The 121,896-nt window shown below is 49.1% G+C and overlaps 2 protein-coding genes across 5 annotated transcripts; one reads left to right on the plus strand and one right to left on the minus strand.

The window, feature by feature from the left end:
• Window positions 1–7,346: 7,346 nt before the first annotated feature.
• LOC306841709 (uncharacterized protein) lies at window positions 7,347–9,008 on the minus strand. 4 transcript variants are annotated; one of them, XM_079371664.1, is made up of 5 exons: window positions 8,787–9,008; window positions 8,589–8,646; window positions 8,335–8,397; window positions 8,115–8,169; window positions 7,347–8,019 (listed from the first exon to the last, which is right to left on the minus strand). In XM_079371664.1, exons 1-5 carry the CDS (start codon window positions 8,959–8,961, stop codon window positions 7,927–7,929), a joined length of 444 nt encoding a protein of 147 aa, XP_079227790.1. In that variant the 5' UTR covers window positions 8,962–9,008; the 3' UTR covers window positions 7,347–7,926. The 4 variants fall into 4 exon arrangements, 1 of the variants encoding a protein (XP_079227790.1); XR_013781567.1 differs by lacking the exon at window positions 8,787–9,008 and having other exon boundaries at window positions 8,115–8,171; window positions 8,335–8,391; window positions 8,589–8,778; XR_013781568.1 differs by lacking the exon at window positions 8,787–9,008 and having other exon boundaries at window positions 8,115–8,171; window positions 8,589–8,772.
• Window positions 9,009–24,472: 15,464 nt separating this feature from the next.
• On the plus strand, window positions 24,473–109,197 carry LOC306841661 (uncharacterized protein; the record flags this gene model as incomplete). The annotated part of the gene is made up of 4 exons (XM_079371608.1): window positions 24,473–24,515; window positions 70,197–70,862; window positions 99,706–99,785; window positions 109,189–109,197. The coding sequence occupies 4 exons, from the start codon at window positions 24,473–24,475 to the stop codon at window positions 109,195–109,197; spliced, it is 798 nt and encodes a 265-aa protein (XP_079227734.1).
• Window positions 109,198–121,896: the final 12,699 nt, after the last annotated feature.

Here is a 121,896-nt window from a genome sequence, read left to right on the forward strand (position 1 = left end):
ACACAAAAGGGAAGAGCTATAGAGACCACATAAACATCGTTGAACTATGTCAATTTGAAGCTTGTCAATTTGAAAACCAAGTTTTTTTAGTACAACACTCACCCTAACTTTCTCTGCAGCTGCTACAGCCATTTTTCTACCCAACTTCTTAGATTGCAAAAATCCATTGTAATACGCCAGTTAGAATAAATGTCAGAAGACTCCCTTTCTATGTACAGTATCCATCGTTTTGAGCCTCTCATTTTTCCTGCTTTATTTTGATAGAGTTATAAATGTTTACCATCATTATCAGTAAAATAATTTCAAGAGAGCTTTGTCTTTACAGCCTTTTACAGAATAACAAGCACACATTTCATACTCTTACACTCTCATTTGTAAATTTGGTTAAATAGTGTAATTTTGGTTATTTGCAAATTTTGTTATAGTGTTTGTATATTTGTACATTATCTTTGATACTTTGACATGGCATATGTTCCACTGGATTGCTCGAACAATATTTTGTTGTACTTGTACAATGAAAATGAAGATATCTTATTTAAAATATTGGAGCCCTTGTGCTAAACATAAACTGTAAGGTCTACAAATATCTACTCTCACTGACATTTTTAGAATTCCCTCAGGCTTCTTATAAATGACTGTATTAGTCAACCTTTTTCCTTAAAGTACAATTCAATGTATGACTCTGTGCTATATAGCTGTTTTTGTTAGTGTGCCAGAATATGCAGCCCTGTAACATATACATTCAGTCTAGTTTTATCACCACTTCCCTACAAAGATGTCACATTTCAGAAATGTTCAAGAAGCACCACGTAATGAGCTTATATTCCTTTACAGTATGTGAATCCCTCAATATATAAAGGCTGACACATACACTTGACTTGTCCAAACATTTTTAATAATTATATAAGACATCATCCAGCTCTGACACAAAGTAAGGATTATTATTCCCCCTTCCTGTTGCAGTAAGAACTCAATTCTTTCACATACGGATCACTAGCTGGGAGGGGTTTGGGCAGACATTTTTATAGTTTAAAATAGGAACCTTTTTATCTTCCCTCGTTACAACTTCAGACAGGCTCCACACTAACAAGGAATTAATGAAAATATGGTTTGATTATGTGGCCATCACATGGGCCCCTGACTACTTATTTAGTAATTGATATGATAATATGCTAACTGCACAGGTTTAACCTGTAATTATATTTACTCTTAGTCACATAGGGGCTGCTAAATCTTGTTTGGGGGATTACTGTATACAGAGGGGAGGGGGGGACAGCGGGTGTGTATTGTAACTAATGTCTTGTGTCCTGCCTGTCTGTATACTGCTACTGGATGCCTAGAATTTCCCTCGGGATCAATGAAGTATCTATCTATCTATCTATCTATCTATCTAAAATATTTAATATACTTACTACATTTACAGACGGTTCTTTTTCAGTGGCTATGCAGCAGCAAATGCAGTGAAATCTCAGTTCAAATATATTTTAATATGGTGTCTGATGCCTTTGATCTCATGTTATTAGTTTTAACAAAAGCACCTTGTAGTCAGTTTGTCACACCTATATTTTTTTGTGAGTAAAACCGGTTTGCTCAGATAGCGAGCTGCATTATTTACTTCAGTTACAAGATTGAGCTTATCCAACACCAACAAAGAGTCTGAAAGATGTGGGAGGTAAGGCCAAGAGTTATTTATGACCCTGCAGAAACCACCATCTCTCTCAGTTTTAAAACGTATACATTTCACCCCAACTTGGTATACGAGACACTACCATCTCCAAAGAAAAAACATGGTGTCATTCACACTCTGTAAGCAAGGTGCAGTTTAATTAGGTCCTAATGAAATTTTACGATGTGCTGAAATCCGTCATCCCTGCAAAGCGACTGTAAAAGTGTTGATCATAAAAATAAAAAGATATATTAATTCAAGTACCTCTTATAGACCAACAGCAAAGGACTGAAATCCCATTTATCATCAATACTTTACTCTGTTTGGTGGGGATTGTTTCTGCTGTAGATTTTCGATGATGAAATCATGAAAACAGGCCGTGTATTACCTTAGAATTTATTTTTTGCCTTCCAAAACACGGCAACAAAACACGTCGCTGACACAGTTTTCTCCTGTGTTATTTGGTAAAGCCTACAAATTGTTTTCGATGAGGGTATACTTCTAAAATAAGATGACCAGATTTTTTGATGTACATTAAATTAATGCCTTGAATACCATACATTACAAAAAATTTTCTCAACCTCACTATTTTCTACACATTACCCTGTAAGTAGAATTTGAAGGTGATTTCTAAGATGATTGGGAGCAGACAGTAAGTCTACCAAACAATCCAGATATGAGGGGAGACGCTCTGCGATGATGGCTGGCCTAATCACAGCTCAACCCTATTAGCCCTGATTGTCATCAGGAGCAGAAAATAAGCAAAATAATGTCTTAGAACATCTAAAGACATACAGAAATTCCATCACAATTGTAAAATGACCTTAATAATAGTGACTCCAAATATAATACCATTCTAAGCCAATCCAGCAGAATATGCAGCTCTATAACATATGCATTTAGTCTAGTTTTATCACCACTTTGCTAGCGATAACCCATTCAAAAGAATTCCATTTGAATGTGTTTGTCTAAACTTGCTGTCATACTGGTGGAACTTCTTTCAACATTCATATTGGAATGCACCAGCAGCTTGTGTCACAGGACAAAAGGAGGAAGGATGCCACAAAACTCTGTGAAGACAATAACAGATTAACAGATGAAATTCTGTATTTAGGGATTTGGTTTTGTTCACCACAAAGTTGTCACAACATTTCAGAAATATTCATTTAGTAACCACCATGTAATGAGCTTTTATTCTTTTACAGTATGTGAATCCCTGAATATATGAAGGCTGACACATATGCTTGACTTGTCCAAACATTTTTAATAATTATGTAAAACATCCAGCACCATGACTTGTCCAAACATTAATAATTATGTACCATCATATAAGGGGGAAAGGCGATGACAATTCTAAGGGCCCACAGCCCACTAGGGCCCACACACATCCCCCAGTAGCCTGTATGAATAAATGAATCTGAACGAAAACAAAGCCAGTCAATATTTTAATTTGAATAATTTCAATAACTCTATTGGTACTTTCTTAAAATGGTTCGGTCCACACCACGGTTTGCTCTTCCTCATGGGAATAAAGTGCACATGAGCAAACTCCAGCAGGGAGTGAGCCAGGGAGATCAAATGATGGCCCCCAAAAAACAAAAATCTGGACACAAGAAAATAATTGAAAAGGAGTCCAGGAGTAGGAGCAGCAGAGCAGGGGCCCAGGACATTAACCATTTTTTCTCTACAAATGGTGACAGTGAAACTGCTGAAATAATTAGCCAACTTGTTCATTTATTTATTGTCTGTAACCTCTGACGGGCGCAGGCTGGAGCCTCCGTTAGCCGTTTCATCGGGCTAAACTCTGGACAGTTCATACCAGTTCATTAAAAGTCGCCAGTTCATTATAGAGCAACGATTCCTAGTGAAGTTAGATCACTGAACATTACTACAGCAGACAGTGTGTATCACACGTCAGACAGTGCTCCACAGCATGCAGCCACTCAGAGGCTGCATTTAATCGTATTGTGACGCATTCAAGTTCTATTCAGTAATTATGAGCATCAGGCGAAGGTCAATGGCGTTATCATGATGTGCTCAAATGTGGTCCTGTAAAAATGTGTTATTGGTGGGACGTTTGAATAGCCTCAATACAAAAAAGTTAAATGTTCAAAGATTTGTTGTTGTTCGTGATATCAACTTCCTTTCAACTTCTTTTTAGCATCTTTTTTGTATAACCCACTCAATAGAACTCTTTCTTAATTTGTTTTTCATAACCTATTGTTATAGTTACAAACTTTGAATTTGATATGGTCCCTCTCCCTAAAAGCCTGCATTTAACTATGTAGCGTTACTCTCCAAAAGATGTAAGGTCAAAAGACAAAGCTCAAATTCATCAGTTATTATTAAAGGAACATAATTATTCTTCCAACAAGTAAGTAAACTTGCCCTTTGATTTTAAGTTACATTAAAGGCTCTTATTAAAAATGTTTTATAATGCGAGAAGTATGTGAGAGTTAAATCAACAAAAAAGGGAGGTAGTGTGTGTGTGTATATACATATATATATATGGTTTCCTCATGCCTCAAGTTTCCTTAAGTGTTTTAATCCTTTAATCAATTTAGTCATTAGCAAGATCAACAATCTACAAAAAGTATTGCATTAACTGTTTGAGTTCAAACCACATTTCTAAAATCTAAAGAAAAAAAGTTTATTTTTTATCATGGTAAGTACATTGCATAATTTTTGAAAAAGCTTAACAAAAGGCAATTCTATGAAGGTATGTAGACAGGCTTTATTTAATCCTGAAAGTTCATCATTGTTTGTACTGTGTCTTTTGTCTTTTTAGACTGAGAAGGAGAAAAGATGGTTATTGGAAAGATAACATCATTCATTATGATTCAAACAGGTAAGCTGAGTGTATCTAAATGCACTACAAGCATAGTAACTTGATTCAAAATAAGTGTAAAAATTTGCATTAATTTATCATTGAAGGATTGAAAAAATGGTGAGTTGTTGCAAATTGAAATTCATTAGAATTGCTTCAAAGTGTTGTGTTCTTGTTCAAACTATGAAGCAATTCCTTTTGTCATTGTTAATTCTCAAAATCTAATATTTACAAAAATGTAGGAATCAAAATAAAGGGTAGGAAGTCGCCTCAGCATTAAGATTGTGCCAAATGTAAGTGAAAAGTAGTCGGGGTCTAATGATATGAAGTCTGAAATTAAAATTCCAAAACAGGATGTCATTCCCCATGCTTTCTGTCCTGATTTTCGAATTCATGTAATGACTATGAACATTATGGTATGGAACCACAAACATAAAGAGTAAAGAAATTATTTGTGTTTAAAACACAAACAAAATATGTTTATATATACTTGTCAATGTAACTCCAATAACTAAATATCTCCAGCATCAACAGCTAATTCAACAACCACCGCAGCTGCAACGACATCTGCTTCGAGAACAACAACAGCTGCCCCTACAACAGCTACAGATGCTCCAACAACAACTGCTGTAGTTTTGACGACAACCCGAGTTGCTCCAAAAACCACAGCTCCTTCAACAACCACTGCAGCTCCAACAACCACAGCGGCTCCAACAACAATCACTGCTACAAGTACTACACAAACAACTACTGCTCCAACAATAATCAAAGCATCTCAAACTAAATCCACAGTTGCATCAACAACAACCCCTGTAGCTCAAACAACCACAAACGCTGCTTCAACAACCATAACAAGTGCTCTAACAACCACTGGAGCTCTCATTAAAACTGCAGCAGCTCGAACAACAACAGCTGCTCCAACAACCACAGCTTCTCCAACTAAAACCACAGATGCACCAGCAACAACCACAGAAGCTCCCACAACCAACAAAAGTTATCCAACAGCAACAGCTGCATCTTCAAATGCATCAACTGCTGCTCCAACAAAAGCTGCTTCAACAACAACCACTGCAGCACAAGCATCGACAGCTGCTCCAACAACAACAACTGTAGCTCCAACAACCACCACATCTACAACAATTAAAATCAGCTCCAACAACCCAAAAAGCTGCTCCAACAACAACCACTGCAGAACAAATATCAACAGTTGTTCCAACAACCACCACAGCAGGTCAAACAGTAACCACTGTAGCTCCAACAACCACAGCTTCTCTAACTTAAACGGCAGATGCACAAACGACAACCAAAGCACCTCGAACAAGCACAACAGTGGGTCGATCAACCACAGCTGCTCCAACAACCAAGGCCAGATCAACAAAAACAACAGCAGCTCCAACAACCACAGCTTCTTTAACTACAATGCCAGAAACAACATTCACAATAGCTTCAAAAAGTTAGATAGATACTTTATTGATCCCGAGGGAAATTCAAGGCAACCAGTAGCAGTATACAGACATATACAAAAAACGATTTTATTCAAATGTGATAGGGCGGGCGTGGGGATTTTGGATTTTCAGTAAAAAAAAATAAACTACTGACAACGCCACCTGGGGACTTGCACCCCAGGAAATACACAAATATTGCCACCAAAACAGGAATTAAAGACACGTAAGTTCGAAAAACTTAAGAGGCAGAGTCGTTTTACCAAAATATAAAAAAGGTATTTATTATACTAAATCAAAAGAAAACAAAATGCAATGTAGGTTGAACCGAAGCTGTAGGGAGGGAAAACTAAACACCAGGACCAAATACTAATAGGTGAATTAAAATTATTGTTTATTTTAATACAAACTCAACAATAGTCAAAATCAAATTTACGAGATGTATCAAAACACTAATAAAAGAAAAGGAATAAACCAAAACTGAGCTTAAGCAACTTAGTTAAGAGGCAGAATACGCTGAGGAAGGTGCGGGGGTGCGACCACATACTCATCGTTGTGCAGCACAGCAAACCTCACAACAAACCAAAACGTCAGTGCCTTCTATTAGTGACCCAGTGCTCTTAGCTCTAATGCAAAGTGGAGAAACCTCACCCTGGGTGACTAGCCTCTACACATAGTAACTCAGTGGCTGAAAGAAAAACACAACAAATTAAACCAAAAAGAGTAGAACAAAAACAACTTGAGTATGTGGCAAAACTAAAGCAAACTAAGAAAAAAAATGAGGCAAAATTAGGCAAAGCAGGGGCCAAACAACAGCAGTTAAAGCAACTAAAAAAAAAAAAGAACAAGAAGCCATTAATAATAACACCAGTAAAGTGTGAATTAAAACCAAGCCACCCTACTCACCAGGAACCCTTCCAAACAAATGCCAGGCCATCTCAGGCACCCAGGTGCATTAAATATGCTGGCCAGGCTTGATTATTGAGCAAAGGGGGGAGGGGGACGGGTGAGAGGCTGCGTTCCAGAGCGGCATGTTTAGACTCTACCACAAAAGCTTCATTCAATCTTTTTTTATCAGCACTTGAATATCGGCCATTTTCACAAAAAAACAACATTCCGGACAAAAAGCTGAGAAAACAGCACTTTTGTAAAACACACTTATTTTCAAGAAAAAAATGTGATTTGGAGTTTACATTTGGATTCTTTTTACTTTCATTTGACAACTACAGTTATATTTTAACATAAATAACTAAAATGACTAAAATAACTAAAAATGATTACATAAAATTATACATTTTCTTTGAATAGTGTAGCACTACAACATTTACAAACTATATTATACATTTTTCTTCTCTTATACACTCAGAAATGCTTTTTTTTTTTACATATTTTTTTTAAATATTGGTTATTTTCAATAATAAAACATTTGTTGAACAAAAACCTGATCAAGAAGAGAGACAATTGTGTCTCCCAGGGAAGTGCCTTCTCCACAATAGGGTTTCATGTTGTAACAGTACCCTGTGTCACAATCGCAAAGGATGTAGGATTTGAACCCATATTTGACAAGTTTTTGGGGATTGTATACCCTGAACGTTAGCCGTCCACGCCACAGAAGCATAACCTCATCAATGCAAATGTTGGTGTTAGGTTGATACATTTCACTGAATTTAGATACAAGGTAATATAAGACGAGGCGGACTTTGTACAACTTGTCAGTGCTATTTGCTGGCCTTGATTCATAATCATTGGAGTGTAGAAGTCTCCTATGATTTCAAACCGGTTGCCGGACATGACCTTGTTGAAGTAGGGGGTGGCCAAAATGTCATCTGTAGACCAGTACATTTCAAGATCAGGCTTACGAATGATATGATCAAGACCAGCAGCATCATCATTTAGAGGTCCAGGATTCTCAGTGAAAGGAAAGTCTTTTGGCTGCCAGTTCATTTCTTTCCACATCAGATTACCTGGACCAGGACCTGCACCTGGCTGGTTTACAGGGCCTCTTGCTTGGTCACCAGGTACTTGACCTCCACCATGCCCATGAGATCCACAGGTCCGACCTCTGCCTCTTTGCTGTGTTCGACCTGTAAATAACTAGAATGACAATTTTTTTATTCAACAGTGTGATGTGCACAAAGAGAGGAACGTTATTTTTCGGCCTCTTCATATCATATCTTACCTCTTTCACCTTGGGTAATTCTGTATAAAGGACACCTGGGCCTTGAATCCCTGGACTCTGTGTGTAAAATGTCATACAAATATTCATTTGGTAAATAGTTTGTGTACAAAATGAAAGATACATTTATTTTGCATCTCCTCTCAAAAATTCACGTAATAATCATACAATCTTAGTAACAGGTTATCAAACTAAAAAAATACACCATGTTATCATAACTCACCTCTTGCACCTCCGGTGGGTCTGTAAGAAGGAGACCTGGATCTTGGAGACCTGGACTCTGTGTCTGGAAAATTACAGTAAAATGTCATACAACCATTCATTTGGTAAATAGTTTGTGTACAAAATGAAAGATAAATGATTTCTTTTTTATCTTCTCTCACAAATTAGCAGATGCTCTTGTCGTTTAGTATCTAGTAATCATACAATCCAAGTAACATATTATCAAACTAAATAAAACATGTTATCATAACTCACCTCTTGCACCTACGTGTATGTCTGGACCTTGGAGACCTGGATCTTGGAGACCTGGACTCTGTGTCTGGAATTTTACAATAAAAAGTCCTTCAAAAATTCGTTTGGTACATAGTTTATGTATAAAACTGAGGGATCTCATGAATTAGCAGATGCGTATGCTAGCACGGTAAATAAAAAAATAACGTGATCATATCTTACCTCTTATACGTCGGGAAGGTCTGAATGTAGGTCCTGAATTCCTCATTTCGCTGTCGCCGCTGCTGTCTTCATCCAGATCAGTTTCACGGACGTCAAAAAATGAATTATCAGAGTCTGTATCTATAATTAACTCTAAAGCTTCAGCAGTCGAATATCTCCTTGCTGGCGCCGGCATGTTTGTACTGTTCAAGAGCTTTTATCTCACATCTATACGGTTTACTTTTTGACACAAAAAATCACATATAGACTGATCGAACTCCACCCGCTGGAAAATAAGGGTGAATAAGACGTTTTTTTTCCCCTCTACTTCTCCGCGGGTGGTCTTGTTTGTTGGTTTATGGCCTCCCAGTCCTGTAACTTTTTCACAACATCCGTCAGAGCGCCCCCTATTGTATTTCACTGAAAACACCAATTGACGGAAAATCTCATCAATGGCGGGGAATGAGTTAAGTGCTGCAGTGAACGTGAAGGTGTACCTAATTGTTACCAGCACCCTCATGACATCTCGTCAGTTCCTTGGCACCGGAAGGTCAAGGATGGCCTCCACTTTGGCACGGCGAGGCATTACCTTCCCTTGACCTTCCTGATGCCCAAGATAGGTGACTTGTCCTTTCGCAAACTCACATTTTGGTAAATTCGCAACAAGACCTGCTTTTTGCTACCTTTCTAAGAGCTGCCGCAGATGTACAAAGTGCTCTTCCCATGAGCTGTACACATCGACATCATCAATATATGTAACCAGTGAGCTCAACCTAGTGATGGCATTCATCAAATATACAATTTGGTGTCACAAAGTCTGAAATCTCCTTAGCCGTAGGAGTCAGAAGCACCTGCTACTTTTCAGCAGATTTAATTTAGAAACAACCTCTGCACTTCCGATCCAGTCTTCAAGTCTTGGCATTGGGAAGGCGTCAGTCTTAGTCTAGTTCACCTTCCTGTAGTCAATGCAAGGTCTTGAGGTATTATCAGATTTTAGGACAAGTACCACTGGAGAACTCCACTCACTCTGCCCATACTCTATTACCTCAATAGCCAACATATAAGACAACTCTTCTTTCAAACACTCCAATTTAGATGTTGCCAACTGGTACGGATGTTGTTTGATTGGAGCCGCACTGCCCACATCATGCACTGCTAGAGACATGCATCCTGGGACATCCTGGAAAAGGAAACTCAGAATTACTTACACGGCACCCAACAGTTTCCACTTGCTCACTGACATCATCAGCAACCTGCACCATAACTTCACAGGCCACAATAGGATCATGCAAATGACCCAGATACCGCTTTAACAGGCTTATATGGCACAATTGTGTCTTTCTCTCGCCTTCAGGGGAACTGATTACATAGTTTTTGTCTCCTATCTTCTTCATGGCAGAATACGGACCACAAAATGACGCACTTAGACCAGATGCACGCTGTGGCACCAACTCAAGAACTTGGTCCTGAAGGATAAAAGTTGCTATTTAACACTTTTCCTATGTTGTTAATAGAAATCTGACTCCTCTAAATAATTACCTCAAATCTCTGCGCATTCTTTTGATGGGATGAGAGGAATGACTGGAGGCGTCTCTTTCAGGTTAACAGAGTTTATTAACCCGATGAATCAAGAATAGAAGTTACAGAGTCTCTGAGTTCAACACTACGTGTCCCTGACAACAGACAGATACCTGGTCAGTTCGCGAAGTCTGAGCCACGACTATCTTTCCCTGAACCCTTTTATACATAAGACAGAGAATATCTAACCAAATTATGCATTCAAGAATGTGCGGTTTCCATCCTCCGATTGGGGCAACTTCCAAATTATGCGTCTACGGATGAGTGGTTCCCCTTTTCTCATTGGTGCATCATACTCCCGAATCCTTTCACCATCTGTAGGGGAAGACACATCCTACCTGGCCTGTTTCTTATCACAAGCAGACATCTAGTCTAGTAACCAATTCTTTTTAAGCAACAAACCATTTAAGTGATTAACTATCAAGGCCCACTGAACCTATATAAAGTGGGTGAGTGATTAACTGTTCAGGGCCATAAACTAAACCTATTTGAATTGGTGAGTGATTCAGTTTAAAGGGCCACATCAAACACATGTTGGAATATGCACTCACTTCTGCAAGCCCTCTTCACAGAAACACCTTACTGAAATGTATGACAATTTTATTAACACACACAAACCTGGAATAAAACATGATAAAATAACTGGTATAATATAAATGTAAGTGAACATCATTCAAACTGTAAATATCAAACCTTTCCTTTGGACCGGGTGATGAAACTTTATTGCAGTAAACACATTGATTATAAGCAGAAAAAGGCCTAATATTCTATCAGTCCCCAATGGTAAAATGCCGGTCAACAGCCTTCCGATCAAACTGACCCTTCACACGCATCTGATGTTAATTCTCCCTGGCAACCTGACAGGCTGACCACAACCGATCTTTAAATTTGGATAAATACTGCAGCATGGTGGTAGCAGGTTTAGGTTGAAGCAACTGTTCCTTGAACAGCTTCAGAGGACCTCTAACCTCATGGCCGACACCAGCTCAAATGGCAAAAGCCCAATGGACCCATAGAATCTCTCATTGCAAAAAGCAAAAATGGAAGGAAAACATCACAATCCCCAGGAAATTTAATGCTAAAGGTTTTCAACATTGTTTTACGGGTCTGATGAGCCCATCCAAGAGCTCCTTGGGATTGTGAGTAGTCTGCTGAGAAAACAACTTGCAAAAATACCAAGTTTACCCATCCTGAAAAAAATCCAGACACAAAATTTGTTACTTGATCATGCTGCACCTGCTTTGGCAAACCAAACCGGGAAAAGAAACCTAGAAGGACCCTTATAATGGTTCTATAACACTCTTTTTTGACGCTCACATTCCCTGGCTTTCTCGTCAGGGTTACCATCTCTTTACCAATATATTCTGCATGAGTTCTGGCTTCCTGGCATCCTCAGGAGCATCCAACTCCAAATATTCCATCAGTTTCCATAGTTTAGTTCTAGTTTAGCCAGCCATGTACAGTATGTGTCACATCAGTTTTAAATAACTCCTCTAGTTAAAACTCTGCCATGCTTCACTTTGACCACAAAACAATACAAACAAAGTAAAGGCAAATAGGAGAATGTAGTCTACAAATCACACCAAAATGCAGTCTAATTGACCGGCACAAAATACATGCATCCAAACTTGAATACACCTTCAAGCTACTTAGAAGCCCATACAATGCCCAATACTAAGCTATAACAAGTTGGACACTGGCAAGCAAGTCGATAACAGTACTATGCACCATGGTCAAAACACACCACAGAGGAACACGGCACTAGTGCCAAAATAGCTGGTTCTCTAAAAAGAGCCGAAATTCCCATCACTACCGGCTACGCTTCGTATCCCAGATGAGGCCCCCAATTGTCCTAGGGGTGCATTTGGATTGTCCCTTGTAGGATTATCTACTTTCACTATCCACTTTTCCTTAACCCAGTGAAAACGTCACAGGGTGAAGGAAACATGTCAGGAGAATTTATAAAGGACTTAGGAAAAGGCGCATTTCCACTCCCGGACGTAATAATAATGTGATGGCGGCGAAGATCAGTTGTGCTGAAACTACAATTTTCAGATAATGGACTACAAAAAGCTAAAAATCTTTCCCCTGTGCCTTCTTACTGGTGAAATAATCCTAATAACCACGAGGTGTGAATGAAAATATGAGGTAAGCTATATAAGATAGCAGGATACTTCACTTTGATGGTTTTACAACATCAGCATCATGTTCATAGTTCACCTCTGGGTTTAAGATTGATCATAGCTGTTTAAGGCAAATTACTACAATGTTAACTTCCATGATCTGTGTCCCTTTTCCGAGAAATTCAACAAATATCTTTGCGGTTTGAATCAGTTCAGAGTTCAGACTGATCACAAACCACTAGTACCGCTTGTCAACAACAGAAGTCTGGATGTCCCCTTGAGATGTAAGCACTTACTGATGAGACCTTTGAGGTACAAACCAGAATAGCAGAATATGTGCCAGGGAAAGCCCTTGTAGTTGCTGACGTCCTGTCTCGTAGCCCACAAACACACACAAAAGAAAAGACTGACACTCAGGATGGTATGGCGTGCTACGTAGCCACAGTGATGCAGGGCATCCCGGCATCTCCAACCAGAATGGAGAGCATCAGAACGGCAACAACAGCCGATATGCAGCTACAGGCCGTTATTAAACTTATGAGGTCAGCATGGCCAGAATACATTGGTAATGTTCCAATCTTTGCCAGAGACTTTGTGAAATTGAAAAATGAACAGAAGCTGATGGCTTGGTCACAAAAGGAAACAGGATTGTTATTCCAAATCCATTAAGAGCAGACATTTTGCAGAAAATACATGATGGGCATAAGGGGCTCACAAAGTGCACAGAAAGGGCCAAAACATCGGTTTGGTGGCCAGGGCTTTCTCTAGGACAAAAAAAGATTGTAGAGTCATGCAGGACCTGTCAGGAGCAGAAATGGGATCAGCAGAAGGAAGTACTCATCTCCACACTCCTACATGATCGTCGATGGCAACAAATCGCTTTTGACCTCTGTGAACACAACAAGCATGATTATCTTGTGATATCCGATTACTATTCACAGTACCTAGAAGTCCTACACCTCTCGTCAACAACCAGCGCTCAGGTCATTCAGAGAGTGACAATGGACCTTAATTCTCCAGTGCTGAATTCCAGGAGTTGGCGTGAGAGCTAGACTTCAGACACGTTACGTCTAGTCCTCACCATCTTCAAGGAAACGGTCATACAGAACGAGCAGTGTCGACCGCAAAAAGAATTCTCCGGCAGGAAGATCCACTGATAGCCCTCATGTGCTATTGTTTGACTCCCTGTACTACCACTGGAGTTAGCCAAGCATAACTGCTGATGGGGAGGAAGATACGAACAACTCTCCTGATAGAATATTAGGCCTTTTTCTGCTTATAATCAAAGTGTTTTAATCTAATTGTTTGAGATTTTAGTTCAAAGGTTAAAGGTATTCTGTGAAGAGGGCTTGCAGAAGTGAGTGGACATTCCAACATGTGTTTGATGTGGCCCTTTAAACTGAATCACTCACCACCAAATCAAACATAGGTTTAGTTTAAGGCCCTGAACAGTTAATCACTCATCCACATTGATAGGTTCAGTGGGCCTTGATAGATAATCACTCAAATGGTTTGTTGCTTAAAAGGAAATGATGACTAGACTAGATGTCTTCCTGTGATAACAGGCCAGGTAGGATGTGTCTTCCCCTACAGAAGGTGAATGATGCACCAATGAGAGAAGTAGAACCAAACATCAGGAGGCGCATAATCTGGAAAGCTGTCTGTCTGTTGTCAGGGACACGTAGTGTTGAACCCAGAGACTCTGTAACTTTTATTCTTGATTCATCAGGTTAATAAACTCTGTTAACCTGAAAGAGACGTCTTCAGTCATTCCTCTCATCCCATCAAAAGAATGCGCAGAAAGATTTGAGGTAATTATTTAGAGGAGTCAGATTTCTATTAACAACATTTAGGAAAAGGATCAAATACCAACTTTTATCCTTCACTCCCTACGCTAGAGAAAAATCTGAGGCCTAAATGGCCCAACAGGAAGACTGTCAAGCAAAATGATGCAAATGAGAAGACTAAACAAGCCTTCTATTACAACCGCCGTCATGGTGCCAGACGTCTTCCTGCTCTATGGCTGGGAGACAATGGCTCAATCTCATGTCCCTTATTTGCACCGAGTGTCCTCCGAGTTGTCTCCTCCACTTGCGTCTTAGTCCCGCCCACCAGAGATGCACGGAGGAAACGAAGCCGAGGAGAGAGGACCGAGGAAATCAGCTTTAAGACACATGAGACGTCGTTTCCTCGACAGCGTCACATGATGCGACATCAGCTGATCACGTTCAGCTGTCAATCAGCCGATCAGCTGTTTATGTCCACACAAACACACACTGTATTATTTCTCATCAAACACACACTGTATTATTTCTAATCAAACACACACAGTTACAGTGTTTAGTGTCTTTACCAGATAAAACACCTGAAGAACAACCTGCAGTCTACTCATTACCAAAAGCACAGTTTCTACTGAAGATTTCATTTTGAATTGTCTATAATTATTGATTATTATTAAACAGTTTTGACTTAACCTAGCCTGTATCTCTGTATTTTATAAACAGATATTTATATGTCAGGATACTGAAAATGATTGATTAGAATCTAAATGATGAAACGTTCAGAAGATAAATAAGTGAGAATATAAAACGGACTCCTCTTCGTCAGACTCTTTTTCATCCCAGCTCATCACAGACCGACTCTTTACAAACTCACTGATGTTCATCATCTGTTTAAATGTCCGACGCTCTGTTTAGCGTCTTTTTAATGTCCATCTTTTCTCCGGTATTAAACTCTGCTCATGTTGAGAAGTTTCACTGAAGTCTGATCCTGTGCAGCGTCCAATCAGTGAGTGATATACGAGAAGGGGGCGTGTCTGTCAGTGAAAAGACTTCTGTGAAGTCAGCTCTCGTGTCTCCTCGGTCATCGCTCCTCGGATCAGCCTACTCTCTCCTTGATCCTCTCTCCTCCGTTCGCTATTAGAGCTTTGGGACGATCCTCAACATGGCGGCTTTGGAACTACTTCCGGTTCGGCCGAGGACCAAGGAGACTGCAAATAAGACACTTGGGATGCACCCAATGTCTCTGTCAAGCTTGATCACGAAAAGGCTTGGAGGACGCCAGCAGTCGTCTCGAAAGAATATGTTACTCCAAGGTCTTACATCATCAACACACAGGGAGGAACAGTGTTGCGGAAGAACAGACTTCACCTCCGGGCAGAACCAACTTCTGAAAAGACTACCCCACCTGCGCACACCAATGAGAGTGGTGGGATGATTTCTCAACCATTTGCCCAAATCCAAGTGAAGTGACAACCACAAACACCAGGACATGTTTTGACCAGGTCTGGCCGTGTCAGTAAGCCAGCTACTAGATTGGATTTATAGAGGAAAGTAAAGGAAAGTTTCTGGGTGTTTCATGTTGGACATTGGTGTGACATACAGAAAAACACATTTGGCCTTTTGGGGGGAAAGAAAGAAAAGATGTGTTATATAGTTATATAGCTTCTGAAATGTTGATAAGAGGATTTGCTTCCTGAGTTATTTTTGGTTAAAAAAAAAAAAAAAGTAGAAAGAAAGTCTTTGGGTTATTTGTAGGTTACCTGTGTTTACAGGAGATTTAAATTTAATATAGTACATAGCTCACCTTCACTTTGAAAAGAAGAGCAAATTAAAACCGGAAGCGGTGATGAATGGCCTGAAGCACCCCGTGCATGTAGGGGTGTGTTGAGACCGCAAGAGTCCATCTGCGACACATGGCCAAGCGGCAGGCCTTACATTTTATTTATGTAAAATTCAAAATTTGAAGGAGATGTTCAACTTGTCCGTTACCTCGCTGGAGGGAGATAATGTTAAGCGTCCACAGTAAAGACTGGATGAGAAATAATATACTTGTCCTCAATCATTCTACAGGTATAAACCTTCAAGAAGCTGTTTGACGCTACTATGTTTCACTTGACATTCGCAGATATGTACCAAACACTGTTACTATGTGGAGCTACATTAGCCAGAAAGCTTATTGACTGTGAATTAAGCAAACACTGTAACACACTTCTTTGTAAACAGATATCATAGACTAAGACTTTAAGGCCAATTAAGCATTGGTGTTTCATCATTATTTGTATAAAACAATCCTGATTGCTTTAAAAAAAGGATTTCAGATCTTACTTCATGTTCTACTTAATGAGAATCTACAAATGTTTTTATGTCTACAGTACAATTAGATGCTTAAAATGGCCAAAAGCTAAATGTGGGACCAGCAAAATACAAATTAAGGAAAGTAGGCCAGTTTTACTCCGGTTTGCCTAAATTGTAACTCAATTATGTTGCACGTAAAATGGCGATCTACTGCTCTTTTTAGCATTTTGTTTTGTATAACCTTTCAAAAGAACGCTTTCTTAATTTGTTTTTCATAACTTTCTGTCATACCGGTGGAACTTCTTTCTACATTCACATAAGTGGAATGCACTGGCACCTTGTGTCACAGGACAAAAGAAGGGAGTGTTAAACAATACTGTGCCTAGATAATGACAGACTGACAGATGAAATTTTGTATAAAGTCACTTACCTTTGATCACGGCACCTTGTGTCACAACATTTCAGAAATATTCAGTACGTAGGAAACACGTAGTCATTTTCTGGTATATAAAGCCCTTAAAACATGATTGCTGGTTAAAGGTTAAAAACCGCAGCCGTGCACTGGATTTTAACACATGAACCCACACCCATTTCCCCTTTTAGGAAAATTATGTGTGTTACAGCACAGACAAAAAATAAATAACACATTTCAAAACTTTTTTTTCCCCATAGCACCCTCTTTTGTCAACGATCTGATAAGTTAGACATTTGTCACATTGGGCATTTAATGTGATTTTTTTTCTTCAATTGAAAATGAATGAGATTAAAACTTTTGATGCTCAGTAACAAACATTTGCATGTATTTGCATTCAAACAGAAACAATACCTTTCCAAAAGATTAAACAACAATTTTGGTCTTCTCAAACCACTTTTTAGTTCATTAGAGAGCAACTAAAAATAAACAACGATGAACAGCTTTTTGGCAGATTAATTTAGGCCAAATGGTATGTCTTGACATAGTTTAGCTCCTCTGTGAAGCAAAGATGCATGTCACCTTTCGCACAGAGAGTGGGGGTTGCATTGACTTTGCAGAGTTTGCAACAACCTCTTTTTTCACATTTCGCAGGCCAGTGTGGTCAGTGCGAACCTCATCTGGAACACCAATATGGGCTCTCTTAGGCCCCGTTTACACGGAGACGCTGTGACAGTAAAACGAAACAGTTGAGTATCGGATTGGCCTTTCGTTCACACTGCGTCGGTGTTTCACGGGGGTGAAAACGCAAGCTTTTGAATTCGACCTCCAGGGTGTAACGAAACTGATACGGGGGGCGTATCGCAGCCATGTGAACGAAACGGAGCGGACTCTCTGGCTGCGATGACCTCACCACACCTGCCCCCATACATTTGGACATGCGCAGTAGTCGAGAACAAACAAACATCAATGGCGGCGGATTCGCTTGTGCTATGTGCTTCAGCAGCTATTCGCGTTGTATAAACAGAACCTTGATATGATACATTGTGTATGTCGCCGCCCAAAGAGCATCGAACACTTGCGGCAAATAGTTCAACCTTTACCCAAGCACAGGGCGACCATACGCAGCATTTAGGTAAGACTTGGGAGAACTAGCTGCTAAAGAGGATGTTGTGGAGGAAGTGGTTGTACTGGTGAGTGTCGCGTGTCACTTTGTAAAGTTCCACTGCCCACTACTGGCCGGGCGTGAGAACGACATCGTTTTCACTCAGGCAAGACCTGCCGTGTAGACGGTCTGTACTTCGAATCCGGAGTGGAGTCGTTTCGATGCGTTTCTGTCATAGCGTATCCGTGTAAACGGGGCCTTAGTGGTGGTGGAGATGGGCTGTCAAATGCTGGGCACCCCCTCTAAATGCAAGAGAATCAGGCTTGTGGCAACCTCTGCTTGGAAGCTCCTTTGTTTCAGTGGCTTTCTGACACTGAGTAGTTTGCAGTCACGGCGGTAAAGCAACCATGCCTTGACCAGGCCTACCATAATGGTTTGCCAGAACAGGTAGAGGTACCACTTCCATGATCTCATGTTGTATTTGCTTGTTGCAACGCATGCATCAAGGCTCTTTCACAATGTGTGGCCTGCTGACCTCCACATATGCTTTGTCTAATTTGCTCCAGCAGCGAGCTTTGTCTTGAGGGTCAGTGGCACAGTACGATGAGATCAATAAAACAGATTTGTTATTATACCACTTAACAATGGCCACCTTTTCCCCCTTCTCCACCTTGGCATAAATGGATCCTCATCCTCTGCCTCTCAAGATCTTCATCTGAGCTATCTGCACATCCCTCAAAATCGCTGTTATCTCCCGTGATGATATTCAGAGCATCCTGAAGACTGTACTGCTGCTTCTATTTATTCATACTATAAACAAATTATAATGAAATTGGATTATATAGGAAAAAAAATATCTTACTTGTTAGTGTGACTAATCAATTGTCTCTTTCAATGCCAACTTAAATTTAAGTAAATGACATACAACTTTTTCATAAAGTTTCAATTTATTAATTATTTTAATGAATTTCACAAGAGCTTGTTCATATGTGTTAGAATATTCTTTGACTTCAACTTTAGAGACTATATTGATTAAACATTATCTAATGGGCTCAAGTTATTGAACAATTTTCTACAATTTTCTTTGATTGTGACAAATATGTCACATGGGATTTTCCATGATTTTTTTAGTATTTGTCACAGCGATCTTCTCTCTTCTTGTTTTACATCAAGTTATCAAAATGTTTTATTAAAACAGTTCTAATGTATGAAATAACAAAAAAGCATCATTTTTTGGATTGAAATATACCTGAAACAGACAAATCAAGCTTTCCAAAATCAGCTGGATTTGCCTCATGGGCTAACCTTCACAGCCATATTGGAAGTGAGGTCAATGCTACACCAATGATGGAACAGTCACATAACTGCACCAGCAAGTTAAGTTGACGTCACTTCGAGACTTTGAGTAAAAATGAATATTTAAAGACCTGCCCACTAGGTTTGAAGGGGTGGAGACACCTGTGTCACAGTGGGTCCTTATGGGTTAAAGAGAAAGGTTTTTATTTCTCAGTTAAGAAAGTATCTAAATCAAATACAGAGACGGATTAAAGAACTTTTCATAAGTATTAGTATTTGAGGTAAGTACATTTTTAATATGTTCACTTTTTTTTACATTTTAACACAATTATTGCTTAAAAATTTTAAAAACGTTTGTTTTTGCTTACAATAAAACGCAAATGCAACAGTGACTACTTGACAATTTGAGAAATATGAAAAACTTCACCTTCACTCCTTGTTGCTACAAGTACTCTGTCTGTCCACATACAGATTGTTAGCCTAACCCTAACCCTAGGGGGAATAATTCTTTTACAGAAAATAAGAGCCCCATTCTCTTCCTGTGTCACAACTTAGCAGGCTCCAAACAGACTTTGTGAATTTCTTTTAACGTGTGTATTAATGTTTATCCTACCTTTTATTTAGGAACTGCTTGTTAAGATAAAAAAAAAAACATGAAAGAGAGATTAGGAGATGCCGAGGACTTGAATGAAAAACAGTTTTTTTGAGAATTAAATGTTGGGGAAAATGCTTACATCATGAACTCTTACAAGCAAACTTGAATTTGTGTTCCAATGGCTAAACTGAACTAGAATTAGGATATGTGAGGGAAAATATGCTTTGGCCATAAATACATAATGGCCCATCTCCACAAAAGCCTGGATTTTAAAATGGAGTGTTACTCTCCTAAAGTTGTCAGGACTGAAAGAACTGATTAATTTTACCAGAGTTTGAAGTCTGTAGGAAAGGAAAAGAGAACAAAGTTATAATTAATAACATGTTATCTTAAGACACTATAAGAGCAGGTTAAATACTGAACTATTTGTTGATCTGGGCAGTAAATTACTGACAAGCAAATATCATAACCAATTTTTTTTAGGGTCCAAACCTCTATTTACTTGTTTTTCAAAGGAATTGGACTTGTACATCAGAACTTTTCAATCTCAAACTTTAAGTAGACATTAAAGCATGAATATTTGTCTTAATCAACATAAATAACCACAAATTCATACATTTGTATATTTATCAATTCATAGCAAATATTATCTAAAGACACTTTACAAGAAGGGCAGCTCTTGACCAAAGTGGGGACCATGAGACGCCTCCAAAAAAAACCCAGAAATTAAATCAGTCAAAATTGCAGATTTTACCCACTACTGTAAACAGATTTAAAGCGCTTCAATTTCAAATAAAACCATTTAATTCAGTGAAATTGAAAATTAATTTAATGTGTCAAAATACTTCAAATTTAAGTTTGCACATGACATCAACATTGTGGGTGTCTGCTGCTATTTTCACATTAAGATGAACACATCTGAGTGTCTATTTATTATGTGTATCACACAGTCTTTAAATTGAGATTCTGCTTTGATCCTTTCTTACAATAAATTACTATATGAAGTAATTGTTAAGTATTAAGGAGCTTTTATTCTTTTGTGTTGTTCTTTTGTATTACCAGAGTTCGGATAGGTCTATTAATGCAAGGGTGTAGCTTTGTGTTACATGATATGCCTCAACAACATTCAGGGACTGGGGGTCCCAAGTCTCTGCATGGTACTCTTATTTTGCGGGTCACAAACAGAAAGGGTTGGGCACTCCTGGTCTAGTCAATATACTTCATAACATTTACAAAGACCCAAAATTAATCCATTGTGAGCACAGTATTTGGCAACACATATCGAAATAGCAGTACTATAGAAAAACTTGGTGGTTTCTCACAGGGCAAAAACCACGAACAGAAGCTGACTCATGTTGAACTGCTGCTACTGAGTTGGGTTCGATTTGGAGACAGAGAGGGAGACAAAATGAGACAATCTAACAGACAAAAACAAGACTAACAAATTAAACAGCTTTATTAAATACGGTAAAAATCCAATTTTTGGTCTCACATTTGAGAGTGTGTCCTGACGTATGTTTGTCTTTGATAGGGTAGGGATGGATTGACAGATAGACGTTTTATTCAACTTTTTCTTTTACATATCTAACTGTATTTCTTATTACTTTTTACAAATAAAGTGAAACAAAAAAAAAACCTCTATTATACGTTTCCTGAAAATATAAGTTTAAATGAAATTATAAAATAAGTATTCACGATGGATTCACCAGCAGCGACGAATTAACATCATACACACATTATCATAATATAGATGGACATCAGAGCAGCAAAGAGTTTATTTTTTGTTGTAGCCTAAAGTTATTTTTTACTTTTTTTCAAAAACATCAAAAGTAGAAAAACAGTGAGAAATTATGTTTTTGCAACAGTCACAGTGGGCCTAAACATAAAACACTTCATAAAAAAACACCTCAACTGAAGGAAGACAGAAGAATCAGCTTATATCTGATCCTCAATACACGTGAAGTTGCTAAAGTCTGTATGATGATATTTAAATGTCGATCTTATTTGGAGCAGTTTTTGCACAAGTACTTGCAAGGCTGTTTCTTCCGTGCAATAAGCGATACATGTGATCTGAAAGTTGGCATCGGTGCAGACTTGCAGGTGGAGGATTTTATAACCCACTACCCACTCTGCGTGGACACACAAACGGAGGGGTAATGGGTAGGGAGAGGTTGTAGTGCTGGTTTGAAAAAGAACCGAAGACTCTAACCTTACTTGGTAACTTGTGAGCCTAAAATGTTTACTAGTGAACGAGTAATAGCCACAAGATTTTTTTTGTGGGACAAGTTAAATACAAATTTCGGAAAGTGAACCAATTTCATCTGGTTTGCCTAAATTATAATATAGTGTTGTCGGCCAACGCAACATATCACAAATTTGATGAACCATGGTCAGCCAATACGATAGAACTTGATAACATTTACTGTTTTTTTTAGCATGTTGTTTGTATAACCCATTCAAAAGAATTCTAAATATGTTTTTCATAACTTTCTGTCATACCGGTGGGACTTCTTTCTACATTTACATAAGTGGAATGCACCGGCACCTTGTGTCACAGGACAAAAGAAGGGAGTGTACCACAATACTGTGCCAAGATAATGACAGACTGACAGGTGAAATTTTGCATAAAGTCATTTGCCTTTGTTCACTGCACCTTGTGTCACAACATTTCAGAAATATTCAGTACATAGGAGACACGTTGTCATCGATTATTCCTTTTTGACATATAAAGCCCTTAAAACATGATTGCTGTTAAAAGGTTAAAAAAAAAATGTAGCCTGAACTGGATTATAAAGAAAAAAGGTTTTCATTTATCAGTTCAGAAAGTATCTAAATCAGATACAGAGATGGAATAAAGAACTATTCATAATAAGTATTAGTGTTTGAGGGAAGTACATTTTTAATACTTTAACGTTTTTTTTTTGTACATTTTAATGCAATTTTTGCTTAAAAAAATGAAAATCTCAAAAGGGATTATATGTTTTTCTTTCAAATAAAACATGAATACAACAGTGAGTACTTGACAATTTGAGGAATATAAAAAAAACTTCACCTACACTCCTTGTTGCTACAAGGAATCTGTCTGTCTACATACAGATTGTTCGCTGGGAGTCTAGGGGTATCACTTTTTACAGAAAATAAGAGCCCAATTCTCTTCCTGTGTCACAATTTAGCAGACTCCAAACAGACAAACTTAAGATTCAGATTCCCTCATTTTATATTTCTTTTCAAATAGTGTGTATTTATGTAAAATGCATATTACCTTTACAGTGAGTTAAACTGAAAATACAAACAAACTTGAAACACAGATTAAGAAAAAGGTGGAGAAGTTGAAGAAACATGTTTTTTTTTCCTATGAAATAAATATTGTACATAGGTTTTAATTCTTACAACCTCTTTAGCATGTATTTTGTCCCCATAGCTTAAATATATTGAAATTAGGATATGTCAGGGAAAACATCCTTTTGGCCAAAACTAATAATAAGCCCTCTCCCTAAAAGCCTGGTTTTAAAAATGTTATGTTACTTTTCTAAGGTTTTAAGGACAGTGGTCAAAAGACAAAGGACTATTTTACAAGCTCTTTCAGGGTTGAAAGTCTGTGGTTTAGGAAAAGAATAATGACAAAGTAATCATAACTTACACTGTGATTTTAAAATAAATTAAACCATTCTATTGTAAATGTTTTTATACATTGTAAGATGAATGTAACCGTTTAATAAACAACAAGCAAAGGGATAAATATAAAGTTTCCTCATGTCTAAGTGTTTTGATCCTTAAATCAATAGTAATTAAAAGACAAATAAGACTAAGGCATTATGTTAACTAAATGTTTGATTTTAAACATGTTCCAAAAACATTCAGACCAAAAAACTTAATTTAATTAATATTTTATCATGGTTAGTATATTGTATTACGTATCTATAAGGGGTTTAACTAAATGTCCCTTTCGCTGAATCTATTAAACAGTCTGGATGATTGAAGACGGCATAACCCATTGGGGATCTGACATACACACTTAATGTAGGTTATAACACAGACAAGTGTAATGATCTCTGTGCATCCGTTAAATACCGTTCACAGCATGCATCATAAATTCCTTTCAGTTTTAGATTCCTCTATACATGGTGTGGAGAATCATATTACCTTTACTCTAAGAATGTCAAGCACCTATTTAGAACAATCTCTTATTACACTGCTGATCGAGTCAATTGTGCTTCAGAGACAATACATATGATATGTTTCATCAAGTATGTTCATAGCTACTCAAAGTAGATTGTAGTCTGCTGACATCAAGATCATTTCTCGTGTACCCAAACTGAACGAATACAGAAAAATTCGTAGGATCAGTATCTAAGATTACTTTGTAATGAATTGGATTCTGATTTATATTCCATGAAAAACAGAAACATCAAAAGCAATGATTCTACTGATGGATATCACATGTAAATTTTTTAAGTAGCTTTTGATTACATTTCTAGTTTGTTTGCAATGTTTAAATTTGATAGATTCAGAGGACGAGAAGATGGCTGTTGAGAAGATCACATCATTTATTCTGATTCTAACAGGTAAGCAGAGTGTGATTTACGACCTGCAGAGTGAATGAGATGAGAAAACAAATGCAAGAGCAAAAAAATAAGACCCATCATGTGGAAGAAACAGATTATTACAATATTGCTTTAAAAAATATGAGGAAAGAAAATATCATCAATAGACCAAAAAATCAAAAATAATATGAAAATAAGAAAACAAACTAGAAATTGTGTTTTTTAAAAAAAGTATTATTTTTTCAATATCAATAGCTCTATTAATATCACAAGCCACAACGGCTGGTCCGACAACAACCACAGTGGCACCAACAACAACCGGAGCTCTAACAACCACCACAGCAGCTCCAAAAACAACAAAAGCTGCACCAACGACAACAACAGCAGTTCCAACAACAACCACTGCAACTCCAACAACCACCACAACAGCTCCAAAAACAACCACTGCTGCTCCTACAACAACAGCAGTTCCAACAACAACCACTGCTGCTCCTACAACCACCACAGAGGCTCCTACAACCAACACAGCAGCTCCAACAACAACCACTGCTGCTCCTACAACAACAACAACAGTAGCTCCAACAACAACCACTGGGGCTCCTACAACGACCAGAGCAGCTCCAACAACAACCACTGCTACTCCAACAACAACAACTGCTGCTCCAACAACCACCACAGCTGCTCCTACAACAACAACAACAGTAGCCCAAACAACAACCACCACAGTAGCTCCAACAACCACCACAGCAGCTCCAACAACAACAACTCTCTCTCCACCAACCACCACAGCAGCTCCAACAACAACCACTGCTACTCCAACAACCACCACAGCTGCACCAACAACAACCACAGCAGCTCCAACAACCCCCACACCAGCTCCAACAACCACAACAGCTGCACCAACAACAACAACAGCAGCAAGTCCAACAACAACCACAGCAGCTCCAACAACCCCCACACCAGCTCCAACAACCACAACAGCTGCACCAACAACAACCACCACAACAGCTCCAACAACAACCACTGCTTCTCCAACAATAACCACAGCTGCACCAACAACAACAACAGCAGCTCCAACAACAACCACTGCTGCTCCAACATCCACCACAACAGCTCCAACAACAACCACTGCTGCTCTTACAACAACAACAGTAGGTCCAACAACAACCACTGCTGCTCCTACAACCACCACAGCAGCTCCAACCACCACCACAGCAGCTCCAACAACAACAACTGTCTCTCCAACAACCACCACAACAGCTCCAACAACAACCACTGCTGCTCTTACAACAACAACAGTAGGTCCAACAACAACCACTGCTGCTCCAACAACCACCACAGCAGCTCCAACAACAACCACTACTGCTCCAACAACCACAACAGCTGCACCAACAACAACAACAGCAGCTCCAACAACAACCACTGCTGCTCCAACAACCACCACAACAGCTCCAACAACAATCACTGCTGATCCGACAACTACAACAGTAGCTCCAACAACCACCACTGCTGCTCCTACAACCACCACAGCAGCTCCAACAACCACCACAGCAGCTCCAACAACAACCACTGTTGCTCCAACAACCACCACAGCAGCTCCAACAACTACAACAGCTGCACCAACAACAACCACAACAGCTGCACCAACAACAACAACAGCAGCTCCAACAACAACCACTGCTGCTCCAAAAACCAGCACAGCAACTCCAACAACAACCACTGCTGCTCCAACAACCACCACAGCAGCTCCAACAATAACAACTGTCTCTCCAACAACCACCACAAGAGCTCCAACACCAACCACTGCTGCTCTTACAACAACAACAGTAGGTCCAACAACAACCACTGCTGCTCCTACAACCACCACAGCAGCTCCAACAACCACCACAGCTGCACCAACAACAGCAGCTCCAACATCAACCACTGCTGCTCCAACAACAACCACTGCTTCTCCTACAACTACACCAGTAGCTCCAACAACAACCACTGCTGCTCCTACAACCACCACAACAGCTCCAACAACAACCACTGCTGCTCTTACAACAACAACAGTAGCTCCAACAACAACCACTGCTGCTCCAACAACAACTACTGCAGCTCCAACAACCACAACAGCTGCACCAACAATAACAACAGCAGCTCCAACAACAACCACTGCTGCTCCAACAACCACCACAGCAGCTCCAACAACAACCACTGCTACTCCCACAACCACAACAGCTGCACCAACAACAACGACAGCAGCTCCAACAACAACCACTGCTGCTCCTACAACCACCACAGCAGCTCCAACAACCAGCACAGCAGCTAGAACAACAACCACTGCTGCTCCAACAACCACCACATCAGCTCCAACAACAACAAGTGTCTCTCCAACAACCACCACAACAGCTCCAACAACAACCACTGCTGCTCTTACAACAACCAGAGTAGCTCCAACAACAACCACTGCTGCTCCAACAACCACCACAGCAGCTCCAACAACAACTACTGCTACTCCCACAACCACAACAGCTGCACCAACAACAACGACAGCAGCTCCAACAACAACCACTGCAGCTCCAACAACCACCACAGCAGCTCCAACAACCACCACTGCTGCTCCAACAACCACCACTGCTACTCCAACAACAACCACTGCTGCTCCAACAACCACCACAGCAGCTCCAACAACAACCACTGCTACTCCAACAACAACCACAACAACAGTAGCTCCATCAACAACCACTGGGGCTCCTACAACTACCACAGGAGCTCCAACAACCACCACCGTAGCTCCAACAACCACAACAGCTGAGCCAACAACAACAGCAGCTCCAACAACAACCACTGCTGCTCCTACAACCACAACAGCTGCACCAACAACAACGACAGCAGCTCCAACAACAACCACTGCTGCTCCTACAACCACCACAGCAGCTCCAACAACCACCAAAGCAGCTCCAACAACCAAAACAGCTGCACCAACAACCACTGCTGCTCCAACAACCACCACAGCAGCTCCAACAACCACAACAGCTGCACCAACAACAACAACAGCAGCTCCAACAACAACAACAGCAGCTCCAACAACAACAACAGCAGCTCCAACAACAACCACTGCTGCGCCAACAACCAGCACAGCAGCTCCAACAACCACCACAGCAGCTCCAACAACCACAACAGCTGCACCAACAACAGCAGCTCCAACAACAACAACAGCAGCTCCAACAACCACTGCTGCTCCAACAACCACCACAGCAGCTCCAACAACAACCACTGCTGCTCCTACAACCACAACAGCTGCACCAACAACAACGACAGCAGCTCCAACAACAACCACTGCTGCTCCTACAACCACCACAGCAGCTCCAACAACCACCACAGCAGCTCCAACAACCACCACAGCAGCTCCAACAACCACAACAGCTGCACCAACAACAACAACAGCAGCTCCAACAACAACAACAACAGCAGCAGCTCCAACAACCACAACAGCAGCTCCAACAACAACCACTGCTGCTCCTACAACCACCACAGCAGCTCCAACAACAAAAACTGCTGGTCCTACAACCACCACAGCAGCTCCAACAACCACCACAGCAGCTTCAACAACCACAACAGCAGCTCCAACAACCACCACAGCAGCTCCAACAACCACCACAGCAGCTTCAACAACCACAACAGCTGCACAAACAACAGCAGCTCCAACAACAACCACTGCTGCCCCAACAACCACCACAGCAGCTCCAACAACAACCACTGCTGCTCCTACAACTACACCAGTAGCTCCAACAACCACCACAGCAGCTCCAACAACCACCACAGCAGCTCCAACAACCACCACAGCAGCTCCAACAACCACCACAGCAGCTCCAACAACCACCACAGCAGCTCCAACAACAACCACTGCTGCTCCAACAACCACCACAGCAGCTCCAACAACCACAACAGCTGCACCAACAACAACAACAGCAGCTCCAACAACAACAGCAGCTCCAACAACAACAACAGCAGCTCCAACAACAACCACTGCTGCGCCAACAACCAGCACAGCAGCTCCAACAACAACCACTGCTGCTCCAACAACCACCACAGCAGCTCCAACAACAACCACTGCTACTCCAACAACCACAACAGCTGCACCAACAACAACGACAGCAGCTCCAACAACAACCACTGCTGCTCCTACAACCACCACTGCAGCTCCAACAACAACCACTGCTGCTCCTACAACCACCACAGCAGCTCCAACAACCACCACAGAAGCTCCAACAACCACCACAGCAGCTCCAACAACCACAACAGCTGCACCAACAACAGCAGCTCCAACAACAACCACTGCTGCCCCAACAACCACCACAGCAGCTCCAACAACAACCACTGCTGCTCCTACAACTACACCAGTAGCTCCAACAACCACCACAGCAGCTCCAAGAACCACCACAGCAGCTCCAACAACCACCACAGCAGCTCCAACAACCACCACAGCAGCTCCAACAACCACAACAGCTGCACCAACAACAGCAGCTCCAACAACAACCACTGCTGCTCCAACAACCACCACAGCAGCTCCAACAACCACAACAGCTGCACCAACAACAACAACAGCAGCTCCAAAAACAACAGCAGCTCCAACAACAACAACAGCAGCTCCAACAACAACCACTGCTGCGCCAACAACCAGCACAGCAGCTCCAACAACAACCACTGCTGCTCCAACAACCACCACAGCAGCTCCAACAACAACCACTGCTACTCCAACAACCACAACAGCTGCACCAACAACAACGACAGCAGCTCCAACAACAACCACTGCTGCTCCTACAACCACCACAGCAGCTCCAACAACAACCACTGCTGCTCCAACAACCACCACAGCAGCTCCAACAACAACCACTGCTGCTCCTACAACTACACCAGTAGCTCCAACAACCACCACAGCAGCTCCAACAACAACCACTGCTACTCCAACAACCAAAACAGCTGCACCAACAACCACTGCTGCTCCAACAATCACCACAGCAGCTCCAACAACCACAACAGCTGCACCAACAACAACAACAGCAGCTCCAACAACAACAACAGCAGCTCCAACAACAACCACTGCTGCGCCAACAACCAGCACAGGAGCTCCTACAACCACCACAGCAGCTCCAACAACCACAACAGCTGCACCAACAACAGCAGCTCCAACAACAACAACAGCAGCTCCAACAACAACCACTGCTGCTCCATCAACCACCACAGCAGCTCCAACAACAACCACTGCTGCTCCTACAACCACAACAGCTGCACCAACAACAACGACAGCAGCTCCAACAACAACCACTGCTGCTCCTACAACCACCACAGCAGCTCCAACAACAACCACTGCTGCGCCAACAACCAGCACAGCAGCTCCAACAACAACCACTGCTGCTCCAACAACCACCACAGCAGCTCCAACAACAACAACAACTGTTTCTCCAACAACCACCACAACAGCTCCAACAACAACCACTGCTGCTCCAACAACCACCACAGAAGCTCCAACAACAACCACTGTTACTCCAACAACCACAACAGCTGCACCAACAACAACGACAGCAGCTCCAACAAAAACCACTGCTGCTCCTACAACCACCACAGCAGCTCCAACAACAACCACTGCTGCTCCTACAACCACCACAGCAGCTCCAACAACCACCACAGCAGCTCCAACAACCACAACAGCTGCACCAACAACAACCACTGCTGCCCCAACAACCACCACAGCAGCTCCAACAACAACCACTGCTGCTCCAACAACTACACCAATAGCTCCAACAACCACCACAGCAGCTCCAACAACCACCACAGCAGCTCCAACAACCACCACAGCAGCTCCAACAACCACAACAGCTGCACCAACAACAGCAGCTCCAACAACAACCACTGCTGCTCCAACAACCACCACAGCAGCTCCAACAACCACAACAGCTGCACCAACAACAACAACAGCAGCTCCAACAACAACAACAGCAGCTCCAACGATAACAACAGCAGCTCCAACAACAACAACAGCAGCTCCAACAACAACCACTGCTGCGCCAACAACCAGCACAGCAGCTCCAACAACAACCACTGCTGCTCCAACAACCACCACAGCAGCTCCAACAACCACCACTGCTACTCCAACAACCACAACAGCTGCACCAACAACAACGACAGCAGCTCCAACAACAACGACAGCAGCTCCAACAACAACCACTGCTGCTCCTACAACCACCACAGCAGCTCCAACAACAACCACTGCTGCTCCTACAACCACCACAGCAGCTCCAACAACCACCACAGGAGCTCCAACAACCACCACAGCAGCTCCAACAACCACAACAGCTGCACCAACAACAGCAGCTCCAACAACAACCACTGCTGCTCCAACAACAACCACTGCTTCTCCTACAACTACACCAGTAGCTCCAACAACCACCACAGCAGCTCCAACAACAACCACTGCTACTCCAACAACCACAACAGCTGCACCAACAACAACCACTGCTGCTCCGACAACCACCACAACAGCTCCAACAACAATCACTGCTGCTCCAACAACTACAACAGTAGCTCCAACAACCACCACTGCTGCTCCTACAACCACAACAGCTGCACCAACAACAACAACAGCAGCAGCTCCAACAACAACCACTGCTGCTCCATCAACCAGCACAGCAGCTCCAACAACAACCACTGCTACTCCAACAACCACAACTGCGGCACCAACAACCACAACAGCTGCACCAACAACAACAACAGCAGCTCCAACATCAACCACTGCTGCTCCAACAACCACCACAGCAGCTCCAACAACCACCACTGCTGCTCCAACAACAACCACTGCTACTCCAACCACAACCACTGCTGCTCCAACAACCACCACAGCAGCTCCAACAACCACCACAGCAGCTCCAACAACCACCACAGCAGCTCCAACAACCACCACAGCAACTCCAACAACCACAACAGCTGCACCAACAACAACAGCAGCTCCAACAACAACCACTGCTGCTCCAACAACCACCACAGCAGCTCCAACAACAACCACTGCTACTCCAACAACCACAACAGCTGCACCAAAAACCACGACAGCAGCTCCAACAACAACCACTGCTGCTCCAACAACCACCACAGCAGCTCCAACAACCACAACAGCTGCACCAACAACAGCAGCTCCAACAACAACCACTGCTGCTCCAACAACCACCAGAGCAGCTCCAACAACAACCACTGCTGCTCCTACAACTACACCAGTAGCTCCAACAACCACCACTGCTGCTCCTAAAACTACAACAGTAGCTCCAACAACCACCACAGCAGCTCCAACAACCACAACAGCTGCACCAACAACAGCAGCTCCAACAACAACCACTGCTGCTCCAACAACCACCACAGCAGCTCCAACAACAACCACTGCTGCTCCTACAACTACAACAGTAGCTCCAACAACCACCACTGCTGCTCCTACAACCACCACAGCAGCTGCACCAACAACAACAACTGTCTCTCCAACAACCACCACAACAGCTCAAACAACAACCACTGCTGTTCTTGCAACAACAACAGTTGCTCCAACAACAACCACCTCTGCTCCAACAACCACCACAGCAGCTCCAACAGCAACCACTGCTACTCCAACAACCACAACAGCTGCACCAACAACAACAACAGCAGCTCCAACAACAACCACTGCTGCTCTAACAACCACCACAGCAGCTCCAACAACAACCACTGTTGCTCCAACAACCACCACAGCAGCTCCAACAACCACAACAGCTGCACCAACAACAACCACAGCAGCTCCTACAACTACACCAGTAGCTCCAACAACAACCACAACAGCTGCACCAACAACAACAACAGCAGCTCCAACAACAACCACTGCTGCTCCAACAACCAGCACAGCAGCTCCAACAACAACAACTGTCTCTCCAACATCCACCACAACAGCTCCAACAACAACCACTGCTGCTCTTACAACAACAACAGTAGGTCCAACAACAACCACTGCTGCTCCAACAACCACCACAGCAGCTCCAACAACAACCACTACTACTCCAACAACCACAACAGCTGCACCAACAACAACAACAGCAGCTCCAACAACAACCACTGCTGCTCCAACAACCACCACAACAGCTCCAACAACAATCACTGCTGATCCGACAACTACAACAGTAGCTCCAACAACCACCACTGCTGCTCCAACAACAACTACTGCAGCTCCAACAACCACAACAGCTGCACCAACAATAACAACAGCAGCTCCAACAACAACCACTGCTGCTCCAACAACCACCACAGCAGCTCCAACAACAACCACTGCTACTCCCACAACCACAACAGCTGCACCAACAACAACGACAGCAGCTCCAACAACAACCACTGCTGCTCCTACAACCACCACAGCAGCTCCAACAACAACAACTGCTGCTCCTACAACCACCACAGCAGCTCCAACAACCACCACAGCAGCTCCAACAACCAGCACAGCAGCTAGAACAACAACCACTGCTGCTCCAACAACCACCACATCAGCTCCAACAACAACAAGTGTCTCTCCAACAACCACCACAACAGCTCCAACAACAACCACTGCTGCTCTTACAACAACCAGAGTAGCTCCAACAACAACCACTGCTGCTCCAACAACCACCACAGCAGCTCCAACAACAACTACTGCTACTCCCACAACCACAACAGCTGCACCAACAACAACGACAGCAGCTCCAACAACAACCACTGCAGCTCCAACAACCACCACAGCAGCTCAAACAACCACAACTGCTGCTCCAACAACCACCACTGCTACTCCAACAACAACCACTGCTGCTCCAACAACCACCACAGCAGCTCCAACAACAACCACTGCTACTCCAACAACAACCACAACAACAGTAGCTCCATCAACAACCACTGGGGCTCCTACAACTACCACAGGAGCTCCAACAACCACCACCGTAGCTCCAACAACCACAACAGCTGAGCCAACAACAACAGCAGCTCCAACAACAACCACTGCTGCTCCTACAACCACAACAGCTGCACCAACAACAACGACAGCAGCTCCAACAACAACCACTGCTGCTCCTACAACCACCACAGCAGCTCCAACAACCACCACAGCAGCTCCAACAACCACCAAAGCAGCTCCAACAACCAAAACAGCTGCACCAACAACCACTGCTGCTCCAACAACCACCACAGCAGCTCCAACAACCACAACAGCTGCACCAACAACAACAACAGCAGCTCCAACAACAACAACAGCAGCTCCAACAACAACAACAGCAGCTCCAACAACAACCACTGCTGCGCCAACAACCAGCACAGCGGCTCCAACAACCACCACAGCAGCTCCAACAACCACAACAGCTGCACCAACAACAGCAGCTCCAACAACAACAACAGCAGCTCCAACAACAACCACTGCTGCTCCAACAACCACCACAGCAGCTCCAACAACAACCACTGCTGCTCCTACAACCACAACAGCTGCACCAACAACAACGACAGCAGCTCCAACAACAACCACTGCTGCTCCTACAACCACCACAGCAGCTCCAACAACCACCACAGCAGCTCCAACAACCACCACAGCAGCTCCAACAACCACAACAGCTGCACCAACAACAACAACAGCAGCTCCAACAACAACAACAACAGCAGCAGCTCCAACAACCACAACAGCAGCTCCAACAACAACCACTGCTGCTCCTACAACCACCACAGCAGCTCCAACAACAAAAACTGCTGCTCCTACAACCACCACAGCAGCTCCAACAACCACCACAGCAGCTTCAACAACCACAACAGCTGCACCAACAACAGCAGCTCCAACAACAACCACTGCTGCCCCAACAACCACCACAGCAGCTCCAACAACAACCACTGCTGCTCCTACAACTACACCAGTAGCTCCAACAACCACCACAGCAGCTCCAACAACCACCACAGCAGCTCCAACAACCACCACAGCAGCTCCAACAACCACCACAGCAGCTCCAACAACCACAACAGCTGCACCAACAACAGCAGCTCCAACAACAACCACTGCTGCTCCAACAACCACCACAGCAGCTCCAACAACCACAACAGCTGCACCAACAACAACAACAGCAGCTCCAACAACAACAGCAGCTCCAACAACAACCACTGCTGCGCCAACAACCAGCACAGCAGCTCCAACAACAACCACTGCTGCTCCAACAACCACCACAGCAGCTCCAACAACAACCACTGCTACTCCAACAACCACAACAGCTGCACCAACAACAACGACAGCAGCTCCAACAACAACCACTGCTGCTCCTACAACCACCACTGCAGCTCCAACAATAACCACTGCTGCTCCTACAACCACCACAGCAGCTCCAACAACCACCACAGAAGCTCCAACAACCACCACAGCAGCTCCAACAACCACAACAGCTGCAACAACAACAGCAGCTCCAACAACAACCACTGCTGCCCCAACAACCACCACAGCAGCTCCAACAACAACCACTGCTGCTCCTACAACTACACCAGTAGCTCCAACAACCACCACAGCAGCTCCAACAACCACCACAGCAGCTCCAACAACCACCACAGCAGCTCCAACAACCACCACAGCAGCTCCAACAACCACAACAGCTGCACCAACAACAGCAGCTCCAACAACAACCACTGCTGCTCCAACAACCACCACAGCAGCTCCAACAACCACAACAGCTGCACCAACAACAACAACAGCAGCTCCAACAACAACAGCAGCTCCAACAACAACAACAGCAGCTCCAACAACAACCACTGCTGCGCCAACAACCAGCACAGCAGCTCCAACAACAACCACTGCTGCTCCAACAACCACCACAGCAGCTCCAACAACAACCACTGCTACTCCAACAACCACAACAGCTGCACCAACAACAACGACAGCAGCTCCAACAACAACCACTGCTGCTCCTACAACCACCACAGCAGCTCCAACAACAACCACTGCTGCTCCTACAACCACCACAGCAGCTCCAACAACCACCACAGAAGCTCCAACAACCACCACAGCAGCTCCAACAACCACAACAGCTGCACCAACAACAGCAGCTCCAACAACAACCACTGCTGCTCCAACAACCACCACAGCAGCTCCAACAACAACCACTGCTGCTCCTACAACTACACCAGTAGCTCCAACAACCACCACAGCAGCTCCAACAACAACCACTGCAGCTCCAACAACCACCACAGCAGCTCCAACAACCACCACTGCTGCTCCAACAACCACCACTGCTACTCCAACAACAACCACTGCTGCTCCAACAACCACCACAGCAGCTCCAACAACAACCACTGCTACTCCAACAACAACCACAACAACAGTAGCTCCATCAACAACCACTGGGGCTCCTACAACTACCACAGGAGCTCCAACAACCACCACCGTAGCTCCAACAACCACAACAGCTGAGCCAACAACAACAGCAGCTCCAACAACAACCACTGCTGCTCCTACAACCACAACAGCTGCACCAACAACAACGACAGCAGCTCCAACAACAACCACTGCTGCTCCTACAACCACCACAGCAGCTCCAACAACCACCACAGCAGCTCCAACAACCACCAAAGCAGCTCCAACAACCAAAACAGCTGCACCAACAACCACTGCTGCTCCAACAACCACCACAGCAGCTCCAACAACCACAACAGCTGCACCAACAACAACAACAGCAGCTCCAACAACAACAACAGCAGCTCCAACAACAACAACAGCAGCTCCAACAACAACCACTGCTGCGCCAACAACCAGCACAGCAGCTCCAACAACCACCACAGCAGCTCCAACAACCACAACAGCTGCACCAACAACAGCAGCTCCAACAACAACAACAGCAGCTCCAACAACAACCACTGCTGCTCCAACAACCACCACAGCAGCTCCAACAACAACCACTGCTGCTCCTACAACCACAACAGCTGCACCAACAACAACGACAGCAGCTCCAACAACAACCACTGCTGCTCCTACAACCACCACAGCAGCTCCAACAACCACCACAGCAGCTCCAACAACCACCACAGCAGCTCCAACAACCACAACAGCTGCACCAACAACAACAACAGCAGCTCCAACAACAACAACAACAGCAGCAGCTCCAACAACCACAACAGCAGCTCCAACAACAACCACTGCTGCTCCTACAACCACCACAGCAGCTCCAACAACAAAAACTGCTGCTCCTACAACCACCACAGCAGCTCCAACAACCACCACAGCAGCTTCAACAACCACAACAGCTGCACCAACAACAGCAGCTCCAACAACAACCACTGCTGCCCCAACAACCACCACAGCAGCTCCAACAACAACCACTGCTGCTCCTACAACTACACCAGTAGCTCCAACAACCACCACAGCAGCTCCAACAACCACCACAGCAGCTCCAACAACCACCACAGCAGCTCCAACAACCACCACAGCAGCTCCAACAACCACAACAGCTGCACCAACAACAGCAGCTCCAACAACAACCACTGCTGCTCCAACAACCACCACAGCAGCTCCAACAACCACAACAGCTGCACCAACAACAACAACAGCAGCTCCAACAACAACAGCAGCTCCAACAACAACAACAGCAGCTCCAACAACAACCACTGCTGCGCCAACAACCAGCACAGCAGCTCCAACAACAACCACTGCTGCTCCAACAACCACCACAGCAGCTCCAACAACAACCACTGCTACTCCAACAACCACAACAGCTGCACCAACAACAACGACAGCAGCTCCAACAACAACCACTGCTGCTCCCACAACCACCACAGCAGCTCCAACAACAACCACTGCTGCTCCTACAACCACCACAGCAGCTCCAACAACCACCACAGAAGCTCCAACAACCACCACAGCAGCTCCAACAACCACCACAGAAGCTCCAACAACCACCACAGCAGCTCCAACAACAACCACTGCTGCTCCAACAACCACCACAGCAGCTCCAACAACAACCACTGCTGCTCCTACAACTACACCAGTAGCTCCAACAACCACCACAGCAGCTCCAACAACAACCACTGCAGCTCCAACAACCACCACAGCAGCTCCAACAACCACCCCTGCTGCTCCAACAACCACCACTGCTACTCCAACAACAACCACTGCTGCTCCAACAACCACCACAGCAGCTCCAACAACAACCACTGCTACTCCAACAACAACCACAACAACAGTAGCTCCATCAACAACCACTGGGGCTCCTACAACTACCACAGGAGCTCCAACAACCACCACCGTAGCTCCAACAACCACAACAGCTGAGCCAACAACAACAGCAGCTCCAACAACAACCACTGCTGCTCCTACAACCACAACAGCTGCACCAACAACAACGACAGCAGCTCCAACAACAACCACTGCTGCTCCTACAACCACCACAGCAGCTCCAACAACCACCACAGCAGCTCCAACAACCACCAAAGCAGCTCCAACAACCAAAACAGCTGCACCAACAACCACTGCTGCTCCAACAACCACCACAGCAGCTCCAACAACCACAACAGCTGCACCAACAACAACAACAGCAGCTCCAACAACAACAACAGCAGCTCCAACAACAACAACAGCAGCTCCAACAACAACCACTGCTGCGCCAACAACCAGCACAGCAGCTCCAACAACCACCACAGCAGCTCCAACAACCACAACAGCTGCACCAACAACAGCAGCTCCAACAACAACAACAGCAGCTCCAACAACAACCACTGCTGCTCCAACAACCACCACAGCAGCTCCAACAACAACCACTGCTGCTCCTACAACCACAACAGCTGCACCAACAACAACGACAGCAGCTCCAACAACAACCACTGCTGCTCCTACAACCACAACAGCTGCACCAACAACCACCACAGCAGCTCCAACAACCACCACAGCAGCTCCAACAACCACCACAGCAGCTCCAACAACCACAACAGCTGCACCAACAACAACAACAGCAGCTCCAACAACAACAACAACAGCAGCAGCTCGAACAACCACAACAGCAGCTCCAACAACAACCACTGCTGCTCCTACAACCACCACAGCAGCTCCAACAACAAAAACTGCTGCTCCTACAACCACCACAGCAGCTCCAACATCCACCACAGCAGCTTCAACAACCACAACAGCTGCACCAACAACAGCAGCTCCAACAACAACCACTGCTGCCCCAACAACCACCACAGCAGCTCCAACAACAACCACTGCTGCTCCTACAACTACACCAGTAGCTCCAACAACCACCACAGCAGCTCCAACAACCACCACAGCAGCTCCAACAACCACCACAGCAGCTCCAACAACCACCACAGCAGCTCCAACAACCACAACAGCTGCACCAACAACAGCAGCTCCAACAACAACCACTGCTGCTCCAACAACCACCACAGCAGCTCCAACAACCACAACAGCTGCACCAACAACAACAACAGCAGCTCCAACAACAACAGCAGCTCCAACAACAACAACAGCAGCTCCAACAACAACCACTGCTGCGCCAACAACCAGCACAGCAGCTCCAACAACAACCACTGCTGCTCCAACAACCACCACAGCAGCTCCAACAACAACCACTGCTACTCCAACAACCACAACAGCTGCACCAACAACAACGACAGCAGCTCCAACAACAACCACTGCTGCTCCTACAACCACCACTGCAGCTCCAAAAACAACCACTGCTGCTCCTACAACCACCACAGCAGCTCCAACAACCACCACAGAAGCTCCAACAACCACCACAGCAGCTCCAACAACCACCACAGCAGCTCCAACAACCACCACAGCAGCTCCAACAACCACAACAGCTGCACCAACAACAGCAGCTCCAACAACAACCACTGCTGCTCCAACAACCACCACAGAAGCTCCAACAACCACAACAGCTGCACCAACAACAACAACAGCAGCTCCAACAACAACAGCAGCTCCAACAACAACAACAGCAGCTCCAACAACAACCACTGCTGCGCCAACAACCAGCACAGCAGCTCCAACAACAACCACTGCTGCTCCAACAACCACCACAGCAGCTCCAACAACAACCACTGCTACTCCAACAACCACAACAGCTGCACCAACAACAACGACAGCAGCTCCAACAACAACCACTGCTGCTCCTACAACCACCACAGCAGCTCCAACAACAACCACTGCTGCTCCTACAACCACCACAGCAGCTCCAACAACCACCACAGAAGCTCCAACAACCACCACAGCAGCTCCAACAACCACAACAGCTGCACCAACAACAGCAGCTCCAACAACAACCACTGCTGCTCCTACAACTACACCAGTAGCTCCAACAACCACCACAGCAGCTCCAACAACAACCACTGCAGCTCCAACAACCACCACAGCAGCTCCAACATCCACCACTGCTGCTCCAACAACCACCACTGCTACTCCAACAACAACCACTGCTGCTCCAACAACCACCACAGCAGCTCCAACAACAACCACTGCTACTCCAACAACAACCACAACAACAGTAGCTCCATCAACAACCACTGGGGCTCCTACAACTACCACAGGAGCTCCAACAACCACCACCGTAGCTCCAACAACCACAACAGCTGAGCCAACAACAACAGCAGCTCCAACAACAACCACTGCTGCTCCTACAACCACAACAGCTGCACCAACAACAACGACAGCAGCTCCAACAACAACCACTGCTGCTCCTACAACCACCACAGCAGCTCCAACAACCACCACAGCAGCTCCAACAACCACCAAAGCAGCTCCAACAACCAAAACAGCTGCACCAACAACCACTGCTGCTCCAACAACCACCACAGCAGCTCCAACAACCACAACAGCTGCACCAACAACAACAACAGCAGCTCCAACAACAACAACAGCAGCTCCAACAACAACAACAGCAGCTCCAACAACAACCACTGCTGCGCCAACAACCAGCACAGCAGCTCCAACAACCACCACAGCAGCTCCAACAACCACAACAGCTGCACCAACAACAGCAGCTCCAACAACAACAACAGCAGCTCCAACAACAACCACTGCTGCTCCAACAACCACCACAGCAGCTCCAACAACAACCACTGCTGCTCCTACAACCACAACAGCTGCACCAACAACAACGACAGCAGCTCCAACAACAACCACTGCTGCTCCTACAACCACCACAGCAGCTCCAACAACCACCACAGCAGCTCCAACAACCACCACAGCAGCTCCAACAACCACAACAGCTGCACCAACAACAACAACAGCAGCTCCAACAACAACAACAACAGCAGCAGCTCCAACAACCACAACAGCAGCTCCAACAACAACCACTGCTGCTCCTACAACCACCACAGCAGCTCCAACAACAACCACTGCTGCTCCTACAACTACACCAGTAGCTCCAACAACCACCACAGCAGCTCCAACAACCACCACAGCAGCTCCAACAACCACCACAGCAGCTCCAACAACCACCACAGCAGCTCCAACAACCACAACAGCTGCACCAACAACAGCAGCTCCAACAACAACCACTGCTGCTCCAACAACCACCACAGCAGCTCCAACAACCACAACAGCTGCACCAACAACAACAACAGCAGCTCCAACAACAACAGCAGCTCCAACAACAACAACAGCAGCTCCAACAACAACCACTGCTGCGCCAACAACCAGCACAGCAGCTCCAACAACAACCACTGCTGCTCCAACAACCACCACAGCAGCTCCAACAACAACCACTGCTACTCCAACAACCACAACAGCTGCACCAACAACAACGACAGCAGCTCCAACAACAACCACTGCTGCTCCTACAACCACCACAGCAGCTCCAACAACAACCACTGCTGCTCCTACAACCACCACAGCAGCTCCAACAACCACCACAGAAGCTCCAACAACCACCACAGCAGCTCCAACAACCACAACAGCTGCACCAACAACAGCAGCTCCAACAACAACCACTGCTGCTCCAACAACCACCACAGCAGCTCCAACAACAACCACTGCTGCTCCTACAACTACACCAGTAGCTCCAACAACCACCACAGCAGCTCCAACAACAACCACTGCAGCTCCAACAACCACCACAGCAGCTCCAACAACCACCACTGCTGCTCCAACAACCACCACTGCTACTCCAACAACAACCACTGCTGCTCCAACAACCACCACAGCAGCTCCAACAACAACCACTGCTACTCCAACAACAACCACAACAACAGTAGCTCCATCAACAACCACTGGGGCTCCTACAACTACCACAGGAGCTCCAACAACCACCACCGTAGCTCCAACAACCACAACAGCTGAGCCAACAACAACAGCAGCTCCAACAACAACCACTGCTGCTCCTACAACCACAACAGCTGCACCAACAACAACGACAGCAGCTCCAACAACAACCACTGCTGCTCCTACAACCACCACAGCAGCTCCAACAACCACCACAGCAGCTCCAACAACCACCAAAGCAGCTCCAACAACCAAAACAGCTGCACCAACAACCACTGCTGCTCCAACAACCACCACAGCATCTCCAACAACCACAACAGCTGCACCAACAACAACAACAGCAGCTCCAACAACAACAACAGCAGCTCCAACAACAACAACAGCAGCTCCAACAACAACCACTCCTGCTCCTACAACCACCACAGCAGCTCCAACAACAACCACTGCTGCTCCTACAACCACCACAGCAGCTCCAACAACCACCACAGAAGCTCCAACAACCACCACAGCAGCTCCAACAACCACAACAGCTGCACCAACAACAGCAGCTCCAACAACAACCACTGCTGCTCCAACAACCACCACAGCAGCTCCAACAACAACCACTGCTGCTCCTACAACTACACCAGTAGCTCCAACAACCACCACAGCAGCTCCAACAACAACCACTGCAGCTCCAACAACCACCACAGCAGCTCCAACAACCACCACTGCTGCTCCAACAACCACCACTGCTACTCCAACAACAACCACTGCTGCTCCAACAACCACCACAGCAGCTCCAACAACAACCACTGCTACTCCAACAACAACCACAACAACAGTAGCTCCATCAACAACCACTGGGGCTCCTACAACTACCACAGGAGCTCCAACAACCACCACCGTAGCTCCAACAACCACAACAGCTGAGCCAACAACAACAGCAGCTCCAACAACAACCACTGCTGCTCCTACAACCACAACAGCTGCACCAACAACAACGACAGCAGCTCCAACAACAACCACTGCTACTCCTACAACCACCACAGCAGCTCCAACAACCACCACAGCAGCTCCAACAACCACCAAAGCAGCTCCAACAACCAAAACAGCTGCACCAACAACCACTGCTGCTCCAACAACCACCACAGCAGCTCCAACAACCACAACAGCTGCACCAACAACAACAACAGCAGCTCCAACAACAACAACAGCAGCTCCAACAACAACAACAGCAGCTCCAACAACAACCACTGCTGCGCCAACAACCAGCACAGCAGCTCCAACAACCACCACAGCAGCTCCAACAACCACAACAGCTGCACCAACAACAGCAGCTCCAACAACAACAACAGCAGCTCCAACAACAACCACTGCTGCTCCAACAACCACCACAGCAGCTCCAACAACAACCACTGCTGCTCCTACAACCACAACAGCTGCACCAACAACAACGACAGCAGCTCCAACAACAACCACTGCTGCTCCTACAACCACCACAGCAGCTCCAACAACCACCACAGCAGCTCCAACAACCACCACAGCAGCTCCAACAACCACAACAGCTGCACCAACAACAACAACAGCAGCTCCAACAACAACAACAACAGCAGCAGCTCCAACAACCACAACAGCAGCTCCAACAACAACCACTGCTGCTCCTACAACCACCACAGCAGCTCCAACAACAAAAACTGCTGCTCCTACAACCACCACAGCAGCTCCAACAACCACCACAGCAGCTTCAACAACCACAACAGCTGCACCAACAACAGCAGCTCCAACAACAACCACTGCTGCCCCAACAACCACCACAGCAGCTCCAACAACAACCACTGCTGCTCCTACAACTACACCAGTAGCTCCAACAACCACCACAGCAGCTCCAACAACCACCACAGCAGCTCCAACAACCACCACAGCAGCTCCAACAACCACCACAGCAGCTCCAACAACCACAACAGCTGCACCAACAACAGCAGCTCCAACAACAACCACTGCTGCTCCAACAACCACCACAGCAGCTCCAACAACCACAACAGCTGCACCAACAACAACAACAGCAGCTCCAACAACAACAGCAGCTCCAACAACAACAACAGCAGCTCCAACAACAACCACTGCTGCGCCAACAACCAGCACAGCAGCTCCAACAACAACCACTGCTGCTCCAACAACCACCACAGCAGCTCCAACAACAACCACTGCTACTCCAACAACCACAACAGCTGCACCAACAACAACGACAGCAGCTCCAACAACAACCACTGCTGCTCCTACAACCACCACAGCAGCTCCAACAACAACCACTGCTGCTCCTACAACCACCACAGCAGCTCCAACAACCACCACAGCAGCTCCAACAACCACAACAGCTGCACCAACAACAGCAGCTCCAACAACAACCACTGCTGCTCCAACAACCACCACAGCAGCTCCAACAACAACCACTGCTGCTCCTACAACTACACCAGTAGCTCCAACAACCACCACAGCAGCTCCAACAACAACCACTGCAGCTCCAACAACCACCACAGCAGCTCCAACAACCACCACTGCTGCTCCAACAACCACCACTGCTACTCCAACAACAACCACTGCTGCTCCAACAACCACCACAGCAGCTCCAACAACAACCACTGCTACTCCAACAACAACCACAACAACAGTAGCTCCATCAACAACCACTGGGGCTCCTACAACTACCACAGGAGCTCCAACAACCACCACCGTAGCTCCAACAACCACAACAGCTGAGCCAACAACAACAGCAGCTCCAACAACAACCACTGCTGCTCCTACAACCACAACAGCTGCACCAACAACAACGACAGCAGCTCCAACAACAACCACTGCTGCTCCTACAACCACCACAGCAGCTCCAACAACCACCACAGCAGCTCCAACAACCACCAAAGCAGCTCCAACAACCAAAACAGCTGCACCAACAACCACTGCTGCTCCAACAACCACCACAGCAGCTCCAACAACCACAACAGCTGCACCAACAACAACAACAGCAGCTCCAACAACAACAACAGCAGCTCCAACAACAACAACAGCAGCTCCAACAACAACCACTGCTGCGCCAACAACCAGCACAGCAGCTCCAACAACCACCACAGCAGCTCCAACAACCACAACAGCTGCACCAACAACAGCAGCTCCAACAACAACAACAGCAGCTCCAACATCAACCACTGCTGCTCCAACAACCACCACAGCAGCTCCAACAACAACCACTGCTGCTCCTACAACCACAACAGCTGCACCAACAACAACGACAGCAGCTCCAACAACAACCACTGCTGCTCCTACAACCACCACAGCAGCTCCAACAACCACCACAGCAGCTCCAACAACCACCAAAGCAGCTCCAACAACCAAAACAGCTGCACCAACAACCAAAACAGCTGCACCAACAACCACTGCTGCTCCAACAACCACCACAGCAGCTCCAACAACCACAACAGCTGCACCAACAACAACAACAGCAGCTCCAACAACAACAACAGCAGCTCCAACAACAACCACTGCTGCGCCAACAACCACCACAGCAGCTCCAACAACCACAACAGCTGCACCAACAACAGCAGCTCCAACAACAACAAGAGCAGCTCCAACAACAACCACTGCTGCTCCAACAACCACCACAGCAGCTCCAACAACAAAAACAACTGTTTCTCCAACAACCACCACAACAGCTCCAACAACAACCACTGCTGCTCCAACAACAACAACAGCAGCTCCAACAACAACAACAGCAGCTCCAACAACAACCACTGCTGCGCCAACAACCACCACAGCAGCTCCAACAACCACAACAGCTGCACCAACAACAGCAGCTCCAACAACCACCACAGCAGCTCCAACAACCACCACAGCAGCTCCAACAACCACAACAGCTGCACCAACAACAGCAGCTCCAACAACAACCACTGCTGCTCCAACAACCACCACAGCAGCTCCAACAACCACCACAGCAGCTCCATCAACCACCTCAGCAGCTCCAACAACCACAACAGCTGCACCAACAACAGCAGCTCCAACAACAACCACTGCTGCACCAACAACAACAACAGCAGCTCCAACAACAACAACAGCAGCTCCAACAACAACAACAGCAGCTCCAACAACAGCCACTGCTGCGCCAACAACCAGCACAGCAGCTCCAACAACAACCACTGCTGCTCCAACAACCACCACAGCAGCTCCAACACCAACAACAACCACTGCTGCTCTTACAACAACAACAACCACTGCTACTCCAACAACCACCACAGCAGCTCCAACAACAACCACTGCTGCTCCCACAACCACAACAGCTGCACCAACAACAACGACAGCAGCTCCAACAACAACCACTGCTGCTCCTACAACCACCACAGCAGCTCCAACAACCACCAAAGCAGCTCCAACAACCAAAACAGCTGCACCAACAACCAAAACAGCTGCACCAACAACCACTGCTGCTCCAACAACCACCACAGCAGCTCCAACAACCACAACAGCTGCACCAACAACAACAACAGCAGCTCCAACAACAACAACAGCAGCTCCAACAACAACCACTGCTGCGCCAACAACCACCACAGCAGCTCCAACAACCACAACAGCTGCACCAACAACAGCAGCTCCAACAACAACAACAGCAGCTCCAACAACAACCACTGCTGCTCCAACAACCACCACAGCAGCTCCAACAACAAAAACAACTGTTTCTCCAACAACCACCACAACAGCTCCAACAACAACCACTGCTGCTCCAACAACCACCACAGCAGCTCCAACAACAACCACTGCTACTCCAACAACCACAACAGCTGCACCAACAACAACGACAGCAGCTCCAACAACAACCACTGCTGCTCCAACAACCACCACAGCAGTTCCAACAACAACCACTGCTGCTCCTACAACCACCACAGCAGCTCCAACAACCACCACAGCACCTCCAACAACCACAACAGCTGCACCAACAACAGCAGCTCCAACAACAACCACTGCTGCTCCTACAACTACACCAGTAGCTCCAACAACCACCACAGCAGCTCCAACAACCACCACAGCAGCTCCAACAACCACCACAGCAGCTCCAACAACCACAACAGCTGCACCAACAACAGCAGCTCCAACAACAACCACTGCTGCGCCAACAACCAGCACAGCAGCTCCAACAACAACCACTGCTGCTCCAACAACCACCACAGCAGCTCCAACAACAACCACTGCTACTCCAACAACCACAACAGCTGCACCAGCAACAACGACAGCAGCTCCAACAACAACCACTGCTGCTCCTACAACCACCACAGCAGCTCCAACAACAACCACTGCTGCTCCTACAACCACCACAGCAGCTCCAACAACCACCACAGAAGCTCCAAGAACCACCACAGCAGCTCCAACAACCACAACAGCTGCACCAACAACAGCAGCTCCAACAACAACCACTGCTGCTCCAAAAACCACCACAGCAGCTCCAACAACAACCACTGCTGCTCCTACAACTACACCAGTAGCTCCAACAACCACCACAGCAGCTCCAACAACAACCACTGCTACTCCAACAACCACAACAGCTGTACCAACAACAACAACAACCACTGCTGCTCCGACAACCACCACAACAGCTCCAACAACAATCACTGCTGCTCCAACAACTACAACAGTAGCTCCAACAACCACCACTGCTGGTCCTACAACCACCACAGCAGCTCCAACAACAACCACAGCAGCTCCAACAACCACAACAGCAGCCCCAACAACCACAACAGCAGCTCCAACAACCACAACAGCAGCTCCAACAACAACCACTGCTGCTCCAACAACAACCACTGCTAATCCAACAACAACCACTGCTGCTCCAACAACCACCACAGCAGCTCCAACAACAACCACTGCTGCTCCTACAACCACCACAGCAGCTCCAACAACCACCACAGCAGCTCCAACAACCACAACAGCTGCACCAACAACAGCAGCTCCAACAACAACCACTGCTGCCCCAACAACCACCACAGCAGCTCCAACAACAACCACCACAGCAGCTCCAACAACCAAAACAGCTGCACCAACAACAGCAGCTCCAACAACAACCACTGCTGCTCCTACAACTACACCAGTAGCTCCAACATCCACCACAGCAGCTCCAACAACCACCACAGCAGCTCCAACAACCACCACAGCAGCTCCAACAACCACAACAGCTGCACCAACAACAGCAGCTCCAACAACAACCACTGCTGCACCAACAACAACAACAGCAGCTCCAACAACAACAACGGCAGCTCCAACAACAACAACAGCAGCTCCAACAACAACCACTGCTGCGGCTACAACCAGCACAGCAGCTCCAACAACAACCACTGCTGCTCCAACAACCACCACAGCAGCTCCAACAACAACAACAACCACTGCTGCTCTTACAACAACAACAACCACTGCTACTCCAACAACCACCCCAGCAGCTCCAACAACAACCACTGCTGCTCCAACTACCACAACAGCTGCACGAACAACAAGAACGACAGCTGCTCCAATAACAACCACTGCTGCTCCAACAACCACCACAGCAGCTCCAACAACAACCACTGCTGCTCCTACAACTACAACAACAGCTCCAACAACCACCACTGCTGCTCCAACAACCACGACAGCAGCTCCAACAACCACCACTGCTGCTCCAACAACAACCACTGCTACTCCAACAACAACAACTGCTGCTCCAACAACCACCACAGCAGCTCCAACAACAACCACTGCTACTCCAACAACAACCACAACAACAGTAGCTCCAACAACAACAACAACTGTTTCTCCAACAACCACCACCGTAGCTCCAACAACCACAACAGCAGCTCCAACAACAACAACAGCAGCTCCAACAACAACCACTGCTGCTCCAACAACCACCACAGCAGCTCCAACAACAACCACTGCTGCTCCTACAACCACAACAGCTGCACCAAAAACAACAACAGCAGCTCCAACAAAAACCACTGCTGCTCCAACAACCACCACAGCAGCTCCAACAACAACCACTGCTGCTCCTAAAACCACCACAGCAGCTCCAACAACCACCACAGCAGCTCCAACAACAACCACTGCTGCTCCAACAACCACCACAGCAGTTCCAACAACAACCACTGCTGCTCCTACAACCACCACAGCAGCTCCAACAACCACCACAGCACCTCCAACAACCACAACAGCTGCACCAACAACAGCAGCTCCAACAACAACCACTGCTGCTCCTACAACTACACCGGTAGCTCCAACAACCACCCCAGCAGCTCCAACAACCACCACAGCAGCTCCAACAACCACCACAGCAGCTCCAACAACCACAACAGCTGCACCACCAACAGCAGCTCCAACAACAACCACTGCTGCTCCAACAACCACCACAGCAGCTCCAACAACCACAACAGCTGCACCAACAACAACAACAGCAGCTCCAACAACAACAACAGCAGCAGCTCCAACAACAGCAGCTCCAACAACAACAACAGCAGCTCCAACAACAACCACTGCTGCGCCAACAACCAGCACAGCAGCTCCAACAACAACCACTGCTGCTCCAACAACCACCACAGCAGCTCCAACAACAACCACTGCTACTCCAACAACCACAACAGCTGCACCAACAACAACGACAGCAGCTCCAACAACAACCACTGCAGCTCCAACAACCACCACAGCAGCTCCAACAACCACAACAGCTGCACCAACAACAGCAGCTCCAACAACAACCACTGCTGCTCCAACAACCACCACAGCAGCTCCAACAACCACAACAGCTGCACCAACAACAACAACAGCAGCTCCAACAACAACAACAGCAGCAGCTCCAACAACAGCAGCTCCAACAACAACAACAGCAGCTCCAACAACAACCACTGCTGCGCCAACAACCAGCACAGCAGCTCCAACAACAACCACTGCTGCTCCAACAACCACCACAGCAGCTCCAACAACAACCACTGCTACTCCAACAACCACAACAGCTGCACCAACAACAACGATAGCAGCTCCAACAACAACCACTGCTGCTCCTACAACCACCACAGCAGCTCCAACAACAACCACTGCTGCTCCTACAACCACCACAGCAGCTCCAACAACCACCACAGAAGCTCCAAGAACCACCACAGCAGCTCCAACAACCACAACAGCTGCACCAACAACAGCAGCTCCAACAACAACCACTGCTGCTCCAACAACCACCACAGCAGCTCCAACAACAACCACTGCTGCTCCTACAACTACACCAGTAGCTCCAACAACCACCACAGCAGCTCCAACAACAACCACTGCTACTCCAACAACCACAACAGCTGTACCAACAACAACAACAACCACTGCTGCTCCGACAACCACCACAACAGCTCCAACAACAATCACTGCTGCTCCAACAACTACAACAGTAGCTCCAACAACCACCACTGCTGCTCCTACAACCACCACAGCAGCTCCAACAACAACCACAGCAGCTCCAACAACCACAACAGCAGCTCCAACAACCACAACAGCAGCTCCAACAACCACCACAGCAGCTCCAACAACCACCACAGCAGCTCCAACAACCACAACAGCTGCACCAACAACAGCAGCTCCAACAACAACCACTGCTGCCCCAACAACCACCACAGCAGCTCCAACAACAACCACCACAGCAGCTCCAACAACCACAACAGCTGCACCAACAACAGCAGCTCCAACAACAACCACTGCTGCTCCTACAACTACACCAGTAGCTCCAACAACCACCACAGCAGCTCCAACAACCACCACAGCAGCTCCAACAACCACCACAGCAGCTCCAACAACCACAACAGCTGCACCAACAACAGCAGCTCCAACAACAACCACTGCTGCACCAACAACAACAACAGCAGCTCCAACAACAACAACGGCAGCTCCAACAACAACAACAGCAGCTCCAACAACAACCACTGCTGCGGCTACAACCAGCACAGCAGCTCCAACAACAACCACTGCTGCTCCAACAACCACCACAGCAGCTCCAACAACAACAGCAACCACTGCTGCTCTTACAACAACAACAACCACTGCTACTCCAACAACCACCCCAGCAGCTCCAACAACAACCACTGCTGCTCCAACTACCACAACAGCTGCACGAACAACAAGAACGACAGCTGCTCCAACAACAACCACTGCTGCTCCAACAACCACCACAGCAGCTCCAACAACAACCACTGCTGCTCCTACAACTACAACAACAGCTCCAACAACCACCACTGCTGCTCCAACAACCACGACAGCAGCTCAAACAACCACCACTGCTGCTCCAACAACAACCACTGCTACTCCAACAACAACAACTGCTGCTCCAACAACCACCACAGCAGCTCCAACAACAACCACTGCTACTCCAACAACAACCACAACAACAGTAGCTCCAACGACAACCACTGGGGCTCCTACAACTACCACAGGAGCTCCAACAACCACCACCGTAGCTCCAACAACCACAACAGCTGAGCCAACAACAACAACAGCAGCTCCAACAACAACCACTGCTGCTCCAACAACCACCACAGCAGCTCCAACAACAACCACTGCTGCACCAACAACAACAACAGCAGCTCCAACAACAACAACAGCAGCTCCAACAACAACAACAGCAGCTCCAACAACAACCACTGCTGCGCCAACAACCAGCACAGCAGCTCCAACAACAACCAGTGCTGCTCCAACTACCACCACAGCAGCTCCAACAACAACAACAACTGTTTCTCCAACAACCACCACCGTAGCTCCAACAACCACAACAGCTGAGCCAACAACAACAACAGCAGCTCCAACAACAACCACTGCTGCTCCAACAACCACCACAGCAGCTCCAACAACAACCACTGCTGCTCCTACAACCACAACAGCTGCACCAACAACAACGACAGCAGCTCCAACAACAACCACTGCTGCTCCAACAACCACCACAGCAGCTCCAACAACAACCACTGCTACTCCAACAACCACAACAGCTGCACCAACAACAACGATAGCAGCTCCAACAACAACCACTGCTGCTCCTACAACCACCACAGCAGCTCCAACAACAACCACTGCTGCTCCTACAACCACCACAGCAGCTCCAACAACCACCACAGAAGCTCCAAGAACCACCACAGCAGCTCCAACAACCACAACAGCTGCACCAACAACAGCAGCTCCAACAACAACCACTGCTGCTCCAACAACCACCACAGCAGCTCCAACAACAACCACTGCTGCTCCTACAACTACACCAGTAGCTCCAACAACCACCACAGCAGCTCCAACAACAACCACTGCTACTCCAACAACCACAACAGCTGTACCAACAACAACAACAACCACTGCTGCTCCGACAACCACCACAACAGCTCCAACAACAATCACTGCTGCTCCAACAACTACAACAGTAGCTCCAACAACCACCACTGCTGCTCCTACAACCACCACAGCAGCTCCAACAACAACCACAGCAGCTCCAACAACCACAACAGCAGCTCCAACAACCACAACAGCAGCTCCAACAACCACCACAGCAGCTCCAACAACAACCACTGCTGCTCCTACAACCACCACAGCAGCTCCAACAACCACCACAGCAGCTCCAACAACCACAACAGCTGCACCAACAACAGCAGCTCCAACAACAACCACTGCTGCCCCAACAACCACCACAGCAGCTCCAACAACAACCACCACAGCAGCTCCAACAACCACAACAGCTGCACCAACAACAGCAGCTCCAACAACAACCACTGCTGCTCCTACAACTACACCAGTAGCTCCAACAACCACCACAGCAGCTCCAACAACCACCACAGCAGCTCCAACAACCACCACAGCAGCTCCAACAACCACAACAGCTGCACCAACAACAGCAGCTCCAACAACAACCACTGCTGCACCAACAACAACAACAGCAGCTCCAACAACAACAACGGCAGCTCCAACAACAACAACAGCAGCTCCAACAACAACCACTGCTGCGGCTACAACCAGCACAGCAGCTCCAACAACAACCACTGCTGCTCCAACAACCACCACAGCAGCTCCAACAACAACAGCAACCACTGCTGCTCTTACAACAACAACAACCACTGCTACTCCAACAACCACCCCAGCAGCTCCAACAACAACCACTGCTGCTCCAACTACCACAACAGCTGCACGAACAACAAGAACGACAGCTGCTCCAACAACAACCACTGCTGCTCCAACAACCACCACAGCAGCTCCAACAACAACCACTGCTGCTCCTACAACTACAACAACAGCTCCAACAACCACCACTGCTGCTCCAACAACCACGACAGCAGCTCAAACAACCACCACTGCTGCTCCAACAACAACCACTGCTACTCCAACAACAACAACTGCTGCTCCAACAACCACCACAGCAGCTCCAACAACAACCACTGCTACTCCAACAACAACCACAACAACAGTAGCTCCAACGACAACCACTGGGGCTCCTACAACTACCACAGGAGCTCCAACAACCACCACCGTAGCTCCAACAACCACAACAGCTGAGCCAACAACAACAACAGCAGCTCCAACAACAACCACTGCTGCTCCAACAACCACCACAGCAGCTCCAACAACAACCACTGCTGCACCAACAACAACAACAGCAGCTCCAACAACAACAACAGCAGCTCCAACAACAACAACAGCAGCTCCAACAACAACCACTGCTGCGCCAACAACCAGCACAGCAGCTCCAACAACAACCAGTGCTGCTCCAACTACCACCACAGCAGCTCCAACAACAACAACAACTGTTTCTCCAACAACCACCACCGTAGCTCCAACAACCACAACAGCTGAGCCAACAACAACAACAGCAGCTCCAACAACAACCACTGCTGCTCCAACAACCACCACAGCAGCTCCAACAACAACCACTGCTGCTCCTACAACCACAACAGCTGCACCAACAACAACGACAGCAGCTCCAACAACAACCACTGCTGCTCCAACAACCACCACAGCAGCTCCAACAACAACCACTGCTGCTCCAACAACCACCACAGCAGCTCCAACAACAACAGCAACCACTGCTGCTCTTACAACAACAACAACCACTGCTACTCCAACAACCACCCCAGCAGCTCCAACAACAACCACTGCTGCTCCAACTACCACAACAGCTGCACGAACAACAAGAACGACAGCTGCTCCAACAACAACCACTGCTGCTCCAACAACCACCACAGCAGCTCCAACAACAACCACTGCTGCTCCTACAACTACAACAACAGCTCCAACAACCACCACTGCTGCTCCAACAACCACGACAGCAGCTCAAACAACCACCACTGCTGCTCCAACAACAACCACTGCTACTCCAACAACAACAACTGCTGCTCCAACAACCACCACAGCAGCTCCAACAACAACCACTGCTACTCCAACAACAACCACAACAACAGTAGCTCCAACGACAACCACTGGGGCTCCTACAACTACCACAGGAGCTCCAACAACCACCACCGTAGCTCCAACAACCACAACAGCTGAGCCAACAACAACAACAGCAGCTCCAACAACAACCACTGCTGCTCCAACAACCACCACAGCAGCTCCAACAACAACCACTGCTGCACCAACAACAACAACAGCAGCTCCAACAACAACAACAGCAGCTCCAACAACAACAACAGCAGCTCCAACAACAACCACTGCTGCGCCAACAACCAGCACAGCAGCTCCAACAACAACCAGTGCTGCTCCAACTACCACCACAGCAGCTCCAACAACAACAACAACTGTTTCTCCAACAACCACCACCGTAGCTCCAACAACCACAACAGCTGAGCCAACAACAACAACAGCAGCTCCAACAACAACCACTGCTGCTCCAACAACCACCACAGCAGCTCCAACAACAACCACTGCTGCTCCTACAACCACAACAGCTGCACCAACAACAACGACAGCAGCTCCAACAACAACCACTGCTGCTCCAACAACCACCACAGCAGCTCTAACAACAACAACTGCTGCTCCAACAACCACCACAGCAGCTCCAACAACAACCACTGCTACTCCAACAACAACCACAACAACAGTAGCTCCAACGACAACCACTGGGGCTCCTACAACTACCACAGGAGCTCCAACAACCACCACCGTAGCTCCAACAACCACCACAGCAGCTCCAACAACAACCACTGCTGCACCAACAACAACAACAGCAGCTCCAACAACAACAACAGCAGCTCCAACAACAACAACAGCAGCTCCAACAACAACCACTGCTGCGCCAACAACCAGCACAGCAGCTCCAACAACAACCAGTGCTGCTCCAACAACCACCACAGCAGCTCCAACAACAACAACAACTGTTTCTCCAACAACCACCACCGTAGCTCCAACAACCACAACAGCTGAGCCAACAACAACAACAGCAGCTCCAACAACAACCACTGCTGCTCCAACAACCACCACAGCAGCTCCAACAACAACCACTGCTGCTCCTACAACCACAACAGATGCACCAACAACAACGACAGCAGCTCCAACAACAACCACTGCTGCTCCAACAACCACCACAGCAGCTCCAACAACAACCACTGCTGCTCCTACAACCACCACAGCAGCTCCAACAACCACCACAGCAGCTCCAACAACCACCACAGCAGTTCCAACAACCACCACAGCAGTTCCAACAACAACCACTGCTGCTCCTACAACCACCACAGCAGCTCCAACAACCACCACAGCACCTCCAACAACCACAACAGCAGCTCCAACAACAACCACTGCTGCGGCTACAACCAGCACAGCAGCTCCAACAACAACCACTGCTGCTCCAACAACCACCACAGCAGCTCCAACAACAACAACAACCACTGCTGCTCTTACAACAACAACAACCACTGCTACTCCAACAACCACCCCAGCAGCTCCAACAACAACCACTGCTGCTCCAACTACCACCACAGCAGCTCCAACAACAACCACTGCTGCTCCTACAACTACAACAACAGCTCCAACAACCACCACTGCTGCTCCAACAACCACGACAGCAGCTCCAACAACCACCACAGCAGCTCCAACAACAACCACTGCTACTCCAACAACAACCACAACAACAGTAGCTCCAACGACAACCACTGGGGCTCCTACAACTACCACAGGAGCTCCAACAACCACCACCGTAGCTCCAACAACCACAACAGCTGAGCCAACAACAACAACAGCAGCTCCAACAACAACCACTGCTGCTCCAACAACCACCACAGCAGCTCCAACAACAACCACTGCTGCACCAACAACAACAACAGCAGCTCCAACAACAACAACAGCAGCTCCAACAACAACAACAGCAGCTCCAACAACAACCACTGCTGCGCCAACAACCAGCACAGCAGCTCCAACAACAACCAGTGCTGCTCCAACAACCACCACAGCAGCTCTAACAACAACAACAACTGTTTCTCCAACAACCACCACCGTAGCTCCAACAACCACAACAGCTGAGCCAACAACAACAACAGCAGCTCCAACAACAACCACTGCTGCTCCAACAACCACCACAGCAGCTCCAACAACAACCACTGCTGCTCCTACAACCACAACAGCTGCACCAACAACAACGACAGCAGCTCCAACAACAACCACTGCTGCTCCTACAACCACCACAGCAGCTCCAACAACAACCACCACAGCAGCTCCAACAACCACAACAGCTGCACCAACAACAGCAGCTCCAACAACAACCACTGCTGCTCCTACAACTACACCAGTAGCTCCAACAACCACCACAGCAGCTCCAACAACCACCACAGCAGCTCCAACAACCACAACAGCTACACCAACAACAGCAGCTCGAACAACAACCACTGCTGCACCAACAACAACAACAGCAGCTCCAACAACAACAACGGCAGCTCCAACAACAACAACAGCAGCTCCAACAACAACCGCTGCTGCGGCTACAACCAGCACAGCAGCTCCAACAACAACCACTGCTGCTCCAACAACCACCACAGCAGCTCCAACAACAACAACAACCACCGCTGCTCTTACAACAACAACAACCACTGCTACTCCAACAACCACCCCAGCAGCTCCAACAACAACCACTGCTGCTCCAACTACCACAACAGCTGCACGAACAACAAGAACGACAGCTGCTCCAACAACAACCACTGCTGCTCCAACAACCACCACAGCAGCTCCAACAACAACCACTGCTGCTCCTACAACTACAACAACAGCTCCAACAACCACCACTGCTGCTCCAACAACCACGACAGCAGCTCCAACAACCACCACTGCTGCTCCAACAACAACCACTGCTACTCCAACAACAACAACTGCTGCTCCAACAACCACCACAGCAGCTCCAACAACAACCACTGCTACTCCAACAACAACCACAACAACAGTAGCTCCAACAACAACCACTGGGGCTCCTACAACTACCACAGGAGCTCCAACAACCACCACCGTAGCTCCAACAACCACAACAGCTGAGCCAACAACAACAACAGCAGCTCCAACAACAACCACTGCTGCTCCAACAACCACCACAGCAGCTCCAACAACAACCACTGCTGCACCAACAACAACAACAGCAGCTCCAACAACAACAACAGCAGCTCCAACAACAACAATAGCAGCTCCAACAACAACCACTGCTGCGCCAACAACCAGCACAGCAGCTCCAACAACAACCAGTGCTGCTACAACAACCACCACAGCAGCTCCAACAACAACCACTGCTGCTCCTACAACCACAACAGCTGCACCAACAACAACGACAGCAGCTCCAACAACAACCACTGCTGCTCCTACAACCACCACAGCAGCTCCAACAACCACCACAGCAGCTCCAACAACCACCACAGCAGCTCCAACAACCACCACAGCAGCTCCAACAACCACAACAGCTGCACCAACAACAACAACAGCAGCTCCAACAACAACAACAGCAGCTCCAACAACAACAACAGCAGCTCCAACAACAACCACTGCTGCGCCAACAACCAGCACAGCAGCTCCAACATCCACCACTGCTGCTCCAACAACCACCACAGCAGCTCCAACAACAAGAACAACAACTGTTTCTCCAACAACCACCACAACAGCTCCAACAACAACCACTGCTGCTCCAACAACCACCACAGCAGCTCCAACAACAACCACTGCTACTCCAACAACCACAACAGCTGCACCAATAACAACGACAGCAGCTCCAACAACAACCACTGCTGCTCCTACAACCACCACAGCAGCTCCAACAACAACAACTGCTGCTCCTACAACCACCACAGCAGCTCCAACAACCACCACAGCAGCTCGAACAACCACAACAGCTGCACCAACAACAGCAGCTCCAACAACAACCACTGCTGCCCCAACAACCACCACAGCAGCTCCCACAACAACCACTGCTGCTCCTACAACTACACCAGTAGCTCCAACAACCACCACAGCAGCTCCAACAACCACCACAGCAGCTCCAACAACCACCACAGCAGCTCCAACAACCACCACAGCAGCTCCAACAACCACAACAGCTGCACCAACAACAGCAGCTCCAACAACAACAGCTGCTCCAACAACCACCACAGCATCTCCAACAACCATAACAGCTGCACCAACAACAACAACAGCAGCTCCAACAACAACAACAGCAGCTCCAACAACAACAACAGCAGCTCCAACAACAACCACTGCTTCGCCAACAACCAGCACAGCAGCTCCAACAACAACCACTGCTGCTCCAACAACCACCACAGCAGCTCCAACAACAACCACTGCTACTCCAACAACCACAACAGCTGCACCAACAACAACGACAGCAGCTCCAACAACAACCACTGCTGCTCCTACAACCACCACAGCAGCTCCAACAACAACCACTGCTGCTCCTACAACCACCACAGCAGCTCCAACAACCACCACAGAAGCTCCAACAACAACCACTGCTACTCCAACAACCACAACAGCTGCACCAACAACAACAGCTGCACCAACAACAACAACAACCACTGCTGCTCCGACAACCACCACAACAGCTCCAACAACAATAACTGCTGCTCCAACAACTACAACAGTAGCTCCAACCACCACCACTGCAGCTCCCACAACAACCACAGCAGCTCCAACAACCACAACAGCAGCTCCAACAACCACAACAGCAGCTCCAACAACCACAACAGCTGCACCAACAACAACAACAGCAGCTCCAACAACAACCACTGCTGCTCCATCAACCAGCACAGCAGCTCCAACAACAACCACTGCTACTCCAACAACCACAACTGCGGCACCAACAACCACAACAGCTGCACCAACAACAACGACAGCAGCTCCAACATCAACCACTGCTGCTCCAACAACCACCACAGCAGCTCCAACAACCACCACTGCTGCTCCAACAACAACCACTGCTACTCCAACAACAACCACTGCTGCTCCAACAACCACCACAGCAGCTCCAACAACAACCACTGCTACTCCAACAACAACCACAACAACAGTAGCTCCAACAACAACCACTGGGGCTCCTACAACTACCACAGGAGCTCCAACAACCACCACCGTAGCTCCAACAACCACAACAGCTCAGCCAACAACAACAACAGCAGCTCCAACAACAACCACTGCTGCTCCAACAACCACCACAGCAGCTCCAACAACAACCACTGCTGCTCCTACAACCACAACAGCTGCACCAACAACAATGACAGCAGCTCCAACAACAACCACTGCTGCTCCTACAACCACCACAGCAGCTCCAACAACCACCACAGCAGCTCCAACAACCACCACAGCAGCTCCAACAACCACAACAGCTGCACCAACAACAACAACAGCAGCTCCAACAACAACAACAGCAGCTCCAACAACAACAACAGCAGCTCCAACAACAACCACTGCTGCTCTAACAACCACCACAGCAGCTCCAACAACAACAACAACTGTTTCTCCAACAACCACCACAACAGCTCCAACAACAACCACTGCTGCTCCAACAACCACCACAGCAGCTCCAACAACAACCACTGCTACTCCAACAACCACAACAGCTGCACCAACAACAACGACAGCAGCTCCAACAACAACCACTGCTGCTCCTACAACCACCACAGCAGCTCCAACAACCACCACAGCACCTAAAACAACCACAACAGCTGCACCAACGACAGCAGCTCCAACAACAACCACTGCTGCTCCTACAACCACCACAGCAGCTCCAACAACAACAACTGCTGCTCCTACAACCACCACAGCAGCTCCAACAACCACCACAGCAGCTCGAACAACCACAACAGCTGCACCAACAACAGCAGCTCCAACAACAACCACTGCTGCCCCAACAACCACCACAGCAGCTCCCACAACAACCACTGCTGCTCCTACAACTACACCAGTAGCTCCAACAACCACCACAGCAGCTCCAACAACCACCACAGCAGCTCCAACAACCACCACAGCAGCTCCAACAACCACCACAGCAGCTCCAACAACCACAACAGCTGCACTAACAACAGCAGCTCCAACAACAACAGCTGCTCCAACAACCACCACAGCATCTCCAACAACCATAACAGCTGCACCAACAACAACAACAGCAGCTCCAACAACAACAACAGCAGCTCCAACAACAACAACAGCAGCTCCAACAACAACCACTGCTTCGCCAACAACCAGCACAGCAGCTCCAACAACAACCACTGCTGCTCCAACAACCACCACAGCAGCTCCAACAACAACCACTGCTACTCCAACAACCACAACAGCTGCACCAACAACAACGACAGCAGCTCCAACAACAACCACTGCTGCTCCTACAACCACCACAGCAGCTCCAACAACAACCACTGCTGCTCCTACAACCACCACAGCAGCTCCAACAACCACCACAGAAGCTCCAACAACAACCACTGCTACTCCAACAACCACAACAGCTGCACCAACAACAACAGCTGCACCAACAACAACAACAACCACTGCTGCTCCGACAACCACCACAACAGCTCCAACAACAATAACTGCTGCTCCAACAACTACAACAGTAGCTCCAACCACCACCACTGCAGCTCCAACAACAACCACAGCAGCTCCAACAACCACAACAGCAGCTCCAACAACCACAACAGCAGCTCCAACAACCACAACAGCAGCTCCAACAACCACAACAGCTGCACCAACAACAACAACAGCAGCTCCAACAACAACCACTGCTGCTCCATCAACCAGCACAGCAGCTCCAACAACAACCACTGCTACTCCAACAACCACAACTGCGGCACCAACAACCACAACAGCTGCACCAACAACAACGACAGCAGCTCCAACATCAACCACTGCTGCTCCAACAACCACCACAGCAGCTCCAACAACCACCACTGCTGCTCCAACAACAACCACTGCTACTCCAACAACAACCACTGCTGCTCCAACAACCACCACAGCAGCTCCAACAACAACCACTGCTACTCCAACAACAACCACAACAACAGTAGCTCCAACAACAACCACTGGGGCTCCTACAACTACCACAGGAGCTCCAACAACCACCACCGTAGCTCCAACAACCACAACAGCTCAGCCAACAACAACAACAACAGCAGCTCCAACAACAACCACTGCTGCTCCAACAACCACCACAGCAGCTCCAACAACAACCACTGCTGCTCCTACAACCACAACAGCTGCACCAACAACAATGACAGCAGCTCCAACAACAACCACTGCTGCTCCTACAACCACCACAGCAGCTCCAACAACCACCACAGCAGCTCCAACAACCACCACAGCAGCTCCAACAACCACAACAGCTGCACCAACAACAACAACAGCAGCTCCAACAACAACAACAGCAGCTCCAACAACAACAACAGCAGCTCCAACAACAACCACTGCTGCTCTAACAACCACCACAGCAGCTCCAACAACAACAACAACTGTTTCTCCAACAACCACCACAACAGCTCCAACAACAACCACTGCTGCTCCAACAACCACCACAGCAGCTCCAACAACAACCACTGCTACTCCAACAACCACAACAGCTGCACCAACAACAACGACAGCAGCTCCAACAACAACCACTGCTGCTCCTACAACCACCACAGCAGCTCCAACAACCACCACAGCACCTAAAACAACCACAACAGCTGCACCAACAACAGCAGCTCCAACAACAACCACTGCTGCTCCTACAACCACAACAGCTGCACCAACAACCACAACAGCTGCACTAACAACAACAACAGCAGCTCCAACAACAACAACAGCAGCTCCAACAACAACAACAGCAGCTCCAACAACAACCACTGCTGCTCTAACAATCACCACAACAGCTCCAACAACAACCACTGCTGCTCCAACAACCACCACAGCAGCTCCAACAACAACCACTGCTACTCCAACAACCACAACAGCACCTAAAACAACCACAACAGCTGCACCAACAACAACAACAACTGTTTCTCCAACAACCACCACAACAGCTCCAACAACAACCACTGCTGCTCCAACAACCACCACAGCAGCTCCAACAACAACCACTGCTGCTCCTACAACCACCACAGCAGCTCCAACAACCACCACAGCACCTAAAACAACCACAACAGCTGCACCAACAACAGCAGCTCCAACAACAACCACTGCTGCCCCAACAACCACCACAGCAGCTCCAACAACAACCACTGCTGCTCCTACAACTACACCAGTAGCTCCAACAACCACCACAGCAGCTCCAACAACCACCACAGCAGCTCCAACAACCACCACAGCAGCTCCAACAACCACAACAGCTGCACCAACAACAGCAGCTCCAACAACAACCACTGCTGCTCCTACAACCACCACAGCAGCTCCAACAACCACCACAGCAGCTCCAACAACCACAACAGCTGCACCAACAACAGCAGCTCCAACAACAACCACTGCTGCCCCAACAACCACCACAGCAGCTCCAACAACAACCACCACAGCAGCTCCAACAACCACAACAGCTGCACCAACAACAGCAGCTCCAACAACAACCACTGCTGCTCCTACAACTAAACCAGTAGCTCCAACAACCACCACAGCAGCTCCAACAACCACCACAGCAGCTCCAACAACCACCACAGCAGCTCCAACAACCACAACAGCTGCACCAACAACAGCAGCTCCAACAACAACCACTGTTGCACCAACAACAACAACAGCAGCTCCAACAACAACAACGGCAGCTCCAACAACAACAACAGCAGCTCCAACAACAACCGCTGCTGCGGCTACAACCAGCACAGCAGCTCCAACAACAACCACTGCTGCTCCAACAACCACCACAGCAGCTCCAACAACAACAACAACCACCGCTGCTCTTACAACAAAAACAACCACTGCTACTCCAACAACCACCCCAGCAGCTCCAACAACAACCACTGCTGCTCCAACTACCACAACAGCTGCACGAACAACAAGAACGACAGCTGCTCCAACAACAACCACTGCTGCTCCAACAACCAACACAGCAGCTCCAACAACAACCACTGCTGCTCCTACAACTACAACAACAGCTCCAACAACCACCACTGCTGCTCCAACAACCACGACAGCAGCTCCAACAACCACCACTGCTGCTCCAACAACAACCACTGCTACTCCAACAACAACAACTGCTGCTCCAACAACCACCACAGCAGCTCCAACAACAACCACTGCTACTCCAACAACAACCACAACAACAGTAGCTCCAACAACAACCACTGGGGCTCCTACAACTACCACAGGAGCTCCAACAACCACCACCGTAGCTCCAACAACCACAACAGCTGAGCCAACAACAACAACAGCAGCTCCAACAACAACCACTGCTACTCCAACAACCACAACAGCTGCACCAATAACAACCACTGCTGCTCCTACAACCACCACAGCAGCTCCAACAACCACCACAGCAGCTCGAACAACCACAACAGCTGCACCAACAACAGCAGCTCCAACAACAACCACTGCTGCCCCAACAACCACCACAGCAGCTCCCACAACAACCACTGCTGCTCCTACAACTACACCAGTAGCTCCAACAACCACCACAGCAGCTCCAACAACCACCACAGCAGCTCCAACAACCACCACAGCAGCTCCAACAACCACAACAGCTGCACCAACAACAGCAGCTCCAACAACAACAGCTGCTCCAACAACCACCACAGCATCTCCAACAACAATAACAGCTGCACCAACAACAACAACAGCAGCTCCAACAACAACAATAGCAGCTCCAACAACAACAACAGCAGCTCCAACAACAACCACTGCTGCGCCAACAACCAGCACAGCAGCTCCAACAACAACCACTGCTGCTCCAACAACCACCACAGCAGCTCCAACAACAACCACTGCTACTCCAACAACCACAACAGCTGCACCAACAACAACGACAGCAGCTCCAACAACAACCACTGCTGCTCCTACAACCACCACAGCAGCTCCAACAACAACCACTGCTGCTCCTACAACCACCACAGCAGCTCCAACAACCACCACAGAAGCTCCAACAACAACCACTGCTACTCCAACAACCACAACAGCTGCACCAACAACAACAGCTGCACCAACAACAACAACAACCACTGCTGCTCCGACAACCACCACAACAGCTCCAACAACAATCACTGCTGCTCCAACAACTACAACAGTAGCTCCAACCACCACCACTGCAGCTCCAACAACAACCACAGCAGCTCCAACAACCACAACAGCAGCTCCAACAACCACAACAGCAGCTCCAACAACCACAACAGCTGCACCAACAACAACAACAGCAGCTCCAACAACAACCACTGCTGCTCCATCAACCAGCACAGCAGCTCCAACAACAACCACTGCTACTCCAACAACCACAACTGCGGCCCCAACAACCACAACAGCTGCACCAACAACAACGACAGCAGCTCCAACATCAACCACTGCTGCTCCAACAACCACCACAGCAGCTCCAACTACCACCACTGCTGCTCCAACAACAACCACTGCTACTCCAACAACAACCACTGCTGCTCCAACAACCACCACAGCAGCTCCAACAACAACCACTGCTACTCCAACAACAACCACAACAACAGTAGCTCCAACAACAACCACTGGGGCTCCTACAACTACCACAGGAGCTCCAACAACCACCACCGTAGCTCCAACAACCACAACAGCTGAGCCAACAACAACAACAGCAGCTCCAACAACAACCACTGCTGCTCCAACAACCACCACAGCAGCTCCAACAACAACCACTGCTGCTCCTACAACCACAACAGCTGCACCAACAACAATGACAGCAGCTCCAACAACAACCACTGCTGCTCCTACAACCACCACAGCAGCTCCAACAACCACCACAGCAGCTCCAACAACCACCACAGCAGCTCCAACAACCACAACAGCTGCACCAACAACAACAACAGCAGCTCCAACAACAACAACAGCAGCTCCAACAACAACAACAGCAGCTCCAACAACAACCACTGCTGCTCTAACAACCACCACAGCAGCTCCAACAACAACAACAACTGTTTCTCCAACAACCACCACAACAGCTCCAACAACAACCACTGCTGCTCCAACAACCACCACAGCAGCTCCAACAACAACCACTGCTACTCCAACAACCACAACAGCTGCACCAACAACAACGACAGCAGCTCCAACAACAACCACTGCTGCTCCTACAACCACCACAGCAGCTCCAACAACCACCACAGCACCTAAAACAACCACAACAGCTGCACCAACAACAGCAGTTCCAACAACAACCACTGCTGCTCCTACAACCACAACAGCTGCACCAACAACCACAACAGCTGCACTAACAACAACAACAGCAGCTCCAACAACAACAACAGCAGCTCCAACAACAACAACAGCAGCTCCAACAACAACCACTGCTGCGCCAACAACCAGCACAGCAGCTCCAACAACAACCACTGCTGCTCTAACAATCACCACAACAGCTCCAACAACAACCACTGCTGCTCCAACAACCACCACAGCAGCTCCAACAACAACCACTGCTACTCCAACAACCACAACAGCACCTAAAACAACCACAACAGCTTCACCAACAACAACAACAACTGTTTCTCCAACAACCACCACAACAGCTCCAACAACAACCACTGCTGCTCCAACAACCACCACAGCAGCTCCAACAACAACCACTGCTGCTCCTACAACCACCACAGCAGCTCCAACAACCACCACAGCACCTAAAACAACCACAACAGCTGCACCAACAACAGCAGCTCCAACAACAACCACTGCTGCTCCTACAACCACCACAGCAGCTCCAACAACCACCACAGCACCTAAAACAACCACAACAGCTGCACCAACAACAGCAGCTCCAACAACAACCACTGCTGCCCCAACAACCACCACAGCAGCTCCAACAACAACCACTGCTGCTCCTACAACTACACCAGTAGCTCCAACAACCACCACAGCAGCTCCAACAACCACCACAGCAGCTCCAACAACCACAACAGCTGCACCAACAACAGCAGCTCCAACAACAACCACTGCTGCTCCAACAACCACCACAGCAGCTCCAACAACCATAACAGCTGCACCAACAACAACAACAGCAGCTCCAACAACAACAACAGCAGCTCCAACAACAACAACAGCAGCTCCAACAACAACCACTGCTGCGCCAACAACCAGCACAGCAGCTCCAACAACAACCACTGCTACTCCAACAACCACAACAGCTGCACCAACAACAACGACAGCAGCTCCAACAACAACCACTGCTGCTCCTACAACCACCACAGCAGCTCCAACAACAACCACTGCTGCTCCTACAACCACCACAGCAGCTCCAACAACCACCACAGAAGCTCCAACAACCACCAAAGCAGCTCCAACAACCACAACAGCTGCACCAACAACAGCAGCTCCAACAACAACCACTGCTGCTCCAACAACCACCACAGCAGCTCCAACAACAACCACTGCTGCTCCTACAACTACACCAGTAGCTCCAACAACCACCACAGCAGCTCCAACAACAACCACTGCTACTCCAACAACCACAACAGCTGCACCAACAACAACAGCTGCACCAACAACAACAACAACCACTGCTGCTCCGACAACCACCACAACAGCTCCAACAACAATCACTGTTGCTCCAACAACTACAACAGTAGCTCCAACCACCACCACTAGTGCTCCTACAACCACCACACCGGCTCCAACAACAACCACAGCAGCTCCAACAACCACAACAGCAGCTCCAACAACCACAACAGCAGCTCCAACAACCACAACAGCAGCTCCAACAACCACAACAGCTGCACCAACAACAACAACAGCAGCTCCAACAACAACCACTGCTGCTCCATCAACCAGCACAGCAGCTCCAACAACAACCACTGCTACTCCAACAACCACAACTGCGGCACCAACAACCACAACAGCTGCACCAACAACAACGACAGCAGCTCCAACATCAACCACTGCTGCTCCAACAACCACCACAGCAGCTCCAACAACCACCACTGCTGCTCCAACAACAACCACTGCTACTCCAACAACAACCACTGCTGCTCCAACAACCACCACAGCAGCTCCAACAACAACCACTGCTACTCCAACAACAACCACAACAACAGTAGCTCCAACAACAACCACTGGGGCTCCTACAACTACCACAGGAGCTCCAACAACCACCACCGTAGCTCCAACAACAACAACAGCTGAGCCAACAACAACAACAGCAGCTCCAACAACAACCACTGCTGCTCCAACAACCACCACAGCAGCTCCAACAACAACCACTGCTGCTCCTACAACCACAACAGCTGCACCAACAACAACGACAGCAGCTCCAACAACAACCACTGCTGCTCCTACAACCACTACAGCAGCTCCAACAACCACCACAGCAGCTCCAACAACCACCACAGCAGCTCCAACAACCACAACAGCTGCACCAACAACAACAGCAGCTCCAACAACAACAACAGCAGCTCCAACAACAACAACAGCTCCAACAACAACCACTGCTGCGCCAACAACCAGCACAGCAGCTCCAACAACAACCACTGCTGCTCTAACAACCACCACAGCAGCTCCAACAACAACAACAACTGTTTCTCCAACAACCACCACAACAGCTCCAACAACAACAACTGCTGCTCCAACAACCACCACAGCAGCTCCAACAACAACCACTGCTACTCCAACAACCACAACAGCTGCACCAACAACAACGACAGCAGCTCCAACAACAACCACTGCTGCTCCTACAACCACCACAACAGCTCCAACAACCACAACAGCACCTAAAACAACCACAACAGCTGCACCAACAACAACAACAACTGTTTCTCCAACAACCACCACAACAGCTCCAACAACAACCACTGCTGCTCCAACAACCACCACAGCAGCTCCAACAACAACCACTGCTGCTCCTACAACCACCACAGCAGCTCCAACAACCACCACTGCACCTAAAACAACCACAACAGCTGCACCAACAACAGCAGCTCCAACAACAACCACTGCTGCCCCAACAACCACCACAGCAGCTCCAACAACAACCACTGCTGCTCCTACAACTACACCAGTAGCTCCAACAACCACCACAGCAGCTCCAACAACCACCACAGCAGCTCCAACAACCACCACAGCAGCTCCAACAACCACAACAGCTGCACCAACAACAGCAGCTCCAACAACAACCACTGCTGCACCAACAACAACAACAGCAGCTCCTACAACAACAACGGCAGCTCCAACAACAACAACAGCAGCTCCAACAACAACAACAGCAGCTCCAACAACAACCGCTGCTGCGGCTACAACCAGCACAGCAGCTCCAACAACAACCACTGCTGCTCCAACAACCACCACAGCAGCTCCAACAACAACAACAACCACCGCTGCTCTTACAACAAAAACAACCACTGCTACTCCAACAACCACCCCAGCAGCTCCAACAACAACCACTGCTGCTCCAACTACCACAACAGCTGCACGAACAACAAGAACGACAGCTGCTCCAACAACAACCACTGCTGCTCCAACAACCAACACAGCAGCTCCAACAACAACCACTGCTGCTCCTACAACTACAACAACAGCTCCAACAACCACCACTGCTGCTCCAACAACCACGACAGCAGCTCCAACAACCACCACTGCTGCTCCAACAACAACCACTGCTACTCCAACAACAACAACTGCTGCTCCAACAACCACCACAGCAGCTCCAACAACAACCACTGCTACTCCAACAACAACCACAACAACAGTAGCTCCAACAACAACCACTGGGGCTCCTACAACTACCACAGGAGCTCCAACAACCACCACCGTAGCTCCAACAACCACAACAGCTGAGCCAACAACAACAACAGCAGCTCCAACAACAACCACTGCTACTCCAACAACCACAACAGCTGCACCAATAACAACCACTGCTGCTCCTACAACCACCACAGCAGCTCCAACAACCACCACAGCAGCTCGAACAACCACAACAGCTGCACCAACAACAGCAGCTCCAACAACAACCACTGCTGCCCCAACAACCACCACAGCAGCTCCCACAACAACCACTGCTGCTCCTACAACTACACCAGTAGCTCCAACAACCACCACAGCAGCTCCAACAACCACCACAGCAGCTCCAACAACCACCACAGCAGCTCCAACAACCACAACAGCTGCACCAACAACAGCAGCTCCAACAACAACAGCTGCTCCAACAACCACCACAGCATCTCCAACAACAATAACAGCTGCACCAACAACAACAACAGCAGCTCCAACAACAACAATAGCAGCTCCAACAACAACAACAGCAGCTCCAACAACAACCACTGCTGCGCCAACAACCAGCACAGCAGCTCCAACAACAACCACTGCTGCTCCAACAACCACCACAGCAGCTCCAACAACAACCACTGCTACTCCAACAACCACAACAGCTGCACCAACAACAACGACAGCAGCTCCAACAACAACCACTGCTGCTCCTACAACCACCACAGCAGCTCCAACAACAACCACTGCTGCTCCTACAACCACCACAGCAGCTCCAACAACCACCACAGAAGCTCCAACAACAACCACTGCTACTCCAACAACCACAACAGCTGCACCAACAACAACAGCTGCACCAACAACAACAACAACCACTGCTGCTCCGACAACCACCACAACAGCTCCAACAACAATCACTGCTGCTCCAACAACTACAACAGTAGCTCCAACCACCACCACTGCAGCTCCAACAACAACCACAGCAGCTCCAACAACCACAACAGCAGCTCCAACAACCACAACAGCAGCTCCAACAACCACAACAGCTGCACCAACAACAACAACAGCAGCTCCAACAACAACCACTGCTGCTCCATCAACCAGCACAGCAGCTCCAACAACAACCACTGCTACTCCAACAACCACAACTGCGGCCCCAACAACCACAACAGCTGCACCAACAACAACGACAGCAGCTCCAACATCAACCACTGCTGCTCCAACAACCACCACAGCAGCTCCAACTACCACCACTGCTGCTCCAACAACAACCACTGCTACTCCAACAACAACCACTGCTGCTCCAACAACCACCACAGCAGCTCCAACAACAACCACTGCTACTCCAACAACAACCACAACAACAGTAGCTCCAACAACAACCACTGGGGCTCCTACAACTACCACAGGAGCTCCAACAACCACCACCGTAGCTCCAACAACCACAACAGCTGAGCCAACAACAACAACAGCAGCTCCAACAACAACCACTGCTGCTCCAACAACCACCACAGCAGCTCCAACAACAACCACTGCTGCTCCTACAACCACAACAGCTGCACCAACAACAATGACAGCAGCTCCAACAACAACCACTGCTGCTCCTACAACCACCACAGCAGCTCCAACAACCACCACAGCAGCTCCAACAACCACCACAGCAGCTCCAACAACCACAACAGCTGCACCAACAACAACAACAGCAGCTCCAACAACAACAACAGCAGCTCCAACAACAACAACAGCAGCTCCAACAACAACCACTGCTGCTCTAACAACCACCACAGCAGCTCCAACAACAACAACAACTGTTTCTCCAACAACCACCACAACAGCTCCAACAACAACCACTGCTGCTCCAACAACCACCACAGCAGCTCCAACAACAACCACTGCTACTCCAACAACCACAACAGCTGCACCAACAACAACGACAGCAGCTCCAACAACAACCACTGCTGCTCCTACAACCACCACAGCAGCTCCAACAACCACCACAGCACCTAAAACAACCACAACAGCTGCACCAACAACAGCAGTTCCAACAACAACCACTGCTGCTCCTACAACCACAACAGCTGCACCAACAACCACAACAGCTGCACTAACAACAACAACAGCAGCTCCAACAACAACAACAGCAGCTCCAACAACAACAACAGCAGCTCCAACAACAACCACTGCTGCGCCAACAACCAGCACAGCAGCTCCAACAACAACCACTGCTGCTCTAACAATCACCACAACAGCTCCAACAACAACCACTGCTGCTCCAACAACCACCACAGCAGCTCCAACAACAACCACTGCTACTCCAACAACCACAACAGCACCTAAAACAACCACAACAGCTTCACCAACAACAACAACAACTGTTTCTCCAACAACCACCACAACAGCTCCAACAACAACCACTGCTGCTCCAACAACCACCACAGCAGCTCCAACAACAACCACTGCTGCTCCTACAACCACCACAGCAGCTCCAACAACCACCACAGCACCTAAAACAACCACAACAGCTGCACCAACAACAGCAGCTCCAACAACAACCACTGCTGCTCCTACAACCACCACAGCAGCTCCAACAACCACCACAGCACCTAAAACAACCACAACAGCTGCACCAACAACAGCAGCTCCAACAACAACCACTGCTGCCCCAACAACCACCACAGCAGCTCCAACAACAACCACTGCTGCTCCTACAACTACACCAGTAGCTCCAACAACCACCACAGCAGCTCCAACAACCACCACAGCAGCTCCAACAACCACAACAGCTGCACCAACAACAGCAGCTCCAACAACAACCACTGCTGCTCCAACAACCACCACAGCAGCTCCAACAACCATAACAGCTGCACCAACAACAACAACAGCAGCTCCAACAACAACAACAGCAGCTCCAACAACAACAACAGCAGCTCCAACAACAACCACTGCTGCGCCAACAACCAGCACAGCAGCTCCAACAACAACCACTGCTACTCCAACAACCACAACAGCTGCACCAACAACAACGACAGCAGCTCCAACAACAACCACTGCTGCTCCTACAACCACCACAGCAGCTCCAACAACAACCACTGCTGCTCCTACAACCACCACAGCAGCTCCAACAACCACCACAGAAGCTCCAACAACCACCAAAGCAGCTCCAACAACCACAACAGCTGCACCAACAACAGCAGCTCCAACAACAACCACTGCTGCTCCAACAACCACCACAGCAGCTCCAACAACAACCACTGCTGCTCCTACAACTACACCAGTAGCTCCAACAACCACCACAGCAGCTCCAACAACAACCACTGCTACTCCAACAACCACAACAGCTGCACCAACAACAACAGCTGCACCAACAACAACAACAACCACTGCTGCTCCGACAACCACCACAACAGCTCCAACAACAATCACTGTTGCTCCAACAACTACAACAGTAGCTCCAACCACCACCACTAGTGCTCCTACAACCACCACACCGGCTCCAACAACAACCACAGCAGCTCCAACAACCACAACAGCAGCTCCAACAACCACAACAGCAGCTCCAACAACCACAACAGCAGCTCCAACAACCACAACAGCTGCACCAACAACAACAACAGCAGCTCCAACAACAACCACTGCTGCTCCATCAACCAGCACAGCAGCTCCAACAACAACCACTGCTACTCCAACAACCACAACTGCGGCACCAACAACCACAACAGCTGCACCAACAACAACGACAGCAGCTCCAACATCAACCACTGCTGCTCCAACAACCACCACAGCAGCTCCAACAACCACCACTGCTGCTCCAACAACAACCACTGCTACTCCAACAACAACCACTGCTGCTCCAACAACCACCACAGCAGCTCCAACAACAACCACTGCTACTCCAACAACAACCACAACAACAGTAGCTCCAACAACAACCACTGGGGCTCCTACAACTACCACAGGAGCTCCAACAACCACCACCGTAGCTCCAACAACAACAACAGCTGAGCCAACAACAACAACAGCAGCTCCAACAACAACCACTGCTGCTCCAACAACCACCACAGCAGCTCCAACAACAACCACTGCTGCTCCTACAACCACAACAGCTGCACCAACAACAACGACAGCAGCTCCAACAACAACCACTGCTGCTCCTACAACCACTACAGCAGCTCCAACAACCACCACAGCAGCTCCAACAACCACCACAGCAGCTCCAACAACCACAACAGCTGCACCAACAACAACAGCAGCTCCAACAACAACAACAGCAGCTCCAACAACAACAACAGCTCCAACAACAACCACTGCTGCGCCAACAACCAGCACAGCAGCTCCAACAACAACCACTGCTGCTCTAACAACCACCACAGCAGCTCCAACAACAACAACAACTGTTTCTCCAACAACCACCACAACAGCTCCAACAACAACAACTGCTGCTCCAACAACCACCACAGCAGCTCCAACAACAACCACTGCTACTCCAACAACCACAACAGCTGCACCAACAACAACGACAGCAGCTCCAACAACAACCACTGCTGCTCCTACAACCACCACAACAGCTCCAACAACCACAACAGCACCTAAAACAACCACAACAGCTGCACCAACAACAACAACAACTGTTTCTCCAACAACCACCACAACAGCTCCAACAACAACCACTGCTGCTCCAACAACCACCACAGCAGCTCCAACAACAACCACTGCTGCTCCTACAACCACCACAGCAGCTCCAACAACCACCACTGCACCTAAAACAACCACAACAGCTGCACCAACAACAGCAGCTCCAACAACAACCACTGCTGCCCCAACAACCACCACAGCAGCTCCAACAACAACCACTGCTGCTCCTACAACTACACCAGTAGCTCCAACAACCACCACAGCAGCTCCAACAACCACCACAGCAGCTCCAACAACCACCACAGCAGCTCCAACAACCACAACAGCTGCACCAACAACAGCAGCTCCAACAACAACCACTGCTGCACCAACAACAACAACAGCAGCTCCTACAACAACAACGGCAGCTCCAACAACAACAACAGCAGCTCCAACAACAACAACAGCAGCTCCAACAACAACCGCTGCTGCGGCTACAACCAGCACAGCAGCTCCAACAACAACCACTGCTGCTCCAACAACCACCACAGCAGCTCCAACAACAACAACAACCACCGCTGCTCTTACAACAAGAACAACCACTGCTACTCCAACAACCACCCCAGCAGCTCCAACAACAACCACTGCTGCTCCAACTACCACAACAGCTGCACGAACAACAAGAACGACAGCTGCTCCAACAACAACCACTGCTGCTCCAACAACCACCACAGCAGCTCCAACAACAACCACTGCTGCTCCTACAACTACAACAACAGCTCCAACAACCACCACTGCTGCTCCAACAACCACGACAGCAGCTCCAACAACCACCACTGCTGCTCCAACAACAACCACTGCTACTCCAACAACAACAACTGCTGCTCCAACAACCACCACAGCAGCTCCAACAACAACCACTGCTACTCCAACAACAACCACAACAACAGTAGCTCCAACAACAACCACTGGGGCTCCTACAACTACCACAGGAGCTCCAACAACCACCACCGTAGCTCCAACAACCACAACAGCTGAGCCAACAACAACAACAGCAGCTCCAACAACAACCACTGCTGCTCCAACAACCACCACAGCAGCTCCAACAACAACCACTGCTGCACCAACAACAACAACAGCAGCTCCAACAACAACAACAGCAGCTCCAACAACAACAATAGCAGCTCCAACAACAACCACTGCTGCGCCAACAACCAGCACAGCAGCTCCAACAACAACCAGTGCTGCTACAACAACCACCACAGCAGCTCCAACAACAACCACTGCTGGTCCTACAACCACAACAGCTGCACCAACAACAACGACAGCAGCTCCAACAACAACCACTGCTGCTCCTACAACCACCACAGCAGCTCCAACAACCACCACAGCAGCTCCAACAACCACCACAGCAGCTCCAACAACCACCACAGCAGCTCCAACAACCACAACAGCTGCACCAACAACAACAACAGCAGCTCCAACAACAACAACAGCAGCTCCAACAACAACAACAGCAGCTCCAACAACAACCACTGCTGCGCCAACAACCAGCACAACAGCTCCAACAACAACCACTGCTGCTCCAACAACCACCACAGCAGCTCCAACAACAACCACTGCTACTCCAACAACCACAACAGCTGCACCAATAACAACGACAGCAGCTCCAACAACAACCACTGCTGCTCCTACAACCACCACAGCAGCTCCAACAACAACCACTGCTGCTCCTACAACTACCACAGGAGCTCCAACAACCACCACCGTAGCTCCAACAACAACAACAGCTGAGCCAACAACAACAACAGCAGCTCCAACAACAACCACTGCTGCTCCAACAACCACCACAGCAGCTCCAACAACAACCACTGCTGCTCCTACAACCACAACAGCTGCACCAACAACAACGACAGCAGCTCCAACAACAACCACTGCTGCTCCTACAACCACTACAGCAGCTCCAACAACCACCACAGCAGCTCCAACAACCACCACAGCAGCTCCAACAACCACAACAGCTGCACCAACAACAACAGCAGCTCCAACAACAACAACAGCAGCTCCAACAACAACAACAGCTCCAACAACAACCACTGCTGCGCCAACAACCAGCACAGCAGCTCCAACAACAACCACTGCTGCTCTAACAACCACCACAGCAGCTCCAACAACAACAACAACTGTTTCTCCAACAACCACCACAACAGCTCCAACAACAACAACTGCTGCTCCAACAACCACCACAGCAGCTCCAACAACAACCACTGCTACTCCAACAACCACAACAGCTGCACCAACAACAACGACAGCAGCTCCAACAACAACCACTGCTGCTCCTACAACCACCACAACAGCTCCAACAACCACAACAGCACCTAAAACAACCACAACAGCTGCACCAACAACAACAACAACTGTTTCTCCAACAACCACCACAACAGCTCCAACAACAACCACTGCTGCTCCAACAACCACCACAGCAGCTCCAACAACAACCACTGCTGCTCCTACAACCACCACAGCAGCTCCAACAACCACCACTGCACCTAAAACAACCACAACAGCTGCACCAACAACAGCAGCTCCAACAACAACCACTGCTGCCCCAACAACCACCACAGCAGCTCCAACAACAACCACTGCTGCTCCTACAACTACACCAGTAGCTCCAACAACCACCACAGCAGCTCCAACAACCACCACAGCAGCTCCAACAACCACCACAGCAGCTCCAACAACCACAACAGCTGCACCAACAACAGCAGCTCCAACAACAACCACTGCTGCACCAACAACAACAACAGCAGCTCCTACAACAACAACGGCAGCTCCAACAACAACAACAGCAGCTCCAACAACAACAACAGCAGCTCCAACAACAACCGCTGCTGCGGCTACAACCAGCACAGCAGCTCCAACAACAACCACTGCTGCTCCAACAACCACCACAGCAGCTCCAACAACAACAACAACCACCGCTGCTCTTACAACAAGAACAACCACTGCTACTCCAACAACCACCCCAGCAGCTCCAACAACAACCACTGCTGCTCCAACTACCACAACAGCTGCACGAACAACAAGAACGACAGCTGCTCCAACAACAACCACTGCTGCTCCAACAACCACCACAGCAGCTCCAACAACAACCACTGCTGCTCCTACAACTACAACAACAGCTCCAACAACCACCACTGCTGCTCCAACAACCACGACAGCAGCTCCAACAACCACCACTGCTGCTCCAACAACAACCACTGCTACTCCAACAACAACAACTGCTGCTCCAACAACCACCACAGCAGCTCCAACAACAACCACTGCTACTCCAACAACAACCACAACAACAGTAGCTCCAACAACAACCACTGGGGCTCCTACAACTACCACAGGAGCTCCAACAACCACCACCGTAGCTCCAACAACCACAACAGCTGAGCCAACAACAACAACAGCAGCTCCAACAACAACCACTGCTGCTCCAACAACCACCACAGCAGCTCCAACAACAACCACTGCTGCACCAACAACAACAACAGCAGCTCCAACAACAACAACAGCAGCTCCAACAACAACAATAGCAGCTCCAACAACAACCACTGCTGCGCCAACAACCAGCACAGCAGCTCCAACAACAACCAGTGCTGCTACAACAACCACCACAGCAGCTCCAACAACAACCACTGCTGGTCCTACAACCACAACAGCTGCACCAACAACAACGACAGCAGCTCCAACAACAACCACTGCTGCTCCTACAACCACCACAGCAGCTCCAACAACCACCACAGCAGCTCCAACAACCACCACAGCAGCTCCAACAACCACCACAGCAGCTCCAACAACCACAACAGCTGCACCAACAACAACAACAGCAGCTCCAACAACAACAACAGCAGCTCCAACAACAACAACAGCAGCTCCAACAACAACCACTGCTGCGCCAACAACCAGCACAACAGCTCCAACAACAACCACTGCTGCTCCAACAACCACCACAGCAGCTCCAACAACAACCACTGCTACTCCAACAACCACAACAGCTGCACCAATAACAACGACAGCAGCTCCAACAACAACCACTGCTGCTCCTACAACCACCACAGCAGCTCCAACAACAACCACTGCTGCTCCTACAACCACCACAGCAGCTCCAACAACCACCACAGCAGCTCGAACAACCACAACAGCTGCACCAACAACAGCAGCTCCAACAACAACCACTGCTGCCCCAACAACCACCACAGCAGCTCCCACAACAACCACTGCTGCTCCTACAACTACACCAGTAGCTCCAACAACCACCACAGTAGCTCCAACAACCACCACAGCAGCTCCAACAACCACCACAGCAGCTCCAACAACCACCAGAGCAGCTCCAACAACCACAACAGCTGCACCAACAACAGCAGCTCCAACAACAACAGCTGCTCCAACAACCACCACAGCATCTCCAACAACCATAACAGCTGCACCAACAACAACAACAGCAGCTCCAACAACAACAACAGCAGCTCCAACAACAACAACAGCAGCTCCAACAACAACCACTGCTGCGCCAACAACCAGCACAGCAGCTCCAACAACAACCACTGCTGCTCCAACAACCACCACAACAGCTCCAACAACAACCACTGCTACTCCAACAACCACAACAGCACCTAAAACAACCACAACAGCTGCACCAACAACAACAACAACTGTTTCTCCAACAACCACCACAACAGCTCCAACAACAACCACTGCTGCTCCAACAACCACCACAGCAGCTCCAACAACATCCACTGCTGCTCCTACAACCACCACAGCAGCTCCAACAACCACCACAGCACCTAAAACAACCACAACAGCTGCACCAACAACAGCAGCTCCAACAACAACCACTGCTGCCCCAACAACCACCACAGCAGCTCCAACAACAACCACTGCTGCTCCTACAACTACACCAGTAGCTCCAACAACCACCACAGCAGCTCCAACAACCACCACAGCAGCTCCAACAACCACAACAGCTGCACCAACAACAGCAGCTCCAACAACAACCACTGCTGCTCCAACAACCACCACAGCAGCTCCAACAACCATAACAGCTGCACCAACAACAACAACAGCAGCTCCAACAACAACAACAGCAGCTCCAACAACAACAACAGCAGCTCCAACAACAACCACTGCTGCTCCATCAACCAGCACAGCAGCTCCAACAACAACCACTGCTACTCCAACAACCACAACTGCGGCACCAACAACCACAACAGCTGCACCAACAACAACGACAGCAGCTCCAACATCAACCACTGCTGCTCCAACAACCACCACAGCAGCTCCAACAACCACCACTGCTGCTCCAACAACAACCACTGCTACTCCAACAACAACCACTGCTGCTCCAACAACCACCACAGCAGCTCCAACAACAACCACTGCTACTCCAACAACAACCACAACAACAGTAGCTCCAACAACAACCACTGGGGCTCCTACAACTACCACAGGAGCTCCAACAACCACCACCGTAGCTCCAACAACAACAACAGCTGAGCCAACAACAACAACAGCAGCTCCAACAACAACCACTGCTGCTCCAACAACCACCACAGCAGCTCCAACAACAACCACTGCTGCTCCTACAACCACAACAGCTGCACCAACAACAACGACAGCAGCTCCAACAACAACCACTGCTGCTCCTACAACCACTACAGCAGCTCCAACAACCACCACAGCAGCTCCAACAACCACCACAGCAGCTCCAACAACCACAACAGCTGCACCAACAACAACAGCAGCTCCAACAACAACAACAGCAGCTCCAACAACAACAACAGCAGCTCCAACAACAACCACTGCTGCGCCAACAACCAGCACAGCAGCTCCAACAACAACCACTGCTGCTCTAACAACCACCACAGCAGCTCCAACAACAACAACAACTGTTTCTCCAACAACCACCACAACAGCTCCAACAACAACCACTGCTGCTCCAACAACCACCACAGCAGCTCCAACAACAACCACTGCTACTCCAACAACCACAACAGCTGCACCAACAACAACGACAGCAGCTCCAACAACAACCACTGCTGCTCCTACAACCACCACAACAGCTCCAACAACCACCACAGCACCTCCAACAACCACAACAGCTGCACCAACAACAGCAGCTCCAACAACAACCACTGCTGCCCCAACAACCTCCACAGCAGCTCCAACAACAACCACTGCTGCTCCTACAACTACACCAGTAGCTCCAACAACCACCTCAGCAGCTCCAACAACCACCACAGCAGCTCCAACAACCACCACAGCAGCTCCAACAACCACAACAGCTGCACCAACAACAGCAGCTCCAACAACAACCACTGCTGCGCCAACAACCAGCACAGCAGCTCCAACAACAACCACTGCTGCTCCAACAACCACCACAGCAGCTCCAACAACAACAACAACCACTGCTGCTCTTACAACAACAACAACCACTGCTACTCCAACAACCACCAAAGCAGCTCCAACAACAACCACTGCTGCTCCTACAACCACCACAGCAGCTCCAACAACCACCACAGCAGCTCCAACAACCACCAAAGCAGCTCCAACAACCAAAACAGCTGCACCAACAACCACTGCTGCTCCAACAACCACAACAGCAGCTCCAACAACCACAACAGCTGCACCAACAACAACAACAGCAGCTCCAACAACAACAACAACAGCAGCTCCAACAACAACAACAGCAGCTCCAACAACAACCACTGCTGCGCCAACAACCAGCACAGCAGCTCCAACAACCACCACAGCAGCTCCAACAACAACCACTGCTACTCCAACAACCACAACAGCTGCACCAACAACAACAGCTGCACCAACAACAACAACAACCAATGCTGCTCCGACAACCACCACAACAGCTCCAACAACAATCACTGCTGCTCCAACAACTACAACAGTAGCTCCAACCACCACCACTAGTGCTCCTACAACCACCACAGCAGCTCCAACAACAACCACAGCAGCTCCAACAACCACAACAGCAGCTCCAACAACCACAACAGCAGCTCCAACAACAACCACTGCTGCTCCATCAACCAGCACAGCAGCTCCAACAACAACCACTGCTACTCCAACAACCACAACTGCGGCACCAACAACCACAACAGCTGCACCAACAACCACAACAGCAGCTCCAACAACCACAACAGCTGCACCAACAACAACAACAGCAGCTCCAACAACAACCACTGCTGCTCCATCAACCAGCACAGCAGCTCCAACAACAACCACTGCTACTCCAACAACCACAACTGCGGCACCAACAACCACAACAGCTGCACCAACAACAACGACAGCAGCTCCAACAACAACCACTGCTGCTCCTACAACCACTACAGCAGCTCCAACAACCACCACAGCAGCTCCAACAACCACCACAGCAGCTCCAACAACCACAACAGCTGCACCAACAACAACAGCAGCTCCAACAACAACAACAGCAGCTCCAACAACAACAACAGTAGCTCCAACAACAACCACTGCTGCTCCAACAACCACCACAGCAGCTCCAACAACCACCACTGCTTCTCCAACAACAACCACTGCTACTCCAACAACAACCACTGCTGCTCCAACAACCACCACAGCAGCTCCAACAACAACCACTGCTACTCCAACAACAACCACAACAACAGTAGCTCCAACAAAAACCACTGGGGCTCCTACAACTACCACAGGAGCTCCAACAACCACCACCGTAGCTCCAACAACCACAACAGCTGAGCCAACAACAACAACAGCATCTCCAACAACAACCACTGCTGCTCCAACAACCACCACAGCAGCTCCAACAACAACCACTGCTGCTCCTACAACCACAACAGCTGCACCAACAACAACGACAGCAGCTCCAACAACAACCACTGCTGCGCCAACAACCAGCACAGCAGCTCCAACAACAACCACTGCTGCTCTAACAACCACCACAGCAGCTCCAACAACAACAACAACTTTTTCTCCAACAACCACCACAACAGCTCCAACAACAACCACTGCTGCTCCAACAACCACCACAGCAGCTCCAACAACAACCACTGCTACTCCAACAACCACAACAGCTGCACCAACAACAACGACAGCAGCTCCAACAACAACCACTGCTGCTCCTACAACCACCACAGCAGCTCCAACAACCACCACAGCACCTCCAACAACCACAACAGCTGCACCAACAACAGCAGCTCCAACAACAACCACTGCTGCCCCAACAACCACCACAGCAGCTCCAACAACAACCACTGCTGCTCCTACAACTACACCAGTAGCTCCAACAACCACCTCAGCAGCTCCAACAACCACCACAGCAGCTCCAACAACCACCACAGCAGCTCCAACAACCACAACAGCTGCACCAACAACAGCAGCTCCAACAACAACCACTGCTGCGCCAACAACCAGCACAGCAGCTCCAACAACAATCACTGCTGCTCCAACAACTACAACAGTAGCTCCAACCACCACCATTAGTGCTCCTACAACCACCACAGCAGCTCCAACAACAACCACAGCAGCTCCAACAACCACAACAGCAGCTCCAACAACCACAACAGCAGCTCCAACAACCACAACAGCTGCACCAACAACAACAACAGCAGCTCCAACAACAACCACTGCTGCTCCATCAACCAGCACAGCAGCTCCAACAACAACCACTGCTACTCCAACAACCACAACTGCGGCACCAACAACCACAACAGCTGCACCAACAACAACGACAGCAGCTCCAACATCAACCACTGCTGCTCCAACAACCACCACAGCAGCTCCAACAACCACCACTGCTGCTCCAACAACAACCACTGCTACTCCAACAACAACCACTGCTGCTCCAACAACCACCACAGCAGCTCCAACAACAACCACTGCTACTCCAACAACAACCACAACAACAGTAGCTCCAACAACAACCACTGGGGCTCCTACAACTACCACAGGAGCTCCAACAACCACCACCGTAGCTCCAACAACCACAACAGCTGAGCCAACAACAACAACAGCAGCTCCAACAACAACCACTGCTACTCCAACAACAACCACAACAACAGTAGCTCCAACAACAACCACTGGGGCTCCTACAACTACCACAGGAGCTCCAACAACCACCACCGTAGCTCCAACAACCACAACAGCTGAGCCAACAACAACAACAGCAGCTCCAACAACAACCACTGCTGCTCCAACAACCACCACAGCAGCTCCAACAACAACCACTGCTGCTCCTACAACCACAACAGCTGCACCAACAACAACGACAGCAGCTCCAACAACAACCACTGCTGCTCCTACAACCACTACAGCAGCTCCAACAACCACCACAGCAGCTCCAACAACCACCACAGCAGCTCCAACAACCACAACAGCTGCACCAACAACAACAGCAGCTCCAACAACAACAACAGCAGCTCCAACAACAACAACAGTAGCTCCAACAACAACCACTGCTGCGCCAACAACCAGCACAGCAGCTCCAACAACAACCACTGCTGCTCTAACAACCAGCACAGCAGCTCCAACAACAACAACAACTTTTTCTCCAACAACCACCACAACAGCTCCAACAACAACCACTGCTGCTCCAACAACCACCACAGCAGCTCCAACAACAACCACTGCTACTCCAACAACCACAACAGCTGCAACAACAACAACGACAGCAGCTCCAACAACAACCACTGCTGCTCCTACAACCACCACAGCAGCTCCAACAACCACCACAGCACCTCCAACAACCACAACAGCTGCACCAACAACAGCAGCTCCAACAACAACCACTGCTGCCCCAACAACCACCACAGCAGCTCCAACAACAACCACTGCTGCTCCTACAACTACACCAGTAGCTCCAACAACCACCTCAGCAGCTCCAACAACCACCACAGCAGCTCCAACAACCACCACAGCAGCTCCAACAACCACAACAGCTGCACCAACAACAGCAGCTCCAACAACAACCACTGCTGCGCCAACAACCAGCACAGCAGCTCCAACAACCACCACAGCAGCTCCAACAACAACAACAACCACTGCTGCTCTTACAACAACAACAACCACTGCTACTCCAATAACCACCACAGCAGCTCCAACAACAACCACTGCTGCTCCGACAACCACCACAGCAGCTCCAACAACCACCACAGCAGCTCCAACAACCACCAAAGCAGCTCCAACAACCAAAACAGCTGCACCAACAACCACTGCTGCTCCAACAACCACCACAGCAGCTCCAACAACCACAACAGCTGCACCAACAACAACAACAGCAGCTCCAACAACAACAACAACAGCAGCTCCAACAACAACAACAGCAGCTCCAACAACAACCACTGCTGCGCCAACAACCAGCACAGCAGCTCCAACAACCACCACAGCAGCTCCAACAACCACAACAGCTGCACCAACAACAGCAGCTCCAACAACAACAACAGCAGCTCCAACAACAACCACTGCTGCTCCAACAACCACCACAGCAGCTCCAACAACAACCACTGCTGCTCCTACAACCACAACAGCTGCACCAACAACAACGACAGCAGCTCCGACAACAACCACTGCTGCTCCTACAACCACCACAGCAGCTCCAACAACCACCACAGCAGCTCCAACAACCACCACAGCAGCTCCAACAACCACCACAGCAGCTCCAACAACCACAACAGCTGCACCAACAACAGCAGCTCCAACAACAACAACAGCAGCTCCAACAACAACCACTGCTGCGCCAACAACCAGCACAGCAACAACAACCACTGCTGCTCCAACAACCACCACAGCAGCTCCAACAACAACAACAACTGTTTCTCCAACAACCACCACAACAGCTCCAACAACAACCACTGCTGCTCCAACAACCACCACAGCAGCTCCAACAACAACCACTGCTACTCCAACAACCACAACAGCTGCACCAAAAACAACGAGAGCAGCTCCAACAACAACCACTGCTGCTCCAACAACCACCACAGCAGCTCCAACAACAACCACTGCTGCTCCTACAACCACCACAGCAGCTCCAACAACCACCACAGCACCTCCAACAACCACAACAGCTGCACCAACAACAGCAGCTCCAACAACAACCACAGCTTCTCCTACAACTACACCAGTAGCTCCAACAACCACCACAGCAGCTCCAACAACCACCACAGCAGCTCCAACAACCACCACAGCAGCTCCAACAACCACAACAGCTGCACCAACAACAGCAGCTCCAACAACAACCACTGCTGCTCCAACAACCACCACAGCAGCTCCAACAACCACAACAGCTGCACCAACAACAACAACAGCAGCTCCAACAACAACAACAGCAGCAGCTCCAACAACAGCAGCTCCAACAACAACAACAGCAGCTCCAACAACAACCACTGCTGCGCCAACAACCAGCACAGCAGCTCCAACAACAACCACTGCTGCTCCAACAACCACCACAGCAGCTCCAACAACAACCACTGCTACTCCAACAACCACAACAGCTGCACCAACAACAACGACAGCAGCTCCAACAACAACCACTGCTGCTCCTACAACCACCACAGCAGCTCCGACAACAACCACTGCTGCTCCTACAACCACCACAGCAGCTCCAACAACCACCACAGAAGCTCCAAGAACCACCACAGCAGCTCCAACAACCACAACAGCTGCACCAACAACAGCAGCTCCAACAACAACCACTGCTGCTCCAACAACCACCACAGCAGCTCCAACAACAACCACTGCTGCTCCTACAACTACACCAGTAGCTCCAACAACCACCACAGCAGCTCCAACAACCACAACAGCAGCTCCAACAACCACAACAGCAGCTCCAACAACCACAACAGCTGTACCAACAACAACAACAACCACTGATGCTCCGACAACCACCACAACAGCTCCAACAACAATCACTGCTGCTCCAACAACTACAACAGTAGCTCCAACAACCACCACTGCTGCTCCTACAACCACCACAGCAGCTCCAACAACAACCACAGCAGCTCCAACAACCACAACAGCAGCTCCAACAACCACAACAGCAGCTCCAACAACCACAACAGCAGCTCCAACAACCACAACAGCTGCACCAACAACAACAACAGCAGCTCCAACAACAACCACTGCTGCTCCAACAACAACCACTGCTACTCCAACAACAACCACTGCTGCTCCAACAACCACCACAGCAGCTCCAACAACAACCACTGCTGCTCCTACAACCACCACAGCAGCTCCAACAATCACCACAGCAGCTCCAACAACCACAACAGCTGAACCAACAACAGCAGCTCCAACAACAACCACTGCTGCCCCAACAACCACCACAGCAGCTCCAACAACAACCACTGCTGCTCCTACAACTACACCAGTAGCTCCAACAACCACCACAGCAGCTCCAACAACCACCACAGCAGCTCCAACAACAACCACTGCTGCTCCAACAACCACCACAGCAGCTCCAACAACAACCACTGCTACTCCAACAACCACAACAGCTGCACCAACAACAACGACAGCAGCTCCAACAACAACCACTGCTGCTCCTACAACAACCACAGCAGCTCCAACAACCACCACAGCACCTCCAACAACCACAACAGCTGCACCAACAACAGCAGCTCCAACAACAACCACTGCTGCCCCAACAACCACCACAGCAGCTCCAACAACAACCACTGCTGCTCCTACAACTACACCAGTAAATCCAACAACCACCACAGCAGCTCCAACAACCACCACAGCAGCTCCAACAACCACAACAGCTGCACCAACAACAGCAGCTCCAACAACAACCACTGCTGCGCCAACAACCAGCACAGCATCTCCAACAACAACCACTGCTGCTCCAACAACCACCACAGCAGCTCCAACAACAACAACAACCACTGCTGCTCTTACAACAACATCAACCACTGCTACTCCAACAACCACCACAGCAGCTCCAACAACAACCACTGCTGCTCCTACAACCACAACAGCTGCACCAACAACAACGACAGCAGCTCCAACAACAACCACTGCTGCTCCTACAACCACCACAGCAGCTCCAACAACCACCACAGCAGCTCCAACAACAACCACTGCTACTCCAACAACCACAACAGCTGCACCAACAACAACGACAGCAGCTCCAACAACAACCACTGCTGCTCCAACAACCACCACAGCAGCTCCAACAACAACCACTGCTGCTCCTACAACCACCACAGCAGCTCCAACAACCACCACAGCACCTCCAACAACCACAACAGCTGCACCAACAACAGCAGCTCCAACAACAACCACTGCTGCTCCAACAACCACCACAGCAGCTCCAACAACCACAACAGCTGCACCAACAACAACAACAGCAGCTTCAACAACAACAACAGCAGCTCCAACAACAACCACTGCTGCGCCAACAACCAGCACAGCAGCTCCAACAACAACCACTGCTGCTCCAACAACCACCACAGCAGCTCCAACAACAAACACTGCTACTCCAAAAACCACAACAGCTGCACCAACAACAACGACAGCAGCTCCAACAACAACCACTGCTGCTCCTACAACCACCACAGCAGCTCCAACAACAACCACTGCTACTCCAACAACCACCCCAGCAGCTCCAACAACAACCACTGCTGCTCCAACTACCACAACAGCTGCACGAACAACAAGAACGACAGCTGCTCCAACAACAACCACTACTGCTCCAACAACCACCACAGCAGCTCCAACAACCACCACAGCAGCTCCAACAACCTCCACAGCAGCTCCAACAACCACCACAGCAGCTCCAACAACCACCACAGCAGCTCCAACAACCACAACAGCTGCACCAACAACAGCAGCTCCAACAACCACCACTGCTGCTCCAACAACCACGACAGCAGCTCCAACAACCACCACTGCTGCTCCAACAACAACCACTGCTACTCCAACAACAACCACTGCTGTTCCAACAACCACCACAGCAGCTCCAACAACAACCACTGCTACTCCAACAACAACCACAACAACAGTCGCTCCAACAACAACCACTGGGGCTCCTACAACTACCACAGGAGCTCCAACAACCACCACCGTAGCTGCAACAACCACAACAGCTGAGCCAAAAACAACAACAGCAGCTCCAACAACAACCACTGCTGCTCCAACAACCACGACAGCAGCTCCAACAACAACCACTGCTGCTCCTACAACCACAACATCTGCACCAACAACAACGACAGCAGCTCCAACAACAACCACTGCTGCTCCTACAACCACCACAGCAGCTCCAACAACAACCACTGCTGCTCCAACAACCACCACAGCAGCTCCAACAACAACCACTGCTACTCCAACAACCACAACAGCTGCACCAATAACAACGACAGCAGCTCCAACAACAACCACTGCTGCTCCTACAACCACCACAGCAGCTCCAACAACAACCACTGCTGCTCCTACAACCACCACAGCAGCTCCAACAACAACCACAACAGCTGCACCATCAACAGCAGCTCCAACAACAACCACTGCTGCCCCAACAACCACCACAGCAGCTCCAACAACAACCACTGCTGCTCCTACAACTACACCAGTAGCTCCAACAACCACCACAGCAGCTCCAACAACCACCACAGCAGCTCCAACAACCACCACAGCAGCTCCAACAACCACCACAGCAGCTCCAACAACCACCACAGCAGCTGCAACAACCACAACAGCTGCACCAACAACAGCAGCTCCAACAACAACCACTGCTGCTCCAACAACCACCACAGCAGCTCCAACAACAACCACTGCTGCTCCTACAACTACACCAGTAGCTCCAACAACCACCACAGCAGCTCCAACAACAACCACTGCTACTCCAACAACCACAACAGCTGCACCAACAACAACAGCTGCACCAACAACAACAACAACCACTGCTGCTCCGACAACCACCACAACAGCTCCAACAACAATCACTGCTGCTCCAACAACTACAACAGTAGCTCCAACCACCACCACTGCTGCTCCTACAACCACCACAGCAGCTCCAACAACAACCACAGCAGCTCCAACAACCACAACAGCAGCTCCAACAACCACAACAGCAGCTCCAACAACCACAACAGCTGCACCAACAACAACAACAGCAGCTCCAACAACAACCACTGCTGCTCCATCAACCAGCACAGCAGCTCCAACAACAACCACTGCTACTCCAACAACCACAACTGCGGCACCAACAACCACAACAGCTGCACCAACAACAACGACAGCAGCACCAACAACAACGACAGCAGCTCCAACATCAACCACTGCTGCTCCAACAACCACCACAGCAGCTCCAACAACCCCCACTGCTGCTCGAACAACAACCACTGCTACACCAACAACAGCAGCTCCAACAACAACCACTGCTGCCCCATCAACCACCACAGCAGCTCCAACAACAACCACTGCTGCTCCTACAACTACACCAGTAGCTCCAACAACCACCACAGCAGCTCCAACAACCACCACAGCAGCTCCAACAACCACCACAGCAGCTCCAACAACCACCAAAGCAGCTCCAACAACCACAACAGCTGCACCAACAACAGCAGCTCCAACAACCACCACTGCTGCTCCAACAACCACCACAGCAGCTCCAACAACCACAACAGCTGCACCAACAACAACAACAGCAGCTCCAACAACAACCATTGCTGCGCCAACAACCAGCACAGCAGCTCCAACAACAACCACTTTTGCTCCAACAACCACAACAGCTGCACCAACAACAGAAGCTCCAACAACAACCACTGCTGCTCCAACAACCACCACAGCAGCTCCAACAACAACAGCAGCTCCAACAACAACAACAGCAGCTCCAACAACAACCATTGCTGCGCCAACAACCAGCACAGCAGCTCCAACAACAACCACTGCTGCTGCCACAACCACCACAGCAGCTCCAACAATCACCACAGCAGCTCCAACAACCACCACAGCAGCTCCAACAACCACCACAGCAGCTACAACAACCACAACAGCTGCACCAACAACAACAACAGCAGCTCCAACAACAACAACAGCAGCTCCAACAACAACAACAGCAGCTCCAACAACAACAACAGCAGCTCCAACAACAACCACTGCTGCGCCAACAACCAGCACAGCAGCTCCAACAACAACCACTGCTGCTGCCACAACCACCACAGCAGCTCCAACAACAACAACAACTGTTTCTCCAACAACCACCACAACAGCTCCAACAACAACCACTGCTGCTCCAACAACCACCACAGCAGCTCCAACAACAACCACTGCTGCTCCTACAACCACCACAGCAGCTCCAACAACCACAACAGCTGCACCAACAACAGCAGCTCCAACAACAACCACTGCTGCCCCACCAACCACCACAGCAGCTCCAACAACAACCACTGCTGCGCCAACAACAAGCACAGCAGCTCCAACAACAACCACTGCTGCTCCAACAACCACCACAGCAGCTCCAACAACAACAAGAACTGTTTCTCCAACAACCACCACTGCTGCTCCAACAACCACCACAGAAGCTCCAACAACAACCACTGCTGCTCCTACAACCACCACAGCAGCTCCAACAACCACCACAGGAGCTCCAACAACCACAACAGCTGCACCAACAACAGCAGCTCCAACAACAACCACTGCTGCTCCTACAACCACCACAGCAGCTCCAACAACAACCACTGCTGCTCCTACAACCACCACAGCAGCTCCAACAACCACCGCAGCAGCTCCAACAACCACCACAGCAGCTCCAACAACCACAACAGCTGCACCAACAACAGCAGCTCCAACAACAACCACTGCTGCTCCAACAACCACCACAGCAGCTCAAACAACAACCACTGCTGCTCCTACAACTACACCAGTAGCACCAACAACCACCACAGCAGCTCCAACAACAACCACTGCTACTCCAACAACCACAACAGCTGCACCAACAACAACCACTGCTGCTCCGACAACCACCACAACAGCTCCAACAACAATCACTGCTGCTCCGACAACTACAACAGTAGCTCCAACAACCATCACTGCTGCTCCTACAACCACCACAGCAGCTCCAACAACCACCACAGCAGCTCCAACAACCACAACAGCAGCTCCAACAACCACAATAGCTGCACCAACAACAACAACAGCAGCTCCAACAACAACCACTGCTGCTCCATCAACCAGCACAGCACCTCCAACAACAACCACTGCTACTCCAACAACCACAACTGCGGCACCAACAACAGTAGCTCCAACAACAACCACAGTAGCTCCAACAACAACCACTGCTGCTCCAACAACCACCAGTGCTACTCCAACAACAACCACTGCTGCTCCAACAACCACCACAGCAGCTCCAACAACAACCACTGCTACTCCAACAACCACAACAGCTGCACCAACAACAACGACAGCAGCTCCAACAACAACCACTGCTGCTCCAACAACCACCACAGCAGCTCCAACAACCACCACTGCTGCTCCACCAACAACCACTACTACTCCAACAACAACCACTGCTGCTCCAAAAACCACCACAGCAGCTCCAACAACAACCACTGCTACTCCAACAACAACCACAACAACAGTAGCTCCAACAACAACCACTGGGGCTCCTACAACTACCACAGGAGCTCCAACAACCACCACCGTAGCTCCAACAACCACAACAGCTGAGCCAACAACAACACCAGCAGCTCCAACAACAACCACTGCTGCTCCAACAACCACCACAGCAGCTCCAACAACAACCACTGCTGCTCCTACAACCACAACAGCTGCACCAATAACAACGACAGCAGCTCCAACAACAACCACTGCTGCTCCAACAACCACAACAGCAGCTCCAACAACAACCACTGCTGCTCCAACAACCACCACAGCAGCTCCAACAACAATCACTGCTGCTCCTACAACTACACCAGTAGCACCAACAACCACCACAGCAGCTCCAACAACAACCACTGCTACTCCAACAACCACAGCAGCTGCACCAACAACAACCACTGCTGCTTCGACAACCACCACAACAGCTCCAACAACAATCACTGCTGCTCCGACAACTACAACAGTAGCTCCAACAACCACCACTGCTGCTCCTACAACCACCGCAGCAGCTCCAACAACCACCACAGCAGCTCCAACAACCACCACAGCAGCTCCAACAACCACAACAGCAGCTCCAACAACCACAACAGCTGCACCAACAACAACAACAGCAGCTCCAACAACAACCACTGCTGCTCCATCAACCAGCACAGCAGCTCCAACAACAACCACTGCTACTCCAACAACCACAACTGCGGCACCAACAACAGTAGCTCCAACAACAACCACAGCAGCTCCAACAACAACCACTGCTGCTCCAACAACCACCACTGCTACTCCAACAACAACCACTGCTGCTCCAACAACCACCACAGCAGCTCCAACAACAACCACTGCTACTCCAACAACCACAACAGCTGCACCAACAACAACGACAGCAGCTCCAACAACAACCACTGCTGCTCCAACAACCACCACAGCAGCTCCAACAACCACCACTGCTGCTCCAACAACAACCACTGCTACTCCAACAACAACCACTGCTGCTCCAACAACCACCACAGCAGCTCCAACAACAACCACTGCTGCTCCTACAACCACAACAGCTGCACCAATAACAACAACAGTAGCTCCAACAACAACCACTGGGGCTCCTACAACTACCACAGGAGCTCCAACAACCACCACCGTAGCTCCAACAACCACAACAGCTGAGCCAACAACAACACCAGCAGCTTCAACAACAACCACTGCTGCTCCAACAACCACCGCAGCAGCTCCAACAACAACCACTGCTGCTCCTACAACCACAACAGCTGCACCAATAACAACGACAGCAGCTCCAACAACAACAACTGCTGCTCCTACAACCACCACAGCAGCTCCAACAACAACAGCAGCTCCAACAACAACCACTGCTGCGCCAACAACCAGCACAGCAGCTCCAACAACAACCACTGCTGCTCCAACAACCACAACAACAGTAGCTCCAACAACAACCACAGGGGCTCCTACAACTACCACAGGAGCTCCAACAACCACCACCGTAGCTCCAACAACCACAACAGCTGAGCCAACAACAACAACAGCAGCTCCAACAACAACCACTGCTGCTCCAACAACCAGCACAGCAGCTCCAACAACAACCACTGCTGCTCCTACAACCACAACAGCTGCACCAACAACAACGACAGCAGCTCCAACAACAACCACTGCTGCTCCTACAACCACCACAGCAGCTCCAACAACCACAACAGCAGCTCCAACAACCACCACTGCTGCTCCAACAACCACCACAGCAGCTCCGACAACAACAAGAACTGTCTCTCCAACAACCACCACAACAGCTCCAACAACAACCTCTGCTGCTCCAACAACCACCACAGCAGCTCCAACAACAACCACTGCTACTCCAACAACCACAACAGCTGCACCAACAACAACGACAGCAGCTCCAACAACAACCACTGCTGCTCCAACAACCACAACAACAGTAGCTCCAACAACAACCACTGGGGCTCCTACAACTACCACAGGAGCTCCAACAACAACCACCGTAGCTCCAACAACCACAACAGCTGAGCCAACAACAACAACAGCAGCTCCAACAACAACCACTGCTGCTCCTACAACCACCACAGCAGCTCCAACAACCACAACAGCAGCTCCAACAACCACCACAGCAGCTCCAACAACAATCACTGCTGCTCCTACAACTACAACAGTAGCTCCAACAACCACCACAGCAGCTCCAACAACCACCACAGCTGCACCAACAACAGCAGCTCCAACAACAACCACTGCTGCTCCAACAACCACCACAGCAGCTCCAACAACCACAACAGCTGCACCAACAACAGCAGCTCCAACAACAACCACTGCTGCTCCAACAACCACCACAGCAGCTCCAACAACCACAACAGCTGCACCAACAACAACAACAGCAGCTCCAACAACCAGCACAGCAGCTCCAACAACAACCACTGCTGCTCTTACAACAACAACCACTGCTACTCCAACAACCACCGCAGCAGCTCCAACAACAACCACTGCTGCTCCAACTACCACAACAGCTGCACCAACAACAAGAACGACAGCTGCTCCAACAACAACCACTGCTGCTCCAACAACCACCACAGCAGCTCCAACAACAACCACTGCTGCTCCTACAACTACAACAATAGCTCCAACAACCACCACTGCTGCTCCAACAACCACCACAGCAGCTCCAACAACCGCCACAGCAGCTCCAACAACAACCTCTGCTGCTCCAACAACCACCACAGCAGCTCCAACAACAACCACTGCTACTCCAACAACCACAACAGCTGCACCAACAACAACGACAGCAGCTCCAACAACAACCACTGCTGCTCCAACAACCACAACAACAGTAGCTCCAACAACAACCACTGGGGCTCCTACAACTACCACAGGAGCTCCAACAACCACCACCGTAGCTCCAACAACCACAACAGCTGAGCCAACAACAACAACAGCAGCTCCAACAACAACCACTGCTGCTCCAACAACCAGCACAGCAGCTCCAACAACAACCACTGCTGCTCCTACAACCACAACAGCTGCACCAACAACAACGACAGCAGCTCCAACAACAACCACTGCTGCTGCTACAACCACCACAGCAGCTCCAACAACCACAACAGCAGCTTCAACAACCACCACAGCAGCTCCAACAACAACCACTGCTGCTCCTACAACTACAACAATAGCTCCAACAACAACCACTGCTGCTCCAACAACCACCACAACAGCTCCAACAACCACCACAGCAGCTCCAACAACAACCACTGCTACTCCAACAACCACAACAGCTGCACCAACAACAACGACAGCAGCTCCAACAACAACAACTGCTGCTCCTATAACCACCATAGCAGCTCCAACAACAACCACTGCTGCTCCTACAACCACCACAGCAGCTCCAACAACCACCACAGCAGCTCCAACAACCACAACAGCTGCACCAACAACAGCAGCTCCAACAACAACCATTGCTGCACCAACAACCACCACAGCAGCTCAAACAACAACCACTGCTGCTCCTACAACTATACCAGTAGCTCCAACAACCACCACAGCAGCTCCAACAACCACCACAGCAGCTCCAACAACCACCACAGCAGCTCCAACAACCACAACAGCTGCACCAACAACAGCAGCTCCAACAACAACCACTGCTGCTCCAACAACCACCACAGCAGCTCCAACAACCACAACAGCTGCACCAACAACAACAACAGCAGCTCCAACAACAACAACAGCAGCTCCAACAACAACAACAGCAGCTCCAACAACAACCACTGCTGCGCCAACAACCACCACAGCAGCTCCAACAACAACCACTGCTGCTCCAACAACCACGACAGCAGCTCCAACAACAACAAGAACTGTCTCTCTAACAACCACCACAACAGCTCCAACAACAACCACTGCTGCTCTTACAACAACAACAACCACTGCTACTCCAACAACCACCCCAGCAGCTCCAACAACAACCACTGCTGCTCCAACTACCACAACAGCTGCACCAACAACAAGAACAACAGCTGCTCCAACAACAACCACTGCTGCTCCAACAACCACCACAGCAGCTCCAACAACAACCACTGCTGCTCCTACAACTACAACAATAGCTCCAACAACCACCACTGCTGCTCCAACAACCACCACAGCAGCTCCAACAACCGCCACAGCAGCTCCAACAACAACCTCTGCTGCTCCAACAACCACCACAGCAGCTCCAACAACAACCACTGCTACTCCAACAACCACAACAGCTGCACCAACAACAACGACAGCAGCTCCAACAACAACCACTGCTGCTCCAACAACCACAACAACAGTAGCTCCAACAACAACCACTGGGGCTCCTACAACTACCACAGGAGCTCCAACAACCACCACCGTAGCTCCAACAACCACAACAGCTGAGCCAACAACAACAACAGCAGCTCCAACAACAACCACTGCTGCTCCAACAACCAGCACAGCAGCTCCAACAACAACCACTGCTGCTCCTACAACCACAACAGCTGCACCAACAACAACGACAGCAGCTCCAACAACAACCACTGCTGCTCCTACAACCACCACAGCAGCTCCAACAACCACAACAGCAGCTCCAACAACCACCACGGCAACTCCAACAACAACCACTGCTGCTCCTACAACTACAACAATAGCTCCAACAACCACCACTGCTGCTCCAACAACCACCACAAGAGCTCCAACAACCAGCACAGCAGCTCCAACAACAACCACCGCTACTCCAACAACCACAACAGCTGCACCAACAACAACGACAGCAGCTCCAACAACAACAACTGCTCCTCCTACAACCACCACAGCAGCTCCAACAACAACCACTGCTGCTCCTACAACTACAACAATAGCTCCAACAACCACCACTGCTGCTCCAACAACCACCACTGCGGCACAAACAACAACAGTAGCTCCAACAACAACCACTGCTTCTCCAACAACAACCACTGCTTCTCCAACAACCACCACTGCTGCTCCAACAACCACCACTGCTGCTCCAACAACCACCACTGCTGCTCCAACAACCACCACTGCTTCTCCTACAACCACCACAGCTGCACAGACAACAACAGCAGCTCCAACAAGCACAACAGCTGCACAAACAACAACAATTGCCTCTCCAACAACCACCACAGTGGCTCCAATAACCACAACAGTGGCACCAACACCAACAGCAGCTCCAACAACAACCACTGCTGCTCCAACAACCAGCACAGCAGCTCCAACAACAACCACTGCTACTCCAACAACCACCACTGTTGTGGCTCCAATAACCACAACAGTGGCACCAACACCAACAGCAGCTGTAACATCCACAACACTTGTAAATGTGACTTTCCGATCTCTTATTACCTCTTTTACAACTGATTTGCTCAATACATCATCCGTGGCTTTTCGGAGACGGTCTGTAATGATCACGACACAGGTATGTTTATTGTCTGATCACAATGATCTCATGTAATACTTCTCTAACACACAGTTATGTGACACAAGGTACAATATTAGATGAAATTGTTTTAATATCTTTGTTTTTTATTTCGACAGCTAAAACCTAAGTTTGAAACTGCTTTCCCATCCTCATTCAAGTCTTTGAACGTCATTGCCTTCAGGTACCTTTTCACAGTGTTTAAAATACAATTTGAGAATAATGTCTTGAACTTGAATCAGACTAAATATTTTTTCCAATCCCTCTGCAGCAAAGGATCAATCGTCAATCATATGAACCTTGCATTTGGCACATTTGTTCCTAACGACAATCAGATTGCAGAGGTTTTGGTCAATGCATCATTGACAGAAGTTGGCTTTGACCTTGATGGAACGTCTATCACCATCAATGGCAAATGTAAGAAATATTTATGCTGCCTGATCAAAAACATACACATTTGCAAAACGGTTTATTTAAGTAATGTGTTTTTATTTTCTCCTCATTTGCAGCTCCAACAACCACAACATCAGCTGCGACAACCACCACAGCAGCTCCAACAACAACAACTGTCTCTCCAACAACCACCACAGCGGCACCAACAACAACAACTGTCTCTCCAACAACCACCACAGCAGCTCCAACAACAACAACTGTCTCTCCAACAACCACCACAGCAGCTCCAACAACAACCACTGCTGCTCCTACAACAACAACAGCAGCTCCAACAACAACCACTGCTACTCCTACAACCAACACAGCAGCTCCAACAACCACCACAGCAGCTCCAACAACCACCACAGCAGCTCCAACAACCACCACCATAGCTCCAACAGCTGCACCAACAACAACAACAGCAGCTCCAACAACCACCACCATAGCTCCAACAACCACAACAGCTGCACCAACAACAACAACAGCAACTCCAACAACAACAACGGCTGCTCCAACAACCACCACAGCAGCTCCAACAACAACCACTGCTACTCCAACAACAACCACTGCTGCTCCTACAACCATCACAGCAGCTCCAACAACCACCACAGCTGCCCCAACAACAACAACAACCCATGCTGCTCCTACAACAACAACAGCTCCAACAACAATCACTGCTGCTCCTACAACCACCACAGCAGCTCTAACAACCACCACCATAGCTCCAAAAACCACAACAGCTGCCCCAACAACAACAACAACCCATGCTGCTCCTACAACAACAGCAGCTCCAACAACAACCACTGCTAATCCAACAACCACTACAGCAGCTCCAACAACCACCACCGTAGCTCCAACAACCACAACAGCTGCACCAACAACACCAACAACAGCAGCAGCTCCAACAACAACCACTACTGCTCCTACAACAGCAGCTCCAACAACCACCACCGTAGCTCCAACAACCTTAACAGCTGCACCAATAACAACCACTGCTGCTCCTACAACCACCACAGCAGCTCCAACAACCACCACCGTAGCTCCAACAACCACAACAGCTGCACCAACAACAACAGCAGTTCCAACAACCACTGCTGCTTCTACAACCACCACAGCAGCTCCAACAACAACTTTCTCTCCAACAACCACCACAGCAGCTCCAACAACAACCACTGCTGCTCCTACAACTACAACAGTTGCTCCAACAACCACAACAGCAGCTCAAACAACCACCATAGCAGCTCCAACAACCACAACAGCTGCACCAACAACAACAGCAGCTCCAACAACAACCACATCAGCTGCACCAACAACACCAACAACAACAGCAGCTCCAACAACCACCACTGCAGCTCCAACAACCACCACCATAGCTCCAACAACAACTACTGCTACTCCCAAAACCACCACAACAGCTCCAACAACAACTACTGCTACTCCAAAAACCACCACAACAGCTCCAACAACAACAACTGCTGCTCCTACAACAACAACAACAACAGCTCCAACAACCATCACTGCTGCTCCTACAACCACTACTCTAGCTCCAACAACCACAACAGCTGCACCACCAACAACAACAGTAGCTCCAACAACAACCACTGCTACTCCAACAACAACCACAGTAGCTCCAACAACCACAACAGCTGCACCAACAACACCAAAAACAACAGCAGCTCCAACAACAACCACTGCTGCTCCTACAACAACAACAACAACAGCAGCTCCAACAACAACCACTGCTGCTCCAACAACCACAACAGCTGCACCAACAACAACAACAACAGCAGCTCCAACAACAACCATTGCAACTCCAACAACAACCACAGCAGCTCCAACAACAACCACTGCTGCTGCTCCTACAACCCCCACAGCAGCTCCAACAACAACTGTCTCTCCAACAACCACAACAACAGCTCCAACAACAACGACTGCTGCTCGTACAACAACAACAGTAGCTCCAACAACAATCACTGCTGCTCCATCAACCACCACAGCAGCTCCAACAACAACTGTCTCTCCAACAACCACAACAACAGCTCCAACAACAACCACTGCTGCTCCTACAACTACAACAGTTGCTCCAACAACCACCACTGCTTCTCCTACAACAACAACAGCAGCTCCAACAACAACCACTGCTGCTCCAACAACAACCACTGCTGCTCCAACAACAACCACTGCTGCTCCAACAACAACCACTGCTGCTCCAACAACAACTGTCTCTCCAACAACCACCACAGCAGCTCCAACAACAACCACTGCTGCTCCAACAACCACCACAGCAGCTCCAACAACAACCACAGCAGCTCCAACAACAACCACTGCTACTCCTACAACTACAACAGTTGCTCCAACAACCACCACTGCTGCTCCTACAACCACGACAGCAGCTCCAACAACAACCACAGCAGCTCCAACAACAACCACTGCTGCTGCTCCTACAACCCCCACAGCAGCTCCAACAACAACTGTCTCTCCAACAACCACAACAACAGCTCCAACAACAACGACTGCTGCTCGTACAACAACAACAGTAGCTCCAACAACAATCACTGCTGCTCCATCAACCACCACAGCAGCTCCAACAACAACTGTCTCTCCAACAACCACAACAACAGCTCCAACAACAACCACTGCTGCTCCTACAACTACAACAGTTGCTCCAACAACCACCACTGCTTCTCCTACAACAACAACAGCAGCTCCAACAACAACCACTGCTGCTCCAACAACAACCACTGCTGCTCCAACAACAACCACTGCTGCTCCAACAACAACCACTGCTGCTCCAACAACAACTGTCTCTCCAACAACCACCACAGCAGCTCCAACAACAACCACTGCTGCTCCAACAACCACCACAGCAGCTCCAACAACAACCACAGCAGCTCCAACAACAACCACTGCTACTCCTACAACTACAACAGTTGCTCCAACAACCACCACTGCTGCTCCTACAACCACGACAGCAGCTCCAACAACCACCACAGCAGCTCCAACAACCACAACAGCTGCACCAACAACAACAACAGCAGCTCCAACAACAACCACTGCTGCTCCAACAACAACCACTGCTACTCCAACAACAACCATTGCTGCTCCAACAACAACCACTGCTGCTCCAACAAAAACAACTGTCTCTCCAACAACCACCACTGCTGCTCCAACAACCACCACAGCAGCTCCAACAACAACCACAGCAGCTCCAACAACAACCACTGCTGCTCCAACAACAACCATTGCTGCTCCAACAACAACCACTGCTGCTCCAACAAAAACAACTGTCTCTCCAACAACCACCACTGCTGCTCCAACAACCACCACAGCAGCTCCAACAACAACCACAGCAGCTCCAACAACCACCACTGCTGCTCCTACAACCACCACAGCAGCTCCAACAACCACCACAGCAGCTGCAACAACCACAACAGCCTCACCAACAACAACAACAGCAGCTCAAACAACAACCACAACAGCTCCAACAACAACCACTGCTGCTCTTACAACCACCACAGCAGCTCCAAAAACCACAACCATAGCTCCAACAACCACAACACCTGCACCAACAACAACAACCACTGCTGCAACGACGACCACTGCTGCTCCAAAAATCCCCACAGCGGCTCCAACAACAACTGTCTCTCCAACAACCACAACAACAGCTCCAACAACAACGACTGCTGCTCGTACAACAACAACAGTAGCTCCAACAACAATCACTGCTGCTCCAACAACCACCACAGCAGCTCCAACAACCACTGCTACTCCAAAAACCACAACAGCTGCACCAACAACAACCACAGCAGCTCCAACAACAACCACTGCTGCTCCTACAACCACCACAGCAGCTCCAACAACCACCACAGCTGCACCAACAACAACAAAAGCAGCTCCAACAACAACCACTGCTGCTCCAACAACAACCACTGCTGCTCCAACAACAACCACTGCTGCTCCAACAACAACAACTGTCTCTCCAACAACCACCACAACAGCTCCAACAACAACCACTACTGCTCCTACAACCTCCACAGCAGCTCCCACAACCACCACAGCAGCTCCAACAACCACCACCGTAGCTCCAACAACCACAACAGCTGCACCAACAACAGCAGCTCCTACAACCACCACAGCAGCTCCAACAACAACCACTGCCGCTCCTACAACTACAACATTAGCTCCAACAACCACCACTGCTGCTCCTACAACCACCACAGCAGCTCTAACAACCACCACAGCAGCTCCAACAACCACAAAAGCTGCACCAACAACAACAACAGAAGCTCCAACAACAACCACCATAGCTCAAACAATCACAACAGCTGCACCAACAACACCAACAACAACAGCAGCTCCAACAACCACCACAGCAGCTCCAAAAACCACCACCATAGCTCCAACATCCACAACAGCTGCACCAACAACAACAACAGCAGCTCCTAAAACAAAAACTGCTGCTCCTACAACCACAACAGCTGCACCAACAACAACAACCACTGCTGCAACGACGACCACTGCTGCTCCAAAAACCCCCACAGCAGCTCCAACAACAACTGTCTCTCCAACAACCACAACAACAGCTCCAACAACAACGACTGCTGCTCGTACAACAACAACAGTAGCTCCAACAACAATCACTGCTGCTCCAACAACCACCACAGCAGCTCCAACAACCACTGCTACTCCAAAAACCACAACAGCTGCACCAACAACAACCACAGCAGCTCCAACAACAACCACTGCTGCTCCTACAACCACCACAGCAGCTCCAACAACCACCACAGCTGCACCAACAACAACAAAAGCAGCTCCAACAACAACCACTGCTGCTCCAACAACAACCACTGCTGCTCCAACAACAACCACTGCTGCTCCAACAACAACAACTGTCTCTCCAACAACCACCACAACAGCTCCAACAACAACCACTACTGCTCCTACAACCTCCACAGCAGCTCCCACAACCACCACAGCAGCTCCAACAACCACCACCGTAGCTCCAACAACCACAACAGCTGCACCAACAACAGCAGCTCCTACAACCACCACAGCAGCTCCAACAACAACCACTGCCGCTCCTACAACTACAACATTAGCTCCAACAACCACCACTGCTGCTCCTACAACCACCACAGCAGCTCTAACAACCACCACAGCAGCTCCAACAACCACAAAAGCTGCACCAACAACAACAACAGAAGCTCCAACAACAACCACCATAGCTCAAACAATCACAACAGCTGCACCAACAACACCAACAACAACAGCAGCTCCAACAACCACCACAGCAGCTCCAAAAACCACCACCATAGCTCCAACATCCACAACAGCTGCACCAACAACAACAACAGCAGCTCCTAAAACAACCACTGCTGCTCCTACAACCACAACAGCTGCACCAACAACAACAACCACTGCTGCAACGACGACCACTGCTGCTCCAAAAACCCCCACAGCAGCTCCAACAACAACTGTCTCTCCAACAACCACAACAACAGCTCCAACAACAACGACTGCTGCTCGTACAACAACAACAGTAGCTCCAACAACAATCACTGCTGCTCCAACAACCACCACAGCAGCTCCAACAACCACTGCTACTCCAAAAACCACAACAGCTGCACCAACAACAACCACAGCAGCTCCAACAACAACCACTGCTGCTCCTACAACTACAACAGTTGCTCCAACAACCACCACTGCTGCTCCTACAACCACCACAGCAGCTCCAACAACCACCACAGCAGCTCCAACAACCACAACAGCTGCACCAACAACAACAACAGCAGCTCCAACAACAACTGTCTCTCCAAAAACCACCACAGCAGCTCCAACAACAACCACATTTACTCTTGCATCAACAACAGTAGCTCGAACAACAACCACTGCTGCTCCAACAACCACCACAGCAGCTGCAACAACAACCACTGCTACTCCAACAACAACCACAGCAGCTCCAACAACAACCACTGCTGCTCCTACAACCTCCACAGCAGCTCCCACAACCACCACAGCAGCTCCAACAACCACCACCGTAGCTCCAACAACCACAACAGCTGCACCAACAACAGCAGCTCCTACAACCACCACAGCAGCTCCAACAACAACCACTGCCGCTCCTACAACTACAACAGTAGCTCCAACAACCACCACTGCTGCTCCTACAACCACCACAGCAGCTCTAACAACCACCACAGCAGCTCCAACAACCACAAAAGCTGCACCAACAACAACAACAGAAGCTCCAACAACAACCACCATAGCTCAAACAATCACAACAGCTGCACCAACAACACCAACAACAACAGCAGCTCCAACAACCACCACAGCAGCTCCAAAAACCACCACCATAGCTCCAACATCCACAACAGCTGCACCAACAACAACAACAGCAGCTCCTAAAACAACCACTGCTGCTCCTACATCCACAACAGCTGCTCCAAAAACCCCCACAGCAGCTCCAACAACAACTGTCTCTCCAACAACCACAACAACAGCTCCAACAACAACGACTGCTGCTCGTACAACAACAACAGTAGCTCCAACAACAATCACTGCTGCTCCAACAACCACCACAGCAGCTCCAACAACCACTGCTACTCCAAAAACCACAACAGCTGCACCAACAACAACCACAGCAGCTCCAACAACAACCACTGCTGCTCCTACAACTACAACAGTTGCTCCAACAACCACCACTGCTGCTCCTACAACCACCACAGCAGCTCCAACAACCACCACAGCAGCTCCAACAACCACAACAGCTGCACCAACAACAACAACAGCAGCTCCAACAACAACCACTGCTGCTCCAACAACAACCACTGCTGCTCCAACAACAACCACTGCTGCTCCAACAACAACAACTGTCTCTCCAACAACCACCACAGCAGCTCCAACAACAACCACTGCTGCTCCAACAACCACCACAGCAGCTCCAACAACAACCACAGCAGCTCCAACAACAACCACTGCTGCTCCTACAACTACAACAGTTGCTCCAACAACCATCACTGCTGCTCCAACAATCACAACAGCTGCACCAACAACAACAACAGCAGCTCCAACAAAAACCACTGCTGCTCCAACAACAACCACTGCTGCTCCAACAACAACCACTGCTGCTCCTACAACTACAACAGTTGCTCCAACAACCACCACTGCTGCTCCTACAACCACCACAGCAGCTCCAACAACCACCACAGCAGCTCCAACAACCACAACAGCTGCACCAACAACAACAACAGCAGCTCAAACAACAACCACAGCAGCTCCAACAACAACCACTGCTGCTCTTACAACCACCAGAGCAGCTCCAAAAACCACCACCATAGCTCCAACAACCACAACAGCTGCACCAACAACAACAACAGCAGCTCCTACAACAACCACTGCTGCTCGTACAACCACAACAGCTGCACCAACAACAACAACCACTGCTGCAACGACGACCACTGCTGCTCCAAAAACCCCCACAGCAGCTCCAACAACGACTGTCTCTCCAACAACCACAACAACAGCTCCAACAACAACGACTGCTGCTCGTACAACAACAACAGTAGCTCCAACAACAATCACTGCTGCTCCAACAACCACCACAGCAGCTCCAACAACCACTGCTACTCCAACAACCACAATAGATGCACCAACAACAACCACAGCAGCTCCAACAACAACCACTGCTGCTCCTACAACTACAACAGTTGCTCCAACAACCACCACTGCTGCTCCTACAACCACCACAGCAGCTCCAACAACCACCACAGCAGCTCCAACAACCACAACAGCTGCACCAACAACAACAACAGCAGCTCAAACAACAACCACAGCAGCTCCAACAACAACAACTGCTGCTCTTACAACCACCACAGCAGCTCCAAAAACCACCACCATTGCTCCAACAACCACAACAGCTGCACCAACAACAACAACAGCAGCTCCAACAACAACCACTGCTGCTCCAACAACAACCACTGCTGCTCCAACAACAACCACTGCTGCTCCAACAACAACAACTGTCTCTCCAACAACCACCACAGCAGCTCCAACAACAACCACTGCTGCTCCAACAACCACCACAGCAGCTCCAACAACAACCACAGCAGCTCCAACAACAACCACTGCTGCTCCTACAACTACAACAGTTGCTCCAACAACCATCACTGCTGCTCCAACAATCACAACAGCTGCACCAACAACAACAACAGCAGCTCCAACAACAACCACTGCTGCTCCAACAACAACCACTGCTGCTCCAACAACAACCACTGCTGCTCCAACAACAACCACTGCTGCTCCAACAACGACAACTGTCTCTCCAACAACAACCACAGCAGCTCCAACAACAACCACAGCAGCTCCAACAACAACCACTGCTGCTCCTACAACTACAACAGTTGCTCCAACAACCACCACTGCTGCTCCTACAACCACCACAGCAGCTCCAACAACCACCACAGCAGCTCCAACAATCACAACAGCTGCACCAACAACAACAATAGCAGCTCAAACAACAACCACAGCAGCTCCAACAACAACCACTGCTGCTCTTACAACCACCAGAGCAGCTCCAAAAACCACCACCATAGCTCCAACAACCACAACAGCTGCACCAACAACAACAACAGCAGCTCCTACAACAACCACTGCTGCTCGTACAACCACAACAGCTGCACCAACAACAACAACCACTGCTGCAACGACGACCACTGCTGCTCCAAAAACCCCCACAGCAGCTCCAACAACGACTGTCTCTCCAACAACCACAACAACAGCTCCAACAACAACGACTGCTGCTCGTACAACAACAACAGTAGCTCCAACAACAACTGTCTCTCCAAAAACCACCACAGCAGCTCCAACAACAACCACATTTACTCTTGCATCAACAACAGTAGCTCGAACAACAACCACTGCTGCTCCAACAACCACCACAGCAGCTGCAACAACAACCACTGCTACTCCAACAACAACCACAGCAGCTCCAACAACAACCACTGCTGCTCCTACAACCTCCACAGCAGCTCCCACAACCACCACAGCAGCTCCAACAACCACCACCGTAGCTCCAACAACCACAACAGCTGCACCAACAACAGCAGCTCCTACAACCACCACAGCAGCTCCAACAACAACCACTGCCGCTCCTACAACTACAACAGTAGCTCCAACAACCACCACTGCTGCTCCTACAACCACCACAGCAGCTCTAACAACCACCACAGCAGCTCCAACAACCACAAAAGCTGCACCAACAACAACAACAGAAGCTCCAACAACAACCACCATAGCTCAAACAATCACAACAGCTGCACCAACAACACCAACAACAACAGCAGCTCCAACAACCACCACAGCAGCTCCAAAAACCACCACCATAGCTCCAACATCCACAACAGCTGCACCAACAACAACAACAGCAGCTCCTAAAACAACCACTGCTGCTCCTACAACCACAACAGCTGCACCAACAACAACAACCACTGCTGCAACGACGACCACTGCTGCTCCAAAAACCCCCACAGCAGCTCCAACAACAACTGTCTCTCCAACAACCACAACAACAGCTCCAACAACAACGACTGCTGCTCGTACAACAACAACAGTAGCTCCAACAACAATCACTGCTGCTCCAACAACCACCACAGCAGCTCCAACAACCACTGCTACTCCAAAAACCACAACAGCTGCACCAACAACAACCACAGCAGCTCCAACAACAACCACTGCTGCTCCTACAACTACAACAGTTGCTCCAACAACCACCACTGCTGCTCCTACAACCACCACAGCAGCTCCAACAACCACCACAGCAGCTCCAACAACCACAACAGCTGCACCAACAACAACAACAGCAGCTCCAACAACAACCACTGCTGCTCCAACAACAACCACTGCTGCTCCAACAACAACCACTGCTGCTCCAACAACAACAACTGTCTCTCCAACAACCACCACAGCAGCTCCAACAACAACCACTGCTGCTCCAACAACCACCACAGCAGCTCCAACAACAACCACAGCAGCTCCAACAACAACCACTGCTGCTCCTACAACTACAACAGTTGCTCCAACAACCATCACTGCTGCTCCAACAATCACAACAGCTGCACCAACAACAACAACAGCAGCTCCAACAAAAACCACTGCTGCTCCAACAACAACCACTGCTGCTCCAACAACAACCACTGCTGCTCCAACAACAACCACTGCTGCTCCAACAACGACAACTGTCTCTCCAACAACAACCACAGCAGCTCCAACAACAACCACAGCAGCTCCAACAACAACCACTGCTGCTCCTACAACTACAACAGTTGCTCCAACAACCACCACTGCTGCTCCTACAACCACCACAGCAGCTCCAACAACCACCACAGCAGCTCCAACAACCACAACAGCTGCACCAACAACAACAACAGCAGCTCAAACAACAACCACAGCAGCTCCAACAACAACCACTGCTGCTCTTACAACCACCAGAGCAGCTCCAAAAACCACCACCATAGCTCCAACAACCACAACAGCTGCACCAACAACAACAACAGCAGCTCCTACAACAACCACTGCTGCTCGTACAACCACAACAGCTGCACCAACAACAACAACCACTGCTGCAACGACGACCACTGCTGCTCCAAAAACCCCCACAGCAGCTCCAACAACGACTGTCTCTCCAACAACCACAACAACAGCTCCAACAACAACGACTGCTGCTCGTACAACAACAACAGTAGCTCCAACAACAATCACTGCTGCTCCAACAACCACCACAGCAGCTCCAACAACCACTGCTACTCCAACAACCACAATAGATGCACCAACAACAACCACAGCAGCTCCAACAACAACCACTGCTGCTCCTACAACTACAACAGTTGCTCCAACAACCACCACTGCTGCTCCTACAACCACCACAGCAGCTCCAACAACCACCACAGCAGCTCCAACAACCACAACAGCTGCACCAACAACAACAACAGCAGCTCAAACAACAACCACAGCAGCTCCAACAACAACAACTGCTGCTCTTACAACCACCACAGCAGCTCCAAAAACCACCACCATTGCTCCAACAACCACAACAGCTGCACCAACAACAACAACAGCAGCTCCAACAACAACCACTGCTGCTCCAACAACAACCACTGCTGCTCCAACAACAACCACTGCTGCTCCAACAACAACAACTGTCTCTCCAACAACCACCACAGCAGCTCCAACAACAACCACTGCTGCTCCAACAACCACCACAGCAGCTCCAACAACAACCACAGCAGCTCCAACAACAACCACTGCTGCTCCTACAACTACAACAGTTGCTCCAACAACCATCACTGCTGCTCCAACAATCACAACAGCTGCACCAACAACAACAACAGCAGCTCCAACAACAACCACTGCTGCTCCAACAACAACCACTGCTGCTCCAACAACAACCACTGCTGCTCCAACAACAACCACTGCTGCTCCAACAACGACAACTGTCTCTCCAACAACAACCACAGCAGCTCCAACAACAACCACAGCAGCTCCAACAACAACCACTGCTGCTCCTACAACTACAACAGTTGCTCCAACAACCACCACTGCTGCTCCTACAACCACCACAGCAGCTCCAACAACCACCACAGCAGCTCCAACAACCACAACAGCTGCACCAACAACAACAATAGCAGCTCAAACAACAACCACAGCAGCTCCAACAACAACCACTGCTGCTCTTACAACCACCAGAGCAGCTCCAAAAACCACCACCATAGCTCCAACAACCACAACAGCTGCACCAACAACAACAACAGCAGCTCCTACAACAACCACTGCTGCTCGTACAACCACAACAGCTGCACCAACAACAACAACCACTGCTGCAACGACGACCACTGCTGCTCCAAAAACCCCCACAGCAGCTCCAACAACGACTGTCTCTCCAACAACCACAACAACAGCTCCAACAACAACGACTGCTGCTCGTACAACAACAACAGTAGCTCCAACAACAATCACTGCTGCTCCAACAACCACCACAGCAGCTCCAACAACCACTGCTACTCCAACAGCCACAATAGATGCACCAACAACAACCACAGCAGCTCCAACAACAACCGCTGCTGCTCCTACAACTACAACAGTTGCTCCAACAACCACCACTGCTGCTCCTACAACCACCACAGCAGCTCCAACAACCACCACAGCAGCTCCAACAACCACAACAGCTGCACCAACAACAACAACAGCAGCTCAAACAACAACCACAGCAGCTCCAACAACAACAACTGCTGCTCTTACAACCACCACAGCAGCTCCAAAAACCACCACCATTGCTCCAACAACCACAACAGCTGCACCAACAACAACAACAGCAGCTCCTACAACAACTGTCTCTCCAACAACCACAACAACAGCTCCAACAACATCGACTGCTGCTCGTACAACAACAACAGTAGCTCCAACAACAATCACTGCTGCTCCAACAACCACCACAGCAGCTCCAACAACCACTGCTACTCCAACAACCACAACAGCTGCACCAACAACAACCACAATAGCTCCAACAACAACCACTGCTGCTCCTACAACTACAACAGTTGCTCCAACAACCACCACTGCTGCTCCAACAACCACCACTGCTGCTCCTACAACCACCACAGCAGCTCCAACAACCACCACAGCAGCTCCAACAACCACAACAGCTGCACCAACAACAACAACAGCAGCTGCAACAACAACCACCGCTGCTCCAACAACAACCACTGCTGCTCCAACAACAACCACTGCTGCTCCAACAACAACCACTGCTGCTCCAACAACAACCACTGCTGCTCCAACAACAACCACTGCTGCTCCAACAACAACAACAACTGTCTCTCCAACAACCACCACAACAGCTCCAACAACAACCACTGCTGCTCCAACAACCACCACAGCAGCTCCAACAACAACCACAGCAGCTCCAACAACAACCACTGCTACTCCTACAACTACAACAGTTGCTCCAACAACTACCACTGCTGCTCCTACAACCACCACAGCAGCTCCAACAACCACCACAGCAGCTCCAACAACCACAACAGCTGCACCAACAACAACAACAGCAGCTCCAACAACAACCACTGCTGCTCCAACAACAACCACTGCTGCTCCAACAACAACCACTGCTGCTCCAACAACAACCACTGCTGCTCCAACAACAACAGCAGCTCCAACAACAACTGTCTCTCCAACAACCACCACAGCAGCTCCAAAAACAACCACATTTGCTCTTGCATCAACAACAGTAGCTCGAACAACAACCACTGCTGCTCCAACAACCACCACAGCAGCTGCAACAACAACCACTGCTACTCCAACAACAACCACAGCAGCTCCAACAACAACCACTGCTGCTCCTACAACCTCCACAGCAGCTCCCACAACCACCACAGCAGCTGTAACAACCACCACCGTAGCTCCAACAACCACCACAACAGCTGCACCAACAACAGCAGCTCCTACAACGACCACAGCAGCTCCTACAACCACCACAACAGCTGCACCAAAAACAACAGCTGCTCCAACAACAACCACCATATCTCCAACAACCACAATAGCTGCACCAACAACAACAGCAGCTCCAACAACCACCACAGCAGCTCCAACAACCACCACCATAGCTCCAACAACCACAACAGCTGCACCAACAACAACAACAGCAACTCCAACAACAACCACTGCTGCTCCAACAACCACCACAGCAGCTCCAACAACAACAAGTGTCTCTCCAACAACCACCACAGCAGCTCCAACAACAACCACTGCTGCTCCAACAACCACCACTGCAGCTCCAACAACCACAACAGCTGCACCCACAACAACAACAGCAGTTCCAACAACAACCACTGCTGCTCCTACAACTACAACAGTAGCTCCAACAACCACCACTGCTGCTCCTACAACCACCACAGCAGCTCCAACAACCACAACAGCTGCACCAAAAACAGCAACAACAACAGCAGCTCCAACAACAACCACTGCTGCTCCTACAACAACAGCAGCTCCAACAACAACTGTCTCTCCAACAACCACTACAGCAGCTGCAACAACAACCACTGCTACTCCAACAACAACCACAGCAGCTCCAACAACAACCACTGCTGCTACTACAACCTCCACAGCAGCTCCCACAACCACCACAGCAGCTCCAACAACCACCACCGTAGCTCCAACAACCACAACAGCTGCACCAACAACAACAACAACAGCAGCTCCAACAACCACCACAGCGGCTCCAACAACAACCAAAGCAGCTCCAACAACCACAACAGCTGCACCAAAAACAACAGCTGCTCCAACAACAACCACCATATCTCCAACAACCACAATAGCTGCACCAACAACAACAGCAGCTCCAACAACCACCACAGCAGCTCCAACAACCACCACCATAGCTCCAACAACCACAACAGCTGCACCAACAACAACAACAGCAACTCCAACAACAACCACTGCTGCTCCAACAACCACCACAGCAGCTCCAACAACAACAAGTGTCTCTCCAACAACCACCACAGCAGCTCCAACAACAACCACTGCTGCTCCAACAACCACCACTGCAGCTCCAACAACCACAACAGCTGCACCCACAACAACAACAGCAGTTCCAACAACAACCACTGCTGCTCCTACAACTACAACAGTAGCTCCAACAACCACCACTGCTGCTCCTACAACCACCACAGCAGCTCCAACAACCACAACAGCTGCACCAAAAACAGCAACAACAACAGCAGCTCCAACAACAACCACTGCTGCTCCTACAACAACAGCAGCTCCAACAACAACTGTCTCTCCAACAACCACTACAGCAGCTGCAACAACAACCACTGCTACTCCAACAACAACCACAGCAGCTCCAACAACAACCACTGCTGCTACTACAACCTCCACAGCAGCTCCCACAACCACCACAGCAGCTCCAACAACCACCACCGTAGCTCCAACAACCACAACAGCTGCACCAACAACAACAACAACAGCAGCTCCAACAACCACCACAGCGGCTCCAACAACAACCAAAGCAGCTCCAACAACCACAACAGCTGCACCAACAACAACAGCAGCTCCAACAAAAACCACTGCTACTCCAACAACAACCACTGCAACTCCAACAACCACAACACCTGCACCAACAACAACAACAGCAGCTCCAACAACAACCACAGCAGCTCCAACAACAACCACTGCTGCTCCTACAACCACCACAGCAGCTCCAACAACCACCACCATAGCTCCAACAACCACAACAGATGCACCAACAACAACAACAGCAGCTCCTACAACCACCACAGCAGTTCCTACAACCACCACCGTAGCTCCATCAACAACAACAACAGCTCCAACAACAACCAAAGCAGCTCCAACAACCACCACAGTAGCTCCAACAACCACAACAGCTGCACCAACAACAACAGCAACTCCAACAACAACCACTGCTGCTCCAACAACAACCACTGCAACTCCAACAACAACCACAGCAGCTCCAACAACAACCACTGCTGCTCCTACAACCACCACAGCAGCTCCAACAACCACCACCATAGCTCCAACAACCACAACAGATGCACCAACAACAACAACAGCAGCTCCTACAACCACCACAGCAGTTCCTACAACCACCACCGTAGCTCCATCAACAACAACAACAGCTCCAACAACAACCACTGCTGCTCCTACAACCACAACAGCTGCACCAACAACAACCACAACAGCTAAACCAACAACAACCACAGCAGCTCCAACAACAACCACTGCTGCTCCTACAACCACCACAGCAGCTCCAACAACCACCACCATAGCTCCAACAACCACAACAGATGAACCAACAACAACAACAACAGCAGCTCCTACAACCACCACAGCAGCTCCAACAACCACCACCATAGCTCCAACAACCACAACAGCTGCACCACCAACAACAACAGTAGCTCCAACAACAACCACTGCTAGTCCAACGACAACAACAGTACCTCCAACAACAACCACTGGTGCTCCTACAACTACCACAGCAGCTCCAACAACCACCACCGTAGCTCCAACAACCACAACAGCTGCACCAACAACAACAACAACAGCAGCTCCAACAACCACCACAGAAGCTCCAACCACAACCACTGCTACTCCAACAACAACCACTGCTGCTCCAACAACCACTACAGCAGCTCCAACAACCACTGCTGCTCCAACAACCACTACTGCTCCTACAACAACAACAGTAGTTCCAACAACAACCATTGCTGCTCCAACAACCACTACAGCAGATCCAACAACCACCAGAGTAGCTCCAACAACCACAACAGCTGCACCAACAACACCAACAACAACAGCAGCTCCAACAAAAAACACTTTTGCTCCTACAACACCAAAAACAGCAGCTCCAACAACAACCACAACTGCTCCTACAACCACCACAGCAGCTCCAACAACAACCATTGCTGCTCCTACCACACCAACAACAGCAGCTCAAACAACAACCACTGCTGCTCCTACAACCACAACAGCAGCTCCTACAACCACCACAGTAGCTCCATCAACAACAAAAGCAGCTCCAACAACAAACACCGTCTCTCCAACAACCACCACTGCTGCTCCAACAACCACAACAGCACCTCCAAAAACAACCACTGCTACTTCAACAACAACCACAGCAGCTCCAACAACAACCACTGCTGCTCCTACAACAACAACAACAGTAGTTCCAACAACAACCACTGCTGCTCCTACAACACCAACAACAGCAGTTCAAACAAAAACCACTGCTGCTCCTACAACCACAACAACAGCTCCAACAACCACCACCGTAACTCCAACAACCACAACAGCTGCACCAACAACAACAACAGCAGCTCCAACAACAACAACAACAACAGCTGCACCAACAACAACCACAGTAGCTCCAACAACAACCACTGCTGCTCCAACAACCACCACTGCTACTCCAACAACAACCACTGCTGCTCCAACAACCACCACAGAAGCTCCAAAAACAATCACTACTACTCCCACAACCACAACAGCTGCACCAACAACAACGACAGCAGCTCCAACAACAACCACTGGGGCTCCTACAACTACCACAGGAGCTCCAACAACCACCACCGTAGCTCCAACAACCACAACAGCTGAGCCAACAACAACAACAGCAGCAGCTCCAACAACCACCACAGCAGCTCCAGCCACAACCAATGCTACTCCAACAACAACCACTGCTGCTCCAACAACAACTGCTGCTCCTACAACAACAACAGTAGCTCCAACAACAACCACTGCTGCTCCAACAACCACTACAGCAGCTCCAACAACAACAACAGCAGCTCCAACAACCACCACAGCGGCTCCAACAACAACCAAAGCAGCTCCAACAACCACAACAGCTGCACCAACAACAACAGCAGCTCCAACAAAAACCACTGCTACTCCAACAACAACCACTGCAACTCCAACAACCACAACACCTGCACCAACAACAACAACAGCAGCTCCAACAACAACCACTGCAAATCCAACAACAACCACAGCAGCTCCAACAACAACCACTGCTGCTCCTACAACCACCACAGCAGCTTCAACAACCACCACCATAGCTCCAACAACCACAACAGATGCACCAACAACAACAACAGCAGCTCCTACAACCACCACAGCAGTTCCTACAACCACCACCGTAGCTCCATCAACGACAACAACAGCTCCAACAACAACCAAAGCAGCTCCAACAACCACCACAGTAGCTCCAACAACCACAACAGCTGCACCAACAACAACAGCAACTCCAACAACAACCACTGCTGCTCCAACAACAACCACTGCAACTCCAACAACAACCACAGCAGCTCCAACAACAACCACTGCTGCTCCTACAACCACCACAGCAGCTCCAACAACCACCACCATAGCTCCAACAACCACAACAGATGCACCAACAACAACGACAGCAGCTCCAACAACAACCACTGGGGCTCCTACAACTACCACAGGAGCTCCAACAACCACCACCATAGCTCCAACAACCACAACAGCTGCACCACCAACAACAACAGTAGCTCCAACAACAACCACTGCTAGTCCAACGACAACAACAGTACCTCCAACAACAACCACTGGTGCTCCTACAACTACCACAGCAGCTCCAACAACCACCACCGTAGCTCCAACAACCACAACAGCTGCACCAACAACAACAACAACAGCAGCTCCAACAACCACCACAGAAGCTCCAACCACAACCACTGCTACTCCAACAACAACCACTGCTGCTCCAACAACCACTACAGCAGCTCCAACAACCACTGCTGCTCCAACAACCACTACTGCTCCTACAACAACAACAGTAGTTCCAACAACAACCATTGCTGCTCCAACAACCACTACAGCAGCTCCAACAACCACCAGAGTAGCTCCAACAACCACAACAGCTGCACCAACAACACCAACAACAACAGCAGCTCCAACAAAAACCACTTTTGCTCCTACAACACCAAAAACAGCAGCTCCAACAACAACCACAACTGCTCCTACAACCACCACAGCAGCTCCAACAACAACCATTGCTGCTCCTACCACACCAACAACAGCAGCTCAAACAACAACCACTGCTGCTCCTACAACCACAACAGCAGCTCCTACAACCACCACAGTAGCTCCATCAACAACAAAAGCAGCTCCAACAACAACCACCGTCTCTCCAACAACCACCACTGCTGCTCCAACAACCACAACAGCACCTCCAAAAACAACCACTGCTACTTCAACAACAACCACAGCAGCTCCAACAACAACCACTGCTGCTCCTACAACAACAACAACAGTAGTTCCAACAACAACCACTGCTGCTCCTACAACACCAACAACAGCAGTTCAAACAAAAACCACTGCTGCTCCTACAACCACAACAACAGCTCCAACAACCACCACCGTAACTCCAACAACCACAACAGCTGCACCAACAACAACAACAGCAGCTCCAACAACAACAACAACAACAGCTGCACAAACAACAACCACAGTAGCTCCAACAACAACCACTGCTGCTCCAACAACCACCACTGCTACTCCAACAACAACCACTGCTGCTCCAACAACCACCACAGAAGCTCCAACAACAATCACTACTACTCCCACAACCACAACAGCTGCACCAACAACAACGACAGCAGCTCCAACAACAACCACTGGGGCTCCTACAACTACCACAGGAGCTCCAACAACCACCACCGTAGCTCCAACAACCACAACAGCTGAGCCAACAACAACAACAGCAGCAGCTCCAACAACCACCACAGCAGCTCCAGCCACAACCAATGCTACTCCAACAACAACCACTGCTGCTCCAACAACAACTGCAGCTCCAACAACAACAACAGTAGCTCCAACAACAACCACTGCTGCTCCAACAACCACTACAGCAGCTCCAACAACAACAACAGCAGCTCCAACAACCACCACAGCGGCTCCAACAACAACCAAAGCAGCTCCAACAACCACAACAGCTGCACCAACAACAACAGCAGCTCCAACAAAAACCACTGCTACTCCAACAACAACCACTGCAACTCCAACAACCACAACACCTGCACCAACAACAACAACAGCAGCTCCAACAACAACCACTGCAAATCCAACAACAACCACAGCAGCTCCAACAACAACCACTGCTGCTCCTACAACCACAACAGCAGCTCCAACAACCACCACCATAGCTCCAACAACCACAACAGATGCACCAACAACAACAACAGCAGCTCCTACAACCACCACAGCAGTTCCTACAACCACCACCGTAGCTCCATCAACAACAACAACAGCTCCAACAACAACCAAAGCAGCTCCAACAACCACCACAGTAGCTCCAACAACCACAACAGCTGCACCAACAACAACAGCAACTCCAACAACAACCACTGCTGCTCCAACAACAACCACTGCAACTCCAACAACAACCACAGCAGCTCCAACAACAACCACTGCTGCTCCTACAACCACCACAGCAGCTCCAACAACCACCACCATAGCTCCAACAACCACAACAGATGCACCAACAACAACAACAGCAGCTCCTACAACCACCACAGCAGTTCCTACAACCACCACCGTAGCTCCATCAACAACCACAACAGCTACACCAACAACAACCACAGCAGCTCCAACAACAACCACTGCTGCTCCTACAACCACCACAGCAGCTCCAACAACCACCACCATAGCTCCAACAACCACAACAGATGCACCAACAACAACAACAGCAGCTCCTACAACCACCACAGCAGCTCCAACAACCACCACCATAGCTCCAACAACCACAACAGCTGCACCACCAACAACAACAGTAGCTCCAACAACAACCACTGCTAGTCCAACGACAACAACAGTACCTCCAACAACAACCACTGGTGCTCCTACAACTACCACAGCAGCTCCAACAACCACCACCGTAGCTCCAACAACCACAACAGCTGAGCCAACAACAACAACAGCAGCAGGTCCAACAACCACCACAGCAGCTCCAGCCACAACCAATGCTACTCCAACAACAACCACTGCTGCTCCAACAACAACTGCTGCTCCTACAACAACAACAGTAGCTCCAACAACAACCACTGCTGCTCCAACAACCACTACAGCAGCTCCAACAACCACCACAGTAGCTCCAACAACCACAACAGCTGCACCAACAACACCAACAACAACGGCAGCTCCAACAACAACCACTGCTGCTCCTACAACACAATCAACAGCAGCTCCAACAACAACCACAGCTGCTCCTACAACCACCACAGCATTTCCAACAACAACCACCGTAGCTCCATCAACAACAAAAGCAGCTCCAACAACAACCACTGTCTCTCCAACAACCACCACAGCAGCTCCAACAACTACCACTGCTGCTCCAACAACCACAACAGCACCTCCAAACACAACTACTGCTACTTCAAAAACAACCACAGCAGCTCCAACAACAACCACTGCTGCTCCTACAACCACCACAACAGCTCCAACAACCACAACAGCTGCACCAACAACAACCACCGTAGCTCCAACAACCACAACAGCTGCACCAACAACAACCACTGCTGCTACAACAACAACAGCTCCAACAACAACAAGAGTAGCTCCAACAACAACCACTGTCTCTCCAACAACCACCACAGCAGCTCCAACAACAACCACTGCTGCTCCTACAACAACAACCGTAGCTCCAACAACAACCACTGCTGCTCCAACAACAACTACAGCAGCTCCAACAACAACCACTGCTACTTCAACAACAACCACAGCATCTCCAACAACAACCACTGCTGCTCCTACAACAACAACAACAGTAGCTCCAACAACGACTGCTGCTCCTACAACCACCACAGCAGCTCCAACAACCACCACCGTAACTCCAACAACCACAACAGCTGCACCAACAACCACCACCGTAGCTCCAACAACCACAACAGCTGCACCAACAACAACAGCTCCAACAACAACAACTGTCTCTCCAACAACCACCACAATAGCTCCAACAACAACCACTGCTGCTCTTACAACAACAACAGCTGCACCAACAACAACCACTGCTGCTCCAACAACAACAACAACAACAACAGCTCCGACAACAACAACAGTAGCTCCAACAACCACCACCATAGCTCCACCAACCAAAACAGCTGCACCAACAACAACAGCTCCAACAACAACAACTGTCTCTCCAACAACCACCACAATAGCTCCAACAACAACCACTGCTGCTCTTACAACAACAACAGTCGCTCCAACAACAACCACTGCTGCTCCAACAACCACCACAGCAGCTCCAACAACAACCACTGCTACTCCAACAACCACAACAGCTGCACCAACAACAACAAAAACAGTAGCTCCAGCAACAACCATTGCTGCTCCGACAACCACCACAACAGCTCCAAGAACAATCACTGCTGCTCCGAAAACTACAACAGTAGCTCCAACAACCACCACTTCTGCTCCTACAACCACCACAGCAGCTCCAACAACCACCACAGCAGCTCCAACAACCACAACAGCAGCTCCAACAACCACAACAGCTGCACCAACAACAACCACTGCTGCTCCAACAACCACCACTGCTACTCCAACAACAACCACTGCTGCTCCAACAACCACCACAGCAGCTCCAAGAACAACCACTGCTACTCCCACAACCACAACAGCTGCACCAACAACAACGACAGCAGCTCCAACAACAACCACTGCTGCTCAAACAACCACCACAGCAGCTCCAACAACCACCACTGCTGCTCCTACAACCACTACTCTAGCGCCTTCAACCACAACAGCTGCACCACCAACAACAACAGTAGCTCCAACAACAACCACCGCTAGTCTAACAACAACAACAGTAGCTCCAACAACAACCACCGCTAGTCTAACAACAACAACAGCAGCTCCAACAACCACCACCGTAGCTCCAACAACCACAACAGCTGCACCAACAACAACAACAGCAGCTCCAACAACCACCACAGCAGCTCCAGCCACAACCACTGCTACTCCAACAACAACCACTGCTGCTCCAACAACCACCACAGCAGCTCCAACAACCACAACAGCTGCACCAACAACAACCACCGTAGCTCCAACAACCACAACAGCTGCACCAACAACAACCACTGCTGCTCCAACAACAACAGCTCCAACAACAACAAGAGTAGGTCCAACAACCACTTCCATAGCTCCAACAACCACAACAGCTGCACCAACAACAACTACTGATTCTGCAACACCCACTACTGTAGCTCCAACAACCACAAGAGTAGCTCCAACAACAACCACTGTCTCTCCAACAACCACCACAGCAGCTCCAACAACAACCACTGCTGCTCCTACAACAACAACCGTAGCTCCAACAACAACCACTGCTGCTCCAACAACAACTACAGCAGCTCCAACAACAACCACTGCTACTTCAACAACAACCACAGCATCTCCAACAACAACCACTGCTGCTCCTACAACAACAACAACAGTAGCTCCAACAACGACTGCTGCTCCTACAACCACCACAGCAGCTCCAACAACCACCACCGTAACTCCAACAACCACAACAGCTGCACCAACAACCACCACCGTAGCTCCAACAACCACAACAGCTGCACCAACAACAACCACTGCTGCTCCAACAACAACAACAACAACAGCTCCAACAACAACAACAGTAGCTCCAACAACCACCACCATAGCTCCACCAACCACAACAGCTGCACCAACAACAACAGCTCCAACAACAACAACTGTCTCTCCAACAACCACCACAATAGCTCCAACAACAACCACTGCTGCTCTTACAACAACAACAGTCGCTCCAACAACAACCACTGCTGCTCCAACAACCACCACAGCAGCTCCAACAACAACCACTGCTACTCCAACAACCACAACAGCTGCACCAACAACAACAACAACAGTAGCTCCAGCAACAACCATTGCTGCTCCGACAACCACCACAACAGCTCCAACAACAATCACTGCTGCTCCGAAAACTACAACAGTAGCTCCAACAACCACCACTGCTGCTCCTACAACCACCACAGCAGCTCCAACAACCACCACAGCAGCTCCAACTACCACAACAGCAGCTCCAACAACCACAACAGCTGCACCAACAACAACCACTGCTGCTCCAACAACCACCACTGCTACTCCAACAACAACCACTGCTGCTCCAACAACCACCACAGTAGCTCCAACAACCACAACAGCTGCACCAACAACACCAAAAACAACAGCAGCTCCAACAACAACCACTGCTGCTCCTACAACCACTACAGCAGCTCCAACAACCACCACAGAAGCTCCAACAACCACAAAAGCTGCACCAACAACAACAACCAATTCTGCTCCAACAACCACCACGGCAGCTCCAACATCAACAACTGTCTCTCCAACAACCACCACAGCAGCTCCAACAACAACCACTGCTGCTCCTACAACAACAACAGTAGCTCCAACAACAACCACTGCTGCTCCAACAACCACTACAGCAGCTCCAACAACAACCACTGCTGCTCCTACAACCACCACAGCAGCTCCAACAACCACCACAGCAGCTCCAACAACCACCACCGTAGCTACAACAACAACCACAGCAGCTCCAACAACAACCACTGCTGCTCCTACAACCACCACAACAGCTCGAACAACCAACACAGCAGCTCAAACAAACACCACCGTAGCTACAACAACCACAACAGCTGCACCAACAACAACAACAGCAGCTCCTACAACCACCACAACAGCTCCTACAACCACCACAGCTGCTCCTACAACCACCACCGTAGCTCCGTCAACAACAACAGCAGCACCAACAACAACCACTGCTGCTATTACAACCACCACAGCAGCTCCAACAACCATAACAGCTGCACCAACAACAACAGCAGCTCCAACAACAACCACTGCTGCTCCTACAACCACCACAGCAGCTCCAACAACAAATATCTCTCCAACAACCACCACAGCAGCTCCAACAAGCACCACAGCAGCTCCAACAACCACAACAGCTGCACCAACAAAAACAGCAGCTCCAACAACCACCACAGCAGCTCCAACAACCACCACCATAGCTCCAACAACCACAACAGTTGCACCAACAACAACAACAACAGCAGCTCCAAGAACAATCACAGCTACTCCAACAACCACCACAACAGCTCCAACAACAACAACTGTCTCTCCAACAACCACAACTGCTTCTCCAACAACCACAACAA

Source organism: Symphodus melops (genome assembly GCF_947650265.1).
Source record: "Symphodus melops genome assembly, chromosome: 20".
In the NCBI taxonomy this organism is placed as follows: domain Eukaryota; kingdom Metazoa; phylum Chordata; class Actinopteri; order Labriformes; family Labridae; genus Symphodus; species Symphodus melops.

Coding starts and splice junctions, on each gene's coding strand:
- LOC306841709 (XM_079371664.1), bottom strand. CDS start 8,961: ATGCCGGCGCCAGCAAGGAGATATTCGACTGCTGAAGCTTTAGAGTTA. Junction 8,647..8,786: donor ACCTTCCCGACGTATAAGAG/GTAAGATATGAT, acceptor TTCCAGACACAG/AGTCCAGGTCTCCAAGATCC. Junction 8,398..8,588: donor CATACACGTAGGTGCAAGAG/GTGAGTTATGAT, acceptor GTAATTTTCCAG/ACACAGAGTCCAGGTCTCCA.